The sequence below is a fragment of the Paramormyrops kingsleyae genome, chromosome 6 (genome assembly GCF_048594095.1).
Source record: "Paramormyrops kingsleyae isolate MSU_618 chromosome 6, PKINGS_0.4, whole genome shotgun sequence".
NCBI classification, from domain to species: Eukaryota; Metazoa; Chordata; class Actinopteri; order Osteoglossiformes; family Mormyridae; genus Paramormyrops; species Paramormyrops kingsleyae.
Window position 1 is genome coordinate 336,869 of NC_132802.1, and position 131,451 is coordinate 468,319.

The 131,451-nt window shown below is 43.6% G+C and overlaps 1 protein-coding gene across 3 annotated transcripts; it reads right to left on the reverse strand.

The window, feature by feature from the left end:
* Positions 1 to 3,086: 3,086 nt before the first annotated feature.
* Positions 3,087 to 120,805, reverse strand: LOC111836000 (copine-5-like). 3 transcript variants are annotated; one of them, XM_072713276.1, is made up of 21 exons: positions 120,231 to 120,805; positions 97,115 to 97,155; positions 94,029 to 94,075; positions 83,203 to 83,306; positions 81,140 to 81,179; positions 80,430 to 80,444; positions 80,249 to 80,325; positions 58,297 to 58,360; positions 51,062 to 51,165; positions 48,988 to 49,092; positions 42,065 to 42,106; positions 41,517 to 41,592; positions 37,451 to 37,504; positions 35,871 to 35,932; positions 25,460 to 25,506; positions 24,768 to 24,949; positions 23,535 to 23,662; positions 22,899 to 23,001; positions 20,668 to 20,725; positions 17,453 to 17,526; positions 3,087 to 13,387 (listed from the first exon to the last, which is right to left on the reverse strand). In XM_072713276.1, the coding sequence occupies exons 1-21, from the start codon at positions 120,338 to 120,340 to the stop codon at positions 13,199 to 13,201; spliced, it is 1,722 nt and encodes a 573-aa protein (XP_072569377.1). In that variant the 5' UTR covers positions 120,341 to 120,805; the 3' UTR covers positions 3,087 to 13,198. The 3 variants fall into 3 exon arrangements, with proteins under 3 accessions (XP_072569377.1, XP_072569378.1, XP_072569379.1); XM_072713277.1 differs by lacking the exon at positions 80,430 to 80,444; XM_072713278.1 differs by lacking the exon at positions 37,451 to 37,504.
* Between the last annotated feature and the right edge of the window lie 10,646 nt (positions 120,806 to 131,451).

A 131,451-nucleotide genomic window follows, 5' to 3' on the forward strand; every position in this document is an offset into this window, starting at 1 on the left:
CTGTGGTTCTTTTATTACTCCTGAAAGACATTTTCTAAAATTGCAGTGTAGTTTAAGATTTTTCTGGAAAGTCATTATTGGACTCTAGAGGTGTAAAACTGTTGCTGAAGATACTGGTTCATACATTTTCCAGGGTGCATACTTGGTGGTGGATGCTTATGGCGATCAGCTGGTCCCATTTTAGGCACTTGAGACACTCATGGTACATCATAGTGCTGACCGAGGATTTTGACTCCTTAATTTGTGTATCCTCCATAAGGAGGTGTCCTAAAGGTTATTCCAGGCAGGGGGTAATAGGATGCCATTCCATTACAGGAGAACATGAAACAGGATATAAATCCTCAATGCTGGAGGTGATAGTGCTACCACTGCACCAGCAGAACTTAAATAGCAATTAAGAAAATTAGCACAGGGGGTAAACTGAGCGTGAAGCAGGAGCCAGGTGTCGGGGAAAATGGGAGGAAAGGCAAGCTTCTCCAAGTAAAAAGCAATGACTTTTCCCACAGTAATGTGTCTTTGACTCTGTTTATCTTTCTTTGTGGAACATTTTCAGTCTTTGTATTGCCTTTAAATAGCAGGTGGCCGAACATGATCTGGGTGTTGAATAGCAAATGTAAAGCAGCATGTTTAATAAATCAGAGGTCAAAGATGCAGCTTGCCTAACGTGCAGCTTTGTGGGCACAAGAGTAATGAAGGCCTCCCTGAGTATTCCTGTAATGTTTGTGAGTCTAAGGTTTTATAGATTATGTCAGGTAACTACAGATTGGTAGACAATGTTAAAAAAGGAATCAGGAGGGGGCAGAGCCAGAGCAGAGCATACTGGCTAACTGATGAGGGTCCAGTGAGACATGATCTCAGAAAGGAGGAGTGGGTCTCTCCAGGCATTGAGGCTTGCTGTTTTTCATTACAATGGGCTGGTGATCTGCTCTGCTGTACCTTGTAGAGCTCCCACCTTGGTCCGAAAGCTGAAGTGCAGGTACACTGCCCAGGTGCTACCTGCGCCAGTGCACTGACAGAACCACATCCTGGGTGTGGGGGTCGGCGGGAGGGCTGCACTGCAGGATGAAGACCAGGCATTCCCACCAAGCCCCCAAAGGCCATCACTTTTTGTCTTATTCTGTTTAATCCTTTCCATCCCACAGACAGCTTTAAGAATTAATCTGGGAAACAAGTATTGATTTACTTAACTGCCTATTTAGCAAAAGTTCCAAGGACATACCCTTTAAGAGACGCTGCTGGGAAAAAATTAAGGAATCTGTCAATAGTTCTTATGCAAACCAAAAAAAAGTATCTATAGTACTGGAACTTAGTTACAGATTCTTTAAAGGAGTTTCTGTGCTCTTTGAATGAACTGGAGTGTTAATCACTCCCATGAGTAATACTTAAAGGGTGATGCGACGGTCCACTGAGAATCCGTCACACACCAGCAGCAGGTGATCAGCGTCACGGACCAGCAGGGGGTAATCAGCATCACGCAAGCTGGCTGTAAGAGTGGCTTCCTTGCAGTCAGTCATCCAATAAGATGAGGCTGGCAAACAACAATTGCCCCAATCAGGAGACATAACTATATTCCTCAGAAAAGGCTTGAAGCCCATGCTGGGAAGAGGGTAAGGGAGAAAGGGAATGGCAACCCAGGCGCACGCAGTCTCTGCCGGATGTGCATGCAGTCAGTACCATCTGTGCTTGCAGTCCCTGCCAGCTCTGTATGCAGACCCTGCCAACTGTCTATGCAGTCCGTATGAGCTGTGTATGCAGTCCCTGCTAGCTGTGTATGCAGTCCCTGCCAGCTGTTTATGCAGTCCCTGCCAGCTGTGCATGCAGTTCCTACGAGCTGTGTATGCAGTCCCTGCCAGCTGTGTATGCAGTCTTTGCCATCACTTTATGCAGACCCTGCCAGCTGTCTATGCAGTCTCTACAAGCTGTGTATGCAGTCCCTGCCAGCTGTGTATGCAGTCCCTGCCAGCTGTGTATGCAGTCCCTGCCAGCTGTGCGAGCTCACTGAAGGATCTGGACCCGGATTTGTGCCTGTTTGAGAGAAGAGCCCCCCCTCCAGAATGCATATTTGTATAGTTCTCCACGTTACCTAATTAAACCTCACCCCCAATGAGGCATTTGCCTGCTCCCTTGTCCACTGTGCCCCCTTGCCAGTGTAACACAACCCATGGCACCGGTAGTATTTTTAACTTTCTATAAAAACCTTAAGAAGAGGGCAGCATAGTTAACAGGGAATTATGGTTTTATAAAACATTTTACATTTTTAACTGAGCTATAATCAAAACAACTTCACATTCACTCTCTTCAAAACTGAGACAACCTTAGATTGTTTTTAGTGGGTCTTATAGGACACGTATGTGTATGAGGAACATCTGAATCATATTTAGCTTTTTGCCACGTATTTTAGCGAGCACCAGTGGAATGCAGGGGGTGGGTGGGTTATGCAGGTCACAAACAATCTGACAGAACTTGCTGAATTTGTCATGGGTACCATTTGGGGTCAATTTCATCCATGACCTTCTCTCTCTCTCTCTCTTTCACACACACACACGCACATGTAGGGTAAACATATCCTTATGGGGACCGCTCATTCGTTTCAATGGGAAAAATGCTAACACTAACTATGACAACCTTAACCCCTACCCTTCCCTAACCATAACTATAAGTAACCTAACAAAATACAAGAGTTTTTGCATTTTTAGTTTTTTCATAGCAGTCACCGATTTTTATAAAATAGAGTTTTCCCTTATGGGGACCAGGAAACCGGTCCCCATAAGGGAAAAAAACGGATATTTATCATGTTATGGGGACATTGTGTCCCCATAAGGATAGGTAAACCCGCTCGCTCGCGCACACACACACACACACACACTTCTTCATTCCTTATTTATCTGTAATGTGATAGGGATATATGAAGTGTGCCATGATTCTGTATAGCTGAAGTGTTACAATCTATTATTTAGTAGAGTAAGTATTAATTAGAAGCTTAGACCATGGAAAAGTTCACAGAGAAAGGATTCTTTCTTATGTAGATTTCCATGTTTAATGCCATAAAAACAAAAAATTTCTTTAAGAAAAACCACCTCTTTAGCTTTTGCAAAAGGAGTCTTTTATTAATTTTCATTTAAGGCAATCCAATACAAAGAATTTCACATTGCACTGTATAACAATGATTATTTACGTCTGATCTAACGAATGAATGAATCATGCAAATAGGATACCATAAAATGTAAGCTGAAGAACTGGGAGAACAATGGGAAAAACACTAGTGCCTGTACGAGCTGCATGCTTGGCAATGGCAACTGTCTATTAGAAGGATCTTGTCATAAACAAAAGAGATGACTGGTGAGTGTTAAGGGCTATCAGCCAACTAACACTGACATACACACTGTCCACATGGGAACACGTATGCTGCACGTGTTGGGCGCTTGGGGTGTTGAAGGCTACGTATGTCTCAGCAGGTGCAGACTGCCAAATGGGAACACGTATGCTGCACGTGTTGGGCGCTTGGGGTGTTGAAGGCTACGTATGTCTCAGCAGGTGCAGACTGCCAAATGGGAACACGTATGCTGCACGTGTTGGGCGCTTGGGGTGTTGAAGGCTACGTATGTCTCAGCAGGTGCAGACTGCCAAATGGGAACACGTATGCTGCACGTGTTGGGCGCTTGGGGTGTTGAAGGCTACGTATGTCTCAGCAGGTGCAGACTGCCAAATGGGAACACGTATGCTGCACGTGTTGGGCGCTTGGGGTGTTGAAGGCTACGTATGTCTCAGCAGGTGCAGACTGCCAAATGGGAACACGTATGCTGCACGTGTTGGGCGCTTGGGTTGTTCAAGGCTGTGTATGTCTCAGCAGGTGCAGACTGCCAAATGGGAACACGTATGCTGCACGTGTTGGGCGCTTGGGGTGTTCAAGGCTGTGTATGTCTCAGCAGGTGCAGACTGCCATTTAAACGTTTTCCACGAGACAGGGTCTGTCATGTCCCATGAGAGACAATGTTTTTTTCTTTTTAAAGAAACCAATTGTACCAAGTATACAACTTCAGTTTTTACTTGACAAAACAAACTGTTTCCTTAGTATTGATAGTGACAACAGAACAGAAGATACAAACAGCTACTAGTTTACAATATATAACCTTTGTCCTGGGTCTAAACTAGGAGAACCAGAAAATACCAAACATTTAAAATATATAAGGAGTTACTTAATTCACATATCACTATTTTTAAATTATGAACACCTGTGTGCTTTCCTTTACTGGCCCCAAGAAATATTTGTTCATTGCTGTAGTAAAAATTGACCATGTGTGTTACATAGCCCACCTGAATGAAAATGTGCTCCAAGGCTACAAGAGAAATCCACAGCATCTTTGATCCCTTCATTTGAACATCTGTAAATGTTGGCATTTATTCCTTCGCCATTTCTTAGTAAACTTTACCCAGATGTAGCCTAGTGAAAATGATTGTGATTGTGTGATGAGCTGCTGGAGAAAATGGAAGGTTTCACATAGCAGGAGGATTAACAATAGCAAAATTTTAAAGAGCTGTAGTTGTATTAACTTAACTGACAAAAGAGTGATACATAGCATTCCATCTATAAAAGTGCAAGCTAAAAGTGACAGTCCACCTAGGTGCTAAAAGGAAGAGAATATATCTCTCAGAAATTCTGAGATACCTTCCAGGATGCTCAGATTTCTTTTACATTGAGTCAAGGCAAGATCAACAGCTGTCCTAACAGCCATACTGTCTGCTTAGATGGGCCTGTCTGCCATTAGCTAGCAAGGCTGATGCTATCCCAGTTAAGTAAGCAAAACTGCACTAACATCTGAGGCTGTTTGGGACAAAAGAGTAGAAAAATCCACACCATGGCATCTCTTTTTCCTAGTAGACTGTTACATCAGTTGTTTTATAGGTCTAGGAAGGCATGGCAACCAAGACGTGGGGGTCTCTAAGGGCACTTTTCCACTGCACCAGGTATCATACTTTTGGTACAGTACTTTCCCTTTTCCATTGACTTCTGGTCGGGTCCCAGGACCTTTAAAGTGTCAAACCAGTCTAGGAGTGATTACCTTGGAGAACGCATGTAGCACTCATGCAAAAGCAGCAGAGGTAAACTTCTTTTTAACTGATCTGATAAACATATAGTAGACAATCTTGAAAAAGAATCATTAAAATTGTCATGTTTGCCAAGTTTTGTTTCCTGTGACAGAGTAAAGATTTCCCCCATCTGACTGTCCCAGTCCTTGCGATGTAAGAACTGCATGTGCATAACATGCAATGTTGGTATTAATATCACATATCGTTCAGCCCTATAAAATACTACAGCCATTTTTCAAATTCGGTACAAAATACCCCACCTGGTGTTGTGATGTCATTCAGGGCCGGTACCAGTTTTTACATCAGTGGAAAACCAACACCTTGAAATACCGTACTTTTGGTAGTTTTTTGAAGCAGCAAACGTACGGTACCTGGTGAGGTGGAAAAGTGCCCTAGTACCAGCTAATGATACGAGAAGCTCAAATTCTCATTACCTGGCTAGGAGCCCTATTCTTGGACTGTGGGCCATGTCTAATCTGAAATCCTCAAGTACATGATCTGTCCATCTTGCATATTGCTTATCCAGGTTTGGGTTGTGGTAGGCCTGGAGCCTATGGTACAGGGTGCGTGGGGTGGGATGGCAATTGTAAAACAGTGCTGCATAAATCAGTAAAACAGTAAATTGCTTTGAATTAAAGTGATGATTATTAGACACAGTTGTAAGTGAATTTTTGAGGGATTCTTGCAGAAATATCGTGTTTGTTCTTCTAAAAGGAGAGCTGGGCCAGCACCATTTCTGCTGTGGGCCAGAGGTTATGGCTAGCATTGGTGTTAAATAAGAGGTTCACGGATAATAATAAAAAAAAACAAGCAATGAACGTTCTTTGCTTTAAGGTTAATGACTGATTAGGATTCCAGATGCATGCTCTCTGGATTGCTTAAGAGTCTCACACAGATGTCACATATCAGGAATAGCACCAGAAAAGGACCAAAACCAACAACCACCACAGCAAGAAAGCTATCGTCTAAACTGCTAATAGTCACAGCAATGAGAGCTGGTGCATTTTTTCTTAAAACTTTTATGCTATGAACAATACCCCAGAATGAGGGAATATGGATATGATGTACATTTCTGAAAGAGTGTTGCCTAATGGTTAGGGAAGCGCTCTTGTAATCGAAAGATTGCTGGTTCGAATCCCTGACCAGCAAGGTACCACTGAGGTACCTTGAACAAGGTACTGCCCCCAAGCACTGCTCCCCGGGTGCTGAATTAGCTGCTCCCTGCTATGCAACGATGTCACATATGGGTTAAATGCAGAGGACACGTTTCACTGGTGTACACTGTGTGCTGTGGTATGTCATCAATGAATAATCACTTCACCTTAGAGCTAAACAGAAACTTAGAACATTATGTGGTTGGATTTAAAGAGATCACCTTCTGACCCGACTGAGGCAGCTGACATGAGAGCCCAAAGCCTTCCACAGCAAGGTTCAACCCATTTAGGCAATAGGGGGCGCTCTGTCCAGTCTCCTACACACATCTTGCTGAATGGAGGTCCTCACAAATATAACTGAATCCCTGAGTCCTGAAACCCAATTTTGGTATCTCGGATCACAATGGCCTTTTTTTTTATATTTGGTTCAAATAGAGATTTTCAGACAATAGCATATCTTTTTTTACTCACTATTTTTTGTGTATGAAATAATTTTATTTATAAATAAATACTTATATGAAATTGCATTTGCATATTTTATGTTATATTACTATAATATGAAGCACTGTTGCTATACTGGTGTCCTGGGTCTTTTTGTAAACAGTTGTACCTAAAATGTGTTTACATATCACTTTGCACTTTTGTACATTTGTACTTATAGCAAAAAGCCAATTGCCAAATCCTTTAGCTAACCGATTAAATATACACTTTGGAAAGAGCTCATTTTACTGAGGTCATCAGGCTGTCATACAGCATAACTGATGTATGGAAGATAAAGAAAAATGAACAATGGTGCTAGAGCCTGCTGCTGAATGAAGAGAAAATAACTGCAAGATAATTAACTTTAATTTGTTCAGTAAAACATCAAGGATATTTTATAGAACAGATGTGGTGTAAAGATAATGCTGCTGATATTTTATCTGGGTTAGGCTGGAAGAAAGAGATTATGAAAATTTAAAAAACAATAAGAAGAACCAGGAGAGCTAAGCTGAGCTGAGAAGAACTCAGCAGTGATCCAGCTTCAGAGGTGGGTGCAGTGAGACGGTGCAGTGCGATGGTGCAGGGCAGTTATGGGGAGAAGCTGGGGTGCTAAGGAGGGATGATTGTTACACACATGACAGGTTAGTTACAGGTTTCAGAGCCATCAGCTGCCTCGTGGAAAGCCACCATGACATTTTTTAGGGAAAAAAGAAACCCACGCTGGGGGAAATTTACACTCGATGAAATTCACACTCACTGCAATTCACGCTTGGTTAAATTCATGCTTGATGGAATTCAATTAAGGGGTGAAATGGTAGAGTGAGGAACGCCTTGCTGAGTATTCAATCCATCTGCTTCTCAGGCCGGACTCTGTCAAAGAGCTTAATACTGATCTGGTGGTGAAGTCATCTGCCTGTTGATTACAGACCCATAACCCTAAAACCCCTGTTTCCCCCCATTTCAGCTTAGCTGCTACCACACTGCCTTTTACGTTTCATTTCAGTAAATAAACATCTCTGATAATAACCCTGTTACATAAAATGCCCCTAAAGTCTGTATCCCAGGCCAGCATTTGCTGGCCCTTTGTTATTAGATGATCTCATTTTCTGCAAGGTGACTTGCAAGCAATCCATATATAGAGGTAGATATTTAACTCTTTAGTGTCCATGCAATTAAAACATTTCTTTTAAGCATAGCCTCACACAACTGTGCCCCCCCCCCAGTGAATGTGAGCAAACTCGCACTTAAGTTTGCGTTCCCTAATATCAGTCAGACTTCACCCACTTTTCCCACCACAGTAATTAATCAATTAATCAAATTTATTAAGGCTGTTTCTTCCTAACTGGCTCTTAACCACAACTGGGTTAAACAGCTAGCTAGCTGCCGCATTGAGCTGTACTTTGTTGCCCATTTGAAAGAGGGCAATAGCTGCCACAGCCAGGATTCCTCAGGAAAAGCATGTATACTGAGGCATTCTGTCTGAGTGTCCTGCTGATGATGCTATTAGTGAGACAAAAGCAAACATCGAGAAACAGTAAACTTATGGAGTCAGTGCTGGGTCACGAGGGCAGGAGTTAAAATCGAAGTACACTAAAATTTGGTTATCTTTCAGCGTCAGCAGTAGCAAAGGTCATTAGTCACAGGTGGATAGAAAAGTCAACAATAACAAAATAATCACCACTGATATTCTTCATGTGGTGGTTGCTGCTTGTTTGTTTGGCTTAGATTATGATGATGTAAATAATAATAAATAATAATATATAATATAATAATTGTATTTGTGCTTCTTTTTCTATCATGACTGCTCTCAGGGGCAAAGTAGCTAAATCGGTAATAACTGAACTTACCATTTTCAATATTTGACTCTTATCATGGGATCTGTTCTGTTTCAGGATAATTACATTAGAGAACAGCTAAATGTTGGTGGTCCAATCCATGTGTGAAAGTGATATGAAGCTAAGCATATGAAAAACAAATTAAGACTCTTACTGGGGATTATATATAATTCCAATACAATAAAGATATTCATTACTGGCTTGCAAAAATATTGAACCCGCCCTTAAAATTGTCAGATATGAGATTTGCCTGAAATACTAAATATACATATCTTCCTGTCAGTATTATTTTTGGTGCAAACTCATACTCTTTCAGAGTAAGTTTTCAAAGTCAAATCTAAAAAAATAAATAAATGTTGTTCCCCCCAGTTTCACTATCATTTGAAAAACAAAAATTTAGACTTAACAGAAGTTATAAGAAAGTTAGAGATAAAGTAATTGAATGTCATCAATTTAAAATAGGGTACAAAATATATCCAAGAGGTTGGACATTCCAGTAGGCACTGTTGGATCAATACTGAGAAAGTTATGGAAGCCAAACCACTTCTTCAGAACTGAGCAGTGGTACAAAAAGGAGACTGTTGGGGGATGCCAAAATGTGGCCAACAGTCAGTCTGAAGGAGTTTCAGAGTTTACTGGCTGAGAGTGGAGTGAAGGTGCACCAGTCCACCATGCAGAGACCATACTGCATACCTCAACAGTACAAATTACTGGCCTATATGTGCAGGAGGCCAGAGGAAAGACAAGACTCAAGAAGAGACATATGAAAGCATGTCTGCCCAAAGGTATGGGTGAGCCAGCTAACATATGAGACAAGGGTTTGTGGTCTGATGGGAGCAAGATAGAGATATTTGGCAAAAATTCAAAACACTATGTATGTCACAAACATAACATTGCCTGCATCTGAATTAACACCATATCTACTGGGAAGTATGGTGGTGGTAGTGTCATGGTACTGGGATGCTCTTCATGACCCACATCTGAATTAACACCATATCTACTGGGAAGTATGGTGGTGGTAGTGTCATGGTACTGGGATGCTCTTCATGACCCGCATCTGAATAAACACCATATCTACTGGGAAGTATGGTGGTGGTAGTGTCATGGTACTGGGATGCTCTTCATGACCCGCATCTGAATAAACACCATATCTACTGGGAAGTATGGTGGTGGTAGTGTCATGGTACTGGGATGCTCTTCATGATCTACATCTGAATTAACACCATATCTACTGGGAAGTATGGTGGTGGTAGTGTCATGGTACTGGGTTGCTCTTCATGACCCGCATCTGAATTAACACCATATCTACTGGGAAGTATGGTGGTGGTAGTGTCATGGTACTGGGTTGCTCTTCATGACCCGCATCTGAATTAACACCATATCTACTGGGAAGTATGGTGGTGGTAGTGTCATGGTACTGGGATGCTCTTCATGATCTACATCTGAATTAACACCATATCTACTGGGAAGTATGGTGGTGGTAGTGTCATGGTACTGGGATGCTCTTCATGACCCGCATCTGAATAAACACCATATCTACTGGGAAGTATGGTGGTGGTAGTGTCATGGTACTGGGATGCTCTTCATGATCTACATCTGAATTAACACCATATCTACTGGGAAGTATGGTGGTGGTAGTGTCATGGTACTGGGTTGCTCTTCATGATCTACATCTGAATTAACACCATATCTACTGGGAAGTATGGTGGTGGTAGTGTCATGGTACTGGGATGCTCTTCATGACCCACATCTGAATTAACACCATATCTACTGGGAAGTATGGTGGTGGTAGTGTCATGGTACTGGGATGCTCTTCATGACCCGCATCTGAATAAACACCATATCTACTGGGAAGTATGGTGGTGGTAGTGTCATGGTACTGGGATGCTCTTCATGATCTACATCTGAATTAACACCATATCTACTGGGAAGTATGGTGGTGGTAGTGTCATGGTACTGGGTTGCTCTTCATGACCCGCATCTGAATTAACACCATATCTACTGGGAAGTATGGTGGTGGTAGTGTCATGGTACTGGGTTGCTCTTCATGACCCGCATCTGAATTAACACCATATCTACTGGGAAGTATGGTGGTGGTAGTGTCATGGTACTGGGATGCTCTTCATGATCTACATCTGAATTAACACCATATCTACTGGGAAGTATGGTGGTGGTAGTGTCATGGTACTGGGTTGCTCTTCATGACCCGCATCTGAATTAACACCATATCTACTGGGAAGTATGGTGGTGGTAGTGTCATGGTACTGGGATGCTCTTCATGATCTACATCTGAATTAACACCATATCTACTGGGAAGTATGGTGGTGGTAGTGTCATGGTACTGGGTTGCTCTTCATGATCTACATCTGAATTAACACCATATCTACTGGGAAGTATGGTGGTGGTAGTGTCATGGTACTGGGATGCTCTTCATGATCTACATCTGAATTAACACCATATCTACTGGGAAGTATGGTGGTGGTAGTGTCATGGTACTGGGTTGCTCTTCATGACCCACATCTGAATTAACACCATATCTACTGGGAAGTATGGTGGTGGTAGTGTCATGGTACTGGGTTGCTCTTCATGACCCACATCTGAATTAACACCATATCTACTGGGAAGTATGGTGGTGGTAGTGTCATGGTACTGGGTTGCTCTTCATGATCTACATCTGAATTAACACCATATCTACTGGGAAGTATGGTGGTGGTAGTGTCATGGTACTGGGTTGCTCTTCATGACCCGCATCTGAATTAACACCATATCTACTGGGAAGTATGGTGGTGGTAGTGTCATGGTACTGGGATGCTTTTCATTTGCAGGAATGGAGTATCTTTTCAAAATTGAAGGGAAAATGGATGGAGCAATATACAGGGAGATATTACAAGAAAACCAGCTTCAGTCTGCAAAGTTTGGGAAAAAGTAAACATTTCAGAAGGACAATAACCCAATGCCCTTAAGTACAAGGCCAAAGCAATACAAATATGATTAAAAAACAAAAAGATCAATGTTCTAGAGTGGCCAAGTTAAAGTCCAGGGGCCGTATTACATAAACTTCTGACCTTGCAGATCCTATCTGCTTGGTAACCATCAGAACTAGGGTTAGGATTTGAAAACCTATTACAGATGAACAATTCCTAAGTTATTGTTAACATGCTAACATTTTAAATAAACTCCTCTAACTTAAGGATAACTATAGCTATAGCTAAATGTATTTAATCCATATGGCTGCTCTTTTATTGCTTTCACACAACCAATGAAATGTATGGAACCTCACTCATGATATAAAGATAAAAATAATATATCGTGACCATGGTTCGAATTACGAGGCGGACTGGGGGGTACTGTACCCCCCGATCAAGACCAAGACCCCCCCCCAAAGAGACAAAAATAGCAGTTTGGGGGGGGTCTTAACATTTTTCTTTTGTTTATGTAAACCGATTTCAAACACCCCTAATGTAGACCGTACCATTTTAACCACCGCGGTGCTAGAAGTAGCCAATCGGTTGTGTCATTCATTCTCATTGAGTGACCTGTTGGTAAATGTAAGTAGCCAGCAGAAGTCTAGCCTGTTGAAAATGTGTTATTTTACAACCTTCATTTATTTGTTTAAGTGTTTCATCTACTAATGCAAGCTGACGTCTTTATATGTTGAATTACTTACCATTGTCCTTCTGAGGCTGGTGTTCTGTCTAGTTATCAACATACATGTCCCACAAAGGCTACAATACTGTCAACATACATGTGCCACAAAGGCTACAATACTGTCAACATACATGTGCCACAAAGGCTACCATGCCATCAACATGTGTGTGTCGCAAAGGATATCATGCCATGAATATCCAAGCCATAGGAGACCATAATATGATAATCATCTTTAACACAATGTGGCATATTATTATTATCATTGAGCCTTTTGCATCGTGACTTTCCCAGGATTTTGATATATTTTGAGGTCAGCAAGAGAAATTAAATAGATTTTTTTTGGAATATTTGGGGATTTCTGCAAAAGCTGCAGATGACACACAAAAGTTAATAACTCATAAATGCATTAAATCAAGTACCTTGGAAGGCATCTTTTTACATTCTCTCCTTGAGACACACACACTTAGCTACAGTTAAGTGTAAAAGATATGCTGACAAATAAGTGATTTGACTTAGACTTGGAATAATATATGTATTATTTGTAATTTAAGCAAATCTGATCATTTTATGGGAGGGTTTAAGAGATTGCAAGCCACTGTAAAAATTACATTTCAAGTTCAAAAGATTTCATTAATTTACCATCTACCACCCCAGTGAGCACACCCAATGCAGTCATGTAAATTGCCTTCCCCAAACCAAGAAATGTCCCAAAACATCCCTACTTAGGAGCCAAAACTATGAATTGTCAACCAGCCTTGCTCTCAACCCCCTTTCCACTGCATTCCTTTACCCAAAAAAGTCACATTCATGAGCAAAGGAGACTCTCCTTGTCTTCCTACTCAGAAAGCCAATGGTAATTGACCCAAAGGGTTGCTTAAATGTCTGTAAATTCCACCAGAAGTTCTCCACTCCCTGGATGCCTTTAAGTGTTAAGGTTGACTAACACCAACTTGCGCCTCAAGCTCACCATCGTCCTGCTCTCAAGCGCCCAACTCAGATCTGGGTATGCAGGGTATGTCCGCTGGGTGTGTGCCTGGGCACATTCGTGTTGGGCTTGATGGCACGGGACTTCATGTAGGAGATGAACTGCTCCGGAATCTCAGCAAGCACATCTTTGGCCAGACGAGCCATGCTAAGCACATGGTTCCCAGTCCGGTCCATGTAATCCCGAAATGGCACAAACTGCAGGAAAGTGACACTGGATGTCAGTCTAACTGCTAACAGTAACAGTAACAATAAACAGCCTTAGGGGGGCAGCATGTGGCTCAGCTGGCTAAGCCTGTGATATGAAGGGCCTTAACCCTATATGTGTGTTATGGAGAGAAGGCTTGGCAGAAAGATATTTCCCCACATGGGATCAATAAATTGTCATTATTGTTATTAGAAGCAATGAAATACGTGGCAAAACACAATAATACAAAATGTGAATTGCGAATTACCTGCCAATAATCATGGTTGTCATTTACAAACTCTGTTGATGTTTCAGCAGTTTTTTTGTTTTATAAGTAACCTGAAGAACGATACACCCTTGTGTGTGGGGGGGGGCATAAATGACAGGAGTGGGTTAGGGTTTGAATGGATCAGTTCTGTTCTTTTTTTGCCCTCAAATTCTGTCTAGATTCTTCTTACCTGAAGGGTAACAGCATAAGTGTCTTGCCTCATTCCACCTGAAAACGCCATCACCCCTAGCAGACACTAGCAGAAATTACTAATCTCACTCCATTAGTCATAACACCACCAGGAACAGAGCTTCAGGCCCGTCACCTACCACAAAGCCCTCAGCATGAACGCAGCAATGTGCCGAGGCAATTAGGGTACATAAACATACAAACATATACAGCGGAGTTCTTTGCTTTTGCGGCATCCCATCAGTTGACTGTGAGTGCTATGTGCCCATTGGGGCTTCCACAGGGACTGGCAATTCATGTCAATAAATGTGTTACTCATTTAGCACAATAATTATTGATAATGTCTCAGATTTTGTGATGTACAAGTGAGAAATTTTTTAAGATTTTAGTGTTTTACAACAGCATTATCTGACAATTACAACAGTGCTAACAAGTAACAGTGGAAATTTATGATTCGGCCTTGCATGGTTGATGAAAACCTACAAGCCTGAAACACCTGTAGCATAGTGTGAATATTGTAAAGATCACTCAGGCGGCTGTTGACCTAGCACTGGCATTCTCTTATATCGGAATCCCTCAACTCAAACAATTTCTTAAAAACCTGTAAAAACCAAAAACTAGCAATCAGCATTGGCTTAATGGATGTACAGGCCTGACCGTGCCGACTTCTCACTATATGTTACTCTGTTACTCTGAGGTACTTTATGTCTTACCCTAGTCGACTGGCTGCCCGCATCAGATTCAAAACACTGATTCTCGCCTACAAAGCCAAAAATGGACCAGCACCCTCTTGCCTAAAAGAACTTCTCACCCCACACTGCACCACACTCTCTCCGATCCTCCAGCACTGTTCGGCTGGTCCTACCATCTCTCAAAGTGCAAGGAAGACATGCAGAGACTCTTCTCTGTTTTGGCACCTACTCTATGTGGTGGAATGAACCTCCACTAGATGTCCGAACAGTGGAGTCATTGGGAGCCTTCAAGCGACAACTAAAAACCTACCTCTTTTGGAAGTACAGTGGTATCTTGGAACACAAACTTAATCAGTTCCAGAAGGCTGGTCGGGTTGCAATATGGTCGAGGTCCAAGTCAAATTTCTCCATAAGAAATGATGTAAATGAATTCAATCCATTCCAGACCTAATGATTGCCTAATGTAACTTATCTATCTACCTAACTAATGACAAAAAACATTAACAATCAATATAAAACTAATATGCACGAAAAAGCACACGTTCAAAAGCAATAAACATTAAATTAATGACAATCCCATACTCCGAAGCAAGAGCAGACACACACGTACCACCTTCAAGGCTATAATTTCCATTTTAAGTTGTACAGTTACACTCACTACAGTCGAACTTCGTTACAATGTACCTCGGGGGAATTAAGAATTTGTACGTTATAACCATAGTACGTTGTAACCAAGTCCCTCAAAATGAATGATAGAACACAAAATGTATATAAAAAAACTTTTAGAAAACACCCCTCAAGTAGACACTATGACATACAGCTTGTGTAGTTTGAAGAATATACTGTAATAGGAACTATATTCTTCAAACTAGGTTAATATCAGTTACTCATAGACAGCCGACATAACGCAAAATCCACTGCCGGCTTATCGTTCAAATCGCCTTACTGTAACCTAATGTCAAACCGAAATTATGCACCTGTATATGATTCAATTGGCTGAAATAAATTTTGATACATGTGTTAGACATCTGTCTTTTGTTAATTTCTTTCACTATATGTCACACAATTACCCCAATAACCACACAGTTTCAGAACTTAGTTCGCGTCGGCAGTATAAGGCTGCCATGTATAATTCTGAATTATTTCCACCTTGTCGGTCAGCGAAATCCGTTTCCTTTTAGCAGGCATCTTGCTTGATATGCGGCAGCATGACACCATGCAAAACCATGAAAAAACGGGGGCTGCATGCAAGGAGTCCGGCCGGCGTGGAATGCTTCGTGAGGATAAGTTCATACAGTTATGCTACGTTCACACTGCGAGCGGCGAGAGCGTCAAAGCGACCGGAAGTCATTCATTCTCTATGGGAGGGAGCGTCGGGAGGCGTCGAGGAGCGGCGCGGCGCGTCGCGATCTGGGCGGCGGGAGCGTCAGACAGAAGTTGAATCCAGTCAACTTTATGGTAATGAGCTGTGACGCGGTTGGGTGGCAGCCAATGGGAATGTAGAGATGCTCCGCTAAAGAGAGCGCCGCAGAACATAAACGTGTAAACTTTTGTTCCGACCCAACCGTTCCTAGGCACAATGGAGAAGAGACTTATTATTGCTGTGGCCGGGTACCCAGTTATATATGATGTGTCTCTGTTTGCATACAGGGACATAAATAAAAAAAATGAGGCATGGACCAGAGTGTCCGAAACAATCGGTGTTCCAGGTGAGATGGTGAAGTGCATAATATATTTTTTTGTAGTAATTTTGGCGCCATAGCAGAGAAAACAGTGCAAATTGTCGGTAATGTTAAACCTATTTATAGCATTAGTGTTTGTCAAAACATAATTATGTGTTTTAGTAGAACTGTCGTTAAAAAGTTCTCAGAGCCTGGCATTCTGAGTGGCCTTGTCCCCGCCCACTCTATGACGTCAGAGAGCGTCTCCGGCGTTGGGTAGCGTCGTGTTCAGGGCGGCGGGAGCGACGGCTGGCGTCTTTGACGCTTGCTGTGTGAACGTAGCATAAGGCGTTGCTAAGCGATGTAGATGGCCGGCAACAGCCGATTCTGAATTGTGCGTGCGCTCGGAAGATGAGGCTGTACGTTGTAACGAAGGTCAATTTGCCTATTTTCCTCTGAAAATCATACGTTATATCGAAGTTTACGCTGTAAAGGTGTACGTTCTAAGCGATACCGGCAAATGGAATAATGCATTATGCGAATTCGGGACATCGAAATTTGAATGTTGTATTGGTGTAAACGTTATAAACGGGGTACGTTGTAACGAGGTTCGACTGTACTTTCCTCTATGGTTTGCTGCTACCACTGCTCACTTTTATGATTACTGTATCACTAAATGTAATCTAGATAAAGCACAATAAAATTCACCTTTCACACAGGAACACAGCTTTCACACATCAAACTTGATTGAGAGGTACTGCGAGACTGAAAGCGATTCATAGGCATCAACATCCCAGTAGGGCCATTTGCCTTTGTTTCAACCCATCAGAGATGTGTCTCGATCCACACAAGTTTTAGGACGTCTGTTTTGTTTTGTCGTATTCTGAGTTTTCGGTCGAGTTAAGAGGCGTTCCAAGGTTCCACTGTACTTGGATTGACACTTCCAGGATCATACTCTTATAAAAAAAAAAAAAAGCATTACTTGCCAAAATAGTTTTTTTCTATTGAACCAGTATCATAATGTATTCACTGATGAGACTTCTAAGCACTTATGTAAGTCGCTCTGGCTATGGGTGTCTGCCAAATGCTGTAAATGTAAATGACTGAACAGTGCAGCTGACTGCCTTTTTGTTGTCCCAGGAGCAAAGGCTCAGGTTAGGGTTAATTGACTGACTTTTGGTGTCTCAGGAGCAAAGTCCCATTCATCCTGTGCAGGTTAGGTGCTGGCAAAGGTACGCCCATTAGAAGACAGAGAAAGAAGCCTACCTGGACAATGTCTCGCTCAGCAAGCTTCCCCCGTGAAGAAATCCTGATGTCATCACCGTCCAGTTCCACCATGGCTATAACAAAATATGATGTGTTTCACACACTGAGTTAAAATAGGTGTCTTCACTGAGATTTTTTTAGCCAAGTGTATCACAGTATTTCAGTGCTGCATATTTGAATTCAGACACTCCTCACTTAATGACCTACCTGTTTAATGACCGTCCAGACTTACACGTATGACCAGCTCTTGGTATTGTATGCTGTATGAGAACTTTGGTCATGGAAACAGCAGCGCGGTGTCTCAGCATCAAGTCTCTTCCTCATTTCGCCACCAGGTGTTCCTGGCCATCCTGTTCCCTCCTCTGTCTTCATACTAGTCCCTAGCTCAGTGGGTGGAGTGTGTAACTCAGACTATTAACTCTCTGGTCATGGGTTCAAGGCTGGCCAGAGAGGCCAGCCTTATCTGTTTATTGGTTTTTCTGTTTCCCCAGTACAGTGGTACCTTGGTTTACGAGCATAATTCGTTCCGGAAACATGTGTGTAATCCAAAGCACTCGTACATCAAAGCAAATTTTCCCATTAGAAATAATGGAAACTCAAATGATCCGTTCCACAACTCAAAAATATTCATATAAAAATTATTAATACAAAATATAAAGTAAAAATACATAAAACAAATTAACCAGCGCTTTACCTTTGAAAAGAATCGTGGATGGTGTGAGGGAGACGAGAGAGGAGAAGAGGAGGGTTATTTTGTAGGACGACTTTCACTATCATTAACGGAATCACTGCTATCTGTTGGCTCACTGGAATTTTTTTCTGTTTGTGCGACTTTAACAAGGAACCCATCCAATGACAGCCTCTTTTGCCTCCTTTTCGTTTTCGCAAAAATGTGGACATTGCATTGTCGTTAAACAGATTCATCGCTCGCACTGCTACGCCCTTATTCAGGTGGTGCTTTTCTACTAAATTGTGACTATACGAGTGAGGCATGCCGACTGAGACCGAGCATGGGAGACGATTACCCACAATTCCGCAGCGTGAGAAAGTGAATAACCATTGGTTCAGTTGTGATGACGTGCACTCGGCTGACCGCATGTAAAAACAAGAAAAACAAGGAGCGCATGTGTGCTATATGATTTTTGATGATACTTGGCACTCGTAAACCAGGACTTGCTCGGTTTCCAAGTCAAAATTTATTAAAAATCTTTGCTCGTCTTGCGGAACACTCGTAAACCGCGTTACTCATAATCCGAGGTTCCACTGTATTTATTACTTTCTATTTGCTTCGCTGTGATCAGTTTGCCATTTTAGTGTATTTGTTTCGTACCTTTTTGTTCCACATTGACTAGCTTTGCATTGTATTACTAGTGTCTCATTTATATCTCCTAGTTTTGATGTCTATTAAGCTTTCTAGTTCTGTAAATCAACTCCACCTGTTGCTCGTTGTCCTGTGCTTTTATTGATTGGTTATTTGGACATTGTACTCACCTAAATGCACTGTGTCTTGTTAGCCTTGTGTGTTTCTAAGTACCTGCTCCTGCTCTGCTCTTGAGTCAGTCATTGTGCTTGTGTTACCATATGTTGCTATTCTGCCTGTTTACCTAGTTCTGTTCCCTGGGTTTTTTTATAGTTCTCTAATTTGAGTTTCCCCTGTTTAGGTTCTGACCCCTTGTGGCCCTTTGTCTTGGTGTTTTTCCCCAGTGTGATTAGTTGTGTTCAATAAACGCCTGTTGTCTTGGAACCATCAGTGGATTGTCACCCTTGTTTCTTCGTCTGCACCATGCCACACTGATGGTCAGTAAGGGGAGGCTCCTTGCTTACTGACCAATTCACTTAACGATTTAGTCACAACAAAGGATCTTGGTTGTTAAGTGAAAATTGTACAATAGTATCAGACTCACTGCAGGATGAGATTTAAAGCTTCTGCTTATAAACCCAGTGCCTTCCCCTTCATGCCCCTTGAGATGCAAAATGACAGAGAATCTCTGCAGCAGCTGTTGGTGGTTATACTCACTTCAAGGCACATGGAGCAAGTCCAGTAGGTCGACATCTTGTTATTAACCACACACTTTGGGGATGATGACAACCACAGCACCCTCAAATTAACAGCCAGTCACACTGGCGGCTTTATAAGCTCAACAACCTGCTCTCTCTGCCCCTTCAGATTATAGCAGATGCTTAAATAATGACACGGCATGTTTGTTCACAAGAAAGTCTGTGTGATGATGTCTGAATGTAATGTGTGGCCCATTTCAGGCAGAATCAGCTAACCCGGCTAAAATAAATTCTTACAGAATGTTACAGTTAAGGTTTGAAAAAGTTCATAGTGTCCAATTTTCCTGATGTTCTCAGAATATTATCCCACTACTACAGCTAAGATTAATAACGTAAAAATAAACAAAGGGCATGATATAACAGCGGGTAACTGTCACGGTCCAAAGATAAACAGCATGTTCTCACATATAACACTTTTATAACATAATTTTATCATAAAATAATATTTTGAAGATTGATTACGTTAAAAGGATGTTCAGTTAATGTAATTGTGCTGACAGAATCTTTGTTGAAATGTAACATGTGGAAATAATATTCTCTGCCAGCTTTGAGAAGACCTTCATGTAATGTTAGATAAAGTTCTTGAAACGTTCCCTGTTAGCTGGGAAAGATTAACAGTCCCATGCTGTTGCTAATTGTTATCCTGGGAATGACACACGGCACCAACAAAATAAGTAGGATAGGCCTTGGGTCAAGTATGATCCTATTACCCTGTCATAGAAATAGGGTCTATTTTATATTTAATAATACATAACTGTTAACAGATATGAATGCTAGAAACAGGTTTTTGATGATGAATTTTAGGTCTTCAGCACTAGGTTCCACAAAGGTGTGTGTGTGTATTTGGTTGAAGGGGGTCATATATAACATTTTGAGGACCAAATGTCCCCACAATGAGATAAAAATCCATTATTTAGACATTGTGGGAACCATTTCTCAATCTTATGACAATATGTGACTGCAATCAAAAAACTAAAAATGCCAAAAATGTTGTATTTTATTTGGTTTCTTATGGTTAAGGGTGGGTAGTGATTAAGGTTGTCATAGCTGGGTATGGAGAGTCCCCACAAAGATATGAATACATGGACTGTGTGTGTGTGTGTGTGACAGGGATATAAATAAGAGGTAGTAATATGATTTAAAAGCTGATATCTTACCATCAAACTCTGCCTGTCCTACTCCAACAATGATGATAGACATTGGAAGTTTAGCAGCCTGGAAAGAACAGAACAGCAACATATAACCATACAAACAGCTGCTAGGTTTTGGAAACTAATGGGGCTCATTTAAGCTTTACAAAAATGTTTTTTTTATCTTGGAGAAATGTTCAGCTATTAGAGAGATAATGGCAATCTGCCAACTATGCTGGGCCACACAAAATGCCTTGCAAACAGCCCTCGTGTAACTTATGGCTGCCTATTGTATGGCTGATTGTAAGAATTACATGTCAAAGTGCAGCCATCATGCCTTTATTCATACTTGGCATCCATACGTGATGCAATGGCTAACACAAATATTCCTGCCTTGAGAAATGTTAATAGATTGTATCTGTTGAAATTGTCATAAAGTAACACCCACGGCCAGTCAATACCCCCAGCAGCCACGCTCAGCCAGGCCACACCCTGCTTCATATGAATATTGGACACTTAGAGAGCAGGTTTTTCAAGGAAAATATTTGCGAGGTACTGTCCTTGTTGCTGTGGCTGCCTGTTTTGGTGTTCTGATTTTTGCATTATATTGGCAGTATTTTTAATCATTGATGTGGACTTGGAATCTTTTGTACATGTCTTCTCACCCAAGCCTAACCCTTTGGAGTAAAAATTGATAATTATATTTGGCTGTTGATGAACTTTGTTGTACCACTAAAGAATTTGCTCAGTAACTCTTTACTTAAAGCAGTCATATAACTGCATTACAGATACCTTCATAATGCATCGTAATGTATTCATAAAGTGTTATAAACACAGCTATAAATATTTACAAAAAAGGCATAACACATAATAGCATTGTTTATTATGCATTGTAAATACCTATATCTATAATGCATCAAATACCTTCATACTGCATTATAATGGTCATAGTACACTATAGATACATTTAATAATGCATTATACACACAGTACCCACACCCTCAATGCTGGGTCACAGTATCATAAACTGCAGTGCTTGCTAGTTACGCGACAAGCTATTAGAATATACTTTTATTCTGTGGGAACTGCTGGGTTCATGCTCTAATTAACATACTGCGAGGCAGTCTTCATGAAATCTGGATTATAAAAACAACTGACAGAAGTTTTTCAAGGTAGGTTTATCTTGAAAAAGGGGGGAAGTGATCAGTTGTCATTGTTGACAAACCATAGCACACAACAACAAAACATGTCCTCTACATTTAACCCATATGTCACATTGTGACATAGCAGGGGGCAGTTAAGTCAGCACCCAAGGAGCAATACTTGGGGGTGGTACCTTGCTCAGAGTACCTCAGTGGCTCCAACATCAGGATGCCTAGGAATTCTGGGAGAAAGAATTCCAGTTTCTCACACTGTGCTCTTTAAGAGAACCTGGCTTTTTATTTATTACAGCAAAGGGGAAAGATTAGAAGGCTGTGTGGTACCAAAGGCAATGCAGCCACTTGTGTTCTCTTTAGGAGAATACACAGTCTTTTACCTAAAAAACATAACAGTAGTAAATAAATGACTTGGGCACACATGCAAAATAATTTGTAAGGAAGCTGTAACTGATATGGACCTTGTATATGGATCAAATTGAGATAATACAACCACATTACAAGCTTGTATGAGATTATATTTCACTTTCTTTGACCTTCATTTTATCAGATTTAATAACGATAGCATTTTGTCCGAGATTTGTTAATGTTTCCAATGCAATTTCTGCATAAAAGCAGAAGGTATAAGAGCGGCACATGTCATTCACTTTCTGAGAAACTGTTGAGCAGCCAAAGTTCTGCTAATCATTTCATCTGGTGCTGGCTGACAAGAGGATGTGGAAAGGGGAAGGAGAGGTTGAGTCAGAGGTGGAATCATGACAAAATGTGAAGATGGACTAGACGAGCAAGAAAGAGGAAGACGCCTGGCCAGGGCGAGATAGAGCAGCAGACAAGATCTTAAAAGGAAGGTGTGGCCGTTCAAACAGTTTGACTAACAGTCGCAAATTCCCTTTAAATCCAGTCTGCTGGGTAGTCAGGGCCCCCTTCCATCCTGGAGAGATACAGGCTTCTCCTACGTCAGCTGAATCAAAACAAGCATGATCTGGGATCTGAGCAGACTGAACTAGCCATATGGAGCCGGAAAAACTGCAGAGGATGGCTATAGAGAAGTGGCCACCCAGCACATAAAACATGCAGATGGTAGGAGACTGAGGTACTAACGTTGACAATAGCCTCCTTGGTCTGGGCCATATCCGATATGACACCATCTGTGATGATGAGGAGCACGAAGTACTGTGAGCCATCATGGACTGCAGAAGCATACCTGACAGGGACGCAAGCCTTATGTTAACTTTGGGAAGCAAAGACCTTTGATACATCTTGATGAAAGCCATCATAATAACAGGAAGAATAATGACAATAAAAATCATGGAAGACCAATAAATATTAGGACTGTTGCCAACGTTTCCATTAATGAGCCGGGGGGAACATGGCAAATGCAATATACAGCTTTCTTCTTGTTTGGTGGTAATGTATAAATGTCGAAAATGATTAGTGGGCAGAATCAGGGGAGAGCTGTCAGCAAGACTACACGACTAAAGAACATTTCACAGAAAATGACTTGGTACTTAAAGATATGAACTTGTAATCAGAACAATAGCTCTTCGTAGCCCATGACGTTTCTGAAATATTCGATCATGAGCTAATTATCTGGGGCTTATGGTCAGGCCTGAGGGGGGAGATCTATGTGAAGGACCCGTGAATTATGGGGAAAAAAGTAGAGACTGGTGTGTGGAGGAGCATTGTGGTTAGAGGGTGTGTTTTAGGTTGTACGTATGGCCGTGTCCAAAGTTCTACCTGGCTACATGGTTGACAACTGGAGCGAAGTTTGTAGGTCCATAGAGCTGTACCGTCTTCAGACTCTGGTGGTAAGCCTCCAAGATGCCCTCCATTCCGCTGCAGTATGGGTTCTCTGCATTGCCGTTCTGCAGATGAAATTAAATGGCTCTGCATTCATTCATCGATGTCAAGGTTTAGTTTATAAGGCCTTTATAGCATGGTTTTTCAGTTTAAAATGTTGACTTAACACAAGTCAACTATGATTTTAAATGTTAACATTGGAGGTTTATTCATTTGAGGCATAATCGCTGTTCTGATTTGACTGGCTTGGCTTCGCGGTCAAGGAAAAGGTTTGGCTTGTGGGAAAGCCACCTCTTTCCAGGCAAACGTAATGTTTAACAGTCAAAGACGGAGGACATGAACCTTGAGAGAGTGGATGTCCACTTAGCAAGCCGGATAATAATGAAACAGTAGTTGTTGTGCCTGTATTTCTGCCACTATGATGGCTTGTAGGGTGATAAACCTGCAGTCAAGGCACTTTGGAAAAGATGAGGTCCCTGTGAAGTGATAGGTTTCCTTGTTCAGGAGCCAATAGGAATGGGCTAGAGAAGCCACTTTGCCTATCATTTTATGTCAATAAATATATCTAATAATAAATATATCTAATACAAACATGTATACACAAAGAAAGAAAGGAAAAAAAAACAAATGCAATTTCTAAGTGGACAGACCTTATAACATGCTTTGAAGAGCAGTTTGTGAAACTAGATGAAATGAATGGATCATGAGGATGGGAGTTCTAAGATGGACGAAGGGATTATTTTGAAGAAAATCAAGAAAGAGTGCGGATGTTCCTGGAATAAATTAAATGACTGTCAGTGTGGGTGTTTCACAAAGGAAGAAACAATCACTGCTGTGATGACACCACAATGACAGCCCCTTATCCTTCTGTAAGGGTTCACATCAACTCTCCCTTATTCTTTTGTAGGGGTTCTTATTGCAATCCTTTTTTCTCTACAATGAATTCACATTGATAATCCTTTATCCTTTGGCAAGGATTCATACTGATGTTCCCTAATGTTTCTGCAGAGATTCTCATACTATTAAACCCTTCCATTCTTTGTTCAGGTTAAATGAGTTATTTTTGGGAATCCAGATATGAAACAAAGGATTGTGGGCATGCATGGCCATAGGCGTGCATGGGAATGGCTGTGTGGGGGTGCTGTTAGTGTGCATGACCGGGGTATTTACCAGCGGAAATTCATGGGACACCCGTCCATCAGGGGGCAGCTTGGCCCCAAAGCCCAGAGCGGGGAACATCTTGTCACTGTCGTAGTCCTGGATGATCTCGCCCACAGCTTTGAGGGCCATGGCGTAGGCATTCATTTGATAGGGGTTCATATAGTGCAGTGAGGTGGATTGGGAGGGGTTTCCTGTGTGGGGGGGAGGGGGAAGATAACTTCAAACCTTTTCAATTCACCATAAAACTGTCCTCGATTTATTCTCAAATATTTCCATTATTCTATTATTTCTATAATAATTTCTGTTATTTTAATTAATTTGTTTGCTTCTTTATTTCACTCCCTACATGAATTTTTTCTCTATATTTCTCACCACCACCTACTAACTGCAAACCATCCACCCAAACAATCTCCAATTCAGCCTTAAACATTTACCATTCATTTCCTAATTGTTTCCATTTACCTCAAACCATTACATTTTTACTTCTACAATATCTCTCCATAACTCCCATTTTTCCATATTTATGTACCACTCATCTTTATTATTTAACACTTATCTCAACCTCTACTTTAAAAAACACTCCAAAGACTGCTGGAATATATGGAAAGGCGGCGAGCAGAATCTGTCCAGCCATTTTTGAGGGTAAGTGGTTTGTAGTTTCAGATCAGAGCCAAAGCATTTCACAGAGGAGGGAAACTTACCATTGGAAGCGGTAAAGTCAATGGCCACAGTGAAATGGATCTGGGTGCTAATAAAAAAGACAGAGAGGGAAGGCAAATTATGAAAGTTCTAGATCAATCTAGGGTCTAAACTGACATGAGATGTGAATTGGAACTTGAACAGCCAGGCCACAAATAAACCAACTTACCAGCCATTCCTCCAAACAAACCAGCCTACAGAACTTTGACATACACTTTTAGGGGTGTAAGGCTTCAGTTATGATACAAGGTGTTTTACTGTTCAGGGTTAGGGATACGAGTCCAAGTAATTTTTAAACCAGTTTTTAAAGTTGGATTGGAAGCATTGATGCAGCATTGATGGCTACATTCCTGCTTTGTTGTTGCTTCCAAATGAACATGCAAACAATGGGCTCTGAATGGACATTCACTCAGACATGAGGAATGACTATAATCGCATTGCACAGCAGTATAGTGCCCCTAGACAAGAGAACAATACAGACGCAAGCCTGCTGCTGACGTGTCTAAAGGCACTCAATGAGATTCCATGGCAATATACTGTCTACTGCAGACAGACAAGACATCTGTTATGTTTCTGATATATGTTCTGATATACGTTGAGATACAAGTATCTCAAAGGTCTCAAATAATTTGTTTGTGCATAATCACAGAAACAATCCAGAAGGGGCATTTCCCCCCAAACGCATCACAACTACTGCTTAAAAATGACCACACACAATGGAACAGAACACTGTGATTAAATCATCCAAGACCTCCACATTTTATATTGCTGCTAAAATTGCTACATCTCTGCCATGGATAGATTCTATCTCAGCTCATTAAGTGAATACTCCACCATAGTACCCCACAGTTATCTTCCATTCATGGGTAGGTTCTATCTCAGCTCATTAAGTGAATACTCCACCATAGTACCCCACAGTTATCTTCCATTCATGGATAGATTCTATCTCAGCTCATTAAGTGAATACTCCACCATAGTACCCCACAGTTATCTTCCATTCATGGGTAGGTTCTATCTCAGCTCATTAAGTGAATACTCCACCATAGTACCCCACAGTTATCTTCCATTCATGGGTAGGTTCTATCTCAGCTCATTAAGTGAATACTCCACCATAGTACCCCACAGTTATCTTCCATTCATGGGTAGGTTCTATCTCAGCTCATTAAGTAATGACTCTTTCATAGTACCGCAGGTTTCTACCTTGCTGTATGTGATCCCCCAAGACTACAGGACTGGCAAAGAACTTATTGGGGCAGTGTTTGTGCTTGTGTTTAGAAGGTTGCTGGTTCAAGCCTGGCCTTGGCAGAATGGCCATGGGTCTGTGGGCCCTTGAGCAAGGCCCTTAACCCCCAACCCCAATGGATGTTGCACTCTGGCTGACCCTGCACTGTGATTTCCAAGCTATGAAGAGCAAGATGGGGTCAGCAAAGATGACAAAGAGGACTTAGCATTATCTACTGCAATAATCAGTACCTTCACTCCAACTCACCACGGATTTGATTAAAATACCCCCCTGATTTCAGATCTCATTCAAGCCTAGTGGATAAAGCCACTATTTTCAGCCAATCAGGAGAGCTGTGACTACAACCAGATGCAGTGTCTTCATCTACAAGGACGAATCATTCTCCTTTGTTACTTTGCATAAATGGTGTCCGATGAACAACCTTAGAGTAATGTGCCAGTAAATTTGGTAACACTTTACCCAAGTCCATGTTTTTAGTAATTTATAAATACAGTACATTCATAATGCATTATGATGTATTCATAAAGCATTATAAACATGGCTATAAATATTAATAAAAAAGGCATAACACATTATTGCCATGTCTATAATGCACAAGGATGGACATAACTGGTACGTAAGTACACATTCACCTTTAAAAACGATATGTGTGACGATTGTTTGTAAAAGTGCAAATGCGTACTTATTTTATGTGCATTTGCGCTGCTATGACAAGAAAATACCTTGCATTTTAACCTGTATACCGCAAATGAAGTATAGTTAGCATATAAAGATTAAAATGCATTATATTTTGTTTTCATATCAGCGCAAATGCACATAAAATAAGTATGCATTTACACTGTTACCACAATAGTCTGTAGCACGTATTGTTTTAAAAGGTGAATGCGTACTTGCATACCAGTTACGTCCATCCCTGATGACGCATTATGAATGCCTTATGAAACTCTCATCTATAATGCACTATAGATACATTTATAATGCAGTTCAATTGCTCATACCCAAATGCTCATGCTCAGTCCTTAATGCTCATACCAAACATCTTAATCCATAGTAAAGGTATCTATAGTGCAAAAAAATTTAATCAATGTCTGTTTCCTGCATTGCATTTTCTTAGGAAAGCAGAAGATGGCCAAGGACACCAATCATGTGGGTAATTTTTTGTGCTTTAATTTAGTCATAGCAATAAATCTCAAAACAATACAGCTTTTCTTTCTTGTCACAGGGTGTGTGTGTGAAGAACACTTGCATGCTGACTGACAGTTCAAGAGATGTGCATTTTGATAACCCACGACAGCAGTATTGTTTCATAGATGTGTTTTTAATGACTTCTGCTAAGCTCCATTTGAATAAAGATTCAGTTTCATCTGACAGTGTTTCCATCATTATGATTATTCAGTGAAGTTGATACCCTGAGAAGCTCAATAGTATTGAGAGCTGAATGGTAAATAAGTTCATAATTTAAAGTATGTATTAATTCTGTAGATCTGCAGTGCTGAGTTTGGTCATCTTCAATGCACTCATTTCAGTGCAAGGAATAAAGCATAAAATAACGTTTAAAATGCTGAGAAATTTCCAAACAAATCAGCTTCATCAGCTTGTAGCAGGTAAGATGTGAGTAGTGATAGAGTAATTATGTGACAGTGATAGACACTCTAGTCTGTGACAGCTGTTACTCGCTTACAAAGGTGGACAAAGGAGCCCATGGCAGCTGTTTGCTGGCTAGCTAGCAGGCTGACTCATATAAGATCCATCTCTTGGCAGCCAACCATAAGGCGTGTGTCCTCTCTAATGCAGAATGAGAACTAGAAACAAAACAGATGACCACACACACCCTCAGATACTCGAGCTGAAAAATTATGGAACTATCATCGGATTTCATGTCCAGATGACTGGTGGACCCTCACCGACACGCCGAAATTAATTAGATTAGAGCTCAGCGGATGGGGAATAGCAGAAGACAGGCATTTCTGCTGGGTGAGCCGCACCTCATCAACATACATTACTATATAATAAACTCACCCAACTAAACAGGCTGTTAGCCAGATTGTGTTTTGGTTGGTCACACACATTACAATACAATGTGGAGAAGTAAAAAAATGAACAGTAGGTGACCCATGCCTACTTAGCACTGAAGACTGGTAGTAATCCTACTTTTGGAAAACTTTCAAACTAGCATGTTGAAATGTATCCTATTTAATTCAACATCTGAGCACAACACACTCACCCCACACAAAGTTCAGGTGCTTCAGGTGCCCAGCCCTGGTTTCACATGGATGAGGGACAGGATGTGGGAGACAGAGTAGTGGGCGTGTAGAAAGGCGGGCATATGGACAGGTGGATGTATCAAAAGGTGGGTGCGTGGAAAGGTGGCCGTGTCAAAAGGTGAGCTCGTCAAATGGTGGGTGTGTCGAATGCTTGGTTTGTGGAAAGGTGTCTGTGTCAAAGGTCCTATGTGTAGAAAGGAGAGAGCAAGCTGGGCACAAAGGGCAGCCACCCATAGCAGCACCCAGAGAGCTGCGGGTTAAGGGCCTTGCTCAAGGAGCTGCAGATCTGCTGAGGCTGGGCTTGAACTAGTGACCTTCTGACCAGAGGCACAGAGGCTTAGCCCACTGAGCCACATACTTCCCCAAAAATAAAGGTCAGGCAATGACAGATATAATGATAAACATATATCGATAACGCTTTACATTAACTGCATCTTCATAATGCTTTTATATTGCATTCATAAAACGTTCAGTACACCTTCATAATGTATTCATTAAGTATTCATAAACATCATGTACCTTAACATCATAACATCCCTTAATAGCTGTAATATACATTAATAAGAAACATTGTATAATAATAACAAGCATTATAATTGAATAATCATGTAATGTTTGTTGTGTACTTGCATGCTGCTTATGAATGTTCTATGAATGCATTATGAATGCATTATGAAGGTGCAGTTAATGTAAAGCGTTACCCATATATCTATAATTAAATGCCTGCTTCATATTTGATTATATTTGTCTTGTGCTTGTTAACACTTGCTGCCAATCTTCCAGAAAGTGCTAAGGAAATTACATACACGCTTCCACCCACTTTGCCATACTCTCTTCTTGTCTACATACCTTTCTACACACACACCAACCTTTCGACATGCCCACTATTCCAGCCCGACCTATACTTGACCTACACTGGGCCTCTCTGGTATTACTTTTGGGCCCTTGAGCAAGGCCCTTGACACTGTCCAAGGGGGCGCAGATGAACATCTGACCTCAAACTTTGCTCTCCACTCTGTATGCGTGTCTCTCAGGAAGGGTGGGACATGCAGCAACTACAGAATGCCTCCATGCCAGTATTGCTGTTATTATTATTATTATTGCACTCCAGGATGCCTGATAACTCACTGCAACCAGAAGAAGTGCAGCTGCACATTTCACCTCTGCAATAACAGCTATAAAAAGCTTGCAAACGCCTGACACATCCGTGAAAAGAGGCTGATATCAGCATGACAAAACCTGACCGATCTGCCCATATCGACCACGACACAACTGCCACACACCCGCCAAACAATCTCCACCTCAGGAAAGAGGGTGGGCCAATTCTAAAACTCTGACACCATGGATGCTATGATACCATGGCAATTGTGTAGATTTGGGTATGGATTATAGAGATACGGCCCTACCAATATTGTGGGAGTAGTTTGGGCGGGGCATTTAGGGCTGATTTGGTCCCTACCAATACTGTGGGAATACAGTGTGTGTTAAGGGGGTGGGGGTTTGGGGCTGATTTGGTCCCTACCAATACTGTTGGAGTAAAGTGTGTGTTAAGGGGGTGGGGGTTTGGGCTGATTTGGTCCCTACCAAAACTGTTGGAGTAAAGTGTGTGTTAAGGGGGTGGGGGTTTGGGCTGATTTGGTCCCAACGAACACTATAGGAGTACAGTGTGTGTTAAGCGGGGTGGGGGTTTGGGGCTGATTTGGTCCCTACCAATACTGTTGGAGTAAAGTGTGTGTTAAGGGGGTGGGGGTTTAGGCTGATTTGGTCCATGTGAATACTGTGGGAGTACAGTGTGTGTTAAGGGGGGTGGGGGTTGGGGGCTGATTTGGTCCCTACCAATATTGAGGGAGTACAGTGTTTGTTAAGGGGGGTGGGGGTTTGGGGCTGATTTGGTCCCTAGCAATACTGTGGGAGTAGAGTGTGTGTTAAGGAGGCTGGGGGGTTGGGCTGATTTGGTCCCTACCAACACTGTGGGAGTACAGTATGTGTGTTAAGGGGGGTGGGGGTTTGGGGCTGATTTGGTCCCTACCAATTCTTTGGGAGTACAGTGTGTGTTAAGGGAGGTGTAGGGAGTCAGAATAGTGCCATATATACTTGTATGTGTACTTTCCAATTTGCACCCATAAAATGAAATTTGCTCGCACTGAACAAAATTTTCATTTGCAAAATACTGAACAGAAATACGCGTCACGTGATCTGTACTTGTAGATTTGTAAATAAACGTGAAAAACATTTTGCAAATACACGTCAATATTTTTTGTAAATGCAAAACCAAACATCTTCATAAAAATATTTCTTACAAAGATAGAATGGTTTTCAAGTACAAGGGGATAGAAGTAATTTGTCAAACTATAGGCCAATCAGTCTAACTTGTATAACTGGTAAAGTTGTGGAGGCTATAATCAAAGAGAAAATGGTAGATTACCTGGACTCAAATAACATTTTGAGGAATAGCCAACATGAATTTAGAAGAGGTAGATCCTGTTTAACAAATCTGTTGGAATTGTTTGAAGAAGCTACTCAGGAAGTTGATGATAAGAAGGCATATGATGTCATCTACTTAGATTTCCAAAAGGCTTTTGATGTTGTCCCCCACAAGAGGCTCTTACTTAAACTCAAAGCAACAGGTATTTTAGGAACTATAGCGACCTGGATTGATAACTGGTTAACATATAGGAAGCAGCGAGTAGTTATAAGAGGCACAATGTCACAGTGGGCCTGCGTTCATAGTGGGGTACCGCAGGGTTCAATTTTAGGACCACTATTGTTCCTAATTTACATAAATGATATAGACACCAATATATACAGTAAACTGGTGAAATTTGCAGATGACACCAAGGTGGGTGGTGTAGCAGATACTGAACTAGCGGCTCAGCAGCTACAGCGGGATCTTGATTTAATTAGTGACTGGGCTGATACCTGGCAGATGAAATTTAACATAGACAAATGTAAGGTACTCCATGTAGGGAGCAGAAATATAAAGTACAGGTATTTTATGGGACCTACTGAAATAAAGGTAGCTGATTATGAGAAAGACCTTGGTGTGTATGTTGATGCTTCCATGTCTCATTCTCGCCAGTGCGGGGAAGCAATAAAAAATGGCCAACAGGATGTTGGGGTATATCTCCAGGTGTGTGGAGTTTAAGTCAAGGGAGGTAATGCTAAGATTATACAATTCCTTGGTGAGACCTCACCGAGAATATTGTGTGCAGGTTTGGTCACCATATCTTAAAAAGGATATTGCGGCCTTAGAAAAGGTGCAGCGTAGGGCCACAAGAATGATTCCTGGTCTTAGAGGAATGTCATATGAGGAAAGGTTAGTTGAGCTAAATCTGTTCAGCCTCAAGCAAAGGAGACTGAGGGGGGGACATGATCCAGGTCTATAAGATTCTAACGGGTATGGATACTGTTCAACCAAATAGTTACTTCAGCATTAGTTCAAATACAAGAACTCGTGGCCATAGGTGGAAATTAGCAGGAGAACATTTCAAACTGGATTTAAGGAAGCACTTCTTTACACAGCATGTAGTCAGAGTATGGAATAGTCTTCCTGATAACGTAGTGCAAGCTGAATCCTTGGGTTCCTTTAAATCAGAGCTAGATAAGATTTTAACAACTCTGAGCTATTATTTAAGTTCTCCCCAAGTGAGCTCGATGGGCCGAATGGCCTCCTCTCAATTGTATAGTTCTTATGTTCTTGCTCTAGCACTTTCATCTTCTTCAGCATGTTTTTTCCTGGAAGGCCAGGATTGGTTGTTACCTTACCTGCAGCTTTATGATTGGCTAGAAAATGAATTAATTTCATTGGTGGCTATGTGAGCAAATATTTATCTGCAAAGCGCTAGGCAAGTTAGTGCCAAAATTATTTATGAGCGCAAGTTTGAATTTGCACTCGCAGGTTGGTATTTGCAAGAGGACTTGGATTTGCAATACAGGTTTTGTACTTGAAAACCATTCTATCTTTGTAAAAAATATTTTTATGAAGATGTTTGGTTTTGCATTTACAGAAAATATTGACGTGTATTTGCTAAATGTTTTTCAAGTTCATTCACAAATCTTCATATACAAGTACAGATGTGACGCATATTTCTGTTCAGTATTTTGCAAATGAAAATTTTGTTCAGTGCGAGCAAATTTCATTTTACGGGTGCAAATTGGAAAGTACACATACAAGTATATATGGCACTATTCTGACTCCATAGAGGTGGGGGTTTGGGGCTGATTTGGTCTCTAGCAATACTAAAACCAATCTTACAGCTTTATAGGACAGGGGTGAGTTTCCCGAAGCGTTCTTAACGCTACGTCGTTCTTAAATTCTGTGTTAAAAGATAGAACTAACGAACGACGTAGCGTTAAGAAGGCTTCGGGAAACTCACCCCAGATCAGTTTGCTGATCCCCACTGTCCATCCAAACAAAAGAGCACCATTCTTTCCAAACTTCTGAATTTTGTAGGGTTAGCATACTCCAGCCATTATGATCTTTGATTTCCTCCCCTCTTTTGACCAGCCCTATTACAGTATATAACATTGACTGTTACATCTTTTGTGCATTTTTTGGTATATTTTTCAAGTGCTTTGAAGTAACTGTGCTCATGAGTGTACAGTGGTGAACTGAACTGAAATCAAATTGAAACAGATGAACTGAACTGAACAATCCCAATTTGTGTGACAGATTCTGAACTGAAATTTAGCCAATGACAAAGAGAAAAAAAAAGAAAAAAAGAATCAGAATGCAATTGGATCCAAAGGCCAACATGCTTCCAGAAAGACGTTGTCACAACAACTAAAATGATCGTTTTAATTAAAGGCATTACCTTAAGAGGGTATCATCTTACTTTTCATTCCCTAAATTAAGAGAGTCCTGTCTGTTTCCACTAATCATTAATGGAATGAAAGCAAAAGAGCTCAAGGAAATTCATTTCAGTATGAGAGTTATGAAGCAATAATATTCAATGTACATCTGTGAAAAGGTGACAGGTTTTTTATTAACCTTTCTAGTTCAAACATGAATATGTCTGCTGCCTCTTTCTGACCCAGAGAGCCATTCCGCCCCATTAAAAAAGTCATAAAAACCACTCACTGAAAAACTTATTAAACAGTTCCTACACATTTGAAAGAAAAACTTATTTCCTCACCATACAGGAAGCCGCAGATATGACCAATGAGCTTCTAATCACAGATTGCTGGGTGACTCAAAGGCAGACTGACATTTCTGTGTGAGACTAATTAAGGGAAATTCGTTCCTCTGCCATCACTGCTCTGCTCACAGTGACCAACTTTTCCAGAGATCGTGGCCAGCTAGAGATGGAACGATTGCTGCATTTGAACAATATCAACTAATGTCAGGGAGAAAACCCAGGAAAAGTCCTGAGCAGCAAACCCCTGACCTTCGAACGGAGAAAAAATCCATCCCCTCTCGGGTAAAAGGCTGCCTCTGAACTGTGGCACGAGGCAGAGCAAGTGGCTGGAATGTCCGCTGTCATCGGCATCTCAGGTGCAGACGGCTGCCAGGTCAGCAGACCAGCTTTTAATTAACAAAAGCCTTTTTCACTGAAGAGCATATCATGACATGAGAGCATGAAACACCCCTGAAGCATTGCTAGGAATTCCTTAGGTGACATGTAACTGTGGTGGAGCTGGACTTCTGAAAAAGCTCCTGTTCCCAACAGTGACAGCCAGCTCCATGTGTGAGAGATTACGTAAAAGTACTTAAAAAAAAACATGCAATAAAATTGTAAAATTCCATTGAAACATCCAGTGGCACAATTGGGTAATAATTTAATACTGCCAGCTTATTTAAATTGTTTTATTTTAATTGATCAATGAATCATTGATAAGCTTTTCTCTAGTCCAAACATATTTCTGTACATTTACCATGGCCCAGTGCATGGTTGCAAGTGGCTGCGCTTTAAGCGAGATGCAGTCACATGCCTCACATCTTGGCCTCCTACGGCATCTGCAGTCAAAAAGTCCAAGTGTGCCATGAGAACTGGGCAGTTGTTTTCCCAGTGACCTAAATGTCACTGAAAGCATAAGCCTGTGTGCATGCAGAACTTAAAGGTCAACTCACTTATGGTGGCCCAGCACAAAAAGACCATCAACAATGGCACTCTTTCCCCTCTATAGGTAAACCCTGATGTATTTAATCGGCCTCTGCAGGGTTTCCAATAAAAAATGTGTGGCATTACTGGCTGCTAGCTTGAGGCAACCCCTTATTTCAGTAGCATAAAGTAAATAAAAATTTCTATTTACTCCAATCCACAGGGAAAAAAGAAGTTTCGGCAAAGTGCAGCTCTTTTGAGAGAGAAAGACCAGTCAGAATGAGGGAAAGTCATACACCAGAAGACTGCATACATATGGATGAGGCAGTGAATTCCCTTTCAGAGCATGGAAATGTGTGCAGACCAAAGCACAACACCTGCTGCACATCTTTAGCAGGACTGTTGCCAAGTAATTTAAAAAAAGCTGAAGGGCAGAAGTGAAGTCACAGAGAATGTGACTTTGCTGAGTGGAAACAGGAAAACTACAATCATAAGATGCCAAGCTGCAGTAATGTGCTGACCACGAGTGTCCATAGAGCTTCCCCTCGTCATTGCGGGAACCCAGAACATACGGAATCGAGTCTGCGCTGCTCTGAGTGTTCTGAGACCTCTAATACGACAAAAAACAAAGGCTCTTTCTTTTCTTTCGTTTCAATCTGTCAGAATCCATTTTCGCCCAACCTGCAGCCAAGGAGAGATAATCTCAGACTCCTGACTTACATTGCTGGCTGTTACTGTCCATTCCTGCCTGTGCATAACTGTTCTTTACAGACTGGCATAGGAGGGCTGGACTCCAGCACAGCATTAATATGAGATCACAAAGGAAATGTTTGTACGCAAATGTCTCTTCCTTTGTCTGACTCACCCTCCTTTGATGTAGTCCAGGAAGGTGTACTCTGACTCCACCGAGAATGACAGCAGTGTCACCTGCAGAGTAGAGGAGAGAAGGAACAGATTAACCATTCAGGCAGTAACCCTGACCCTAACCATTCAGGCAGTAACCCTGACCCTAACCATTCAGGCAGTAACCCTGACCCTAACCATTCAGGCAGTAACCCTGACCCTAACCATTCAGGCAGTAATCCTGACCCTAACCATTCAGGCAGTAACCCTGACCCTAACCATTCAGGCAGTAATCCTGACCCTAACCATTCAGGCAGTAACCCTGACCCTAACCATTCAGGCAGTAACCCTGACCCTAACCATTCAGGCAGTAATCCTGACCCTAACCATTCAGGCAGTAACCCTGACCCTAACCATTCAGGCAGTCATCCTGACCCTAACCATTCAGGCAGTACTGAGAGAGCATGCTAAACATGTGCTCTATGCTGCCAGGGACAGGTCATAGGCTGCTCCCTGAAACTCTGAAAAGCTCCACATACAGAGTATGAAGACAGATGGATGGATGGCTAAGCATTATGGGAAAGCATCCTTAGAGCCCAACCCTGGATATTTCCTACAAGAACTTATACTGGAACTTAGTCCAAGACTCATGCTAGAATTCACACTATAGCTAGTTAGTACTGTGACAGTAGGAGGTAGATTCGTTCACACAGTATGATGGAATTACCTGTGAGAAAGTAACCTTGGCAGCAGAGATAGCAGTAATGTTATTCAACATGACATTTGGTTAATAAAATCATCCTAGATAACAGAGGAACAGCATGTGGCAAAGACAGAGCAGGAACCTTATTAACACAGACAGCTCTGAGAGATGCTCTAACATTAACTACACATCAACCTTTGGTTAAGATCAGGGTAAGAACTCAACATAGTGCTCAATGCTGCAATATGCATTGCAGTCTGCTGTGGTTTAATTATTATTGCAGTGGAGTGTGCAAGATATAGCATATGCTACTGAAACAGCTTGATTAATTTAAAATTTTCATTTGCCACTGGTATGAATGTACTGGTACACCAGCAGTGAAACAAAATTGCAGCTACTCCAGACTGTGCAATAAACATGGATTTCCAAATTAACATTAACAAAATAAGTTATAAATACAGAGATAAAAAGTACAAAAAAGTCAATATAAAAGTTAGAAAAAAATGAGAGAAAATATTTTAAGTTCAGGTTGAACCAATTTAGGGGTATAGTATGTTGAACTGAATTTAACTGACTGCAACTCCTGTGATACAGTTTGTACCTACAGTGTATTAGTTTGTAGTACAGTGTAGTACATACAGAATTACAGGACAGAGCACAGTACTGCTGTGTAGTGATTAGTAGATGGCTGAAATAATTTCTGTACATGGAATTGCAGTATGGAGTCTGCTGTTGAATGTATTTGTAGTACTACAGATTATTCTGTTTTTTTTAATATTGGGGGAGTTATATGGCAAGAGTTTCTCAGACTGGACTATAATCACCTCATCTTCACAGACATAATACCAGAAGACACCAAAGAGTCTGGAATATTATAAATCCTACAGCTAAATACTCACTGTTCCAGAATTTATATACTTCTTTTTCTTCATCTTCTTTTTGGGATTCACTACCTAAAGGCCAAACAGAAATGAAACAGTGATGAAGATGAGCTACTGTCTATTTGCACTGCAGCAGAAGTGAAGTACAGTCTGTACTTCCCACAATGCATCTACTGACCGAGGGGCTGCACCTGGGCTGCCCTAATGCACCTTGGCTGGCCTGATGCACCTGGGCTGCCTTGATGCACTGTACTGGCCAGATGCAACTGGCCTGCCCAGCACGGTATTTTCCCAGCCTATCACTGTCCAGCCCCCTGCTGTCCCAGCGTATCACTGCCCAATCCCCTGCTGTCCCAACCTATCACTGCCCAACCTGCTATTGTCCCAGCCTATCACTGAACAGCCTGCTGCTGTCCCAGCCTATCACTGCCCAGCCCAGTGCTTTCCCAGCCTATTACTGCTGGAGCCATTGTGCAAGTGACCGTGTGCCTCCATGACTGGCAGCCTCAGCTCGGGGTCAGCCTGAACCTGTTGTCTGCTGTCTTCTTCCTTTTTCTGTAAACTTTTTTTTATTGTGACATAACAGTATCTTTATGCCAATCTACAAGCAACCATTGGCTCCTTTTCACCCCCTGCCTCCTGCCCTGTGCTTCCTGGGACGGTCCACAGCCTCACCTCAGCCCATGCCAACTGGTGGTTGTGGAAGGTAGATGGATGAATGAGTGGATGGTCAGTAGAAAAAAAGAAAAGTTCTACATCCATCACACTGTGTTCATTTTGAGAACAACAACTTGCGTTACAGCTTTATTATTTTATCACCAACTCAGAACATGTCAAAAAAATTTTGGACCGGATTCCTGTTTTCAATGTAAAAACAAAAGGGATTTTTAAAACAGACTCTCTAGCCTGGATCTGCTTTATCTGGGCTCTGGACTGCAGAGGAAAACCGGTTTTAATGGTTAAGCTGCTGGTCTTAATTGAAAACCGCAGGGTCTGATTCTCAAAAATGTCAGTCCTTAATGCTTTTATTAGCCTTGGTGAGCGGCACCGTGCATGTAAGCAGTACAGCTCTTCCCACCCACAGTGTTATGCACATGGCTGACAACATGAGTACTTAGCTAGAATCTACATTCCTGACAACATGATGGCTGGGGGATGGGATCCACCTTCTGCCGTCCCATTACGAGTGTACGTATGCTGACAGGGACACATTACATTCGCAGACAGGACGTACCACATACACACCACTAGATCCCCACAGGGCTGAGCAGCATCTTAAGTGGGCCAGCTTGCGACTGCCCATCAGCACATCCTCCCAATGCAGACACACATAGGCGAGGATACCAGCGTGTCAGACGCACACAGGCGAACAGAGGATACCAGCGTGTCAGACGCACACAGGCGAACAGAGGATACCAGCGTGTCAGACGCACACAGGCGAACAGAGGATACCAGCGTGTCAGACGCACACAGGCGAACAGAGGATACCAGCGTGTCAGACGCACACAGGCGAACAGAGGATACCAGCGTGTCAGACGCACACAGGCGAACAGAGGATGCCAGCGTGTCAGACGCACACAGGCGAACAGAGGATGCCAGCGTGTCAGACGCACACAGGCGAACAGAGGATGCCAGCGTGTCAGACGCACACAGGCGAACAGAGGATGCCAGCGTGTCAGACGCACACAGGCGAACAGAGGATGCCAGCGTGTCAGACGCACACAGGCCAACAGAGGATGCCAGCGTGTCAGACGCACACAGGCGAACAGAGGATGCCAGCGTGTCAGACGCACACAGGCGAACAGAGGATGCCAGCGTGTCAGACGCACACAGGCGAACAGAGGATGCCAGCGTGTCAGACGCACACAGGCGAACAGAGGATGCCAGCGTGTCAGACGCACACAGGCGAACAGAGGATGCCAGCGTGTCAGACGCACACAGGCCAACAGAGGATGCCAGCGTGTCAGACGCACACAGGCGAACAGAGGATGCCAGCGTGTCAGACGCACACAGGCGAACAGAGGATGCCAGCGTGTCAGACGCACACAGGCATACAGAGGATGCCAGCGTGTCAGACGCACACAGGCGAACAGAGGATGCCAGCGTGTCAGACGCACACAGACGAACAGAGGATGCCAGCGTGTCAGACGCACACAGGCGAACAGAGGATGCCAGCGTGTCAGACGCACACAGGCGAACAGAGGATGCCAGCGTGTCAGACGCACACAGGCCAACAGAGGATGCCAGCGTGTCAGACGCACACAGGCCAACAGAGGATGCCAGCGTGTCAGACGCACACAGGCGAACAGAGGATGCCAGCGTGTCAGACGCACACAGACGAACAGAGGATGCCAGCGTGTCAGACGCACACAGGCGAACAGAGGATGCCAGCGTGTCAGACGCACACAGACGAACAGAGGATGCCAGCGTGTCAGACGCACACAGGCGAACAGAGGATGCCAGCGTGTCAGACGCACACAGGCCAACAGAGGATGCCAGCGTGTCAGACGCACACAGGCGAACAGAGGATGCCAGCGTGTCAGACGCACACAGGCGAACAGAGGATGCCAGCGTGTCAGACGCACACAGGCATACAGAGGATGCCAGCGTGTCAGACGCACACAGGCGAACAGAGGATGCCAGCGTGTCAGACGCACACAGACGAACAGAGGATGCCAGCGTGTCAGACGCACACAGGCGAACAGAGGATGCCAGCGTGTCAGACGCACACAGGCGAACAGAGGATGCCAGCGTGTCAGACGCACACAGGCCAACAGAGGATGCCAGCGTGTCAGACGCACACAGGCCAACAGAGGATGCCAGCGTGTCAGACGCACACAGGCGAACAGAGGATGCCAGCGTGTCAGACGCACACAGACGAACAGAGGATGCCAGCGTGTCAGACGCACACAGGCGAACAGAGGATGCCAGCGTGTCAGACGCACACAGGCGAAGAGGATGCCAGCGTGTCAGACGCACACAGGCGAAGAGGATGCCAGCGTGTCAGACGCACACAGACGAACAGAGGATGCCAGCGTGTCAGACGCACACAGGCGAACAGAGGATGCCAGCGTGTCATACGCACACAGGCGAACAGAGGATGCCAGCGTGTCAGACGCACACAGGCGAACAGAGGATGCCAGCGTGTCAGACGCACACAGACGAACAGAGGATGCCAGCGTGTCAGACGCACACAGACGAACAGAGGATGCCAGCGTGTCAGACGCACACAGGCGAACAGAGGATGCCAGCGTGTCAGACGCACACAGACGAACAGAGGATGCCAGCGTGTCAGACGCACACAGACGAACAGAGGATGCCAGCGTGTCAGACGCACACAGGCGAACAGAGGATGCCAGCGTGTCAGACGCACACAGGCCAACAGAGGATGCCAGCGTGTCAGACGCACACAGGCGAACAGAGGATGCCAGCGTGTCAGACGCACACAGGCGAACAGAGGATGCCAGCGTGTCAGACGCACACAGGCATACAGAGGATGCCAGCGTGTCAGACGCACACAGGCGAACAGAGGATGCCAGCGTGTCAGACGCACACAGGCGAACAGAGGATACCAGCGTGTCAGACGCACACAGGCGAACAGAGGATGCCAGCGTGTCAGACGCACACAGGCGAACAGAGGATGCCAGCGTGTCAGACGCACACAGGCGAACAGAGGATGCCAGCGTGTCAGACGCACACAGGCGAACAGAAGATGCCAGCGTGTCAGACGCACACAGGCGAACAGAGGATGCCAGCGTGTCAGACGCACACAGGCGAACAGAGGATGCCAGCGTGTCAGACGCACACAGGCGAACAGAGGATGCCAGCGTGTCAGACGCACACAGGCGAACAGAGGATACCAGCGTGTCAGACGCACACAGGCGAACAGAGGATGCCAGCGTGTCAGACGCACACAGGCGAACAGAGGATGCCAGCGTGTCAGACAGAAATGTGGGTTAGGGTTAGGGTTAGCCCACCACACCCCACCCTCCCTTCCCTACCTACCTGTGATGACAGGATGGAAATGTGGAACTTATTTGAGCTAAAAAGGCTGTGTGGGAATCAGCTGAGCAGCAGAGCTCACCTGGTACATATTTAGCTGGCTCTGGCCCCGGGCCAGCTCCCTGTAGCTGGTGCTGAACTGGCCAATGAAGTCGTGGCTGAAACACAAAAGGGACACACAAGGGCTCCCGTCACTCTCACCAGGATGTTGGAATTACAGATGAACGTGCCTCTGCATCCTGATATCTCGTGACCCCCCCCGAATAGAATAGCTTAGAGGAGGATTTAAAGGGGGCCACACTTCAGTATTCAGAGCCTCTTACTTGCATCTTGAATATTAATGACTGGTGACTGTTGGACTTGCAAATAGCACTCAGAAGGCATCTGCACACAAGGCGTCAGAAGTAATGCATTAATTACTATCTAGGAAATCTTCCTAAGGACCTTCAAGCAAACTTCAGCTAGTGAGATGCAGGGCCCTGCCCATGCAGACAGAGACAGCAGCCACATAAGACAGGACATCTCTGCTATGAAGCACAGGAGATGAAAGCCAATGAGCTCAGGCTCGTTAAAGGCTATTTTACACACACACTGCTCTCACTCCAGCTCAGCCTGCATCTGTCTCCTCACCTGCCATCTCGGTCCCAATCGTAGACCTCCACCTTGATTGACCTGAAGGCAGGAGAGAACAGGAGTAAGCTGAGCAAAGATGCATTTGCCAGAGTTGTAGTTCTCGAGATGCGGTCTTGGTCTTGAGACCAGGCTCAAGACTGCACTACCTGATCTCAGCCTCATCTCGGTTTTGAACCCATTCTGTCTTGGTCTTCGCCATAAGTCTCGAAATATTACAAAACATATTAAATATGCAAATATACTTCTTTCCCCTTACTAAGCGGAAATTAATTTTCCTGCGCTGTCCTCTTCTATTTAAAATGCACTACATCTCCCAGTTGCCCTGGCAGTATAACATTATTGGATAGTGCAGGGGCTGCTGGGAAGAGATAGGGATCGAGCGTGCCCTTTAAAAATGAACATGAAAGATGTCGGGAAGATGGCGATCATCCGTTTGTTCATAGGTTTCTCACACTCAGTTGGATTACACCACCACCTTGAGTTACCGTTTCCATCTGGATGTATGTGCTGTCCTGTGCCTTGTTATCCATGTGAGATCATCCTGAGTGGATACATCTGTCTGGGGAGCACTGCCAATCAGGCCCAGCCAGATATCAGGACACCAAGGTCCGGACCTTCGTAGTTTTTTTAAAAGCTAAAAATAAAATTTTAAGCTAAATAGTCACCTGAATGAAAACAAAAATCAGCAGTTGAAAATGTCTGTGGGACAAGTGCATCCTTAATTCAGTTTGAACGTGCTATTATTAGTGTCTGCTGTGTGACAGAGAGGGAGTTAGAGCATTCACGTAGAGTTTTGACTGCAGGATAGTTTTACTGGCAGCAGTTTGAATTCACGTTGTGTGCGTGTGACTACGCAGTATTGGGAAGGACTGTGCGCAGGCAATATATCATTTAGAAAATCAAAACAATGATCATTATACATTAAAAAAAGTATTCCAAAACTGCAACCTGTAAAGATAACTGCATGAAACCTATTAAATATAAGCGTAGGCTGTGCTACTCTGGCCATGTTAAAGGTTGGGTTTCTTTCATATTAACCTATTCTTGCCCATTAGGTGTAACTAACGTTTCACATAACGTCATTAGTAAAAAAATATTAAACAGCTTATGGGGACGGTATCAGTAATAGTAATAGTGTCCATAGGAACACTTCAAAGTCAAATCTGGCTATGAAAACAAGTGTTTGATGTTGGCTTGTAATGGTGTGTGTTGATATCAAGCATTTCTCTTTTAAAAATTTTTTATTCTCATTTGGTTACAAATCACCTTAAATTACATACTTCATACCCATAATATTTTACTGCTCTGTAATATTCTTATGATATAGACCTCAATTCATTCAGTAAGGCACGTTCATATCAATTAATTGACATGAACTCTCCTTTAACACTATTCTCCAGAAAACAAGCCTCCTGTATGTTATGTGTGATTGATGAGATCCACCTCCCTAACCCCCTCACCCCTGGGACCCAGACTGCATTATTTTTCAAACCCTGGCTCCCAATCATCTCATTCCGCATCAGGAACTGATATGTTCCTTTCGTAGAGCTGATCACAAGATATTTCTTTCACTCATTCTGCAAAATGAGTTATTCTGAAAGAACCCTTCAATACATCAAACTAAAGCTGTTCACAAGTGCCTTAAAGTGTACCTTTAAATGCTTATAACAAGATAAACGTCTCCCAGTCCAACAGAATTTGCATTTATCTACAGTTTATTTATAAAAATCCCCAGCACCTTCTTGCATTACTGATTGTTTAATCAATTTGTCCTCTGCAAAAATGCCCACTTTTTTTACAGATTGTGTTTTACATTTTCAAGCTGATGCTTTGCTCCAAATCAGCTTACTTATTTTCTACTTTATGCTCCTGGATATTTGAATGGGGAAATTCAGATTATATCCCGTATGTCCTGATTCAAAGCCATCGCTTACCATCCTAAATGCCATATTATACTTTATCAATGTACTTATTACATAATACCCACGGTGTTGATATACATTTTGAAATGTGTTATTTTGGTTAAATTGTTTCTAGTGTATTTTGGCCACTACCTTGCTTTAAGAAACTAACAAAAAAAAGAGCGTTTGTACAGCTGTTTTAAAGCACTAGGATATTCAGTTCCTGTTAATTATATGATCCTAGAATAACCTGCCTATCCCTTTATCTATAAGGTAACCCTACCTCCCTGCTGTTTGGCTTCCCCTGTGATTCATCAGGCATACAGATACTTTTTCTTTTTTCACCTTTGGCATGAAACAGTGGCTTATTACTTCCTGATTATTTCTGAGAAACTGCTGAAGTGTCCAATTTCCGCTGGACGGATCACTTCTGTGAATGCAGTTTCTGCTGATTGACATTGATTTATTACATTTGGCATCATCAACGTCTTCCCTAGATAAAGAAACTGCATGTCTACATATTGTCAATGCATTACCCATGCGTCTCCTTCAATATCAATAAATACATGAGGGACTGTCCCCCTACAACAAAAAAAAAATAATACTAAAGGTAAACTGAATCGGTGTAAGTTAGAACTAGACTTTCATCTCGGTTTATCACGTTTCTTAAATTTGTTTACTTTTACATGCTTTTCCAATTTCGTCGTATCTGTCCCGCTACACATTTGACTGTTATTGTCACCAGTTTGAATTGTACAGATGACCGATTGTTTCTGGCAGACTTAGTCTGGAAAGGATGAAATAGGCGCTATGCTGAATTCCCACCAGGATCCCTGCCAAGTCAGGATGGCATGGGACTCTCTTACACAGTACCGCCTGCTGTCATACAAGCCAATCCGGTTTTGTCCGCAGCAGTTTTCTGTTGCAGGGAACCATCAGGGCCAGAGATCAGGCTGTTCTGTCAGTTTAATGCACAATCAGGAAGAATAATACAGAACAATGTTTTGTACAGTGTTTGTAGGAAGTTTTCCACTCAAGAACAGTGCTTTTTGATAAACAATTCTACGACTGTATAACTAGCTTTGTTATATGATTATTGCAATAAAAATCCAAGGCTTTCAGCTGAGATAAGCCCAGTATACAGGCTAGTTAGGCTACTTTTAATTTAGCTCATAATCTACATCTAGCAGGTAGTCCTGTATTGAAGTTTGTCGAATGTTATGCCTTGGGAAAAATTAGCAATGAAGCAACTAATCATTTTAATTAGGATCTGCCCATTACTGTGTCACCACCATACAATCAGCACTGTGTTCCTGAATATGATAGAAAGAAAATAATTCACCCTGATTTGGCCTTGTGCCCCTTCAGCACAGTCCTTGGCCGGTAGAATGTCAAACAATGGCTAAGTCCCTGGGGTACTGGGATTATTAATAAATCCCACTTCTCCTTAACAGAGTCAGAAGTCTCCTCTTAGCTGGATGCAGAAAAGATGTCAAAACATGGGCTATGACAGACACAAAACAATCATGTATATTCCACTAAGTAACATCTGTCCATTTATTATGCAGACTTCAGATCTTCCGAAGATTCTGAAAGGAAAACATAAAGGATAATGTTTAACTAAAGAAAGAGATGTGAGCTTCGGCTCTGGGGATTAGGAGAGGCCATGGGGACTAAATACAGAGGCAGATGCTAAGATGACATGGCCTTTGATGCATAACGGGAAGCAGAAACAGAGAGTTGCCCGTGGCAGGCTTAGACTCACTGCCAGTGAGGCTTGTAATTCCACATGGAGATAAGTGAAACTGGGGGTCTTTGAGGGAGGGGCGGCATTCCAATGATACAGTCTTCCAGTTCTAAAGTTAGCAACTGCTATTTAGCCATCAGCCAGAGAGCTTGAGAAGCCGCCCCCTGCTTCAAGCGAGGCACATTCCTTTTGTAACATGGTCCTTTTAGTGCATTATCCTTGGATGGGTGCACCTTTGCCAGCCCCTGCTGCCCCCCATGTGGGGGCTGGAGAGACATTGAGACAAATCTGAAGCACTCATGCCGACACAGTGGGGCTCACTGAGCACACCGGGAGCCCTCCATATGTAAATACAGGCTGTGGAAGATCTGGGCCCAGCAGTCACTATGTGCTTGACCTCTCCTGGGCACACTGCAAATCGCTGTGCTGATTAGCTGTGATTTAGAAATGTAATGGACACCCTGAGGACAGGACAATTATGGTTACAGAAACCGTTCACTCCTGCCCAACCTGATATCCGCTGTAGGCAACAGTCAAGGACCACAGCAAAAAAAATTATAAAACTTTGGGAAACAAACTCCAGAGTTGAACACTGAATGTCAGTGACTCGCCCTGATCATTCGGTGTACTTTTACCATGTACATACAGTCCAACCACTAGCCATACCCGACTGACACTCACACTAGGAGTTACCACATACCCTGACTGTGAACCTCCAAACCAAACTAACATAAGTTCTGATTGTACTCTGCACCCACCTTGGAAACCACATGTCACGGCACCCTAACTATATTAGGACCACTACGTAAGCACAATCCACACCGCTGCTGGCTTTCTGCCCTCTTGGCATCTGTCACACCATGTTAGCCAGACAGATTGGACCTTGACCACTGACCTAGCTCAGAGGGGCAATGTGTTGTGACAGGGAGACGACCCTCAGCCAGTCTGTGACGTGGAACAGGCCTTGGGATGCAGCACAGTGCTGCTGTCTGCACAGAGACACAGGACGGTGGGTGGGGGGGGGGGAGGGTTCTAGTGTTAAACTGGGTTCCAGGTTCCAATCCCAAGACGAACCTACAGGAACTGCACTGGTGAAACGCACAGCTGTGAATGTTCATGATATAACTAGTGACGCACCGATAAGGAAATTTCTGGCCGATAGCAGATTATTTTGAAAACTGACACCAATACCGATGGTTTGGGAGGTTCTGCTTAAATAAGTTTTAAGGGACCCAAATAAATTGTAAAAAATTAATAAATTGTATTCCAAAAATATAAAAAAAACATTTCATTTCTGGTAAGAAAACACCAACTCTGGCATACAACAACAGCCCCAGAGAACTGTATTTTATAACTGTATGCAACTGTACGTATCACCCCCCGTCTGGTCTCACTCCACCCATATCACTCCCCCTGTCTGGTCTCACCCCACCCATATCATCCCCGTTTCTGTTCTCACCCCACCCATATCACCCCCGGGGTCTGTTCTAACTCCACCCATATCACCCCCGGGGTCTGTTCTAACTCCACCCATATCACCCGCATGTCTGTTCTCACCCCACCCATATCATCCCCGTTTCTGTTCTCACCCCACCCATATAACCCTCATGTCTGTTCTCACCCCACCCATATCACCCCCGGGGTCTGTTCTAACTCCACCCATATCACCCGCATGTCTGTTCTCACCCCACCCATATCACCCCATGTCTGTTCTCACTCCATTCATATCACCCTCGTGTCTCTTTTCACTCTACCCACATCACCCCTCATGTCTGTTATATCACCCCCCATGTCTGTTCTCACCTCACCCATATCAATCTCCAAGTTCATTTTTCAAGATGGCAGTTGTATTCTGTTTCAGAGGCAGGGTAATTGCATAACTAAATGAAATTGTGTGCAAAGTCCATCCCAAAGTACCGCAGTACCAAAAAAGTACCCCAGCTGGTTTGGTACTTTGGAGCCAATGGAAAAGCGGAAGCATTAAAAATTCTGTATGAAATGTACGGTACCTGGTGCCATGGAAAACGCCCTAATTACATGCTCATGGTTCACATTTGTCCATCCATCCCCCAAACTGAGGAGGCCCTATTTTATCTCCACAAGTACTGTGTGCTCTCTCTTATCTATGGAAGATGAGGGCCACTTGGACAGCAGAGGTGTAAGACTGCCCAGGTTAGCTAACAAATGGCCAAGATTGTTACAGTTATGGCTTAAAAGTCACGAAAGGCTGGGGTAATACCCATACAGTCACTGAGACAGGCTGGGGTAATACCCATACACTCACTGAGACAGGCTGGGGTAATACCCATACAGTCACTGAGACAGGCTGGGTAATATCCATAGTCACTGAGACAGGCTGGGGTAATACCCATACACTCACTGAGACAGGCTGGGGTAATATCCATAGTCACTGAGACAGGCTGGGGTAATACCCATACACTCACTGAGACAGGCTGGGGTAATATCCATAGTCACTGAGACAGGCTGGGGTAATACCCATACAGTCACAGACAGGCTGGGGTAATACCCATACAGTCACTGTGACAGGCTGGGGTAATACCCATACAGTCACTGAGACAGGCTGGGGTAATACCCATACAGTCACTGAGACAGGCTGGGGTAATACCCATACAGTCACTGAGACAGGCTGGGTAATATCCATAGTCACTGAGACAGGCTGGGTAAGACCCATACAGTCACTGAGATACCAAATGTCCCCCACAATGTAATAAAAACCTCTTTTGACATTGTGGGGATCATTTGTTAGGTCCCAACAAAGATCTGTGAATGCAATCAAAAAAAGTGAAAAATGTCAAAAGTCTCGTATCTTGTTTAGTCACTTATGGTTAAGGTTAGGGCTGGGTAGGGGTTAAAGTCGTCATGTTGTGATTAGAGTTTTCCCCCTACAAAGATATAATTACAAACGTGTGTACGTGTGTGTGTGGTGATGCAGTGCAGCAGACCATACCGGGCAGGTCAGGTCAGGAATTACTTAAGTGAAAATCAGGCTTTTTAAATGTATAAAAAATGATGAAATTGAATGAGACCCATCCAATTACAAACCACACAAGAAGAAAACTGCATACAGTTTATGCCATTATCTCATACATAACTGTATTTTATATACATATATAATAAATGGATAAGGAGATGGACTGTACAGTACTTTAACCAGCTTTATTGAGTTAACGATTGTGACATTCCACTGTTACTATGTAAATCACTCTGGAAAAACAAAATGGAAACTGCAAACAGAAAAATTGTAACAGTACCTTTCATAGTCACCATTGCAGAGCGCCCGCACCGGGATGGAGAACGGCTGCCACACTGGATTCAGTGTGGTCTTCACCACCTCTGTCTTATGGCAGATGGTGAACCTGTATACAGAAAGCATGGTCATGGTGACACAATGCTAAGTCACAGACGGTGATCCTGTATACACAAAGCATAGTGTTGGTGACACGGCTCTAAGTCACAGACAGTGATCCTGTACACAGAAAGCGTGGTCACAGTGACACAGTGCTAAGTCACAGACGGTGATCCTGTATACACAAAGCATCGTGTTGGTGACACGGCTCTAAGTCGCAGACAGTGATCCTGTACACAGAAAGCATGGTCACAGTGACAGTGCTAAGTCACAGACGGTGATCCTGTATACACAAAGCATAGTTTTGGTGACACGGCTCTAAGTCACAGACAGTGATCCTGTACACAGAAAGCATGGTCACAGTGACACAGTGCTAAGTCACAGACAGTGAACCTATATACAGAAAGCATGGTTGCAGTGACATAGCACTAAGCTACAGATGGTGAACCTGTATACAGAAAGCATGGTCACAGTGACACAGTGCTAAGTCACAGATGGTGAACCTGTATACAGAAAGCATGGTTGCAGTGACACAGCACTAAGCTACAGATGGTGAACCTGTATACAGAAAGCATGGTCACAGTGACAGTGCTAAGTCACAGACGGTGATCCTGTATACACAAAGCATAGTTTTGGTGACACGGCTCTAAGTCACAGACAGTGATCCTGTACACAGAAAGCATGGTCACAGTGACACAGTGCTAAGTCACAGACAGTGAACCTATATACAGAAAGCTTGGTTGCAGTGACATAGCACTAAGCTACAGATGGTGAACCTGTATACAGAAAGCATGGTCACAGTGACACAGTGCTAAGTCACAGATGGTGAACCTGTATACAGAAAGCATGGTTGCAGTGACACAGCACTAAGCTACAGATGGTGAACCTGTATACAGAAAGCATGGTCACAGTGACACAGTGCTAAGTCACAGATGGTGAACCTGTATACAGAAAGCATGGTTGCAGTGACACAGCACTAAGCTACAGATGGTGAACCTATATATAGAAAACATGGTCGCAGTGACAGTGCTAAGTCACAGACAGCCATTAAAACATGCTGAAGATTATCTGATATGGCACATAGAGCCTCTTTATGGAAGCATAAGGCACAAGCCAGGAAATACAAACACGTGTCTTTGGACTGTGGGAGAAAATCAGCAAACCCAGAGTAAACACAAAAAAACATGGGGAGCAGCACAGACACAAAGCCGGGACAACCCACACCGCTGAAGGCGTGAGGTTACAGAGCCTCTGAGCCACATTGCAACCTGGCTGTCAGGGAAATCCAGCACAAACACAGGCAAAATGGATGAACTAGAGGCACTGTCATGTTGAATGCAAGAGCTGTCTCTATCTCCATGTCAGAACCCTGAAAACAAGGCGGGGGCTGATATTTTCTGAGGCTTGACATCTCAGCAGGGCTGTGTGAGGGCTGTGTGATACAGGTAGCAGGAAGTGACATATGGGCAGAGGTGGAGCCAGCAGCCAGCCTGCGGTCACTTTCACAAGACACGCAATCCCAGGTCACACAAGGTCACTGGCTGGAGGCCAGCATCGCGGCTGCGATCACAGAGAGGGCCACAGGTGCTTGCATAGACACATTCCGCTATGCCGCTACTGCAATGCCCATAACTGGAAGGTAGTACATTAAGGTGCAAGCTGTTTGCATTCTTGAGAAAGAACAAAGAAAGTTATACGGTTATTTTGGGAAAACTAAAAAAAAAAATTGAGTCACATTTGAAATGACCAAATAATGATATTATAAATACTATGTGGGTGTTTCTGTCTTTGCGTTTCAGTCCCTGACATGTGCCCATCTCCCACATGATCACATGTGACACGAGTGACCAAATAATAATACAAATATTATGTCCCCTGTGGGTGTATCTGTGTCTGTGTGTCAGATGTGTGCACATCTGCCATGTGTCTCCTGCCTCCCTCACATCCTCACATCTCACTCTTGCCACCGTCTGACTCACGTTCCATCCTCATTGCTCCTGTAGAACACCATGAATGGATCCGACTTGCCGAAAAAGTCCTTCTTATCCAGCTTGTTGGCACAGAACTGCATGGTGGCACAGTCCTGCAGGGTGGGGGGGTGTATGAGGGGACAGAAAGGGGATTATCCCTGCAGCTTCCATATATATCATCACTGGGGATAAAAAAAAATAAAAAAACAGAAAAACAGAATGAAGAAGCAGTGCAGGCATCAGGCAGGACTGAGCGAATAATGTAAGGGGCGGCCCAGAAACCCACGTATTGTCCTCTCTGATTTTCTTTTTTAAAGCTCCGTGAAACTGGATAGAAACATTGTGCAAATTATGGACCTACTTGCCTCTCAGTGAGACGTCAAGCTCCTGACTGTCACTGCTTGGACCTTTTAAAAGTGGCAGAAAGTGACAGCGGACTTTTTAAGAAAGCGGTTAGAATCGAACGACTCGTCCCTAATTTTAAAACAGCCCACACTCAATGTACTTCTGATTTAATCACATGTAATCAAGTGCTGCTATATTAGGGAAACGCTGTCAATGAAGCCTTGATTCTAATGGTTACACTTGTCCTATCCTGCAGTCTGCCACAGACGCAGTACAAGCCGCTCTTCGCAGCAGAATTCCATAAAGCTGAAATGCCTGCAGCAGCTCTTTGGAGACATACTGGCGACTGCTGAGGTCTCTGGAGGGAACCAATTTCCCCTTCTGGAAGCTGGGAGAACGTGAATACCTCCAAAGACCCATACCTCACAGGCTTAGGATCCCATCTGAAAGTATGGCCCATTTTTGTCTACAATGAGGGTACAGGGTCCATGTTTTTCACCCCAAGGACATTTGGATCTGCAATGTGAGGCCATTTCCAAACCTTTGGGACAGCCAGGTATTGCTGTCAGCAAATGCAATGACGCAGATAACGGCGACAGCTGTGGGCATGGATAAGAACCAAAATCAGCAAAGGGGGGAAAAACAAAGGCAGCCCCCACCCCGGGAACAGATCTCAGCACTCAGAATGCCTTTCTGACACCTCACTGGGTCTCCAGTCACTTCAGTAGCAGAGATGAGGGCATCAGGCACATCAGAGGCCAGGTTTGCCTGGCAGTCTGACACTCTGGGTGGGGATGCCGCTGTTTTACGCTACAGAGAGGCAGAGAACCGCAACATCTGGATTTCAAAATTAGAGCTGGGTTTAGAAACTTTGGATAAACAGTAAGCAGTTTAAGGACTTTGAAGTAAAACGCGTCTGGAGTTTGGACATAACAATGGCTTAAAGACTAACATCCACCCTACTGGATAAATTCACTCCTTTTAATTGGACTTAATTTTTTTTTTTATGTTCAGTTAAGCTCAGGACTAATAATGTAACAGATAAATCAATAGAAAAAAACCCAAAATAAAGGGGATTGCTTGACCCTGGGCTAAGAGAAAAAATTGACTTAGGACTTGTGAAGGGATTTCACCATGGCCACTAATGCCACTGACAGGTCTCACTAACTGTACTTTAAAAGCATCATTATTACAAGTAATGCACTAAGTGCAGCAACAGTTGTGTAGAAAGGACATTTGGACAAGTGTGAACTTGTAAGACTTTCCAGTCATGTTACACACATAAATCAGGCTCCTTTTCACAGCTTGGTTGGCAAACGCATTAAAAAAAAGAAATGAAAAGGTTAATTTGACTATATAGCACTTACTGAATCATGCACTTCAGATATTTTGGGCAGATAATAAAAAGCTTAAAGCAAACCTCACCGTGGATAACAAGAAAGGGAGAATAGGAGCCCCCAAAGCTGCTCTTTAAACCCAGAGTTCACAAACAGTACCCACAAGGAGTGAGGGGGGGCAATTCTGTTACAAACTGCGATTTTTCAAGGCGGCGATTTTAATATTGCTGTGAGAGTTAAACAAAAAACGATTTCTAGACATCAATTTAAACATAGGTTACTGAAGCTATGTCACTCACATTTTGTACTGCTAATATATAAAAACCCATCTCTTTTCTTTTGGCTTTCGATCCCTTGTGCGATGTTGATTTTAGTTTATTTTATTTGATGGTATATCATCTTATTTTGTATATGCGCTTATTTTATGAACTATTTACCTAATTCTAATTGTTTCATTGTAAATTCTCTGTATAGCACTTTGGTCCTGTGTGGTTGTTTTAAAGTGCTTTATAAATAAAGGTGGTATGGTATGGTATATTTGCGCATGGCCTGATTTTATGGGACTGACATGTGCAAGGCTGGCATGGTGCTGTTATGAATGAGTAAGTGTGTGCAGAGACTTTTCCTGCACCATCTCAATTTAAAGCCACAACTAACCGGTAGTGTGTGAAATGTAAACTTTCACTGACATCTCTATAACTCTTCCCTGAACACTAAGAACAGTTTCTAAACAAACTGAACTATTTACACCTTTTTTAAACTCCTCCCTCAGGTTGCACATCACCCTATGACTTGACACATACACACACACACACACGTGTCACCACACTCACTGCCAGTCGGAGCCCTTTTCACACTACAGGATTTGGAGTTCCATATATTTAGTCTGCTAAGTACAGTATCTGACGGGCATCTGCGATCATCAGCGATCGTCCAGTCGCGTCTTTGAACTGATAGCGCTCAAGCATCAATCTGTCTCCAACCTGGGACTTTGCTAGTAACTGCTAACAACTTTCGGCAAGTGGAAAACTGGGGCTAAAATTGTGCAGTATGAACTAAGCATTAGTCTTATTTTTTAGCCTGGACTGAATTTCCTGGCAAAAGCACACACTCAGATGATGTCGTCTAAGATGAGTTAGCGTGTTATAGGCGTTTCCAGAAATATATCTGGAACATAACTCAGCCAACAGACATTCTTAGTCTTATGAACTACTCTGTAATATGGGCATCATTTATTGGGAAGCCAAAATGTTCCCAATCCAGGGGTGTAGTAGGGGCATGGATACCTTGGAAGATTCAGGGGGCCCAGCACTTTACCGGGAGCCTTGAGTACAGTACATTAAATTATTGTGCAATGCGAGGGGCACAAGGTGACATTTTGTCAGGGGGCCCAGAATTTCTAGCTACACCCCCGTCCCAAACTACTGATTTAAATCATGTGTTATGGTCTTTGAGCTCTCTAGCACTAGCTGTAACCAACTCAAAACCACAATTACCATAATGTCTTCCAAGGTGAACATTCATTTGTGAATTTGTTTCACCCGTGTCAAGAAATTCATTTGTTTCATTGTGCATTCCAAACGGAATTTCAGCAAAATCTGTAAAAAAAAATTGTGATACATATTGAATTGGCAAATATATAACAATATAATAACTACCATTGTGACCATTGTCACTTTTCCTCTTGCATTTCTAAGGCAGACATCACTTTGCTGGGAATCTGGTGCTCTCTGTTTTCCTCAGTGCATCCTCCTGAAATTAACTTCCAACTATTGAAATAAGTTTTCTAAAATCCAAAAAGGAAAATCAAAGTGCTGTCTCAAGTTTTCCACATTAGCTCACCCACATTGCTATCATCAGTATTTCTGTCTAATGAATTAATTGCTCCGTACTCAAATCACATACGATAGGCCAGGATTAACTTCTGTTGCTTAGTACGCATGTCACAAATGACAGACTGGGATTAATTTTTGTTGCTCCATACTCATGTCACATATATGTGATATGAGCTGGGGGTTAAGAGCCTTGCTCAAGGCCCCGCAGTAACAGACAAGCATGTTTGCTGAAATGTGAATGTGTGTCATTTTGTGAAATCCTAGAACATGCACTAAGTTTACAAAACATTAGGCATGTCTGTTCGTTACTTAAAATAAACTGACAAGGTAAAGTCTGATGAAAGCTGGGTTTTTCAAGTTTGACAGCATCTATATATGGAATGTACCACCTCTCGAAATCAACTGCACACAAATGTCTGCGTGGGAGACTGGAGTCAGCATGGAACACTCCTGGTGCCTTGCTGAGTCCATGCTGACAAACCGAGATTGTTCTCTGGAGAATAGGGGGTGAAATGCCGTATTAGGGAGGTGCACCTGAAGCACTGACACTCCGTGTACATGCCTGTTCGTATGGCATAAATAAAGATATTTATTGGTTGCTTTAGTGGATATTCTGAGGCAGGTCAGTGAACCCAGCTTTCCCACCATTCCCAGCAGAAGAAGAGATCCACAATCCCTGTGGACCCAGGAGAGGCAGGAGGCCACTGCAAGGTCACTGCCACTGGATTCTCTGTGATTCACCCTAGTGGTTTAAAATCCATTGACTCCATGAGACCAACATTTGAGATGGGAGTAGCATACAAACAGGAAACGGAGGGGAGAATGTGGGAGGAGTTTCCCATATTAAGGAACCAACCAACACCTGCTGCTTTAATGTTAGGAGGAACAAAGCCATGAATAGCTGCAGGCTGACAATGACGAGGCATTGGGGCAATTAGACAGGCCAGGACAAGCAGCTGCTGAATATTCAGCGAAACCTCCACGTGTCTTTGTGAGACAATGATGAAAGGCTACCGACACCTTCGTGTGCAAAACACGGAGAGGGGCAACAAAGCAGCTGAAATGTCTGCCTTTGATGCAGCGGAGGGGCCGCATCCACAGGCCAGTCACAGAGCGACAATGCATTTGTCATTGTAATGAGGAGGACTGCAGCACAACACCTGACAACATGACACCCAGCACTGCTACACTTGGCAATGTGACACCTTGCAATACGACACCCTGCAAGGCTACACACAGCAACACTACACTCTTCTATGCGACATCCGGCAACACAAAACCCTACAATACTACACCCAGCCATGCGATACCCAGCAATGCAATACCCTGCAATGTTACACCAGGCAACACAACACCCGGCAACGCGAGATTCGCCAACAGGACACCCTGCAACACTACACCCATCAATGTGAAACTCGGCAACACGACACCCTGAAATACTACACCCAGCAATGCGATACCCTGCAATGCTACACCTGGCAACACAACACCCTGCAATACTATACCCTGCAATACTACACCCAGCAATGCAACACCTGGCAACACAACATCCTGCAATACTACACCCAGCAATGCAACACCTGGCAACACAACACCCTGCAATGCGAAACTTGGCAATACGACACCCTGAAATGCTACTCCTAGTAACATGACACCCAGGTACTGCACACGACACCTTGCGACACTACACCTGGCAACACAACACCCTGCAATGCGAAACTTGGCAATACGACACCCTGAAATGCTACTCCCAATAACATGACACCCAGGTACACGACACCTTGCGACACTACACCTGGAAATACTGCCGTATCCCGAGCCTCCAGCTAAGCAGCTCAGGCAATAGGATCCTCCATCTCATGCAGACTATTGAAGGACCTCATTCTATCGCATACAAACTGTCATGACAATTGACTGAACCATTTACCGTCACCCTTGTCATTCATAAAGTTCTATTAGTGTGACAAGTTCAGAGAATTAGGCTTAAGGCTATGATGAAAGGGGACCCCACATCCACAAAGAGAGGTCTGCTTGAGACATTTGGATATCCAGGCAGATGATTACTAAAAAGACTTTGCAGAATGGTAACTGTAATTTTTCTAAAGCAAGTTTTCAGTGTACATTTAAAAAATGGAGAAATCAGAAGTAGTGTTCTGGCAATCATGGCTTTACGATTTGCTTGTTTTATTTATAAAGTACCCTTGGATTTGTATGTTGCTCATTTAGCATTTCAGACACATCCCAATTGTTCCTATAAAATCGGCCTGCTCAATCCTCCAATCCACATGTCCGATGAATTTGCTATCTGTCATAAAGAACCATTTGTTTTACCTCAGCTATCTGAACGGGCAGCCTTCAGGTCACATACAGCAAGCCTTTAGCATTACTGAAACTATGCTATGCTAGCTGCTAGCCTCGCTTCTGCTTCACACGGAAATGTCCTCGAGAAATTTGGAATGGTCAGCAGCAAAATATACCAAGGGCGCCCCCTTGCTGATGCCAGTCCATCCCTGCTCAGCACATCCCTCCCTCCCAGTGGGCAGCTATCTGGGGGAGAATATTAAAAGGTCCAGGGGTCCCCTTCTCCTCTGAGCCAGTTCCCGTGGTTCGGTGCTGGCTCTGACTAACGAGCACCGTTAATGCCCAACAGATTACAGCCCCATTCAAATAATCATAGTGGCTGCTTGGGGAATAGCCCAGAAAGGCCTGAGTCTCTGCCAGGCCAGCAGTGTGTCAGTGTTTGTGAACACACACACACACGCAAATGTACGCACACCCAGGCACACATACGTACACACACATATGTACACCCAAGCACACATACGTACACACGTACACACACACACGTACGTACGCACACCCAGGCACACATATGTACACACACATATGTACACCCAAGCACACAAACGTACACACACATATGTACACCCGAGCACACAAACGTACTGTACACACACACACACACACACACACACACACACACACACACGTACGTACGCACACCCAAGCACACAAACGTACACACACATATGTACACCCAAGCACACAAACGTACACACACATATGTACACCTAAGCACACATACGTACACACACACACACACACACACACGTACATACGCACACCCAGGCACACATACGTACACACATACACACACACACGTACACACATACACACACACACACATACGTACGTACACCCAGGCACACATATGTACACACACATATGTACACCCAAGCACACATACGTACACACGTACACACACACACATACGTACACGTACACACACACACACACACACACACACACACATACGTACATACACCCAGGCACACATATGTACACACACATATGTACACCCAAGCACACATACGTACACACACACACACACACACACACACACACGTACGCACACCCAGGCACACATACAGGCGCGCACATGCACACACATACCATTTGGCTCTGTTTCTTATAGACACACAAGCACATAAACATTCATATTTTAGTTTATAATATATGCATTACTTGTACATTGTGAAAAAAACAAAACAAATTGACAGACTCCCTAACACCAAAAAAATACACTTTCCTGCAAATTATGAAAATTTGCATGGGGAACAAGAAGGGCTTCTGCCCCACAGACACACACGTGCGCACACACACTCAAACAGATACACACACACACGCACACACAAATAGATATACACACACGGTACATGATACTCACTCTGCAGTTGTCCAGCTCTTCTGCTGTGAGGATGATGGTGCCACACTTCTTCCCAGGAATACCTCTGAAAGGCAAATCACCACATTAGCAGAGTACAGAAGACCTCTTACTGTCAGAGCTTTTGATTATATCCGGCCAAAATAGTACAGCTGTTATCCACAATCCTCTGTTGTCCTGCCGTTATAAACCCCCGCCTGGGAAATGGTGAAATCATTACAAGCAGAAGAAGTCATGACCTTTGACTTAGAACTCGCCCCCACTGATTCCATCTGCTACAACAACCTGTACCGAGTCAACACAATGAATCTGCTTATCCAGGTCTTAATGCAACCACAAATTCCAGGTAGGATATACAGTATTCCTGCTGGGATGCCAAAGACTCCCGTTTCAAGAGTATAGCCAAATACATCAAATTCTATATTTCCTGAAGTCTATATAAGTTTAAACTTAATTACATCCACTGGCTGCAAGAAAAAAAAGGTGACATGGTATGATGGGAACTACCTTCATCTCTGCTTGGCCAAATATCCACAATCAGAAAGATCTTCTTCCCAAAAATAAATGAGATCCTTTTCCCACCATGCAGCCTGCCGCCTGGCCCCCCCACTCAATGAGGCCATCGCAAATCAGCAACACATCTGAGGTGTAATCATCCACATAGTATATGTATAAACCAGGACACTATTCAGCTGTAGTACCAGGTACAGTTTAAAACTGAAATACACATATACATACACAAATATACATTATATATATGCACACGCACATACATACTGTACATACGCTACAGGTCAGAGGTTTGGGCCCACCCTCCACCCTCCGGTTTTTTTAAAAATATCCGATACACTGCTTTTCGAACTTATTACAAGACAATATTTGAAATGCTTAAAACAAATGTAACTGACAGGTTTTGAAGTGTGATGTGACAATTTACTGTAACTGTTACTGCGTTGTAAGTGCAGTTTAATGAATGTGAGTGCCTAAGTATGAAGTTTCATCAAAATAACCACCTCTTGCCTTCATCACAGCAGAACAGATTCACAGAATCATTTCCAGCAATTTTTGGAAAAACCTCAGGTCTAAATCCTCCCTGCACTGTTTCAAGCATGAAAACCAACAAACCACTTATGCAAGGTACAAGGTGCCAGCATAGAACATAAGAATATAAGAACATAAGAAATTTACAAAGGAGAGGAGGCCATTCGGCCCATCAAGCTCGTTTGGGGAGAACTTAACTAATAGCTCACAGTTGTTAAAATCTTATCTACAGTAGCTCTGATTTAAAGGAACCCAGGGTTTTAGCTTCCGCTATACTTATGGCCACGAGTTCTAGTATTTAAACTAATATTGAAGTAGCCATTTGACTGAACAGCATCCAGACCCGTTAGAATCTTATAGACCTGGATCATGTCCCCCCTTAGTCTCCTTTGCTCAAGGCTAAACAGATTCAGCTCAGCTAACCTCTCCTCATAAGACATTCCTCTAAGACCAGGAATCATTCTCGTAGCCCTACGTTGCACCTTTTCTAAGGCAACAATGTCCTTCTTAAGGAATGATGACCAACAAGAGTGCAATGCTGGTCTTGACAATTAACTGCAAATTCGAATCATGAGTTTAAGTGTTTGACTAGGTGGCCCTAACAAAGACGCCAGGAGATGGAAAATATTGGTTGACCCTCTGTTATTTTTCAGCTATATTTCACATAAGCAAAATTCAAGGAGTAAACCACAGCACTCTCCTGGGCCTCAATCAGAATGGCAAATTTCAACACCGGAGCTCAGCTGTTTCCTTAGGGACCTGAAACACGGGACTAGCAGAGAGAAAAATGCTCCTCAAGCTCGTCAGCATAAGCTTGGTATAAGTAGGTCATCACTGTATAAATTTGCTCAGTATTATCAAAAAGCGGCATTTACAGCTAGATTTCTTTTCTATTTGGCACATTACATTTGTTACAGATTCATTACTTATTTAGACAAGCATCCCATTCTGGGTCTTCCCCAGACCTCTGCCCTGCATTTCAGTGGGCAGCCTCCAGGCTCACTGTAGCACTACACTGGATACATTTTTATCCAGTTTTTAAGATGATGGATTTGTTGTATGCTATTGGATTATTAATTTTGGTCAAACTGACTTGACAGGTCAGTGCAAAGAAATTAGTGTATATCATTTGACACATTTATATTTGAGAATTTAAAAATAATGAAGAACAGGAGAATTTTGGAAGAACTAGAACACTCCCAAGACCTGAAGATGCAGTATTTCAGTACGACACTGGCTCCTGAATTACCGCAAAGAATCAGCCGGGAACAAGAAAGTACATCCATCCATCCATCTATCCATCCACCTGCTTTAAAACATGGTGTTTTCCTGATTTTGACTTGCACCAAGGTCACGGTGGGTTGGGGTGGTGTAAGTGTGCGGTGCCTGGGCTCCTTGCTCTTGTCAAATGCTGAAGATGCCTGAGCCTGTGCACAGTCCCCAACCCAAAGAGCCCCTGCCACCATAACTGGTATCAGTTCTTAAGTTCCAAGGTTACCAGGGTAACTGGCGAAAGTTGTTTTTAATCTTTAGCGTAACAAACCAGGCTAGTTCTGTTTTCCTACACTAGTGAAGACACCACGTGAGCACTCAGTTCCCTCTATGCCTGGTGCTAGGTACTTAATTACCCTCCCCAGCCAGTGTGTGATGCTGTAGGCACAAGACAATGGCACACTATCATATGTACAGTAAGGACCAATGGACAGGCCACTGCTGCCTTGACTTGAGATGATCAAACCAACGGGACTGGATCTTTTGCAATCTGCAGCCAACCTGAGTAATATTTTTCTCAGTGAAGGCATTCTTGAAGGTCAGTAGCCCAGTCCACCCCCTGAGACACCAGGGAGGCAGGGGGAGCCATGGAGGGGAGCCAGGTGGAGCTATGGAGGGGAGCCAGGCGGAACCAGGGAGGGGAGGCAGGGGGAGCTATGGAGGGGAGCCAGGCGGAGCCAGGGAGGGGAGGCAGGGGGAGCTATGGAGGGGAGCCAGGCGGAGCCAGGGAGGGGAGGCAGGCGGAGCCAGGGAGGGGAGGCAGGGAGAGCCAGGGATGGGAGGCAGGGAGAGCCACGGAGGGGAGGCCGGGAGAGCCAGGGAGGGGAGGCAGGGAGAGCCAGGGAGGGGAGCCAGGCGGAGCCACGGAGGGGAGGCAGGGAGAGCCACGGAGGGGAGGCAGGGAGAGCCACGGACGGGAGACAGGGAGAGCCACGGACGGGAGGCAGGGAGAGCCAGGGAAGGGAGGCAGGGAGAGCCAGGGAGGGGAGCCAGGCGGGGCCACGGAAGGGAGGCAGGGAGAGACAGGGAGGGGAGGCAGGGAGAGAGAGAGGGGGGGGAGGCAGTGAGAGCCAGGGAGGGGAGGCAGGGAGAGCCACGGAGGGGAGGCAGGGAGAGCCACGGAGGGGAGGCAGGGAGAGCCACGGAGGGGAGGCAGGGAGAGTCACGGGAGGGGAGGCAGGGAGAGTCACGGGAGGGGAGGCAGGGAGAGAGAGAGGGGAGGGGAGGCAGGGAGAGAGAGAGGGGAGGGGAGGCAGGGAGAGAGTGAGGGGGGGGAGGCAGGGAGAGAGAGAGGGGGGGGAGGCAGGGAGAGAGAGAGGGGGGGGAGGCAGGGAGAGAGAGGGGGGGGAGGCAGGGAGAGAGAGAGGGGGGGGAGGCAGGGAGAGCCACAGAAGGGAGGCAGGGAGAGCCAGGGAGGGGAGGCAGGGAGAGCCACGGAGGGGAGGCAGGGAGAGCCAGGGAGGGGAGGCAGGGAGAGCCAGGGAGGGGAGGCAGGGAGAGCCACGGAGGGGAGGCAGGGAGAGCCACAGAAGGGAGGCAGGGAGAGCCACGGAGGGGAGGCAGGGAGAGCCAGGGAGGGGAGGCAGGGAGAGAGAGAGGGGGGGGAGGCTGGGAGAGAGAGAGGGGGGGGAGGCAGGGAGAGACAGGGAGGGGAGGCAGGGAGAGACAGGGAGGGGAGGCAGGGAGAGACAGGGAGGGGAGGCAGGGAGGGGAGGCAGGGAGGAGAGGCAGCAACGGCTTCCTCAACCCCTGGCACATTAGAAGCAGCTGATGAATAATTCAGTGACGTGATGAAATTCTTGGTTGGCTCTTTATTAACCTTCACAAGGATCACTGCAGCCACACATGTCCTTTAGAACAGTGTGCAAAAAGTCAAAAAGATCAAAATCGTGGAGTGTTTACAAGCCATCTTGCACCATCACCAACAAAGCAACTCACTTACACTTTACAACAGTTATCATTGTTGTTTTCCAAATGTTAATTGTCATTTGAGAAATGCTCCAAGGCAATTGAGAAAAACTGTAAATACTGCTGCCCTTAACTTGAAAAATGCTGACACTGAGAAGAATTATTTACATAGCCCACATTTCTCTGGAGAACCATCTCCCTCAGCTACTCTTTTCAAGAACAAGTTTGTTCCCTCTTGTCATGTGTTATGGCCTGGGTGCTGTGTACTGCTCACTGCGGCTTGGATGGCAGGCACACTGCACCAGCATGCTCCTCTCTGTGGGCTCTGCATTGGCTGCTATTAGGTACTGTATACTTCACTGACAGCACTATAGAACACTGCGCTCCTCACTATGTACCTGTAAAACTCTGCACAGCTATGTCATCACTTTAACCACAATAAACCACAGTGAACAATGTCAGGGGAACATTATCAGACCTTCAAAGCGCCACTGTTTTCTCATTGACCTGCATCTGTTTTCTCATTGACCTGCATCATTAGCTATAAAATGGAAATGGAAATGTCCTTACACTGTGTAAAATTTCACCCATTCACTCAGATAACTAAACCTCTCAGGTTAAGTGATTAATCAGAGGTGACCACAGGAGCGAAACTGCAGTGGAAGTTCAGTTTTTAAGGTCTGGATGAAATGTGGCCTGTTTTCCTACTTTCTATGCTGGGTCTGGGTCCATAGCAAAAACCATTGATATACTAACATTCTTCTAAAATGCTGATACCATCCATCCTTCCAGATTTGCCATTTATGTCTGCTTACTTTTGATACTGCACTCCAAAGGAGTAATATGCTCCAGGATATTTAGCAAGTTCTGAAACAATGTTAAATGCATAAATCCAGAGTTACTTTGTCAGAAACTGAGAAGCAGCCAGAATAAGCCTCAGTCTTCCCACCACATGGCCTGTGAAGGACGGGGGAGGGGCATAGGCTAGCTAAGATGCCATGTACCTGGAGCACAGTGTATCTGGGGAAATAAGCCAGAGCCAACATGGAGGACAGACTTTCTGAGCAACAGGGTCATGGTCTACCTGCCACCCAAACCAGCTGCTTACTCTTATTTCATCCCTGTGCAGAAGCAGCAGCCAATCTGGGGTTCAGCAGAGCCACCGTGGGTCAGCAGCTGAACAGGCAGGGACTGTCTCAGTGCCGAATGGCCTCTGAAGATGTGGTTGGGCAGCCAAACAGGAGGACGTGCCAGAGAAAGGCCCTGCAGGTTCCTCCCACACTGGGGAGTCGCCCCGTGTCCCTGTGGGCAGTGAGTGGAGCACAAGAAATTTAACTGCCCTTCAGAGAGCCTCAAAGAAAACAAACAATTGGAAACTGTAATGAGCAAGGAATAATTCTGCATACTGATCACAGGAGAAAGCTGGAGAGCACAAGGCCGATTTCTGTTCTTTGTAGCTCACAGCTCTCTGACAGTAGATTGCACGGGCAGTTCAATTTTAAAATATGCATAAGGAAAGATGTATTTAGGGCAAAAAAACTCCCTCAAGTTTTGCGATGAAAGTAAAAGTGATGCAAGTGACGTACTTCTCAGCAGGACGTGGAGAGAGCTGCCATTCTTCCCAAAACATCAGCGCGCAATTTACAGGACTGCATCACTGGGCCATATGTTGCAGGTTGAAGTCTTAGCATTAATGCAGGTGCTGTATCAGGCCTTTAGCCTGAGTTGGTTTGATAAACTCCTAGCAGTCAAAATGTGTGCAAATTGCTCTATGTAAAAATTTAGCAAAAGAAGAAAGGGCATCCTCTATCAGGATATGTCCCTGCTGGTGTTAATCTGTATCTATATGCTTGGGCATCTCTTTTTGTTTCTCAGTGACTTCCATCTAAAATAACATTTTTCTGTTGTTTAGGATAAATGCATTTTTTTCTTTTTTTGTCATGATACTCTCTCCACTTTTTGCCTTTCTTGCATTTGTCCTAAAGACAGGGAACAGGGACTAAAATAAAGTTCAGCTCCATTGCTGACCTCCCCAGGTCATGTGGTTCTCCAAGCAAAGGCTGTCTTGTCAAACTTATCTATGTTGCACTTCTGAAAACTAGTGTTCCCTGGGCTTGCTGCTCTCTTGTTCCCCATTTCACTCACAGCCTGTGAGGGTCCCCTCGACGCACATGTAGAATATGGTGGAGAACTGCCTGAATTTTGTGGAGGGTGATGCACTGCAATCAAAGAGGCTGACACTAGATAAACCGCCAAACACCATAACGCTGAGGAACTCAAAGGCCTCTAGGGATCAAATTGCAAAACTAGGACAGAGCGGTTGCACATGATAGATGCCACATACTACTGAATACTTGGCAACAAAGTAACTCCATAGTAACTGTGACCAGGAGATACTTGTGTCTAGAATTTAAATGGGTAAAGGTCATGATGCAATGTCACTGCAAGTGTAAATGTCCACTTAAATCCTTATGCCTTCTGCTGTGAACATGATTGTGTGAGAGCTGGCTTCAGTGATTCCGAGCAAACATCTGCCTTGCTGGGCCTGGCCAGGCAGCCGGGCAGGAGCAAAGCTGCAGCTACAATCTAAAGCAATAAGGATCAAAGCTGCAGCCACAATCTAAAGCAATAAGGAGCAAAGCTGCAGCTACAATCTAAAGCAATAAGGAGCAAAGCTGCAGCTACAATCTAAAGCAATAAGGAGCAAAGCTGCAGCTACAATCTAAAGCAATAAGGAGAAAAGCTGCAGCTACAATCTAAAACAATAAAAAATCAACAGGAGCTCAAATGCTGCGAGCATCAGTAAATCCGTATCGTAAAATTAAATTTCATGCACATTGGCACATTACGGCCTTTTAAAGGAGCGGGCTCGCACTGGTATGTCATTATTTTTTTGTGATGCTGACACCCAGAAACAATTGCAGAAAAACACAAAATGCTTCTTTTTAGCCTTAATCCAACTATTTATTTTGTACTCTGTCACATTGCCACCTAGTAGGGTTTGAATTTTGAGTAGGAAACTTTCCCCCTTTTTCTCAGTTTGTAGTGGTTTTCAAAAATGAGTTAAATTATTTCCAGAGTACCTGAACTCACACCAAATTTGGTCTGTCCCCAATTTTAATAATAATAATAATAATTTTCAACACACCCTTTCTGATTGTGGTGAGATATTTGTACATTTAAGGGTATTAGGATTAAACTTTGATGGGAAAAAATAATTTAAAAACTTGAATATAAATATAAATAAAACTATATATAGAATACTGGTCGGCCACACCATCCTGTTAAAGCACCAACCCCTCAAAAAGTCTATGCATGTCTCTGCCATTATAGTTTGTCCCGATTGCTTTGGAGCATTTCTCAAATGGCAATTAACATTTGCAAAACAACAAGTGTGAGATACGAGTTAATTGTTTTTGGTAAGTTGCATGCTTTTACAGCTAAACCATAGTGCTGTGCTATATGCATGAACTGTTTTTAGAAATGCTCTTATAGTCTTGAGAATGATAAGCATGTTTCATGAAATGTGCCAAAGCAATCGTATTATCATTATTATTATTATGGCTCCACAGCACATAAGAAGAACATAAGAAATTTACAAATGAGAGGGGGCCATTCGGCCCATCAAGCTCGTTTGGGGAGAACTTAACTAATAGCTCAGAGATGTTAAAATCTTATCTAGCTCTGATTTAAAGAAACCCAGGGTTTTAGCTTCCGCTACACTAGCAGGAAGACTATTCCATACTCTAACTACACGTTGTGTAAAGAAGTGCTTCCTCAAATTCATTTTAAAATGTTCTCCCGCTAATTTCCACTTATGGCCACGAGTTCTAGTATTTAAACTAATATTGAAATAGCCATTTGGCTGAACAGCATCCAGACCTTTTAGAATCTTCTATACCTGGATCATGTCCCCCCTTAGACTCCTTTGTTTGAGGCTGAACAGATTCAGCTCAGCTAACCTCTCCTCATAAGACATTCCTCTACGACCAGGAATCATTCTCGTAGCCCTACACTGCACCCTTTCCAAAGCAGCAATGTCCTTCTTAAGGTATGGTGACCAAACCTACACACAATATTCTAGGTGGGGTCTTACCAGGGAATTATATAATCGTAGCATCACGCACCCAACATCCTATTGGCCTTTTTTATTGCTTCCCCACACTGGGGAGAGTACGACATGGAAGCATCAACATATAAACCAAGATCTTTCTCATAATCAGCTACCTTTATTTCAGTGGAACCCATAAAATATCTGTACTTTATATTTCTGCTCCCTGCATGGATTCCCTTACATTTATCTACGTTAAATTTAATCTGCCAGGTATCAGCCCAGTCGCTAATTAAATCAAGATCCCGTTGTAGCCTCTCTGCTGCTAGATCAGTACCTGCTACACCACCCACCTTGGTGTTGTCTGCAAATTTAACCAGTTTACTGAATGTATTGGTGTCGATATCATTAATGTAAATTAGGAACAATAGTTTAGTTCCTAAAATCCCTGCAGCTTTGAGCTTTAGCAAGAGGCGTTTGTGGGGGACATCATCAAAGACCTTCTGGAAACCTAAGTAGATCACATCGTAGACCTTTTTGTGATCTGTTTCTCTTGTAGCTTCCTCAGAAAACTCAAGTAGATTAGTTAAACAGGACCTACCTCTCCTAAATCCATGTTGGCTATCCCTCAGAATGTTATTTGAATCCAGGTAATCTACCATTTTCACTTGGATTATAGCTTCCATTAATTTTCCAGTTATGCAAGTCAAACTGATCGGCCTATAGTTTGCTGGATTACTTCTATCCCCTTTTTTGATTATGAACATCAGTCCTCAGAGTTGCCCGGTGGTAAAATGCCAGCCGCTAAACTCATAAGCTTCACTGAACAGCCACTGCATCCTTACGCACCATTGGAGGAGCAGCAGATGAACTGACAGCAGCTGGTGTTCCCACAACAGATCCCACTGGCACTGATGATCCCACAACAGATCCCACTTGCCCTTTGACTTCTCGTATCATGCTGGCATCTCTCAGATTTCATGTGAAAATCGATGGCCTTAATCCTCGTTACACCCGGTTTTAGACTCGAGGAAACTCTCAAGCTGTTCTCTTTTGAATTTGCATTTTCCTATTTTTGCTGGCCTGCTTCCCACTACTTCAACAATAAATATGTGAAGTAAAGCTAGAGGACCAGGGCAGAAGATGAGTAAAAATGCAAGAAATCTAAGGAACATGTATCCCCCCCAGAAAGTGAATAAATTAAACAAATTGACATGATAATGGCCAATGTTCTGGACCCAGTAAATGGCTGGGGATTCTGTTCTGTATGAGAACAGATTTTCTTCTGAAATGAGTTATCCTTCATGAGGGAGGCCAGGATTCATCTGACTGTGATGGTATTTAAAGAACACTTTGTGCATGAGCCCACCCTCTCTTCTCTGTTCTCTCGCTCTCTGCAGTTTCTTTCACTGCTCTTTGGGAGTGACAGCAAACAAGCAGAAGTTCCATTTCAAGTGGACTCAGTCGCAGGCCCACGGATTTGCGATTCGTGCCCATGAGGCCCAACAGTGTTTTTGAGTTGTCAAGTCAAGCCAGTCATTCCTGGATGAGTTGTGGTGAGGAGTCATAACTTCTCATCTTTTATATCAAATAATGTAAGCACTTGCTTCTATTAAAATATTTTTTTCATGGTTTTCCTTATTTGTGTATTTTCAAAAGTGCCACTAATTTCTCTGCTTTGACATTTCATGAAACATACTTAACATTCTCAAAACTAAGAGCATTTCTCAAATCAGTTCATGCATATAGTACACCGCTATGGTTTAGCTGCAAAAACCTGCAACTTACCCAAAACAATTAGCTCATGTCCCTAAAGTAAATAATTCCACCAATGAAACAGTCAGTGCCACCAAAATGAGAACTACAATCAGCATCGGTTTAACTCAATCTGCTATAAGACCTGTGATGTGTCTGTACAAACAAGCCCTAAAAGTCTTGGACCAAAAACCGATAAAGTGGCACCACAGTAAAATACAGGAGAAGTACAATCTCCTAAGTTTTGACAATTTTATAAACTTCTTTTTTATAAAACTGACATTCAAATGCCTCAATGGCCTTGTCCCAGAGTTGGTGAGCAGAATGATTGTAAAAGCCAGCAGCACAGGAGCTGCAACAAGAGGAGCAGCAAATGGAGACTTTAAACCAGCAAAATACAAAACATCATTTGGTCAATCCTCGTTCTCATTTAAAGGACCTCAGATCTGGAATAATTTACCATCAGCAATAAAACTGTTAACAAATGTTAGGATCTTTAACTCTCAGGTGAAAAAATGGCTGAAACAAAAGCAAATCTGTGAACACTGATGTTTGATATTAGTTATATTACTTAATTTATACTAATTTCTTGAATGTGTGTGTGTATGAATGTGTGTGCGTGTGTGTGTGTGCGTCTCGATAATTGCTGTTATTGTCTGTTCTTAAAAGTCCAACCAAGGACTAGGTTTGCAAATTAGCCTTTGGCTAGAAAACCTCCGTACAAAACAATGGTTGCATTGTTTACATATGTAACATTGTCTTTTGTGTTGTCCTTGCTCAATAAATCCAATAAATAAATAAAAACCATAAGAGCCAAAAGGCTTAGATATTGTCAAAATGTCAGTGTAAGTATGCTCCAGAGCGTCACAATTCTGAACGTAGTCATTTCCCACTTTCGCATTGTCACTAACTGCTCATTCTACTTTAGCAAACTGATACTTATTCATGTCAAAGACACCAGTTTCAACATTGCAACATTACAGTATGTACAGGTCACTGGCAAGAGGAAGCACTTATATGCTCATGTAACTTATGCAGATCTCACGACACAATACAAAAGTCACACAGCAAAATGGCAACACAAGAACATCAAAAACAAAATGGCAACAAAATCATGTACTGTGGCAACCAAAAACAACAATGCTATATCACTGCAATTTATATTGCATCTGGTCACTAACATGATGATCACGTACATATACAGTTTTGGGTTGTAAATTTATTACAATGGGAAAATACATAATCTATTTTGACCAACAAGGCTAAAGCAACTGGAAATTATGGCAAATGATGACAACTGATCAAAACCATTTGCATATATGTACTAAAACATATGGAAATTTGTGTGAAGCAGTGAGAAACAATGTTCTGCTGTGCAGAAGTGACATTATGGTGTGGGGATTTCACTTGTTGTTTTGCTAATATTAATTGTCATATGAGAAATGCTCCAAAGCAATTGAGAAAAAGAGTAATTAATACTGCAGGAATGAGAATATGCAGGAAAATCCTCCTGCTTCTTTATACAAACATGCTCTGTGGGAACACAAGGGTCTGGCAGAGACACTGCCAATGCCAGTGATGAGGGGCAACCTGCCTTTCAGGCTGGTGGTGGATTGGTGCAGAGCATGGATGGCTGGGGTGGGTTAGGGGTGATGCTGAAAGGGGATATGTCAGTTCCTACAGTTACAGGTATGCATCTGATCTTGGGGGTCGATCAATGAGAACGGTAGGGCTGTCTGATGGAGGACTCAGGAACTCCAATCAAACAACGCGTCTAATTGTGTGGTTCCTCAAAGTGCCATCCATAGATTATGTACATTCCTACATTTCAAATGGAATATTGTTCCACAGGATTTACCTTGTCATTTTCTTTGTTTATCAAGACTGATCTCCTTAATAGTGTATTTAACCTCTGCATTGGAAAATGTAATGTTCCTGCTTGCAATTACAGAAAAAGTACCTGTCCTGGCCACTGCCCACAAACCCCAGTGATAATCCCTGCCCAGGGATGCGTACAAGGGATTAGTTCTATTACAAGGGATTAGCTTCAAATTGCATCGACTCACTGACAACTGACATCAGCCACCTCATGTGAAAACATGGCTGTGAATGCAAACCAAAAACCCCAATGAAAACTGACCAAATGTTTCATGCCCTAGCCTACATTTCGAGGGCATTGAGAATTCCTGCCTTATTCAGCCCTTTGGACATTAGCAACTTCCTGGTGAATCTATTTGAATGTTAGCATGAAGTCAATGTTTTCCTAGGTAGTCTAATGTTGAAGAACCTACACTTGTGAAAAAAAGTCTTTCAGGTTAGAGTCTGAGCTGAAGCTTTATTCCGTGGACCTTGTCCTATACAAATTCCTGTAAAGTTTGAAAAAGATTCACCAAATGTATTTCGATCTACTAACGAGATGAACGTCGACAGCTACGCTTCTCTTTAATTCCACGATGCTGCACTGCTTCCATTTTGCTGCAATTTGTCTCAAATTTTGATCAGTTCCATATCTTCACCCATACAATGTCTGCAAACGTTAAAAAAGATCCATCAAATACTTCTGAAATAAGTGTTTGCAGCAGTGGTAGTGAACCAGTCCCAAAGCCACATATATTCCCCATCCGGGAAACACAGTTATGTTGGAATTTTGTAAGCATGTATCTTAAGGAATCCAGAGACCCAAACTTCTATATTCCACTTCACACCATACAACAGCTAATACAGTTTCTCAATTGCTATTTTGTGGAACATACTTAACATTTTCAAGACTATAAGAGCATTTCTCAAAACAGTTCATGCATATAGCAGAACACTATGGTTAAGCTGCAAAAGCATGTAACTCACCGAATCAATTACCTTGTGTCACAAAAACAAAAAAGATTTGGGTGTAAAATTATTACAATGGGAAAGCTGTTTTGACCAACAAGAGTAAAGCAACTGAAAATTGGGGCAAATGATGACAACTGCATAAAACCATTTGCATATATGTATTAAAACATTTGGAAATTTGTGTGAATCAGTGAGAAATGATGAAAACAATTGTTGATTTGCAAATGTTAATTGTCATTTGACAAATGCTCCAAAGCAATCGAGAAAAATTGTAAATATCTCAACCGGCATCAAAACACAACCAGTCCATTTAATTTCATAACCACAATAATACAGGCTGATATGGAAAAACTGGAAAACACAGAACACCAAATGTCACTTTGCAATGGCCAAACCATCCATGTAAATCCCTGATGAGTGGATATGCATCTCTATTCTCAGTTCTTCAACCATCAAATTAACAAAAGTTGTAAAAACCAGATCTCGTTTGTTTTTACCTACTTGCAATTATTGCGAAACACCCACAAATTTTAGTTTTAACTCCTTCTGACTTGTTGAAAAACAGCTATTCTTTATTCCTATTAATCCCATCTCAGCACTGCCATGAATAAAATTCATGCTGTCCCATTTGCTTCTCCCATGCCCATGGCACAAGGGTCTATCTGCTGTTTATGCGCACACAGGCAGCAGACCATGTTGATATTTCTTTGTGGGGACATCCGACTGACTCCCATTAAACTGTAATTAAGATCTGTATCCCCAATAACCAAAAGAAAGAGAAAAGTCAATAGCAAGTCAATGCATTTTTTGTATTGTTCTTCTTTTAGAAGCAAATGTACTCGTTTTAAAAGGTGAGTTTTTTATGACAATGTTGGGTTCTAAAGATTTGTTACCTTTTGGAAGACATCTACTGAAAATGTAAAATCATTAAATTTAAACTCATAAAAAAAAGACAAGAATCCCAGTATTGAATAAGCAGGTCTGGAAGATGGATGAATGAAGATGATGAAACCAGGCAGCATAAGTGGTCACACACAGACAGATACACACTCACAGAAAAACTCATAACTATACCCAGACATACAGACAATCCCACACACCAATTCTTTCATACAGACACACATGTGAACCTACAGACATGGATGCAGACATGCACATTCATACATACATAAACATAGACCTGTTCAGGCATGTACACACACACACACACACACACAAGTTGGTCTTCCTATCTAAATGGGGACCGTCCATTCATTTCCATGGGAAAAACCCTAATCCCAATCGCGACACCCTTAACCTCTACCCATTCCTAACCTTAACCATAAGTAACCAACCCAAATACAAGATTTTTGGCATTATTACTTTTTTGATTTTTATAAAACTATGGTTATCCAAATGGGGACCTCAAAAGATGTCCCCAAAAGTAGGGATATTTCAGGTTTTACTACACTTTGGGGACAATTTGGTCCTCAAATGTGATCTATGCAAACCCACTCACACACACACACACAAAATCTGAGGAAATGTTCTCACTGGGTTGCCAAGGAAACTAATTGTCACATCTGTTATCACAGAATATATGGAGAAGCATGCACAGGAAATCCCAAATCATCTATTAGATACTCAGGCACATACACAGGCACAGGAAATCCCAAATCATCTATTAGATACACAGGCACATACACAGGCACAGGAAATCCCAAATCATCTATTAGATACACAGGCACATACACAGGCACGGGATGAGTCTGAGGCAGAAACAGCTTTGGTGACGAAACAGCCCATTAGGCAGCCTATTGCCTCACTACAGGGTCACGTGAAGATGGGCACTCCTGCAATTACCACTCAGCTCACCAACACACCACTCTACCATTTCACTAATGCTAAAGAAGCGCACAATGGAAATGTCGTTGGTCAGATATTCTCTGACCTTTCACCCAACATAAATTTTCATTGAAATCTTTATGTTCATGCGCAGTCTTGTTAAGTCAAGCAGTACTTCAGCACCCTGCAAACGACTCCAGCAGTTCCTTGCTTTAACAGGATTATCAGGCTTAGGTCGTGAGAGCAGAACGTGTCCCAGCGTACAGCCCGCCAGCTGTTTCCCAGCGTCCTGCCCGCCAGCTGTGTCCCAGCGTACTGCCCAGTAGCTGTGTCCCAGCGTACTGCCCAGTAGCTGTGTCCCAGAGTACTGCCCGCCAGCTGTGTCCCAGCGTACTGCCCAGTACTGTAGCTGTGTCCCAGCGTACTGCCCAGTACTGTAGCTGTGTCCCAGCGTACTGCCCAGTACTGTAGCTGTCTCCCAACGTACTGCCCGCCAGCTGTGTCCCAGCGTACTGCCCGCCAGCTGTCTCCCAGCGTACTGCCCGCCAGCTGTCTCCCAGCGTACTGCCCGCCAGCTGTCTCCCAGCGTACTGCCCGCCAGCTGTCTCCCAGCGTACTGCCCGGTAGCTGTGTACCAGGGTACTGCCCGCCAGCTGTGTCCCAGCGTACTGCCCGGTAGCTGTGTCCCAGCGTACTGCCCGGTAGCTGTGTCCCAGCGTACTGCCCGGTAGCTGTGTCCCAGCGTACTGCCCAGTAGCTGTGTCCCAGCGTACTGCCCAGTAGCTGTGTCCCAGAGTACTGCCCGCCAGCTGTGTCCCAGCGTACTGCCCAGTACTGTAGCTGTGTCCCAGCGTACTGCCCAGTACTGTAGCTGTGTCCCAGCGTACTGCCCAGTACTGTAGCTGTGTCCCAGCGTACTGCCCGCCAGCTGTGTCCCAGCGTACTGCCCAGTAGCTGTGTCCCAGCGTACTGCCCAGTAGCTGTGTCCCAGCGTACTGCCCAGTAGCTGTGTCCCAGAGTACTGCCCGCCAGCTGTGTCCCAGCGTACTGCCCAGTACTGTAGCTGTGTCCCAGCGTACTGCCCAATACTGTAGCTGTGTCCCAGCGTACTGCCCAGTACTGTAGCTGTGTCCCAGCGTACTGCCCAGTACTGTAGCTGTGTCCCAGCGTACTGCCCAGTACTGTAGCTGTGTCCCAGCGTACTGCCCAGTACTGTAGCTGTGTCCCAGCGTACTGCCCAGTACTGTAGCTGTGTCCCAGCGTACTGCCCGCCAGCTGTCTCCCAGCGTACTGCCCGCCAGCTGTCTCCCAGCGTACTGCCCGCCAGCTGTCTCCCAGCGTACTGCCCGCCAGCTGTCTCCCAGCGTACTGCCCGGTAGCTGTGTCCCAGCGTACTACCCGGTACCTGTGTCCCAGCGTACTGCCCGGTACCTGTGTCCCAGCGTACTGCCCAGTAGCTGTGTCCCAGCATATTGTCCAGTAGTTGTGCCAGAGACATAATCATACTGCTATAATGCCTCCCCCATAAGGGATGACAGCCTCATGAATCAAGCAAATTAGAAACATCTAATGAGATCAAAGATCCTTCATGTATATAACACGGACGCTTTCATTCCTGCTTGAAGCTGTAATAAACTTGAAATATTACGAAACAGCCTGGAGATGTTGCCTTTATTGCAGCAAACAGAATGTAAGCTGGCAAATGTCACAAGCTGCCAGCAAACCTGACAGCATCTCTCTCCATTCTGATCAGCCATCCAATAATTACAACTGTGGATTTACACCTCCAAGGCTGTTAGGAATAAGGTTGAATGCAAGAGAGCATCTACACCTTTTTGGTACTGCTTGGTACTTTAGCTTAAAAACAAAAGGGCAAAGTCAATGTTAACTTAATGCAAAGCATTTTTATATGTGCAGTGTATACAGGTAAGCATGGCCTGCAATGGACTGGCATCCAGTCCTTGGTGTTCCCACTCTATTCTGGCTGGAATAGACTGAAGCACTCCCCTATGGACCTGTACAAGAACAGACAGACAGACAGGCAGGCAGGCAGGCAGACAAATGACAATGTGTCATGTGTTTGAACCCCCTATCTAGGAGCCATGCCAGATCTTCTATGCAATCACTTACCCTTCCCCGATCATCCTCACCTGATTACTTAATTCACCTGTTACCCATTTCTTACACAAGCAGTTAAATATATTAGCCGTGTCTGAATTCAGGGGATACATCCTTCGAAGGCCGCAGTCTATGAAGGTGTTGCCTTTGCAGGCTGTGTTTTCCGAAGGTCGAACAGAAAGCTCTGTCAAATGGGATGGTGATGCAGTCGGCCTTAGAAGGAAGCTGCGCTGAATTCAGACACAGCCATAGATTCACCAGGAAGTTGTGAGTTACTGTGATTTACTGTGACTTACTGCGAGTTACTCTCCCTACTGAGTGGCTTCTTTGATTTTGCTGATCTGTTATTGGATCTGAATTCACACCTTTTGGATTGTGATTCTGTAGCTGTTCCTCGCCAGAATGGTTTCTAATGTTTTGCCTAAATATTGAAACTATGATTTGGATATGATATTCAGCTATTGGAGAAGTAAATGGCAATGAATCATTCCACACCTAGATTCCACACACAATGCAAGTCAAGTATCAATCTCAAACTTTAAACACCAGCTTCCTTTGGGAAACTGGAAAAAAATGACCAACTTTCAGATCTGTGTTATTAATCATTGAACTAATAGCTGCCTTTAACAATAAATCCCTCTTCACTCACAGAAAAAGTCAATTCTGCTTGGGGCAGGAACAGCATACCCTATTTTCAGCTATACCAGTATTGAATTAAGTGAAGGTACCTTTATGTATTTCCGCAATATTGTTACCAACTATTTTATTTTCAGAAGTTTCTCATAGCAAGAATATAAAATAATATTAACATTATTAACTTAACATTACAAATGTCATAACCTAAATAAAAAATGATTAAAATGAAGTGAGAAACTGTAGCAAGGCAGGTAATCCTGAGATACGGATAAGCTGTGGTCGACACTAGTGCCACGTAGTAACAAGAAGGTCTGCTCTGGAAAGCAGACAGCTGGTAGAGAGTGTGGGCAGGGTCAGGTTCCAAAATGGTATGATCACAAACATGATGCAGTGTGAATGCTGTGCAAACTCACATCCAGCACGACACAGCTAACATTGATGAATTAAGACAAGAAAAGCAAAAGATGGAGGGACATCAATGATACAGTTACTGTGTATATTGCTAAGGACATGATTTCTGTCCATTAATTAACTTGGATCTGTGATACCCAGTCATAAATATAACTATGAGAATGCTTGAACAAGAAAGGGCCATTAGTCCTGGCTGAAGATAAGAAAACCAGGCACTGAATGCCTGGATGGCAGGGCACTGATGTCCTCAAATAGGTCAAGAAACCACTGGCTCCTCTACAAGAGTTGACTGATTCCTTGCCAGGTAAAAGCCTCATTAAAGCCATAAAAAGAACAACCCAAAAACATTCAGATTCGGAAAACGATGACCTTTTCGATATCCCGCAGCTATTAGACCAAGTATATTAGCAGCAACATGGTGGATTACATTAAATATCTAAGCCTCAGACACTGCTGAACATTCCACATCTCCACAGACAGAAGCAGCAGTCCAGCTGGAAGAACCTCCAAAATCCAAGAAAACATATGGTAACTGCTTCAGGAAGAACCTACAAGGTCCAGCAGCTGCACACTGACAGATCAATGAAGCGGAGATACAGATGTATCTGCAGACGGGTCTTGCTGACAGTGAAGCAAATCCTCTGGATGGGTGTAGAAACCATTAATAAACTTTGCAAGTGTGTGCAAAATGGTGAAGCCATATTTGAGCATCACAACTACCAGCACAGCTTCAGAAGGGGCACTGAGCAGTGAGGGAAATGTGGTTGCGTGTCTCAGAGCTTCCCTAAGCCAGACGCTTTCGATAGGCCTGTCTTCCTGGTACAGAATATGTCAATGTACAAAAGTGCACATGCAGATACGATCATATCATTTGCCATTCCTCTGTGAGGCTCTGTTCAATCTCAATTACTTGTTTATACTTGTAGTGGAATCTTGTATTTTATATTAATAACCTGAAGACTAATCAATTATTATTTGGGAATGAATGAGCAGTCTTGCCACCTAGAAGTGACCAATGTTCATTATGGTGAGGCCATAGGTTAGGAAGCAGTTCTTGTGCCCAGATCACAGATGTGTGTGAAGGGTGATCACTGCCTTTCCTGCCCCTCTATTATACCCCTTATGTCAGCTTAATGTTCTGCACCCATGAACTTGAGACAGAGGCTTGAGGGCCTCTTCACACCAGTAAACAAGGATGCTGGAAGCTGACGATCTCCATCCAGGTATACAGCTGGCGATCACATGGGCTTTCTGTGTTTAAAGAGTCTTCAGGTCTGAGACAGAGGCTTGAAGGCATCTTCACACCAGTAAACAAGGGCGCTGGAGGCTGACGATCTCCATCAAGGTATACAGCTGGCGATCACATGGGCTTTCTGAGTGTTTAAGCATCATTTATGTGAATGTGATAAGATCATTGGGAGTTTCATATCACGCAATGAATATGACGTATCAAAAATATACAAAATGCTTGAGGGGTGCATTAGCATTTGCATTGAAATATCAAATACTGCCAAATACCATTAAACTGTCAACATGGCCCAGCCAAACTTCTCCCATACCTGTAGCAATGCTCAATGGAGCAGTCCTGCACCCACAAGCTAAACTGTAAAATCGCTTCTCAATCCATCCTGCTGGGATGAAGTGCCCTTGGACAGTCTGTCCTCCGTCCACAAACTCAGCTTCGCTGGCGGAAAGGTAACAAGGCTATATCAGCAAGTCAATGGAAGGTTAACATCATGAGTCTGCTGTCGATCTCATACTGATTTGGATCTGATTTCGTATGATTATGGAAACTAAAGTAAATTACTGATACATCTGTGTGAAATTTACAACTGCTTTTTCATTTTTATGAGTATTGTTTGTTAAAGACAGGACTACTAAAAATGTCAAATCTATTTCCATAAATGATAGACACACCATAAAAATTGCACCAATGACATAAAGAACATTATTAAATGCACTTTACCCAAGAAGATTTTTTCTTATTTTGTTATATCTTAAAGACCACAGAGAAGTCATTTTCAATTACCAACTACTGAAAAGGATTTTTTATATGCTGACATTTAATTTGATGCCACAGGGTCTGTCAAATAAATGATAAGTTTGAACAGACATATGTTGCCATCAATACTGTCATTTGTCTGTGTGATAATCTGAGTATTAAAGACAACTAAATGATTACCTGAGATGATTCAAAGACTGTTAAATATCTGCTTTTGGAAAATTAAAAAGACAAAAAGATAAGAGGTCAAGAAAAAACCTGGGATTTTGTGATATTTAATATAAGTAACATGAAGAAGATCACTGTGATGGCCCGCAACTCATCATTAATCTCCTACCACTTAAATGATGGACAACAGAATCCATCTGGCGAAATGAAGATATAGAGCCCAGTAAGCAGGTAACCACAGGGAAAATTTACATATGGCCTTGTTTTTTGTTGCATCTGAACAAAGTACCTGGAAGCCATTGAAGTTAAAAACTAAGATCAAAGCAGCTGCTTTTGTGAAGGAAACAACAAGCTATTTGACACATAATCTAAGCAACTGACCACAATAAACTCTACAGCCTGAAAAAAATCAATAAAAGACATTATTACTGCCCTATTTTGATCATTTTCTAATACAGTGCATGGCCATGGCATTCTTATTTTAAGTATTTTTTTTAATAGTCACTTCTGTTTGCAATAAAATTTCTTGTTAGGTGCTTTGGGAAAGATACTACATAGAAATAAAATGAACTGAACTCAAGTGTGATTTGTATACTGGATTTGCTGAAGAACTAAGGGACAGAAAGCAAGCATATGGTACAAGAAGAGCTGAGGACCCTTGACAAGCCATTCACTGATGCCACACAGAGGTGGGCAGGGGGGCACCAGGGCCCAGCAAAGCAGGGTACTGCCAAGTCAGGTCGATGGAAGCTGGCAGGGAATCGAACCAGAACCACCGCAGTCTCAGTGCTCAGGGCCTTACTGTGAGACCAAGGAGGGTGTGCCATACAGAGACGGGGTTGATGGAAGGTGGCAGGGACTCGAACCCGAACCACCACAGTCTCAGGGCACAGGGCCCTGCTGTGAAATCTGGCGGTTGATAGATGGAGGAAGAGGTGTAAATAGGTAGAGAGAGACATAGGGAATTACTGGAGTGATGATCTGCATGGCCTGAATATTATGTGTTCCCATCTCCTCTGCCTGACCTGAACTGGACTTCTCTCCTTATCAGACAGGCACACGGTGTTGCATAAGCCGATATCACCATGTCTCTGAAACATCCCCTGCGCAGCTCAAAACAAGCTGCCTTATAGGCAGCAGCTACTTCTGGATTAGAGTGAAACAGAGGATGGAACAGAATAAGCTACTTTTCTCTATTCACTCAGCTGGAAGCAGGCTGAGTTCACACTGAGGTGCTGAGCTGCGTGTCTCTGTGTGCTAAGCAGGAAGCAGGCTGTGTTCACATTGAGGTGCTGAGCTGCGTGTCTCTGTTTGCTAAGGAGGAAGCAGGCTGTGTTCACAATGAGATGCTGAGCTGTGTATCTCTGTGTGCAAAGTAGGATCCATGTATCCTTTTCACTAAACCATTAATTGTTTGGCAAAGTAAAAGAGGGGAGTAAAGAAGACAGATGGGTAGATACAGGGTAAGAAAAAAAGAGGAGAAGAAAAAGTGGTAGAGAAGCCAGTAGGAACAGGAAACATGGAGGGACCGAAGGGTTCAGCTGGCAAATAGCAGAGAAAGAGGGACAGAGGAAGGCACTGCCTGAGAGCTGTTACAGACGCAGTCCACAGTCTAATGGGTAGTGACCATTGGTTGGACCAACCTCTTTTTAGTCTGCTCATGCTCAGGTGGTGGCAGTCCTGTTCAATGAGAACGTCTGCCCAGCTTCTCACACCTGTGTATGCTGACATCAGCTGCATACGTGGGATGTACTTCCTGGTAAAAATGCTTATTGCATGATTGGCATCCCTGTGTGGAGCCGCTGTTCTTTGTATATTAATGGTTAAGTTGGGCTGGTCTTCATGCCAGATGAAAGGAGGGTTGGGGATCTCCAGTTGGCCAAAGCACCTGACTAGAGTTGCAATATGAGGGCATTGCGGGGCCTAGCAGAAGAACTCACCCCAAGGGTTTCTCCAGACGGCTGCCAGGGGACCCCACGATCTCCCCCAATGTGCAGAAAGTCTGGCCCAGGAAGTCCTATGGAAGGCCAGAGCAGATAGAGGAAGATGGTGAGGACAGATGGCGGCCACCTTACTGTGCAGCATTCAAAGGAAAGAATCAGGTGAGAGGTGGAGACGTACGTGGAGTTCAGACGGCTTCCGGGGGCCGTTCAGGCAGCAGTGTTTTAGCATGACGGAACAAGATCACGAAACAGATGAGCATAGAGACACAGAGATACAGAGAGGAGAGCGCGGTGAAGAAACGGCACTGCAGGAAGGGTGTGCGGGCGCTGGGAGGCATGACCGCCCACACAGGACAGCCGCCCGGTACAAAAATGTGAAGATTATCAATCAGAATATCAGTTCAGTCCACTGACAAGGCCGTCTCAGAACTATATGAATATCGCCCCAGAATACAATTCAATATTTAAGTATGGGTTACATTTATGGATCTTTTCATTGAAGCCCCTGGCACCTTCATAAGTGTTAGTCTGAGTGGCAAGCAGAGCATCTAGACTGGAACTAAATTTAATTTAGTGTCTTGGTCAGATGACACAGGTGCTTCCATACATGGTTAGATAGCAAATATTCATAACAACAAGCTTGGTTTGTGACAAAAAGCATAGCAAGACTACAACATCTAATGTAAAGTTGGCATGGACATAGTTATGAGCGTCCAGAGGTGCGTAAACAGAGCACGTAACTGAGAAATACGATGTGAGCTTCTGGTGGGCTGTGAATAGCAACATAACCAACGGAGACATCACACACTTTACCATAAAATCACCCAGCATGCAGCATGCATATTCTTGTAAGGGCAACACGCAAGCACTTTATGGTTTCTCACTCACATGTTTTGACAGATCGGAGCTTTTTGAATCAACATCATATCTGAAATTAAAAGGGAACAAAACAACAAACAGAAGTGGGTATTGGCAAGTAAGTCAAGCAACACGGAATCCTTCCTGATACATCTTACAGGAAAAGATTGGCCAGTTAGACCCAGAAAACAGTGCACTCTTCAGCAGCTGTGATTTATATGATGAACTCAGACTGTAAACTTGGAAAAAAAGTCCGCATAGGCTCATGCTTGGAATACCTCTCCTCGCTACTGAGACATGACTGTCAGATAGTTCTGTGACACTGATCCAGGCATGAATGATACCACAATGATCTTTTTGTTTTGCTACTGACTGAACAATAGGCTCTTGCTTTGTCTGAGAGATTTTGTGAGGCTCATTCTTTAGTCTTACTTATACCTGTACCTGTGCATCCATCACAAGCTCAGCCTAGCTGCACTTATGCAAGCTGACTACCTGACAGCTGTATGTTTGTAATGTGTGATTTGCCTCAGTTGTACACCACTTAGGACAAAAGTGTCAACTAAGTAAACGTAAACATAAATGTCTCCTGAGATTCTGACAGTGACACGTTTATTGATGATTATGGTAAGAGGTGTGGATGAGGCTGACATGTAGTGTTACCTAGAGGCATGTGAGGTGAGGCTAACCTGCTCTTTTGATCATTTCAGTTGGAATGAAGTGCAGAGTGACACCCACACCTCAGTATGATACACTGAAGACCACAATCCATCAGGCTGACTGGAGGTGTGGAATAACAACTTTATTTTGTGCATCCTATAGGGGCATCATGTGACCAGCTTGTAGTGTTGGAACTGGAATCTGTCAAACTCCATTCTCCATTCAATGAGAACCCCCAACATCAGAAAGGAGAGCAGACAAAGGGGCTCAGTGACGGTGCTGGATAATACCTGCCCTGTGCCCCTATTCTGGCATTTGATGACTCAGAGTCCCAAACAGTTGCCATACAGCAAATGGAGAATGACAAGGCTGTAAACTGACAGCCTCTCTCTACACAGGAAAGGAAAATGTACATCATGCTGACACTTCTGCTAGGGCTTCTGCCGTCCTCTAACCAGAGCGATCTCTCCCAGCTATCAGAGAGCCTGTGCAGAGGGGGGTACAGTCTCACCCAGCTTTCAGAGAGCCGTAATTAAATCATGTCCCCCCACCCCTCCACTTCAACTACATACACCCCCTCCACAGCACCAATCTGCCTTTCACACTCATGAATGGAGTAAGGCACACCAGCCTGTGTGCCCTCCAGGGACAGTAAAAAGGTGGGGGTGTGGAAAAACATGGAAGGAGTAGAAGACGCAAAAGTGCAAAAATTACATAGCACACCAGGTGTGCCAGACAGAGAGGTGCCAGGTCCTATCTGAAGGAGGAGAAGATACAGAAAGAAATGGAGCAGCTGAGTGGGAGCACAGAGACAGAGAGTGAGCAGTACTTTGGAGCAGCTGAGTGGGAGCACAGAGACAGAGAGTGAGCAGTACTTTGGAGCAGCTGAGTGGGAGCACAGAGACAGAGAGTGAGCAGTACTTTGGAGCAGCTGAGTGGGAGCACAGAGACAGAGAGTGAGCAGTACTTTGGAGCAGCTGAGTGGGAGCACAGAGACAGAGAGTGAGCAGTACTTTGGAGCAGCTGAGTGGGAGCACAGAGACAGAGAGTGAGCAGTACTTTGGAGCAGCTGAGTGGGAGCACAGAGACAGAGAGTGAGCAGTACTTTGGAGCAGCTGAGTGGGAGCACAGAGACAGAGAGTGAGCAGTACTTTGGAGCAGCTGAGTGGGAGCACAGAGACAGAGAGTGAGCAGTACTTTGGAGCAGCTGAGTGGGAGCACAGAGACAGAGTGAGCAGTACTTTGGAGCAGCTGAGTGGGAGCACAGAGACAGAGTGAGCAGTACTTTGGAGCAGCTGAGTGGGAGCACAGAGACAGAGTGAGCAGGACTTTGGAGCAGCTGAGTGGGAGCACAGAAACAAAGTGAGCAGTACTTTGGAGATACTCAGTCTTCTTCAGGAATCAAGTGAAGGTCAATAAGTAAAATTACTCACAGATCAAAACGGAGGTTTTGTTTCTCCTCAAAGAAGTAGTCAAGAATGTACTTCTGGACAAAGTCCGGGTTCAGCGTGTTGTCAATTACTTCTGTCCTTCCAAACTGGATCAGGCGAGAGGCAGGGAAAGAGGATGACATGGAAGAGAAGGAGAGGAAAGGGTGTAGTGAGAAGAACAGAAGGAGAAAGAGAAATATAAGAAAGGAAAAGGAAGATAAGAAGCACATGCTGTCATACCGGCATGACACGCACTGTGTACTGTATGTATAATGGCATAATGACGAGGGCCTCCATGTGCTACAGGGGACCCTTAAGATTATAATGGAGTCGAAAGCTGTAGTGACGTCGTGGTACAACATATTACTCATGTGTTTATGGTGATGCTGGTGCAAACAAACCCACTGCACTGCTAGTTGTCTAAAAGTACAGCGCATGTACTTAGAACAGTATGTACTGTACAGTGCATAATAAACATGCTTTGGAGCATGAAATTACGCTACTGGTTAATGTATTTACAGTACTGTACTTTTTATTGTTATTTAGGCTACACCATATAGCCTAGGTGTGCAGTACATCATACCATCTGGGTATGTGTTAGGGTTAGGGTTATGTTCTCACAATGACGAAATTGCCTAACGACACATTTCTCTGAACGTATCCCTGTCATTAAGAAATGCATGACAGTACATGACTAATTGCTACTTCACTTTAGGCACAAGTAGCATCCCCGTTAACAACACAGCATCAGACAGTTCATCATTCTGATCACTGTTCTGTGCCTTTTATGTGCAGTCGGATAACTGCTGAAAAGTCTGGAAGCTTCATAATAGTCACATCTGTTAGGTAACTGCATAATAGATATGCAAAGATAACAGAGAGGCCATTTTTTGAGGTACTGTACTTAATCACATGCCATCTCAAAGAAGCAGGGTGAACTCGGTGTCAGAAAGGGACTCTGGGCTCTCTGTGCTGATTCCCTCCGCCTGCTCCTCATTGCACATATGTACAGTATGCATTCTACTCATTCTGACCCATCACTCCTCGCCTGACCACTGGCACTATTCCTGTCACCGGAACTCCTCACCCTCCTCTTTCTCTGTCTGCCCATCGCACTGCCCCTTTTGCTGTCCTATCCACAGTCATCCTGTCACAGGCGCTCCTCACCCTCCTCTTTCTCTGTCTGCCCATCACACTGCCCCTTTTGCTGTCCTATCCGCAGTCATCCTGTCACCGGCGCTCCTCACCCTCCTCTTTCTCTGTCTGCCCATCGCACTGCCCCTTTTGCTGTGCTATCCGCAGTCATCCTGTCACCGGCGCTCCTCACCCTCCTCTTTCTCTGTCTGCCCATCGCACTGCCCTTTTTGCTGTCCTATCCGCAGTCATCCTGTCACAGGCGCTCCTCACCCTGCTCTTTCTCTGTCTGCCCATCACACTGCCCCTTTTGCTGTCCTATCCACAGTCATCCTGTCACAGGCGCTCCTCACCCTCCTCTTTCTCTGTCTGCCCATCACACTGCCCCTTTTGCTGTCCTATCCACAGTCATCCTGTCACAGGCGCTCCTCACCCTCCTCTTTCTCTGTCTGCCGATCGCACTGCCCCTTTTGCTGTCCGACCCGCAGTCATTCTCAAATTTAAGTTAGCATTAAGCTAGTAAATACTATCAAGTGCAGCGTTTAAGACATTTTCTGTTACTCTGCATATTATGTTATTTTGTTGCATATATATTTTAAAGTGTTTCTGCTAATTGTCTTGTAGTATTGTCCTGTACTTCATGTTTGGCATCAAAACACAACCAATTCTGATATGTTTGTACATATCAAAAATAAAATAATAATAATAATAATAATAATTCATTCTTTCTTGCTCCCTGTGGGAAAATTGTCTTTCTACTCCTCCCCCAACTTGCTCTCTGTAAGTGAAGGCTAGCTGGCCGCAGACGGGCAGCCACCCATAGCAGCACCCAGGGAGATGAGAGTCAAGGGCCTAGCTCAAGGAGCAGCAGATGTGCTGAGGCTGGCTCTCAAACCAGCAACCTTCCAACCACACAGAGACTTAGCCTGCTGGGCCACACACTGCCCCATAAAAGAACCTCAGAGTTCTGAGTTCATATTAGCACTATCAGAGTACAGAAAATTTCACATTAGTGTAAGGCTAGAATACTTTGAACACTTCATGCTAAGGTTTATTAAGTTTTAATAAGCATAAGCACAGATTAGCATGAGAAGCACAGAGGAGTGAACACAGAGCCTTTTGTACAGTGGAGCAGATCTCTGGTAATACTGATATCCCCAGCAGCTGAAGGTGTTCTAATTGATTCCTCTCTGTTTCTTGACAACTTGTACTTTGTCCCAAATTAATTATTCAGTTTCAGAATTAGGTGTAAAGTTGTATTAGTAATGCATGAATCACCAGGTTGCCACGGAGCCACCGGCCTTACTCGCTGGAAGTTACACCCTGGGTGGTTGGCATTTACATCCATCCATCCATCCATCCATCCATCCATCCATCCATGTTCTGTAACTGCTTTTCTTATTTAGGGACACAAGGAGTCCAGAGCCTATCCCAATAGCTACAGGCACAAGGCAGGGAACAACCCATTACAGGGCATTTTAATTAATCTCATCGTGGCACTCAGGAGCCTCAAAAGTATTATATTTAGTACAAAAAAACTAAGTGAATTTCTGAATATTCTAATTTCCCATTTAAATTGGCACAGGACCAATTTACTTACCTGGGTATAAGTTACAAGGAAGCACAAATGGCTCTTTAAAGAAAATTTTCTTACGCTATTGAATCATACAAAACAGTCCTTGACACAATGGTCCCCTCTTTCTGTATCTTTAGTGGGGAGAATTAATTCCGGACGTACTACCTAAATTTTTGTATCTGTTCCAGTCAATACCTACCTTTATTCCTAAATCTTTTTTTGTTTCTTTAGATTCAGATATATCCTCTTATATATGGAGAGGAAGGCATCCCCGTTTGAATAAAGCTCATCTCCAGAAATCTAGGCGTTATGGAGGCCTGGCTTTGCCTAATTTCTGTTATTACTATTGGGCAGCTAATATACACTGTATTGCGTTTTGGTTCTATTCCCAAAACAAAGATAATTGTCCATCCTGGGTGTCATTGGAATTGAATTCAGCTAAAGAATCTTCTGTTTTGGCACTTCTTGGATCCTCACTTCCTTTAGCCCGAAACAAGTCAATTGATAATCCGGTTGTCTGGCATACTGTGAGAGTATGGGCTCAGATGAGAAAACACTTCAATTTAACTGGTTTTTCTCTTTTGAGTCCAATTTTATCAAATCATCTTTTTCAGCCCTCTTTATCCGACCCTGTATTTTATGATTGGCATAGAAAGGGAATTGTGTGTTTTAATGATTTGTTTTTCAACAATAGCTTTGCATCATTTACTCAACTTTCTGATAAATTTGATCTCCCAAATACTCATTTTTTTAGATATCTGTAGATTAGACACTTTCTCAAATCTCTAATTCGGACTTTCCCTGAGTCACCAGTTATGAATGCAGCTGATATGTTTCTTACTTTGCAACCAACGCGCAAAGGGTTAATATCCGTTATTTATGACAAACTGGCTGGTATGAAATGTCCTTCTATTAATAGAATCAAAACTGCTTGGGAACAGGATTTTAACGTGTCATTGAGTGAGGACACTTGGGACTCAATATTTAAGTTGGTTAATTCAATATCTTTATGTGCCCGCCATTGTCTTTTACAGTTTAAAGTTGTGCACAGAGTTCATATGTCCAAAGTCAAACTATCGCGTATTTACCCGAATGTGGATCCCCGCTGTGACAAGTGTGGAAATGAGGATGCTTCGCTTATTCACATGTACTGGTCGTGTCCTAGTCTTGAAGAGTACTGGAGGGGGATATTTCAAACCCTGTCCTTAGTCCTCAAACAGCCTATACACCCCGACCCTTTGATCGCGCTCTTTGGCCTCAGTGATGCTGATACATGTCTGACCCCAGTGAAACGCCGGACACTATCCTTTGCTTCCCTTCTAGCCAGACGTGCAGTCTTACTCAGATGGAAAGGTGCTGCTCCACCCACCCATGCTCAATGGATGAGGGACCTTATCTCCTGTTTAAGCCTCGAAAAGATACGCTACTCGATTAGTAATACCACCAAAGAATGTCAGAAGGTATGGGGGCCCTTCCTGGAGTATTTTTCAAGTCTTCGGTCTCAGACTCCGTCTATTAGTAATACCCAGTAAGGTTCCAGAAACAATATTGTCGTCGTGTTCTTTTTAATTAATCAATCTGGCAAGAGGACGGGGTTATTATGTGGTAAGGTTTTTGGGTTTAGAGTTGCACACCTTGTTATCATTACTGTTTTTTGAATATGTCTAAATTATCATTTTTTTCTATAATACTCTACTGCAATGTTATCTGATTTCTTCATGCAACCCTTTCAGAATTGACTTATTTAGTGAGGTCATATTTAGTGAGGTCTTTTGAAATAACGTGTGTGCTTTTGTTTTGTTGCTGGTGTCTTTCTCATGTTTAAAATCAATAAAAATGTCTTTGAGAAAAAAAAAACCAAGTGCATAAGCAGTGTAAAGGAGGTGTTTGGGGAGGGCTGCCAAGTGTCTGCCTCTGGCCTGGGGACTAAAACATCTCCAAAGCCCCCACCATCTGCCATTTTGTAGGTCAAAAAAAATAAAAATTGCAATAGTGACACACCTGCACTTGATAGTGATCTTCCTTTATCTAATCCCAAGTAATGCCAGATATAAGCAGAAACTTAACAAGGCTGGTAAATGTGATCCATACTCATTGAGGCAGCTTTTTGTAGCTCTGCAGCATTGCAGTGTGGGCGACACTCGCGACCTGAAGCATTATGACATGCAAGAATGTAACTTTGGATTGAACATTGGCAGGAGGGGTTGAGGTCCCCACCCATTCATCATGAAAATCAGATTTTTTGGGGGAGGGATGTATTGGCTGGTTCTGATTATTAGGAGTTACAACCCCCCCATAATTTACATCTTTATATAAGCATGAGGAGTTTAAAATTTATAAAAGTTTAGATGCATATAAGTATTTCCTGGCTGGTCACATACACAGGACCGGTGTATGAGAAATTCCTAGGAAAGATCACCTCCTAATCATATCGAGCGTGATAACACTACAATGTCTAATGACAGACACACTGTACGTAAAACAATTGTGTGTAAATCAGTTTTGATATCGGCCTAGGGCTGGGCGATATGGTAATATATTTTATCATGACGACACAATTCAAGTCATAATTTCTTTATGTTAGTGCTCCGTTTTTACTTAAAATTGCCTTAGAATCGCCCTTAAACAGTTTCAGAACATAAAAAAGTGACAAATTAAATCGACTACAAACTGAAATCTAATTTTAATAAATTATACCTATCAATAATGCAGAGACATGTATTCAGAGGGCTACCAAGTGTCCCGGCTGACCACCACAATGCACTTACTGCATCTTGCTGGGTCTGCTGGAAATCTATGAAACATTAAACCAGGTTTATCACTTCTCTGACGTCACAGGCATATTTAACAAAAATTTGCTCAAAAACTAAATATGTTCCTGCTTCTTTTTCTGTGTTGTAAGGCGCTGCTTTTAGAAAGACCAGCACTAAAAGAGCAAACCAAACCATTTTTTGCATTACAGGGAGGGAAAGTAAAATGATTATTGATCACGTCAAGGAAAATTAAGAAGATAAAAATAATGAGCTTTTAAATGATTCAGAAATACAGTCGTACCTCATAACTCGAACTTAATCTGTTCAGAACTCCGGATCGAATCGTAAAAAGTTTGAGTTCTGATAGAATTTTCCCCATAAGAAATAATGGAAAAACCAATTAATTGGTTCCCGGTGTTCTGTCATAAAATCCTACCTATCGAGACGTGCTATCGAGCCTTTCTGCGCATGTGCAGTTCCACCGTCTTGGGATTAGGGTTAGGTTTTAGGGGTTAGGGTTAAGGTTAGGGTTTTAGGGGGTTTTGGGGGTTAGGGCTATCGATTAGCACTACGGTAGCATTTTTCGACAAGGCAGCATATATTGATAGAACACCGGCCCCAAAAAATTACACCGAAATATGTTTTTTCTAGCATTTAAACACAAAATGAACCAGACAAAAAAAGAAAAGCATATACTGTACTAAACACATCTAAGCACATTTATCAAAACAGTAATTTTTTAACTAAGAAAATAAATGTATCCAAACAATGTGTAAAGTTAAAAAAAAAAAACAAAACAAAAAAAAAAAAAACAATGTGTCCTGCCCAGATCTTCCGCTCCTTCCGTGTGCCACGCCTCCTCATTAGCCCCGTGTGGGATCCCCCCTTTGTCTCCGTTCCGTCTCCACGCAGCACGACAATATTATTAAATGCATTAATGGTTTATTATTAATATTAAAATAATAAGAAATCTTTATTTTTAAATGTATTTTATCATATAATAATTATTACTGTCTCATTGTCTAAATGTATTTTTACTGTCTAAATATATGTATTCAGCTAGTGTAAACATGCTCGGTGCTATCACAGTAAATGCAAGGTTGAGACTGAAGCGTTACCCTTTGTTTCCGCTGAGACGTGTCGTGTGACTCATTTCCCCACGCGTACAAGTTATCTTAGGTCGGCGTTCACAGTTCGACTTAATGTCAGATCGAGTTCTAGGTCATTTTTTTTCGAACTGGTTGGTTCGACTTTTAAGAAATTCAAGTTCTAATGAGTTCAAGAACTGAGGTACCACTGTACTATATAAAGGTTTCACAATTATGTATTTTTGGCAAATTATTCTAGCAGATCATTTAAAGGTTAGTGGGCCCTTTTGGCCCCGCCTTGACCCAGGGCCCGGGGACTCCTGACCCAGTCTCTCGCCCTGTCGGCCACACTGGTTTGAGGTAATTTGAATAGATAATGTAAAATGATCTGACTGGATTTTCCATACATTACACTGCAATTCATGCACAGATGTGAGAGTCAAAGCCCCTAATGGGTACTTAGGGGACCATACAGCATCCCTGCCTGTGGTGGGACACAACACGTCTTCATGATGGGTTCAGGTCTGCACACCAGCAACTGCTAGGGGTGAAACAATGCACCATGCCACAATATTTCCTAATTCAAAAATATGACGATATGCATTGTAGGGGTGTAACACCATAGAATGAAATCATTTATTAATGTTAATGCAAGAGACCGCAATAGACATAATCTCAGTTTTGCTTTGAGATTCTTGCATTTTGTCCTGGAGTCTGCAGAATAAGGGAAAAACTGCAAGAAAAAAATTTAATGGTTGGAGAACAGCTTTTTGCAAATATACATGGCTAAAAGAAATAAAAAAAGGACATAAGACCCCTAAATTTGTCTATCAAAGCAAATTGTGAATAGTCTGTATTGTTACACTGCTAACAGCTGGCAGGCAGTGGTCTTGCATCCCATCTTCTGGATTATCAAGTTGGACTGTTTGTCCACAAAGTGTTGGTCTGTCTCTTCTCAGCAAGGTTGCTGGGGTCACAGCAGCATTTGGTGACAAAGACTCATTAGCCAGATGTTCAACAGTTAATAAAATGGCCCAAATTAAGACAATGATGACTCGCTTTAAGGATGTTATAAAACTGAGTGCACTGGGATCAAAAACTAGATTTTTAGCCATGATAAAAAATTATTTACGTAAAATATGGAAAATGAAGATTCCCAATGTGATGCTATGGCTAACCGAATGCCATTTCAAATGATAGCATTGATGGGATTAGCACTGCACACTGCCACATGCAAATTCACATAAATGCATAAGTGGTATAATAAACGATGTATATCTCATTACCTTGCGGATCAGCTTGTCTCACTTTCCCACTGTGGCAATATATTTTTATTGCACATTAATTTAAAGAAAATGTTCCTTTAAGAGTGCTTTGGCTTGGCCTTGCTTTAGGACTTTAGGATTACATGGCAGGCAATATTCCTGAGTTTATGGACACCTCATGCTGGCTTCTAGCTTTGCCAGTTCAACAGGACATGGTCGTCATGGAGATGATGTCTGAAGACACGATGGTGTTCCCGCCTTCAAGCGGGGGGGGGGGGGGTGGATTTTGGGGTTTGCACTTGTGTTGTGAATTTCACGCTACATTACTTTTTTATTATATGCCATTTTGAATTTCATATTTGCCTGAAAAAAATGGAGAAGTAACCCTTCAGCAGATTCTCACAATTTCATGGCTGCTGCACACTAACCAATTTGGTCTGAAATTCAGTTTTATTGATCTGAGAGCAATGATTGTCCCCGATAATTGGAAATACTTTTTTGGAAAGCTTTCTTAATTGTTTATCCAGTATGTGCTTTCAGCGTATGCAATGAAAACATTTAATTTACTATTAAATACCTGAAACCAAAATAGCAAAGCATTTCACAAAAGGAGGGTAAGGGGCCACAAGGGAATTCAGCTGTGAAAAGATGCCAATCTGATTGCTACCAGAAAATGTTCCAGGACACGATAGAAAGCTCTACTGCTCGTGATGCACCAGAGATTAACCCAGCCTACATATCCACACAAACAGGTGGCAAAGTAATGACAGAAGATGGGGATGCTGGGTGACAGCCACTCTATGACACTGCCCCACACTGACTGACCCTGTAGTACTGCCTCCATATGTAAACAATCGGTTAGCCCCGAAGTGCTCCGGGGCTTGCCTTTGCAGCCACTTAGCACTTAACCTGTACCCAGGGATCACAGCTCCTGCCAGATTAAGGTCATCTGCAGGTCTTCCTCAGCCATGCTGACGACGATTTAATGTTATTAATGGTGTTTTAAAGTTGCTATTATTAGCTTGTTGGATAAATCACTAGGGCAGGGTTCCCCATGGAAAGTCTCCAGTGAAAATTGCAGCAGTAGTAAATTACACAGGTGCTGCTGGTTACGTGCCAAAGCACGGCTCCTGGAAAGCACACAACATAAAACTAGCCAGACCTTCAGAGGTACTCAACTGATAAGGGAATTACAGAGTAAAAGAAAGAAAAAGGCGGCAAATTTGTCAAACTGTGGCCAACAATCTGATTGTGGCGGCCTGCATGATGACCTTTATGCCAATGATTGGTTATAAATTTATGACAGACACACTGTCGACTTAATTCTGGAATTTCATCAACAAGATGATGCTAAACGGGGGGGTTGGGTGGGGGGTGACAGCTTGTCATCTGAATTCATCTGAATATTGAGCTCTGAAGCTTACATGATGAACAGCAACAGACAGCTGTTGGTTATATTGTCCCTGGCTACACCCCTCTGCAGTTGCACCTAAATGTACTCATGAATGTCTGACAAAATCAATACTGACCTGTTTGGTAGTGGATCCAATTATTGTCAAAATGACCTAGAACCACTGCAACTGACAGCTGAAATGAATATGCAGGTCCTCCCCATTATAAATATTTATGAGCAGATTTACAGGGAAACTGGTCACCTGCCAGATAGCATTATGAAGCATGCATTGCTCCCAAGTGCACTTTCTGCAGCCTGTGACTAGTTAAGGAGGGGGCTGTGTGCAGCTCACACCCACTGTGCCTGTGATTAGAAGGTCGCTGGTTGGAGTCCGTCCTCGGCACAACAGTCACGTGTCAGTGGGCCTTTAGCCACCCCCCCGCCCAAGCTCCCTAGGTGCCGCAAGGTGGCTGCCCTTTGCTGTGAATGCTGCATGAAGAGCATCATCCCCATGGGGATTCATGGAATATCTCTTCTATTGTAAGCCACACCGGGTCCGGTTATTATATCAGAGGAGTAAGAAATTAAACAACTAGGGTATATAAAACAACAAATAAAACTGTCCAAATTACCCCTCACCCCTATATATTTGCCTGTAAATAAATGGCATTATGCTGAGTCTGTGTAGCACACTAAGACATCACCCACAACACGCATGCACGCAGTTAGCCAGAGACAGTATCAGAGCAAAAATGAGTGCAAAGTGCACCAGCAACAATCTGTATGCACGCAGTTAGCCATGGACAGTATCAGAGCAAAAATGAGTGCAAAGTGCACCAGAAACAATCCGTATGCACGCAGTTAGCCAGAGACAGTATCAGAGCAAAAATGAGTGCAAAGTGCACCAGCAATAATCCGTATGCACGCAGTTAGCCAGAGAGACAGCATTAGAGCAAAAATGAGTGCAAAGTGCACCAGCAATAATCCGTATGCACGCAGTTAGCCAGAGAGACAGCATTAGAGCAAAAATGAGTGCAAAGTGCACCAGCAATAATCCGTATGCACGCAGTTAGCCAGAGAGACAGCATTAGAGCAAAAATGAGTGCAAAGTGCACCAGCAATAATCCGTATGCACGCAGTTAGCCAGAGAGACAGCATTAGAGCAAAAATGAGTGCAAAGTGCACCAGCAATAATCCCTGATTTTATGTAGGTTTTTCAGATAAGAACAGGACAAATAGTGACTAAAGCACTTTAATTCCCAAAAAGAGGATCAATATGAAAAATGCTGAAATGCAGAGATAAGGTCAACCCACAGGCTCCAATATAACACTGATTCAATAATACTAACCCACAAGCTTGGGAGGAGGTGGCGTTTTAAATCAAAAGAAAAAAAAAAATTCTGTGCAAAAAAATAAAATAAAAAAAGATGTGTGGAGGTGTGGCATAAACTTACATCGCAGTGAAGGCAAAGTATTCAGATTAAAAGGTCGGCACTAAAGATGATTCTCCAAATATACGTTTATGAACCTGTAAGTCCATTCGGTGTCATACTTATTGTGTTTGTGCCGTCCGTGTGGAGGTGTGTGTGTGTGTGTGTGTGTGTGTGCTTATACACTTACCTCTTTCCACTGCTTAGTCTCCGCCTCCTGTGTGTACAGGACACAGACTGGGGACAGCAAGGACAGGTTAGAGCAAGTCAGAAGCATGTCAGGGAAAGATAAGCTCAGCAAGCAAAGTCCACGGACCCATCTGTTAGGAAACACACGGACAATGAATCCCAATAACAACTGCTTTACCACCACAGTTAATGTTCGATTATTAAGTGTTCGATTATACAGTATTAAATCTTATTCAGAAATATAGTGTAAGATATTTATTAGCCTTTCCCCATAAATATAACAGTGATGAAAAACAAAAGGTTTGACTATGTGATTATAGGCAAGTCTCTATTTCGACATGTACTGTCCTCCCGTGGTATCTGCGGGGGACTGTTTCCAGGACCCGCCGTGGATAACAAGATCCGTCTGCCTAAATCCCTTACTTAAAGTGGTGTGGCAGGGTATTTACATATAACTTATGCACATCCTCCCATAGACATCTCCAGATTACTTATAATAACTGGTACAATGTAAATGTGATGAAGATAGTTATATTGTATTGCTTAGGGAATAATGATAAGAAAAAATGTCATGCACACAACACAAGTGCAAACGAACAAGACAAGAGGCAAACAATGCTCTTGGAACAAGTTTTGCTTTTTGGAACTTTTTGGATTTCCGAAGCGCAGCTGTTTGGTCATGGGCAGAGGAACCCGGGGGGTTTAATTTGGATTCATTCATCCACCCCAATAAATAGACCTTTGTATTTAATTAACTGCCCCACCCCCAATATCAAACTGTCTCCTATTCCCTTGGACATGATGAAATCCAAGCAGTCCCATGCCATCTTCCTCCTGGAATTCTCAGCCAGATCATAACATGCCATCTTCCTCCTGGAATTCTCAGCCAGATCATAACATGCCATCTTCCTCCTGGAATTCTTAGCCAGACTGCTGTTTTCATCCTGGAATTCTTAGCCGGACCGTAACATGTCATCTTCCTCCTGGAATTCTTAGCCGGACCAGCTAAGTGCTTGCCTAAGCTCCAATGCCTGACTTTACTTGGAGTCATTGTGCCTGATTCTAAACTTCCCGTGATCCTGCAGCTCATCTGCAGTTAATGTTACAAGCCTGGATAGTTGTCTCTCTGCTGTGCTGAGAATTTGCATTTCTTCATTACCTTTAAATAATGTGTTTTGCCTTTGTAATAGCAATATTCATCTGCACTTAGGAGTGTAATGGGTTCTTGTCTAGTTTGATGCCTAATATCGTAGCAGAAAAATAAAATCAACATCCCCAATAGCTCCTACTTAAGCCACTTATATAAAACTACGGATATCGCAGTTGGTGAGCAAAGTTGTCTTTCTACACTATATCTCTCGGTGAGTGATGCATATTTTATTCATGTCCTTTACTACAAAATAAACAAGTATACTCAAATTTTAGATAATTATTACTCTGCTTTGTGCCGTCTCAATGTGACCCAGCCAAGTACTGGATATGAAAGATGGATGGTTGGATGGATGGATGGATGGATTGATATATTAGTACCAAGCCCTTGGTTCAGATGTATGCCAGCATATTAACTGTGCCCCAGGTGATACGACCAAGAAAGACGAAACACATTGACAAGTAAACAGAGAGAAGAAAGAAAATGAATCTCTCCGGGGATGCATGCGACCTTTGACCTACTGAAGAGGCTCCATGCCCTGGTCTGATTCTGTAGCACCACCCCCTCCTTTACAAAGTGCCATGTTTAAAAAGATACTGCCGGAGAAGGAAACAGCATACAAGCCTCGGGGGCTCTGCCACTGGCAGTGTCTCTGAGCACCGGTGCCATTCGTTTCCGTTCTGCCCAGGCCGTGTGTGTCGGTGTTTGCATCTGTCTGCGTGTGTGTCTGAGTCTGCCTGCCTACTCTGTGTGGCTAGTCTCAGGCTCCACCCCATATTCTCATTCTCCCTTTTTTTCTTAAATAATGTGTTGAATATGTGCGAGTTCCCTTTTGTGGATTGGCCTCCTGTCCAGGTTGCACCCAGGGTTACTCGCTACTCCTCATACAGACCAAGGCCTGCATAAAACTTAATGTAAGTGGTTCCTAAAAAATGACAGAGATGAATGGATTTATTTCAATATAATTCTCTCCATTCATCTTATTCAGCACAGAGCAATGGTGAGACTGGAGTCTTTCACAGGAAGCACAAGGTACAAGGCAGGGGGTTATAAAGTAGCTGTTCAAGATAAATTAGATTAGAAAAAGTTATTCACTAATATCATATTATACTGGAAAATCCAAAAGAAAATAGTAATAGTGGGAAAGTAATTATGAAAACCTGCAAGGAAAATATAAGGAATTGAATGTAACTAACTTAATGGCAATGAAGGTCATACTCATTCTTTGAATTTTTTTATTTATTAATTTTTATTTATTTAAACAGGGACAGTGCAAAATAAAACATAACCTTATACAAAACAAGGAAAGATGCATTGTACCAGGTTTTAGCAAGTATTGCTATTTTCAGCCCATAGTCCCTGAGCAGGTAGATGGAATGTTAAGTTAAATACAGAATAAGATATAAATGGTGAATACAATACAGGTCATAAAATCATACAAACCCATCTAATCACTACAAGTTTCAAAGTTCCTTCAGGACTGTGAAAATTATTTAAAAAATCATAGAAAAGTGAACCCAAAGCCAGAAAGAGAACATGTGTTAGCACGGACCTTTTTTGGCTTAAAAGTGTTGGGATTTACTGAAGAGGTGCGGTGAAAAGTTACTGCTAGTGAGGCATTAATACGGTTAATTCTGGGACTTCACTTTGGGAGCAGAGAATTTAAATGAATCATATGACATGATTTACCAATAGCACAAATATTTGCATGTTCATCCATAGAAACTAACATCTAAGAAAATTCAGCTTGTGTTAGAATACTTGCAAAAATTGTACAATGCGACTATTTAAGTGGATCAACATACGCTGTCATTAATTACACATTCTTGAACTAGAACATACAGGAGCTCCCATTTTATAAGTGTTACCCCAGTCAGAAGAAGGCCCCGGGAGTGCTGCATTTCACAAATGTATAAATGTATCAAAAATTGACTCACGTGGGTCAGATTTGGAGAATGTATCTTTATCTAAAAGATTCCTAAGGGGAGAAAGAAAAGAAAGAAATCAGTTAAGCATCAGCATTAACTGCAACATCACCACAGTATTTCCACAATTTTGAATTTAATATTCTGAAAGGGGCTCTGCAGGTGCTATGCATTATGGGTATCCAAGTTCCTCCCTGGAGTGGACTGAGTGTACTTTCAGTCTGTTCCCAAGATTCCATGTTAAATGAAGGTGCGCAAAGTGGACTATGATCTAACTGGCACACAGATTTCCACGTTGTATGTATTGTGTCATATGGAAATCATAGAAACATCTCCCCCTGCTGTTCGCCTTCACTTTGTTTTGGTGCATTCTTATCACGTCCTTAGTTCTTTCAGTGTCTTTCCGGTTTCAACCCTGTTCATGCCCATTCCACATGGCTTTCCGATCTGTTACGCCACCATCGACCCAGCCCCATCCACTTCCCCCTCTCAAAAACCTTCCATGCCTGGTCGCATCTTCCTCTTATTCCCCATACCCTCTTTGATACTAGGTCCTGTTTCTTTGGGTAACTTTCCAGTTGCCTTCTTTTCAAACGAGCTTCTTGTGTGAGACTCTCCTCCGATCTCTGTCGCCTCACCTCCATATCTCTGCCTCTGTTGGCTTACTTAATTAGAATTGATAATCATCTTCAATAAGAAAAAAATCAATCCCACTCTATTCCTAAAGGGCAAAAAACAAATTCAAATTCACCATGACTCACTAATTATATTCCACAAATTACTTTTACTGTTTGTTTTCATGTTTGGTTCCAAGGACAGGTGTAAAATGAGTAATCATCATAGCTCTGTTTAACAGCGCCAATAGCTAACACTGTCCCGCTGCTGACTTCCCTAATTCACTAGTTAAATTCTGTACTCTAATGCTCAGAAAACATCACTGCCTAATTACAATTATTACATTCCAGGCAAGTGTGGATGGTTCATTAAAAAAAAATCAGAAAGGAAAACATACTCCTCCAGGCTGCTACCAGTAGGAGTGAGCACAGGGTCTCAGAAGGGTGTGTTACGAGGAGTGAGCACAGGGTCTCAGAAGGGCGTGATACGAGGAGTGAGCACAGGGTCTCAGAAGGGCGTGATACGAGGAGTGAGCACAGGGTCTCAGAAGGGCGTGATACGAGGAGTGAGCACAGGGTCTCAGAAGGGCGTGATACGAGGAGTGAGCACAGGGTCTCAGAAGGGCGTGATACGAGAAGTGAGCACAGGGTCTCAGAAGGGTGTGTTACGAGGAGTGAGCACAGGGTCTCAGAAGGGCGTGTTACGAGGAGTGAGCACAGGGTCTCAGAAGGGCGTGATACGAGGATTGAGCACAGGGTCTCAGAAGGGCGTGTTACGAGGAGTGAGCACAGTGTCTCAGAAAGGCGTGTTACGAGGAGTGAGCACAGGGTCTCAGAAGGGCGTGTTAAGAGGAATGAGCAGCACCTTCAAACTAGGAGGACTGTAAGATTGCCAGCATAGGAAATATGGCTCTGTACTGTGGTGCAGGGTGTACTGTGAGGTATTATGGGTACAGTTTGTACTTGGTGTTTCTTCAGATATGCGCCGACACACCTGACAGTGCCATTTGCTCCTAGAAGGTCTGAATGCGTAACAGCAGCAATCAAAAAGAAACAAGATTGTGGGCGAGACGCCAGTATAGTGGCCGCACAACTAAACATGTGACTGATCGGCGGTGGGGACTACTGTTAGCATGCAGGCTATCAAATTGCTAATGTGCAGTTAACATGTCAATGATGGGTGGTGGGGACTGTTAGCATCAGGGTTGCCAACTTTGGTCCGCTGGCTGGCGTGATAGTTTCAATTTAGGACAAGTCTGTGCATGCATTTACATGTATGTAACAGTTTTATTATCTTGTTAACAGTCCATAAGGTTTGCAAACCACCCCAACACTTTTGACGTAGCTAATTTTAGGTTTATAATGGAATTATATAGATGCGCCATAAGATTTCTTGCATGAGCGTGACCGCCCGCCTGACACAGTGAGTATCACACCAGATGCGTGAGAGCTGGCAACCATATAGTATGTTGCCTATTCAATTAGTAATGTACAGTTAGCGTGTGACTAATGAGTGGTGGGGCTGTTAGCATGCAGGCTATCAAACTGCTAATGTACAGTTAGCGTGTGACTAATGAGTGGTGGGGCTGTTAGCATGCAGGCTATCAAACTACTAATGTACAGTTAGCATGTGACTGATGGGTGGTGGGGACTGATAGCATGCAGGCTATCAAACTGCTACAGTTAGCATGTGACTAATGAGTAGTGGGACTGTACAGTTAGCATGTGACTGATGGGTGGTGGGGGCTGTTTGCATGCAGGCTATCAAACTACTAATGTACAGTTAGAATGTGACTGATGGGTGGTGGGCACTGTTAGCATGTAGGCTATCAAACTGCTAATGTACAGTTAGCATGTGACTGATGGGTGGTGGGCACTGTTAGCATGTAGGCTATCAAACTGCTAATATACAGTTAGAATGTGACTGATGGGTGGTGGGGGCTGTTTGCATGCAGGCTATCAAACTACTAATGTACAGTTAGCATGTGAATAATTGGTGGTGGGGGCTATTAGCATGCTGGCTATCAAACTACTAATGTACAGTTAGCATGTGAATAATTGGTGGTGGGGGCTATTAGCATGCTGACTATCGAGCTACAAATGTACAGTTAACGTATGACTGGGCGGCAGAAGTTGGCAAGCTGATGAGCTGGACATGTGGCTAAGGGGCAGTAGTTGGCAGGCTGGCTAAGGAACTGGCTGACTATAGCACAGCAGTTAGTGGAGGAGGTAACAACTGCTGTATGCTTCAGAAAAGTACATAACCTGAAGTAAAATGAAGAAATAAAATAAAGAACCATAACACATACACATTATATATATGGGAATCGATAAAAAAAAAAAAAACTAATCACATGAATTTCTGTGATTAATCGCAATTAATCACAGCTAATATTAATACTTATGTTTATATGTTGAATTACCAAATTAATGTAGCGTTAACACAGAAGACAATGCATCGGTCATTACTCATTACCATAATATACATTTTCTCAAATTTTAAAAATTAGCTTGAAGACAGATTCAAATTATAAAACTGGAGTGTTAAACTATTTTTTGGTAAATCACACACTTTGGTGATGAATGGCATGTACTACATGTACTACATGTACATATACTCACATGTGCTCAACAGGTGGCTCAAAGCTCTGTTTAATCCCAAACAATGTAAAATCTTAAACCTATTGGACAAATGGCTCTAAAAGGAGCCACCTGACAACCACTGAGGTATAAGTCTGTGACTGCGTTATTACTTTAAAATTAATGCAATGGATTAACCAAATAATATTCCCAGCCCAAATATATATATATACATACATACATACATACATACATACATACACATATATACACATACATATACATATACACTCACCTAAAGGATTATTAGGAACACCATACTAATACGGTGTTTGACTCCCTTTCGCCTTCAGAACTGCCTTAATTCTACGTGGCATTGATTCAACAAGGTGCTGAAAGCATTCTTTAGAAATGTTGGCCCATATTGATAGGATAGCATCTTGCAGTTGATGGAGATTTGTGGGATGCACATCCAGGGCACGAAGCTCCTGTTCCACCACATCCCAAAGATGCTCTATTGGGTTGAGATCTGGTGACTGTGGGGGCCATTGTAGTACAGTGAACTCATTGTCATGTTCAAGAAACCAATTTGAAATGATTCGAGCTTTGTGACATGGTGCATTATCCTGCTGGAAGTAGCCATCAGAGGATGGGTACATGGTGGTCATAAAGGGATGGACATGGTCAGAAACAATGCTCAGGTAGGCTGTGGCATTTAAACGATGCCCAATTGGCACTAAGGGGCCTAAAGTGTGCCAAGAAAACATCCCCCACACCACTACACCACCACCAGCAGCCTGCACAGTGGTAACAAGGCATGATGGATCCATGTTCTCATTCTGTTTACGCCAAATTCTGACTCTACCATTTGAATGTCTCAACAGAAATCGAGACTCATCAGACCAGGCAACATTTTTCCAGTCTTCAACTGTCCAATTTTGGTGAGCTCATGCAAATTGTAGCCTCTTTTTCCTATTTGTAGTGGAGATGAGTGGTACCCGGTGGGGTCTTCTGCTGTTGTAGCCCATCCGCCTCAAGGTTGTGCGTGTTGTGGCTTCACAAATGCTTTGCTGCATACCTCGGTTGTAACGAGTGGTTATTTCAGTCAAAGTTGCTCTTCTATCAGCTTGAATCAGTCGGCCCATTCTCCTCTGACCTCTAGCATCAACAAGGCATTTTCGCCCACAGGACTGCCGCATACTGGATGTTTTTCCCTTTGCACACCATTCTTTGTAAACCCTAGAAATGGTTGTGCGTGAAAATCCCAGTAACTGAGCAGATTGTGAAATACTCAGACCGGCCCGTCTGGCACCAACAACCATGCCACGCTCAAAAATTGCTTAAATCACCTTTCTTTCCCATTCTGACATTCAGTTTGGAGTTCAGGAGATTGTCTTGACCAGGACCACACCCCTAAATGCATTGAAGCAACTGCCATGTGATTGGTTGATTAGATAATTGCATTAATGAGAAATTGAACAGGTGTTCCTAATAATCCTTTAGGTGAGTGTGTGTGTGTGAGAGACATACGAACGAAGAGAACTCTAAGTCCAAATTGAGTTCCTTGGGCTCCCGTTTCCTGTCCGTGACACCTTTTTTTTTCTGCGCACCAATTCCGGGTAGTACGACTTCTGGCCGCTACTCCCGCCGCGCAGCAGCGTAGCGTGCATACTCCCAGCATCCTAGTTCTTTGAACTTGCGTATACCCTTAAAATGATGTTGAATAACGACTTACGAACATTTCAAGTTACGAATGGCCGTTCAAACGCATCTCATTCGTAAGTAGAAGAGCATCTGTTCTGCATATTCTTCTCCCCAGCTATAATCCTGTGGGGTCAGGAGGCATTGAGCCCGAATGGGCTATGTTCAGAAACTCCATTGCTGAGACAGAAGTGTGCAGCTGTGGCTGTAAGGTTGTTGGTGCCTGTCACAGAGGCAATCCTCAAACCCAGTGGTGGACACCAGTGGTAAAGGGAGCTATCAGGCTGAAGGAGGAGGCCTTTCGAGCTTGGATAGCTTGTGGGACTCCTGAAGCAGGTACCAGCAGGCTGAGCAGAAATTGGCTTTGGTGGTCTTCATGTTGTTGGGCTGTCTTGGCTGATAAGCCTCTTCAACATTGCATGGGTGTTCGGGGACAGTACCTTTGGATTCGCAGACTTGGGTGGTGGTCCATATTTTTAAGAAAGGGGACAGGATGATGAGGTCCAACTTCAGGGAGATCACACTCTTCAGCCTCCCTGGGAAGGTCTATGCCTGGGTACTGGAGAAAAGGGTCTGTCCATTGGTTAAACCTCGGATCCAGGAGGAACAATGCAGATTCTGTCCTGGCCACAGAACACTAGACCAGCTCTTCACCCTCACAAGGATACTGGAGGGTTCATGGGAGTTCGTTGCCCAACTAGTCTACATGTGTTTTGTGGATTTGAAAAAGGCATGTGATCAAGACCCTTGGGGGGTACTATAGGAGTATGGGGTACAAGGTCCGCTGGTGTGGGCCATCAGATCCCTGTACAAACAAAGCGAGAGTCTGGATCATATTGCCAGCACTAAGTCAGACTCATTCCCAGTGGTTGTTGGACACTGCCAGGGCTGCCTTTTGTCACAGATTCTGTTCATTACTTTTATAGACAGAATTTCGAGGCATAGCCAAGGGGCAGAGGGGGTCCAGTTCAAGGATCTCAGGATCCCAACTTTGCTTTTTGTGGATGACATGGTCCTCCTGGCGTTGACGGTCCTGTTGGCATCCAGTGACCTGCAGCATGGACTGGGCCAGTTTGCAGCTGAGTGTGAGGCAGCTGGGATGAAGATCTACACATCCAAACCTGAGGCCATGGTTTTTGACTGGAAAAAGGTGGATTGTCCTCTCCTGGTGGGGGATGAGTTGCTGCTCCAAGGGGAGGAGTTTAAGTAACTTGGGGTCTTGTTCACGAGTGAAGGAAGAAGGGGGTGGGAGATCGACAGATAGATTGGTGCAGCGTCTGAAGTAATGTGGACGCTTACGATTCTGTTGTTGTAAAGAGGGAGCTGAGCTGGAAGGCAAAGCTTTTGTTTTATCAGTCGATCTACGTTCCTCCCCTCACGCATGGTCATGAGCTCTGGGTAGTAACCGAAAGAATGATATCGTGGATACAAGCAGCAGAAATGAGTTTCCTGCGCGGGGTGTCTGGGCTCAGCCTTAGAGATTGGCTGAGGAGCTTGGACATTCAGGAGGGGCTCAAAGTAAAGCTGCTGCTCCTCTGCATCGAAATGAGCAAGTTCAGGTGGTTCAGGCATCTGTGTAGGATGCCTCTTGGACTGCTCCTTGGGGAGGTGCTTCGGACATGTCCAACCAGGAGGAGGCCCCAGGGCAAACTCAGGACATGCTGGAGAGATCATACCTCTTGGCTGGCCTGGGAATGCCTTGGTATCCCCCAGTGGAGCTGGAGGAAGTGGCTGGTGAGAGGGAGGTCTTGGCATTTCTGCACAGACTGCTGCCGCCACGACCTGACCTCAGAAAAGCGGTGGATAATGGATGGATGGATGGATTGATTGAATGAATTGAAAGTTAACTGTTCTGAACAGAATATCTATATGTCTGAAAAATTTGCTGTAGTCGTACAGAATTGTGCTGGTGTTGAACATTGAGAGAGTTATTCATGAATATTGGAAGAATTGATTGGTGATACATTTTATATCAAAGCAATGCAGAAGTATGCACAGTTTAGATCACATAGCCTACTGATATGATGCATGTGTTCAGTGTTTTGAAAAAGGAGACATGATATTGAGACAAGTCTGAAAACAACTGTAAAAAAACTAAATTTTTACTCCAGGCTTGGATGCTTTGTCATACTTAAAATGTTAATGTAGCTGAACTAGCAGGGCAGGTTTATGTTACAGACCAATGTGTTAAATTGAAGTCTCTAAATTGTTGTGTCGTGGACTGGCATCTGAGCTAAGGGATCACCCACTTTGTGCCCTGCGATGGACTGGCATCTGAGCTAAGGTATCACCCGCTTTGTGCCCTGCGATGGACTGGCATCTGAGCTAAGGTATCACCCGCTTTGTGCCCTGCGATGGACTGGCATCTCAGCTAAGGTATCACCCGCTTTGTGCCCTGCGATGGACTGGCATCTCAGCTAAGGTATCACCCGCTTTGTGCCCTGCGATGGACTGGCATCTCAGCTAAGGTATCACCCGCTATGTGCCCTGCGATGGACTGGCATCTCAGCTAAGGTATCACCCGCTTTGTGCCCTGCGATGGACTGGCATCTCAGCTAAGGTATCACCCGCTTTGTGCCCTGAGATGGACTGGCATCTCAGCTAAGGGATCGCCCGCTTTGTGCCCTGCGATGGACTGGCATCTCAGCTAAGGGATCGCCCGCTTTGTGCCCTGCGATGGACTGGCATCTCAGCTAAGGGATCGCTCGCTTTGTGCCCTGCGATGGACTGGCATCTCAGCTAAGGGATCGCCCGCTTTGTGCCCTGCGATGGACTGGCATCTCAGCTAAGGGATCACCCGCTTTGTGCCCTGCGATGGACTGGCATCTCAGCTAAGGGATCGCCCGCTTTGTGCCCTGCGATGGACTGGCATCTCAGCTAAGGGATCACCCGCTTTGTGCCCTGCGATGGACTGGCATCTCAGCTAAGGGATCACCCGCTTTGTGCCCTGCGATGGACTGGCATCTCAGCTAAGGTGTCCCCCGCTTTGTGCCCTGAGATGGACTGGCATCTCAGCTAAGGGATCACCCGCTTTGTGCCCTGCGATGGACTGGCATCTCAGCTAAGGGATCACCCGCTTTGTGCCCTGCGATGGACTGGCATCTCAGCTAAGGGATCACCCGCTTTGTGCCCTGCGATGGACTGGCATCTGAGCTAAGGTATCACCCGCTTTGTGCCCTGCGATGGACTGGCATCTGAGCTAAGGTATCACCCGCTTTGTGCCCTGCGATGGACTGGCATCTCAGCTAAGGTATCACCCGCTTTGTGCCCTGCGATGGACTGGCATCTCAGCTAAGGGATCGCCCGCTTTGTGCCCTGCGATGGACTGGCATCTCAGCTAAGGGATCGCCCGCTTTGTGCCCTGCGATGGACTGGCATCTCAGCTAAGGTGTCCCCCGCTTTGTGCCCTGAGATGGACTGGCATCTGAGCTAAGGGATCACCCGCTTTGTGCCCTGCGATGGACTGGCATCTGAGCTAAGGTATCACCCGCTTTGTGCCCTGCGATGGACTGGCATCTGAGCTAAGGTATCACCCGCTTTGTGCCCTGCGATGGACTGGCATCTCAGCTAAGGTATCACCCGCTTTGTGCCCTGAGATGGACTGGCATCTCAGCTAAGGGATCGCCCGCTTTGTGCCCTGCGATGGACTGGCATCTCAGCTAAGGGATCGCCCGCTTTGTGCCCTGCGATGGACTGGCATCTCAGCTAAGGGATCGCCCGCTTTGTGCCCTGCGATGGACTGGCATCTCAGCTAAGGGATCGCCCGCTTTGTGCCCTGCGATGGACTGGCATCTCAGCTAAGGGATCGCCCGCTTTGTGCCCTGAGATGGACTGGCATCTCAGCTAAGGGATCGCCCGCTTTGTGCCCTGAGATGGACTGGCATCTCAGCTAAGGGATCGCCCGCTTTGTGCCCTGCGATGGACTGGCATCTCAGCTAAGGGATCGCTCGCTTTGTGCCCTGCGATGGACTGGCATCTCAGCTAAGGTGTCCCCCGCTTTGTGCCCTGAGATGGACTGGCATCTCAGCTAAGGGATCACCCGCTTTGTGCCCTGAGATGGACTGGCATCTCAGCTAAGGGATCACCCGCTTTGTGCCCTGCGATGGACTGGCATCTCAGCTAAGGGATCACCCGCTTTGTGCCCTGCGATGGACTGGCATCTCAGCTAAGGGATCACCCGCTTTGTGCCCTGCGATGGACTGGCATCTCAGCTAAGGGATCACCCGCTTTGTGCCCTGCGATGGACTGGCATCTCAGCTAAGGGATCACCCGCTTTGTGCCCTGCGATGGACTGGCATCTCAGCTAAGGGATCACCCGCTTTGTGCCCTGCGATGGACTGGCATCTCAGCTAAGGGATCACCCGCTTTGTGCCCTGCGATGGACTGGCATCTGAGCTAAGGTATCACCCGCTTTGTGCCCTGCGATGGACTGGCATCTGAGCTAAGGTATCACCCGCTTTGTGCCCTGCGATGGACTGGCATCTCAGCTAAGGTATCACCCGCTTTGTGCCCTGCGATGGACTGGCATCTCAGCTAAGGGATCGCCCGCTTTGTGCCCTGCGATGGACTGGCATCTCAGCTAAGGGATCACCCGCTTTGTGCCCTGCGATGGACTGGCATCTCAGCTAAGGGATCACCCGCTTTGTGCCCTGCGATGGACTGGCATCTCAGCTAAGGGATCACCCGCTTTGTGCCCTGCGATGGACTGGCATCTCAGCTAAGGGATCACCCGCTTTGTGCCCTGCGATGGACTGGCATCTGAGCTAAGGTATCACCCGCTTTGTGCCCTGCGATGGACTGGCATCTGAGCTAAGGTATCACCCGCTTTGTGCCCTGCGATGGACTGGCATCTGAGCTAAGGTATCACCCGCTTTGTGCCCTGCGATGGACTGGCATCTGAGCTAAGGTATCACCCGCTTTGTGCCCTGCGATGGACTGGCATCTCAGCTAAGGGATCGCCCGCTTTGTGCCCTGCGATGGACTGGCATCTCAGCTAAGGGATCGCCCGCTTTGTGCCCTGCGATGGACTGGCATCTCAGCTAAGGTGTCCCCCGCTTTGTGCCCTGAGATGGACTGGCATCTCAGCTAAGGGATCACCCGCTTTGTGCCCTGCAATGGACTGGCATCTGAGCTAAGGTATCACCCGCTTTGTGCCCTGCGATGGACTGGCATCTGAGCTAAGGTATCACCCGCTATGTGCCCTGCGATGGACTGGCATCTGAGCTAAGGTATCACCCGCTTTGTGCCCTGCGATGGACTGGCATCTCAGCTAAGGTATCACCCGCTTTGTGCCCTGCGATGGACTGGCATCTCAGCTAAGGTATCACCCGCTTTGTGCCCTGAGATGGACTGGCATCTCAGCTAAGGGATCGCCCGCTTTGTGCCCTGCGATGGACTGGCATCTCAGCTAAGGGATCGCCCGCTTTGTGCCCTGCGATGGACTGGCATCTCAGCTAAGGGATCGCCCGCTTTGTGCCCTGCGATGGACTGGCATCTCAGCTAAGGGATCGCCCGCTTTGTGCCCTGCGATGGACTGGCATCTCAGCTAAGGGATCGCCCGCTTTGTGCCCTGAGATGGACTGGCATCTCAGCTAAGGGATCGCCCGCTTTGTGCCCTGAGATGGACTAGCATCTCAGCTAAGGGATCGCCCGCTTTGTGCCCTGCGATGGACTGGCATCTCAGCTAAGGGATCGCTCGCTTTGTGCCCTGCGATGGACTGGCATCTCAGCTAAGGTATCACCCGCTTTGTGCCCTGAGATGGACTGGCATCTCAGCTAAGGGATCACCCGCTTTGTGCCCTGCGATGGACTGGCATCTCAGCTAAGGGATCACCCGCTTTGTGCCCTGCGATGGACTGGCATCTCAGCTAAGGGATCACCCGCTTTGTGCCCTGAGATGGACTGGCATCTCAGCTAAGGTATCACCCACTTTGTGCCCTGCGATGGACTGGCATCTCAGCTAAGGGATCACCCGCTTTGTGCCCTGCGATGGACTGGCATCTCAGCTAAGGGATCACCCGCTTTGTGCCCTGACATGGACTGGCATCTCAGCTAAGGGATCACCCGCTTTGTGCCCTGCGATGGACTGGCATCTCAGCTAAGGTATCACCCGCTTTGTGCCCTGAGATGGACTGGCATCTCAGCTAAGGGATCACCCGCTTTGTGCCCTGCGATGGACTGGCATCTCAGCTAAGGTGTCCCCCGCTTTGTGCCCTGAGATGGACTGGCATCTCAGCTAAGGGATCACCCGCTTTGTGCCCTGACATGGACTGGCATCTCAGCTAAGGGATCACCCGCTTTGTGCCCTGCGATGGACTGGCATCTCAGCTAAGGTATCACCCGCTTTGTGCCCTGCGATGGACTGGCATCTCAGACTTCTCCTTCCTGGGATAGACTCCAAGCTGATCATGACCTTGTGGTATTCATTCATTTTCACTTCTGGAAAAATGAATGGATTTGAATGCTGCTGTTCGATCATCACTTCATTCTTAAATGTACACAGAAATATAAAAAGCAGTATTAGGTATTACATTCACTGATTATGTAGCTGTTTTTGTTTGAGTGATGCTGTTTCTATCTCCAAATTATGTAAAAGTATGATAACTTAGGTCTGGCATTATGAAAAATGACTATTATTCAAAGAAAGAAATAGTTTGAATCTGCCGGTGTGCTGCCTTCGGCACATTAGAGGGGAGGGCAGTGCAGGGCCATTCTGTGCTCGCCATCTGAATGCGTAATGTGTTTGTGGGAGTTCCTCAGCATTGGGAAGGGATTAAAGAGAAGCCAATAGAAACATAAAGCCATTTGTCATGGCTCTCAGTGCTTCTTTTGTGCATGTTTCTAAAGCATTAAAAAAAAACAGATGTAAATTCTGATTTTGCCACGAATACGCATTCAAAATCTGTCTTCTGGCAAAACACACTACACTGTGAGCAAATGCTCATGTTGTTCTTAACAACATAGACTTACATAGACTTAGAACAGCAAAAATCAGCTTGTATTGCGTAGTTAGCATGCAATTTTTTAGAAAAAATGCATCCAAAATAAAGTGAAGTGAATTTCATAATTGGTTGAATGTTATTACTGTCAGTTGTCCCTACAGGCAGGGCTGGCTGTAGCTACAGGCTGAACAGGCGGGGCTGTCTGTAGCTGTAGACTGAACAGGCGGGGCTGTGTGTAGCTGTAGACTAAACAGGCGGGGCTGGCTGTAGCTACAGACTGAACAGACAGGGCTGGCTGTAGCTATATACTGAACAGGCGGGGCTGGCTGTAGCTACAGACTGAACAGGCGGGGCTGGCTGTAGCTACAGACTGAACAGACAGGGCTGGCTGTAGCTATATACTGAACAGGCGGGGCTGGCTGTAGCTACAGACTGAACAGGCGGGGCTGGCTGTAGCTATAGACTGAACAGACAGGGCTGGCTGTAGCTACAGGCTGAACAGGCAGCGCCTGGGCCTCCCAAATAACCAGCATTGCGGAGGAGGCAAAATGATCATGAATTTTCTTGGTAGGGGACTTCCAAGTAAAACTTTGCTTATGACCAATGAAAAGGCAGAACCATCCCTCCCTGGTATGTAATATTTTTTCAGTAGACAAAAAATAACTTGATGTTTATAAATAACTGGATGATTTCAATCAGACAGCCATTTCTATCTGATCTTTATTCATTAACATAGTATGAGCAGCACCTCCATCACAACAGAATCACATGACATGGGCAGATATCTGGGGATGGCATGACGAAATGGGCACAGAGCAGAGGATGCCATAAAAAGGTGGGCAAGACCAAATGGGCACATACCCTCTGCTATCATAAAAAGGTGGGTATGACCAAATGGGCACAGAGCAGAGGATGCCATAAAAAGGTGGGCAAGACCAAATGGGCACAGAGCAGAGGATGCCATAAAAAGGTGGGCAAGACCAAATGGGCACATACCCTCTGCTATCATAAAAAGGTGGGTATGACCAAATGGGCACAGAGCAGAGGATGCCATAAAAAGGAGGGTATGACCAAATGGGTACAGAGCAGAGGATGCCATAAAAAGGTGGGCAAGACCAAATGGGCACATACCCTCTGCTATCATAAAAAGGTGGGTATGACCAAATGGGCACAGAGCAGAGGATGCCATAAAAAGGAGGGTATGACCAAATGGGTACAGAGCAGAGGGTATAAAAAAAAAAGGAAGGTATGACCAAATGGGCACAGAGCAGAGGGTATCATAAAAAGGAGGGCATGATCAAAAGCTTTCAGGTATGTCCAAGATGAAAAATCAAAAGTCGCAATTTCAGCTCTCAGCATGGGTATCTAGACTGTGTTCTGGGTTACCATGTTAAAAAAAGAAAACAATTTACACATAATTTAGAATTTAGAGATGAATTGTCATTGTTGACACACCACACCACACAACACCAAAATGTGTCCTCTGCATTTAACTCATATGTGACAATGTGACATAGCAGGGGGCAGCTAATTCAACGGCCGGGGAGCAGTGCTTGGGGGCGGTACCTTGCTCAGCATACCTCAGTGGTGCCTTGCTGGAAGGGGATTCGAACCTGCAATCTTTCAATTACTAGTGCGCTTCCCTAACCATTAAGCCACCACTGCCCACAATGCAGAGAACAAGGAACAGGGAAAGCCAATCAGGACAAAAGCCCAACCCCTACTGACACAAACAAATGCCTGTCAGTGATTTCTGCTTTTGAAGAAACCGGATTATGTCACTAAAGCACTGACTTATCACTGATAATTTGCCACTTGGTCAATTTTTTATTCAATGCAAAAAACTGCATGTCTGTTTTAACTGGTGTTGTCATTGTTAGCTGTCATTCTCCCCTGCCTTGCTACAAAATAATGATATGAAATCAATAGATATATAGAAGATAATAAAGCTTCCGATATCAGCAAAGTGCATGAAAGCAGCCTGTGTGTGTGTGTGTGTGTGTGTGTGTGTGTGTGTGTGTGTGTGTGTGTATGTATGTATGTATGTATGTATGTATGTATGTATGTATGTATGTGTGAGTGAGGATCCATTCGCCTACAGTATAAAAGACACACTTTGCAATGCAACCAGAGATGTTACAGATGCTGAATTACATTACAGTCCTTTTATTTTTTGAAGCTCCATACAATGACTTGTATAACCACACACTTGAATTTTAACTGACACATTTTAAGCACTTCATTCATCCTTCCACTTTCCATACCTGTTAGTCCCACGCAGGGTTACCTGAGCCTAACCTGGAAGTGACAGGTGTAAAGCAGGGAATAACCGAGGGTGGGGCACCGACCTATTGCAGGGCGCACACACCATTTCACACCAACAGACACTTTGGCAACTTCACTTCACGTTAGCATGCTTTTTGGACTGTAGGGGGAAACTGAAGTACCGAGAGGAAACCTCATGACGACACAGGGAGAACATGCAAACACACATGCAACGGTAGCTGAGACTTGAATGCTGGTCCCAGAGGTATAATGCGCTGGCCACATTTAAGACAACTATTATTAGCAAAATAATAGTTTTAATAATTGAAAAGCAAATTTCCAAAACTCACTCAGTCCCTGGGATACAATTTTGAGAGAATTTCTGTGGACAGAGCAAGTTTTGGTCTTCAATCCTGTAACACACGCTGAAGACACCTGACTGTAGGGCATTGGCGATCTCAAACGCAACTAAAATGGACCGAGTGAGTTTTGGAAATTTGAGGTTCAATTTTAAATTCTTAAAGTTTGAATTTAAAAAGGGTTGTGGCTCCGTGCGGATGTGTCCTCTGAATATTGTAGTTCTAATTAAAAAAGCACACATTTAGGTGACTTGCCCCCTGACGGTCCCCCGCGACTGCGCGCCCCCTGACGGTCCCCCGCGACTGTGTGCCCTCCGAGTGCCCCTGATGGTCCCCTCTGATGGTCCCCTGCATTCTCACCTCAAACTCTACTAGGTAAGTATAATAAAACACAAAAATCTTAAGGAAAGCAAATAAATGAAGACCCTAAAGCCTTATTTTTGAATTTCTTATTTTGAACACCCTTGCATGCCAGCAATACTGTTTATCAAAACCATTTCGTTTGTATTGAAAAAAGCCTTCAGATCAAAGACATGTTTTTTGATTACTGCTGAGTGTATTTGCTCTAAAGAAGATGATTTTTGAGAATGGATCTGCAGTAGATGAGATGCTGGCATTGGCCTTGAGAAATAAATGAAAAGGTCTCCATAAATAAAAAATGAATCACGCTAACAGGTCTGGACAATTCTCATAGCAGGAGGAATATCGTTGTTACTGTGGGATTTGGCACATCTTATAATCAGCAACCAACCTGTGATTCTACACATCTGAAAACAGAAATACAATTTTAAAAAAAAGAAGCCCAGCATGATAATTACAACATTTTAATATGTGTGCACTTGCAGAAACACACACAACAGCTAAAAGTGAGCTCCAAACTAGCTGACTGACTGATTTCCATTATGTTTTTCCTCCCATTGAGAATTTTTTCAATCCCAGTACAAATAATTAAAAAAATAATAATTTTCCTTCTGTGACCTGTTCCAAACTCAGTATCTGTCAAGTCCCGCATACGCATTCTTAACCCTCTTGCCTATGCGAGCTAGGACAGTAATTTGCAAAAGAATGGAGACCAAATGAAACTATTCACTTTCCAGCATAAACTATGATGTTGAACAGGAGGCCACAAATGCATTATGAAAGCTCTCCCTGGCTCCTGAGATGGACACAGAGCTCAGACCCTCAACTACTGCCGCAGGTCTGCTTCTTAAACTGCCCTCACACAACTCAGCGGTTAACGGTCACGCATCATTGTGGCATTCTGTGCTATCAGAACAAAACAAGTCTGCTTGTACGGATGGAGACGTGTCTCCCCACCCAAACAATAACCCCTCCATCCCTCCTCCTCTCCACCTACCACTGCCAGTGTGCCGTCAGCTCACCTCAATACAGGTAAAGTGCTCAAAGTGCTTATTGCTTTTGTATGTGTGTATTAGCTTTATATTGATTGTCAATGATTTTTATCATTAGTCAGGTAGGTAGATAGATTTAAATAGGTTTCAATTTCTGAGTCTGGAATGGATTAAATTCATTTACATTATTTCTTACGGGGAGATTTAACTTGGACTTCAACCAAATTGCAATTCGACCAGCTTTCTAGAATGAATTAAGTTTGTGTTCCAAGGTACCACTGTAATAAGGCTTCTGCATATTAAGCTGTATGTGCATAAATGGTTAGCCATGTTGATATGCTAAAATGGTCCATGATATTAATTCAGCATATTCACTTTTAGATTATCTCTTTTTTAGATTTTTTTCCTAATGAATGTGGTTGCTAAGCACCATAGGGTCCATTATGGAATTTTAACCACTAGTCTGATCACTGCTTTTGATGTCTTAACTGGGAAGTTGATCTCAAAACCACAGAGAGCAACAGTCCTATTTTGGGATTGCTCAGGGTGAATATAAATGTTTCACAGCATCCTCCTCACCTTCTTTTGTTTTTATTCTGAGAAGAACCACTGAGCTTGGCTGCGAACGGGAGCTTAAACAACCCTTGAGTTATTGGTGCGCTGATAACTGATGAGGCAAATGGGAAGAGCCAGCCAACGCAGGAGGGACAGGTGCTTCCCACAGCTATGCTTCCTGACACCGAAAACAGGCCCCCAGCTCTTTCTGATTTCAAGGATCATTTCTGAGAACACAATGCTGCCTAAAAGAATTCTTATACCACTATTTCTAAACTGAAATCAAACATGGTGTTAATCGTTTCACAAATCTAATAGTAATTAACTATAAATCATTGACAATATTCTTTTTTTGTTTAAAGATCTTTCCTTTTACCTTCCTTCCAGTTGTTACATTCTAAAGCTCTAATCTTTCAAATTTTTATTTCACTTGGCTATATAGGAAAATTTTCTTAGCATCACAAAGGAGAATGTTCAGAGCAAACACAAGGCTATATCCAGCAGGAAAACAATATCAGTATTATTCTCGTTAATTACATAACTAATTAGACATAGCACTGGAAAAATGATTTTATCTTTTATCCTCTAATTTTTTGTAGCAATGTAATTAATTGTTCTCTAGCCCCAGGGGACGTATTTCATTAGACAGAAGTATTCAATAATCTGTAGTTATCAAGCGTAACAGTTTTCTGCCTGTCAGGTAACACTGCCTTTATATCTCACCTTATTTTTGGTATGAACTAGATACAGCAGGAGAGATTATACACACAATGGATATATCACCAGTGAACCAGCAGGCAGTGTGCATCCTATGTACTGCAGAAACTGGCAAAAGGTGAAAAATGTTGTACTTCCAAAAGGATGAATTTAAGAGCTACATTCTACAGAGTTGGACTGCCTGTTTCATGTTACCTAGGAGGAGACCTTCTCTGTAAACTACCACCTTCCGTCAGGTATCACCATTCCTGGGACTCACCCTAATGGATAAGTGAATCTGTAAGGGATGCCAACACTAACTCTGCTTTTCCAGTACCACTGTTTTGACTCTCTTTTTTGAAATAGCCATACAACCAAGTCTGAAGTCCAAGTCCAGAAACCGAATTGTCATAGTTAAACAGCAGTTTATCTATCATCCCTAAATTCCTTTCCAGGGGGACATACAGTGTTGTGACAAGCGCAGAAACTGCAAACAGAAAATAATACATAATGCTGAAGTGTGGCAGTGACAAAGAACATGTTATGAGGGTTATTAATCCTTATAAGTGCATTAGTGCTATTTCTTTAATTAGGAGGTGGGCTGCTGTCATAAGCTATAATTAGCGAGGCCGGCAGCACTCTTCACCCTGTTCCCAGTGCCTGTTGTGAAAGTCTAAATCCTTCTTTTAATGCCTGCAGTTCCAGTCACATGACTTCTCAGCTAATCAAATGGATTTGGCAAAACCATATGGCTTCTCTTCTACCTTCAAAAGTTACTGTCCCATTTGTGTTTAGTGCAGTAGGAGGATAAAACCAGGATGGCAGGGAAAGGGGTCTAAACAGAGGCTCTGTGAAGAGCACTTACAGGCTTCTCCAAACAGCTGGGCCATGAATTATTCATCATGGAGTCTGTCTTCTGCAGACGGGGGAGCACCCAAACTTCCTCTGGCTTAGCAGATCTGCTCATGGTGTTGGCGCAAGAAGGAGAAGTGAAGTGTTCATGTTGCCACCAGTTACTGATGTTGCCCTTCACATCAAATTAAACTCTCAACAACACTGTGGCTACCAACATCACGAACAGCTCTACACCACGGTCCTCTGCCCCCACCTCCCACCTCCCACCTCGCTTTGGAAAAAAAATATGGAGATCACTCTGCAAAGTTAAATCCTGATTTAATCCTGGTTCTGTTGGCAGAAGGTTACTCTGAGCAGCAGGGTGATTCCAGGCTCAATATTTCTAAGACCACAGTACACAAAAACAAGGTGAAGCAGGAGACACTGGCAATAACCAAAAACCAGCCAGTCAGAGGGCAGAAGAGACTTGCTCATGCCAGAGATGACAGTCAACTTATCAAACGGTGCCTCACGAACCGGAGGAGGACATCAAGTGACCTTCAAAAGAAATGGGAAACATTAAGTGCAGGTGTGAAGAAGCCCTTCATTAATGACAGAGAAGAGTCAGGTTGGAATTTACAAAAAAAAAAATGTACATTTTATACAGACGCAGACCCATAAACTGAGAAAGGAGTTGCTGTGGTCTCTTAATATTTCCCAGAGCTGTATATCTCACAAAGTTAGCCACACTGCAGTCAGACTGTCACCCCCAATGATGCCCAGGGCTCAGTATGCAGACACACAAACATTCCAGTGAACCACAGCACTGTGCCCCTCCCCATTATACACACATAATTCCTGTAACTCATAGCAACCAGCACACACCCCTGCCTCCCACTCACTGGAGTTCCAACCCTTGCAAAAACATATATTGAACCAAATACAAAGACAGAGAAACTTAGCAATCATACACGACATGCAGGTAATATGACCATGTACCACACGCAAATAGAAATGCTAATGAATGTGAGACATAGCACAGAGGAAATGGAGATGTGGATACTTAACCTAATAGCATCCCCTGCCTCAAACTGTGCAACGCACAGCCTTCCTCTGCATCCCACACACCACACTCCTGCTGCACGGCCTCTCCCACCGTTTACACCGTGCATCCCCAGCAGCATCAGCTAGCAGGCCACCTCATGGGAGTCACCACTGCTGTCCCTGGTCACATGCTTTCTTTTAGCCAGTGCTGGCTTTGTCTCACAGGTGATGTGCCAAATGATAATTCGGAGGTAGCCTGTTGGAAAGGACAGAGAACACCCAGCACACCGCTGCTGCTATGTGTGTTTGTAAGCGAGGCTCTGCCGCCCAGACATTTTTACTCCTGGTCTTGTGGTTAAGCACTCCTCAGGTTCCCAATGAGAGAGACAGCTCATGGGATTAGGAAAAACAAAGAGACCGACAGCTATGAAGGCAGCTGTGCGCTGGGTTTTTGTAAAATTTTGGCACTCGGGTAACTGCATATTTCTGTGTGAAGTAATATCAGCCTGTTGTGATGGAGGAAGCAACAGGCCTGACTCATAAGAGTACCGACCAATGAGGGAGGGTACGACAGACAAGGTAAAGTCTGGCCAATGATGTGATGACTGAAAGAGGGAATAACCAATAAAGGAGGGAGATCATCCCTGAGGAACGAATGGAGGAGGAAACTGATCAAAGAGGAGGGCTCACACCAGCAAGGGTGGGCACGACCAAAATCAACAGTCTCTAAAAATATATACAGGGCCCCACAGTATCCTGCCTGCTAGCTATGAACCAACACATATGCAGCTCTAGACATATTTATTAAGCTTATCCACCTTAAAATCCACTGACCCTCGTGAGGATAGCGCATCGCCATGAGACACCAGCCAGGTCTAACAGCTTGTTTATCGCGCTTGACATCAGTAATCCAGGCATTGCACCTGCAGGGTGCCCTCGAGTCGTACGGCTGAGCAGCCCTCGTTTCTTCCTCAGAAGAGAGCTGTTTTCCTAGAGCTTTGAAGTCCAGCATGGTGCCTCGTACCTTTTGATCACACAGCCCCTACTGCAGGGCCCTTCTGCCTGCTGATTGGCGAACCTGAAGCTTGAAACCACAAGTGGCACACAAGCAAATGTCTTGTTATTTTGTTTTTATCGGCTGGACAGATAAGCTCATAGGTAATAAATATATGCAAATATTTCTATGTGTGAATGCATGCATACATACACACACACACATAGATGTGAACTTATTTGCACAATAACACCTGATTAGGCTTCATGCTGCATGACGTCGTATGTCCAGTTTAGATTTCATTCCGTTTTGTGCATGTCATTCTAACTGGTCCTTGTTAAGCTGCAGGTACTACTGTGATTGGTCCTCACCGAGTTCCTAATTATAATTATTACTGTAGAATCACTGCTATCATACCTACATCGCAATTGCAAACAAGCACATCATCGGTAGTGAGTCGTAGAAAGACAAGAGCTCTGTTCCAATCGGATTCCTGCACAGCGGTGAGCACCAGTAGTCGCTTCCCTTGGCCTGCGCTGCATCACCCACGAAGTGCCACACTACTAGACAGGGTATGCCATGACTGACGCAGCGTGTTATTGGATCGGGACGTCTTAAGCTGCCCTGATCACAATGTCAGTTCAGCCCGCAGCAGAAAGAGCAGCAGGGACAGCCATGGCTTTGTCACTTAGCAGCGGCTCTCACAGGCAGAGCTCAGAAGGCCACCGATTCGGCCAGACACCCCCAACTCGTCATTAAGCTGGCAGATGCAAAGTCAGTGCCATTGATATGCGAAGCCCTGCAGGTGTCTCCCCCCCCAACACTTCTGCTGCAATGCAGACTCAGCTGTGCCACTCAGGTGTTTAATAACCGGCATCCTTAGCAGCTAGGGAGACCATGGAGGCTTTGCATCCTGATGATAGTGTATCCAAGGCGATGACAGCAAGAAAGCATGCATTTAACAATGTATGTGTCACTGAAACAGTGTAACAATGCAGAACACAGAGAAGTGGCCGGTAATGAATCTCGCTCATACAGGGGGGTCATCTGCCATCTACCTGACTTGCATCATCAACAGACCTTAGTCTGTCATTCATATGAACGACATCCTGGACAATCTATCAGCATGGGTGAGGCCTTGTTATGTACTCCATGGAGAAAGAGGATGGATGACATTCAAGAAAGAAATATGTATGTGTGCGAAGGGAAACACCAATGCAACGGGAAATGCCGGCACACAAAGGAAATGAAAGGAAGGAACAGATTGGGAAGACAGCAGCACACTAGGCAGAAACTGCAACCCGCCATAGGGAAATGGCAGCATACCACGGCAATGATTACACGCATCAGGGGTACAGCAGAATTACCAACATGCAAGACAAAGTTGCAAAAGTAAAGCTTCAACACGCCCAGGAAACTAAAAGATAAACACATACTTATAGAAGATGTCTGCACCAATGCATAGAAAGAGGAAACGGCCCAAACTGCAGGAAACAGCCAAAAGCAAGGGGACCGGCTCATGGCGGAATGGGAGCCACCCACGCAGCGCCGTAGGTCGTCCTTAGCTTTCTGCTGCATAACAGGGGAATCCCGGGCTCTTTAACGTTTCATAGGCATCCCCTGATGTTTTTAATCAGAGTACTTGGCTGTGACAAGACACCCACTGCAGAAATGTGAAGAAATGCCCGCGTGTTTCATTCACAGCTCACCTCGCGGCACAGCCAGGTACCCAGAAGCTGCAGTCCCCACTTTCACGAAATCTACACACTGGCCCAAACTGAATCACGGTAAACAGGCCTGCCGAATTTGGTACCTTTAGGAATGGCAGGTGAAGTGGAAGCAGGACTGACACTGCAGGACTGATGCTGCAGGGACTGTCGCAAAGTCCTGGTTATGACAAATACATCAGTAGCGGGAAGCTTACACTGTCACCCATTTACTAGATATCAGTAAAGTCTGATGCTTTGCTGAACACTTTCACTCATACTTTCACCCACTGTATAATGTGTTTTAAATTGTGGCACTATTTATATAAATAGATTATATAAATAAACAAAGTAATAATGGCAATAATACAAGAAAGCTATTAGCGATTACATCACACTGTTGACTGTACGTTAGGGAAATTGTCAGGCGGGTATGTAGGAGGTGTGAGAACGGCCACGGGGGGCGGGGACAATCCGCCCTCAGTCATAACAAACGGATTCAGGCCTGACCGCTCCGACAGCCAGTACTGCTGCTTACCGCCACCGTACGTCCCAGCTACGACCGGGACTTAGTCACAGCAACAAAATATGCCAATAGGCGACCCCTGAAAATAAACTGGAAGTGCTTATAGGCATAAAAATACTAACCTGTAGTGAATACAGCTCGCAATTATTTAAAAGCAGCTTGCAAAGTTTTTACACCCTAAAGCAGCAGCACATATTTACCTCTGCACTGTAATAATCGCTATTAATGTTTACATGCTAGTTCACTTTAAACTTAATGAACAATCCCCTTTTGTCCTAAATCAAGCCGGAAGGTTCTCATTCTAACCCTTCCCAGCAACACAAGTTAAAAGAGCTCAGCGCTATTTAAGCCGCAAAATCACTGGGAACAGACCTCATTCCCAGTACGCAAACCTGCAGAAAAGCTGTGCTGCAGTTAGTGGGTGTTTAAACGAAACTGTAAGGAAATGCAATTGCAGTATAACAATTTTTATAAATCATAAGCAACCGAGAACTTTACGGAAAATCTTTGGGGAAAATTGAAAATAAATCACTTCAGTAAAGTATCCCGATGCTTTATACCCATAAAACATTCCTGCCGAACTTTAAACTGTATACGATAGAAAGCCTAGAAATCAGACTTATAAGACACCCCTTCCGCCAAGGTTTCATCTTACCGTCAAGCTTCAGACACCAGACAGAGAAGTATCCTTATGCTTATTCTGTTAAGATTACCAATACACTATGTATAGATTACTATCTATAGATGACCAGCAGTTGCCTAATCACAATTTGAATTAAGCTTTTACATTGAACTTAGACATGTTTTGCAGCTGAAACAGATCCCGATAGTCATTATATAAACCAAGTGAAACGCAGCATTATTGGGATCCCAGATCCTCACAGCGGTTTTAATGCTTTTCAAGTCTGGAGCATGAATCCCACTTAAACCAGTAGCATCTGGATCAGCGTAACAGGCTCACCTGCAGGAAACGGTGATCTCTACTTTGGTGGCAGGGATGTTGCCCGTCCCTGGATCGAACTCGCAAACTGAAGCCATGTCCTCCGATTTGTCCATAACGCCGCCGTACATGCGCTCCGGGACTCGGGGCCGCTCCGCAATTCGCACAGTCCTGTGCTGGTCGAGTTCCTGAGTAGATAATCTAACTGCAAGCAACCGAGTATCGGAGAGAACCAGGGAGGAAGAGGAGAGAAGATGCGCCTAGCGAGTTACAAGCGTGCCTCACATTAAAGTGCTTCTGTAACCTAAAATAGTTGTAGGAAAGAAGGTAGCGATCCACGGTCGGTGTGTAAGTTATTCAAAAAAGGACGAGTGGCCTGACACTTCGCCGTCTTTTCCACAAATAAAGCCGTTTTCGTGCAGCGCAGAGCCCAGAGACCAAAAACTGCGAAGCCCACCCCTTTCTGCATTCTTCTACATGCTGCTCGCTTCTGCCTGTTATTGCAGCTGTCCGTGTTGATTATCTATCTACTCGTTTACCTTCGTGAATGTTATTTTTTGTGCGGGGTAAAAAAAAAGATTAACAACTTCGACGTATAACGCATAAATTAGATTAAAATATATTCTAGGGAGTAATTTTAGCGTAGCTGTTTTCAAAACCTGAAAAAGCACTGACTTGATATTTGGCATGAATAAATGTTAGTGTTTTTGACAGATGATATTTTTCACATGATTTTCAACACACATTTTTATGATAATAAACCTCGGAAATTAAATATTCCGTCTTTAGTACTATGCAGGATAATCAGAACTCGTTGGAATTATCATTCAACGACATTTTTAAACCGGTATCATATGTTTTGTTTCCCAACCTCACACAGCATGGCGTGAAACGCGGAACGCGAAAGCCATATGTCCAGTCGCGCTGCCGTGCAACCGTTCAGCACCTGGACAGCTCACATGCGTTCACTTTGGAGCATCGTTCAATACCGTGGACTGAGCATCGGGACAAAGTCCAATAATGACCATATTCCCGACGTTTAGTAATGCTTTGATCCCCAAGAAAAAAACAGAAAGCTTTGCTTGAGTCTGGAACTTCTGGACCACATGGAAATTGTTTCAGGCTACCATATTGGGACTAGGGGCAATTGTGTGTGTGGAAGTAGCCTGTGTGTGTGTGTGTGTGTTAGGCAGGAAAGCTAGGCAAGTTCTCTGATAAATAATGTGTGGCAAGATAACGGAATTAGCATGATAATATTTTCCTGACGCTGAAGATATTGTCTTATCTATGGGGCCCGTCTCACGGACAGATTTATTTACTAAATCGATTGCCTAACAAATATCCATTTATTCCGCATGCATTGTTATGAACATCATGTAATTAATCCATACGCAGTGACAGCTGTCAAGGAAATTTATATTTGTGGAAAACATGAAAAGGAGTAAACGGGAATTGGGATCTTTCTCTTGAATGTTCAGTAACAGCATGATCGAATGACAAACTGTAACCAGAAAACTCGTGCGCAAAAGTTTCCATTATATACGAATAGTCGATATACAGAAATTGCATCTGCCGGAGATAGCCAAATGGAATACAACGTTTCTGTTTCTGCAGGTAACATCAGCGAGACTATAGGCGCGATAATATTATTGTTTGTATTGTATAGTCCCCATGCGATTTGTGCAATGTCTACTGCTATAAGGTCACCAAATAGTTCTTATACGCTGTTGCTGATGCTCCCCATTAATTTTGAATATTCCAAATACTCTTTATTAAGCCAAGTAACAGTCATATTTAAGTAATTCAGTGGTACACTTTTCTAGTGTGACGTCACGGCCCTCATTCATCTTTCTGGGGCACTGACTGTCACTTCCCGCCTGCCATGTCCACCTGACCCTCCCGTCTCCTCCCTGGTGTCACCCTAACAAACCCCACCTTTTACTCATTTGTTTTACCTTTCCTTCCTAACCCTCCTGTTAATCACTCCCAGCTGACTCTCATTAGCTCCCTTGTCAGTCTCATATACAAGTGCTTCTCTGTACCAGTACAGTCATTAATGTTGTTTCTCCTGTCAGCCTACGACTTTCCTCATTGTGATCTTCTCGTTTTATTCACTCACAGTTCAATTCGTTTCCAGTCATTTAAATTTAGTGCATTAAAACCATTTTGTTTCTCAAAACACCTGCCCTAGTCCTTTGTCTTGAAAGCAGTGACACTGACAAAGGTCTTTATAAATCTACAGAAATTTCTCCATGACATACGAGTCATACAAGAGCATTTTTTGCTTGTTTCCCTGGTAAACCATTATAACACTGCTGTTTTTTCCACATTAACATGAACAGGACACTTTTGTTAAGCTGATGTGCAAGCAGGTCCATTGTTACCCTTATTAAAATTCATTTGTTATCAGATATGGATGACCTAATGATGCTTTTATAATATAAACATGAATCTTCAAAAAACAAAAAAAAAACAAAAAAAAAAAAAAAAAAAAAGCAAAATGAACCGCTAGCAGTTTTATTAACCACAATTAAAGGCATGTACTGTAGAGGTTTGGCTCTTAATGTCCTGATGGTATCACCTCTTTTCATATCAGGGACAAAACAGCCTTAAAGCAAAAAAGGCAACATACCAATAACCAATCACGTGGCTGCACTTTACAGCAGTCCCCTGGGGCACAAACATAAGGGCTCTATTCCACCGCCTTACATCTGTCAATCAAACCCAGGAAAAGACAGCTGCCTTGTATTTCCGCCCCAACACAGAGGCTTTCAGCTCTCCTTTATGTTTTTCCCTAATGCGGAGCTATCAAAATCTGCATCCATATCAAAATGTGCATCCGTAAGTATCCTGGCTCACCAGCTCAGATGCTTTCAGTGTCACCACAGTAAGGAAGCAGTAACACCGATTTATTTGTGGTGCCATTGAGAATGGAGTGCCGAGCGCAGTATCATGGCTGAGTCTCCCTGTATAGGAAGCAGTAACACCGATTTATTTGTGGTGCCATTGAGAATGGAGTGCCGAGCCCAGTATCATGGCGGAGTCTCCCTGTATAGGAAGCAGTAACACCGATTTATTTGTGGTGCCATTGAGAATGGAGTGCCGAGCGCAGTATCATGGCTGAGTCTCCCTGTACAGGAAGCAGTAACACAGACTTATTTGTGGTACCATTGAGAATGGAGTGCCGAGCCCAGTATCATGGCTGAGTCTCCCTGTATAGGAAGCAGTAACACCGATTTATTTGTGGTGCCATTGAGAATGGAGTGCCGAGCCCAGTATCATGGCGGAGTCTCCCTGTATAGGAAGCAGTAACACCGATTTATTTGTGGTGCCATTGAGAATGGAGTGCCGAGCGCAGTATCATGGCTGAGTCTCCCTGTATAGGAAGCAGTAACACCGATTTATTTGTGGTGCCATTGAGAATGGAGTGCCGAGCCCAGTATCATGGCTGAGTCTCCCTGTATAGGAAGCAGTAACACCGATTTATTTGTGGTGCCATTGAGAATGGAGTGCCGAGCGCAGTATCATGGCTGAGTCTCCCTGTATAGGAAGCAGTAACACCGATTTATTTGTGGTGCCATTGAGAATGGAGTGCCGAGCCCAGTATCATGGCTGAGTCTCCCTGTATAGGAAGCAGTAACACCGATTTATTTGTGGTGCCATTGAGAATGGAGTGCCGAGCGCAGTATCATGGCTGAGTCTCCCAGTATAGGAAGCAGTAACACCGATTTATTTGTGGTACCATTGAGAATGGAGTGCCGAGCGCAGTATCATGGCTGAGTCTCCCTGTATAGGAAGCAGTAACACCAATTTATTTGTGGTGCCATTGAGAATGGAGTGCCGAGCTCAGTATCATGGCTGAGTCTCCCTGTATAGGAAGCAGTAACACCGATTTATTTGTGGTGCCATTGAGAATGGAGTGCCGAGCCCAGTATCATGGCTGAGTCTCCCTGTATAGGAAGCAGTAACACCGATTTATTTGTGGTGCCATTGAGAATGGAGTGCCGAGCCCAGTATCATGGCTGAGTCTCCCTGTATAGGAAGCAGTAACACCGATTTATTTGTGGTGCCATTGAGAATGGAGTGCTGAGCCCAGTATCATGGCTGAGTCTCTCTGCATACTTCCATGGTTGCCTTTCTGTAGAACCAAAACCCAAATTTTCTTGAATAATTTTGATGTTTGAAAACAGGAATAACAATATACAAAAATATTTGAAATACTGTAATAATACATACTATGTACTATCAATCATTCATCACCATTGGTTTGTACAATTAGCAAGTCAACTCTGCTTCTGGAAAATTTGTTTTCTACTTAACATTACAATATATTTGTCTGAATCAATTCAGTCAACCTGTCCCACGTTTGTTCCCAAAGTTTCTTATATTGGTGTTATGCTTGCTTAGCTCACAATAAACCCAGACTGAGGGCCTTATGTCAGCCTAAGACTCATAGGAGATAATTGTTAAGTCCAATTTAAAAAGCTCTGCTTTCCTAAGTGGTTTAGTCACTCTAAAGACTGCTTTCAGTTGTCTGTTCTGTCTTGGTTTATTCTGCTGTTGGTTATGTTTTTCACCTTATTGGTTCTTAATCTGTTCGTCATTTATTTTCTTATGTTTTCCTTATAGATTTTGCTTTTTACCCTCTATGTAATTGTTTAAATGTTTGTGTTACCTTGAGTGTATTGTGCAACACTTTAGTTGACACCTGCTGTCTATTATATATCAATAAAGACGACTTGATTTCTTGTTTTCCCTGTTTCTTAAACTAGAGTTGTCTCCACTGAAATATATTTGTTTTGTGTAATTAAAAATACTTTCCTTCAATAAAACATTAATTCAAGTTTTCACACCCAAAATTACCTGATCCTTCCCCTTAAGCGCCAAGCAACATTTTACCATACAGTCAAACTTGCTTTAATAGAACCTAAAAAGCCAAGTGTGTCCATGTTAATGTACTAAAACGTAACCATGGACAGACCCTAAACCATGAGCGTGTCAAAGTCCAGTGCCCTTATTTTTAATAACGTTTGTAAGTTGAAGTTTAATAAAAGGTACTTGCACCCATATCGAGCAATGGTGTAATCACCCCCAAGACAAAATAAAAATAAAAACTGCCGAACCTCTGTAAGATGAAACATCCCAGGAGAGAACAGTTACATACAAAGGGTCGAGCCAGAGAGAGAATCTCTGCTAAGTCCTAGTCCCAGTGTCACAACACAAAAAGAAGAAAATGATCATATTCAGATTTTGGCAGCCCTGCTGTGGTCCAAATAAAGCAAGAACATGATACACTGAGAATGTCATAAAGCCAGCATAGGTCACACTGCTGTTGCTGCTGTTTATTCTTTACTTACCTGAGCATCACCTTAAGGCCAGCACTTCTTAAGATCCCTGACTGCTCTTGTTTGATCTCTGAAGAATCAAACCACACACACACTTAGAAACCAAGATGAACATTGAAGGTACAACAAAGTTTGCCTTTACAATGAGACCATGTACCTGGTTGAGGAAGAAGACATTAACTGCAGCCCACATGGAGAATTGGCAGACACCTGAGATGCGGGTGTTGGCATGCAGACAGACTTAGCCGCGTAGCCATGGAGATGAACGATCTAGGTAGCTGTCGAAGGTCCGCCCCCCTCCCCCAATGGCCCCGGACACCTGTCAGCCCAAGGGAGAAACAAGGACCCCCATAATTTGGCGCTGGCGGCCACTGTGCATATCCATTAGCAGAGTTAATCACCAGAGCTCCCTATTCCTAAAGCCACACTGACACACACAAACGGGTATAAACATCATTCACAGCAGATCAGCATTATGCAGACCAAGGTTCCAGCACTACCTGTCATTCCGTTTCAGAACTGATGGAACTGTTGCTCTTGTGTTACGTTCATTTTTAAAACCCTTTCCCTACTCACTGAAGTACACAGAAAAGCTGATCATCAACAGCATTCTCCTCTTGCAGGTGGTTCAGACAAAGTGTTACTAACAGAGTCACAAAAGTAGTAAAAAGGAATGTTACTGAGAGGAGTGCACAGACCTTCTGTGTGACCTTCCCAATGGCAGAAACAAACTGTTCAGCATTATACACAAAATGTATGCAGCATTTAAATTACCCAGATATACATCACGCTTTACTTGACTTATAGATGTTCATCCATCAGACGCAAATACTACCGTGGTGATTATCTCTATGCTTCATGGAGATTTTCCCTGTGAATCCCCCATCGCCCCTTTCACAGGAATTCTGCAGTTACAGTCCATCATACCTTTAGTCTGATTCTCAACGGCAGTTCCATAGATTACAGTCTTCCAACCCAGTTCTCAGGGACCCCCCAAACGGTCCACATCTTTGCTCCCTCCCAGCTCCCAGTAGGGCGTAGAGCAAAGATGTGGACCAGAGTCCTCAGGGACACACTGCCCTAGATTACACATATGTAGCCAAGAGAAGCCATTCCTCCTTACTGAAATTGACAGGTTTCATTAAAATAAACTGCAGATCTTGGGGCCTTTAAGGCACTGTCTTTAACATTATTATGGTATGCATCAACAAAATTTTCCTGCAAAGTGACTGTATACCCAACTCAACTGATCAAAGAAAATGAATAGGAATTCAGTTGGTACTTCCCTGCCCAGCATTAACCATTACTCACGTTTACACATTCAGTTACAACACATTACATTCCCTACTTGGCTAAAATGTTTTTTATTAGATGCTAATTTTGCCTTTGGCCGTAGATCTGATTGACAGATAAAATCTGTCTTTAATGACCTCCTATCCAATGCAGGGTGACAATGAGGCTGGAGCTTTGCCTGGTAGCAGGATGGGGATCACAGAGAACACGCACCTAAAGCAATCCAGGGGCCCCATTTACCTAAGATCTGATTTCTTTCTGCAGTTGAAATAAATGTAACAAATTTGGGAAGCAGGGCAGTCTTCATTAATAACATAGCTATACAGGACGTGCGTTTGGCTGGCTACTTTTACAAGCATGTAGTGGAATTAATGGGCATCAGGGTGCTGCCCGAATTGTTTTCTTTTGAATCATTAAAATTTTTGGCAAATATGTTGCATTTTGGATCTCCTAAAAAACAGGAAAATATCTGAACACTCATACCAGTGGACTGAACAAGGGGCCATAGTTTGGACTACTGGTTATAAAATGGCTAATTTCTGCACCTGTGCACTTGAGGCCGGATGAAAACAAAGTCTTCTGCATGAAGTGCACCTCCAACTTCTGGTCAGCAACTACTGTCATAATCCTCACCACTCTCCTCCAACTGAAGTCAAGACCTGAAGATCTGAAGATCAAGACTCAGACAATAAGTCTACAGTCATATAGAGCAAATTCACTTTGTCCCACCAGTCCTCCTAGGAATTTTAAATGTCAAGGTTCAATACCCATTTCACTGAATAATCCCATAAGTAATAAGCCATTATGTAAATATTGTTTAATAAACAATAAGTACAGGACCATAAGACAACAAAAATTTGCTTTACATATTAGGCCACATTAAATGACAAGAGCCACCCTAAGAACGAGGGTCTGAATGCCTCACATCTGTGAAGTAGATATAAGAAGGGTGAAAGCTTTTAATATCTACAATCACCCGAGGCTTCACGTTATTTAAATGTTAGCAGAAAAAAAACATTTTTGCCAAACTTATTTTCTGCAGATGTCCATAGTAAATAATAGTCATATCTGAAGAGATGCGGCTTAGATTCTTCACACACAGTTCCCACACTACAAGAATGAGATGGGATAGATAGCATACTCCAGGACCCAAAGCTCTGGCGTGAGCACCATCACACGCTCCTCAGCGAGGACCCAAAGCAGACGCCCCTGGATGGATACAGGCGGTACTCAGTGCTCTGGCGTGAGCACCATCACACGCTCCCCAGCCAGAAGCCAAAGCAGACGCCCCTGGATGGATACAGGCGGTACTCAGAGCTCTGGCGTGAGCACCATCACATGCTCCCCAGCCAGAAGCCAAAGCAGATGCCTACACAAATCTTAAATTCTCCCTCTCTCATCACAAATACTTTAGTTCCCAAAGCTAACACTAATCTTTAAATTTCATTAGGCTGTCCAGTTGATTTGTCTTTCTCTTCACAAAGGATTCTAACTGTCAGCTTTATCTTTATTAATAAAACAAGCTTATCTGATTCAACCACAAGCCCCTAATTATATTATACCTGTATACCAACCATTCTGGACTGGGACATAAGACTTTTCAATTCATAGACTGCATGACAAATTAGAACAGTTGTTTGTTACACTTTTACCTGGATGAAGCTATGGCAATTTATGTTGATGAGGCATCAGGATGAATTCAAAAGAGGTTTCTGCACCATGCTAATCAAGATGACAGTGCCAATGAGTTCAGCGAGCTTATTTGGACTGGTCTGTCCTAATAATGCCATGAGAAGGCTTCATGGGAAATAAAAGCAGAACAGTAATAACAAGACTGCTAAGAAAACCAAGATCCTTAATAGAGAGAAGACAGAAGAATTTACACACACACCATGAAGATATGTTACATTAAACTTGGGAGAGTGCTGGCATTTTTCAGTGAATCTTGGTTAGGTGAATGCAAGTGGAAACACACCATAATACTCCCCATTTTTTCGATCCTTGAGTAATTTCCATTTACCATTTTCCCTTAAATTATAGCTAAGTTGCTGAGCATAATCCTATTGTCTATGCCAGGCAAAATTAGTAAGCAATGACAAAGATTCATAGCAAATGCACATGAGAGATCCAAGGGTGACAATGGTGTAATGAAGTGTTAAAATGTTAAACGTTAAAAACAAAAGCAAAACTGTGCATGGGAGGGACACCGGAGGAAATGCAGTCTAACCCAGTCCAGGAGACATGCAAGCACACCATCATACACTATGGTCAATCCAGGGACACCAGTCAGCCTAAGTGAAGGTCTTTGGATTGTGGGAGGAAACCCACACGACACATGGAGAACATGCAACTCCACACAGACCAGAATGGGGAATCTACAGTGTGAAACAACAGTGCTACACACCAAGCCATGCCTGTATAGCTAATTATAACTTTGAGGTGATAGTCATAGCTCATTATAGCTTTTTATACCCTTTTACACCCAGATACAGCCAATGGAGAAATAATTTCTTCTTGAAATGACAATCTGGATTAATCTAAACAGCATGTCTGAAGAACATGAAAACAGTTCGCAGCTGGGAAGAGATTCAAACTTGCTGCAGCATCGTTATTCAAGATAATTGATCCTCAGTGGTACATCAGCAAGGCCCTCCTCCTTCATTGGTATTTGTGGGTAATTGCATAAACCCCAAAGAACAGCCATTTATGCAAAGGAGTTAGGAGAAGCGTTCCGGGCCCAGTAAGACACAGAATCACAGAATCAGGTGACAGGAGAACCAGCTCCAAAGGGTGTGCTTATGGAAGGTCTCCTCTTCAAGTGGTTAACGTGACACAAAATCCAGCACAAAAAGTAAAGGAGCTATTTCAAAACAAATAAATTTGGGTGGGTTAAGAATAAACAAACACCAAAGCAGTTTATTTGTCTGGCAGGCTGGTCCAGGTCACTCCATTTCCCCAAAGTACGTATGAGAATCTTAAGTTGGCTTGCAAAAGTATTCAACCTCCTAGAAGGTCATGACGATTGTCCGGAATCTAAAATATATATTTAGAATTTTCTCAAACAACATTTATGTTATACACTGCCCAGCCAAAAAAAAAGAAGTCGCTATTTAAATTTTTCATTGGACCGCCTTTAGCTTTGATTATAGCGCACATTTGTCATGGCATTGTTTCCACAGGCTTATGCAACGCCTCACCCTTCATTCATCCAGATTTGCATTAATTTCTCACAGAGATCTTGTATTGACATCCACTCCATAAAGCCTTTATCACATGCCAAAGACCTTCAATGAGGTTAAGGTCACAACTCTGTGGTGACCAAGTCATGCGTGAAAATGATTCCTCATGCTCCCTGAACCACTCTTTGACAATTCAAACCCAATGAATCTTGGCATTCTTGTCCTGGAATATGCCCATGCCAACAGGGAAGAAAAAAATCCATTGATGATGGATGGAGGTGTAACCTGGCCATTCAGTAGATTCAGGTACTCAGCTGACTTTACTTTATTGCTGCATAATGTTGCGGACCTGTAATAATGATCCAGTCATTGGCTCTTAAGTATTTGCTGATATAAATTCAAATGACAACTTTTTTTTGGCCAGGCAGCTTATTTCCATATGCCAAAATAGGTCATGTCAACTAACACGAAAAAGATTAAAAAAATAATCAAAACATAATACGTGCTGCTTGCATAAGTATTCAACCCCCGTGCTTTGGAAGCTCCAGATTTACACAAATGAAAAATTAAATTATAAACACCACAAAGGTGACAGTTATTAGACCATAATTAAACATAATTAGATATTACTTGGTCTTGATGTTATGTTTCTCTACAGATATAAAAATGCAGTTTGGAAGAGCCATTGTCTTTGTTGGACAATCACTGCAAAAATGAAGAAAAAGGAGCATTCTGCTGATGTTAGCCACTATAAGCGACATGCCTGTTTATGGGTTTATTTTAATGTTGTTTCATCAATCCGAAATTTATATCCATTTATGGTACAAACCTATTTGGGGGAAGAGCTGGGGGAAAGCAAAGAATGAACAAAGAGATGGCCGATATAGACCAGCAAGCAGTCCAGTGAGGCCGTGATGATGAAGTCATCTGGAACAGAATGCATAAAGGGAGTCTTGAGCCTAGGAACACAGGCTGGAAAGCAGCCAGTACAAAAACACCTAAAGAAGTTTGTCCCAGCTGAACTTTTATGCACCTATTCCCTTCAACTATGCAAATGTCCAATCAGCACTACATCACGCACTTGACATAACGGCCACTTAATGCAATAAGAAATACCATTGTAATTCATTTGAAGTCATTATAGGGCATGAAAAAAATAAATAAATAAATAAATATATATACTGTATATCTCAATAAAGATAAATTGTTATTGCTTCTAAAACATTCTGTTTTCTGCAAAGGATTAGCGAGTCCGTTAATCTGGCACACACAAATGAATCCTGCTCAGCATCCTCATGTAATAGAGTGTCGCAGATGCACGGTGGTAGTCTTTCATCCGCAGACATTTTTAAGGAGTTTAGCAGATTTTTTGATTTTTTTAATGCTGAAAAGGTCCAATGGCCAGAATGTCTCTTTCTGATTTGA

Coding starts and splice junctions, on each gene's coding strand:
- LOC111836000 (XM_072713276.1), bottom strand. CDS start 120,340: ATGTACGGCGGCGTTATGGACAAATCGGAGGACATGGCTTCAGTTTGC. Junction 25,507..35,870: donor CTGGACTACATCAAAGGAGG/GTGAGTCAGACA, acceptor CTTTTTTATTAG/CACCCAGATCCATTTCACTG. Junction 24,950..25,459: donor TGACTTTACCGCTTCCAATG/GTAAGTTTCCCT, acceptor CCCCCCACACAG/GAAACCCCTCCCAATCCACC.